Source organism: Schistocerca cancellata, chromosome 6 (assembly GCF_023864275.1).
Source record: "Schistocerca cancellata isolate TAMUIC-IGC-003103 chromosome 6, iqSchCanc2.1, whole genome shotgun sequence".
Classification (NCBI taxonomy): Eukaryota; Metazoa; Arthropoda; class Insecta; order Orthoptera; family Acrididae; genus Schistocerca; species Schistocerca cancellata.
The window spans coordinates 488,946,401-489,090,579 of record NC_064631.1 but is presented as its reverse complement, the minus strand read 5'-3'; the positions used below and the strand labels follow the sequence as shown (position 1 = coordinate 489,090,579).

General features: G+C 41.5%; 1 long non-coding RNA gene across 1 annotated transcript; it reads right to left on the bottom strand.

Annotated features, from left to right (window-relative positions):
• Positions 1–50,670: 50,670 nt before the first annotated feature.
• LOC126088588 (uncharacterized) lies at positions 50,671–108,946 on the bottom strand. Its single transcript, XR_007519978.1, has 3 exons — positions 108,902–108,946; positions 55,350–55,418; positions 50,671–50,760 (listed from the first exon to the last, which is right to left on the bottom strand). It is a non-coding gene; the product is annotated as an uncharacterized LOC126088588 (long non-coding RNA).
• Positions 108,947–144,179: the final 35,233 nt, after the last annotated feature.

Here is a 144,179-nt window from a genome sequence, read left to right as displayed (position 1 = left end):
ACTTCTACAGCAGTGTTTTGTACGATTTCCCAGCAACACGACGCGCAGTTTCAAATTGTGAAGCCTCCATACCCATTAAAATTTACTGTATCGCTTTAGAGTGAATAATAGGAATATGCCAAAACACACCTGAAACGTATTTTCAAATGAGATGCCTACAGGCGTAAGTGGAGGAATAACCGGGGTGCAGGATCAAATACCTTCCTGGTTCGTATCCTGAATATCCATCCTCACGTCCTCCACCTATTACAGCCTCCCTGCCTTACGTGGTCTGTATTGACCAAACACAACTCAGAAAGTGGATCGTAGCCCGCATCTCGTGGTCGTGCGGTAGCGTTCTCGCTTCCCACGCCCGGGTTCCCTGGTTCGATTCCCGGCGGGGTCAGGGATTTTCTCTGCCTCGTGATGGCTGGGTGTTGTGTGCTGTCCTTAGGTTAGTTAGGTTTAAGTAGTTCTAAGTTCTAGGGGACTGATGACCATAGATGTTAAGTCCCATAGTGCTCAGAGCCATTTGAACCATTTGAAAGTGGATCGTACAACCTCAAATAAATGACATGCTGCTCAGGTAAAAACACACTACGTTGTTACATTCCCGTGTCCTCTGGTTGTTTTGTGGACAGTAGTAACAAGTGAGTTGCAAAGTCCCAATAGCCACCCACCCGTCTAATATCACAATAACAGTGCTGCTACTTGGGACTTTGAAAACGAAATGTAAGAATAGTTTCTAATCTTCCTCAGAACTACAGACCATATTCCCCAAGACGATAAAAATTGACACCCATCACTGCAACCAAAATGGTCATCATCGGCTATTCACCACAGCGCTACGACAGTCCACAACCAAATTATAAGCAGCGCCCTTCATTTAAGCTACCAACGTCTAAACCTGTAGCTTCACCACCGTCTAAAATATAACTTCGCATCACCAGTTAAGTCACTTCCTACGCGATTGTTCATATTTTGACTTGCAACAATTAAAAACTTCTTGCGCAGTTGAGATGGAACAGCTATTCCGTACAGGTCCATCCTCAATCAACACCCAATGAATTCTTCCTCAATGTCCTGAAATTCCTGCTTTTAACTTTTGTGCTGACTGTAACATCAGACAAATCACATTTCTTGGTATATACAGTTTTATAGTATTATGATACCGCCTGGCTCCTATTTTACCAAATATCCGGTACCAATTCTTGAAGGAATCTTATGATCGCACTATCTCCTCGAATTTTTTTTATTGAATGGACTATTTTTTCTTTTCCCACTTTGCAGGGCTTGGAACGAGTCCAAACTGATATTTATATTCGCCGCTGCCTCTACAAACTGCGTCTTCTAGGTTTTTCCAGTTATATCCATGTGCCAAAACTCCATAACTCTCCTAACGCTTCGCTCCACTTGTGCCATAGGTGATTTGTAATTATCCCGTGCATTCAGTGGGTCTCCATGCTACTATGGTTGTAATCGGCTGTCACACCCACCAGCGAAATATGTTGCCTGCTCTCAACTAAAATTCAAATACTTACAGGCCCAAAGGTCGGAGTGATATGCGATTTGCAACAATCAGCATTAAGTCAACCAGGGCACGTACTGACAATTGTTCACTATCATTTCCTTTCTTACTCTACTGACTCTATTACTTAAGTTTAGTTTTAGAAAACGAACGTAGTCATTGAAACAGCACATCACTGCCACGTCTCAAGTTCTCTAAGGTTGTACATACTGTGACACAATAACACAAGAGGCAATTCAGGTGAAGATAATGGACATCTCTAAAAAGGGCAATCACAGAAGCTGGACAGACATATGTAGGTGCAAGAAATACACCTGTGAAGAAACCTTACCTACCGCGCCACTGCTACGGTCGCAGGTTCTAATCCTGCCTCGGGCATGGATGTGTGTGATGTCCTTAGGTTAGTTAGGTTTAAGTAGTTCTAAGTTCTAGGGGACTGATGACCACAGATGTTAAGTCCCATAGTGCTCAGAGCCATTTGAACCATTTGAAACCTTAGCTAAGAGAATAACTACTTCCACTGACCAACGACAGAAGAACGTACAAAAATTCTCAGGGAAAGACGGGAATGAGGAATGAAATGAATATGTAGGGAAACGAGAGAAAATGGCGACAGAGAAAATGTGAAGAAATAAGAAGAGAACTGGTCACCGGAAGAACAGATTAAAAACATAGAAAAGTCAAAAAAATCTTTCGTGAAATTAAAATCAAAAGAGTCAACGTCAAGATTTCAAGAGTAACGCCATTTTTCAACCCAGTAGAGAGACCAGACATGTGGAATCAGTACATCATACGCCTCTACGAGAGCAAGGATTTTTCTGATGACGTGATTGAAGAGGTTAGGTTAGTGGTGTTTAACGTCCCGTCGACAACGAGGTCATTAGAGACGGAGCGCTAGCGCGGGTTAGGGAAGGATGGGGAAGGAAATCGGCCGTGCCCTTTCAAAGGAACCATCCCGGCATTTGCCTGAAACGATTTAGGGAAATCACGGAAAACCTAAATCAGGATGGCCGGAGACGGGATTGAACCGTCGTCCTCCCGAATGCACGTGATTGAAGAAGAATTAGGAGTCGATTAGAATGATATAGACGATCCATTATCACAGCTGAATTTTAACAGAGCTTTAGAAGCCTTGTTATCAAATGAGGCAACAGGCATACATAACTTTTCTTCAGAATATCTGAAATCGTTCATCCAAATGGTAACCAAACGACTTTTCAAGTCAATGTGTACAATCTATGAGACTGTGAACGTACTATCGTACTTCTGGGAAAAAATCATACACACAATTCAGAAGATATCGAGTTCTGGTAAATACGAGATCTATCTTTCTATGAACTTAACATATTACCTAACCAAGTTGGAGATACGTTTAATATGAAGGCAAAAGAAAATGAACTTGTTATGTAACAATCAGTTTGGCTCTGGGAAAGGGAAAGGCACCAGCGAAGCAGTTCTGACATTACCCTTGATAATGGAAGCAAGACTGAAGAAAAATTAAGACACTTTTGTTGATCTCGAAAAAGCGTTCGACGACTTAAAATGGTGCAAGATATTCGAAATTGTGGGAAAAATAAAAGTAAGCCATAGGGAATTACACGTTATGTGCAGTATGTAAAAGAACCAAGAGGGAACAATAAGACTAAAAGGACGAATAGCTCGGACTAAAAATGATGTCAGACAGAGATACAGTCTTTCTCATAAGTTGTTCAATCTCGACAGTGGCGAACCAATGATGGAAATAAAAGACAGGTTCCAGAGAGAGATTAAATTTCGGGATGAAAGAATACCAATGTTAAGATTCGCTGATACCATTGCCGTACTCAGTAAACTGAGAAAGAACTATAGGACTTGGGTGCAGGATAAGCTGACCATTTGTTGCATCGTACCCAGAGTCGACTGCGGTCTAATGTTTTGAAACAGAGTGGAAGATCTACAGAAGGAACCTCAGACGATTTTGTGACAATATCGGATGCGAATTTCTCGATCTCCGATATGGGATGGAGAGCTGTAGGGTTCCCTTTAGTAGGTCAAATGTACACTGTACACTATTAGGATAGTGGCCGTAAACCTGAGGCTTTTATTTTTTTTTTTTTTTTAGGTCAGAGGAATCCACTTGGGATCAGAGATGAATTGCCTGCTGAACTCTAAGCCAAATTAATCTTGGAGAATGTTCATCCCTACAGGTCAGAAATACACTCCTGGAAATTGAAATAAGAACACCGTGAATTCATTGTCCCAGGAAGGGGAAACTTTATTGACACATTCCTGGGGTCAGATACATCACATGATCACACTGACAGAACCACAGGCACATAGACACAGGCAACAGAGCATGCACAATTTCGGCACTAGTACAGTGTATATCCACCTTTCGCAGCAATGCAGGCTGCTATTCTCCCATGGAGACGATCGTAGAGATGCTGGATGTAGTCCTGTGGAACGGCTTGCCATGCCATTTCCATCTGGCGCCTCAGTTGGACCAGCGTTCGTGCTGGACGTGCAGACCGCGTGAGACGACGCTTCATCCAGTCCCAAACATGCTCAATGGGGGACAGATCCGGAGATCTTGCTGGCCAGGATAGTTGACTTACACCTTCTAGAGCACGTTGGGTGGCACGGGATACATGCGGACGTGCATTGTCCTGTTGGAACAGCAAGTTCCCTTGCCGGTCTAGGAATGGTAGAACGATGGGTTCGATGACGGTTTGGATGTACCGTGCACTATTCAGTGTCCCCTCGACGATCACCAGTGGTGTACGGCCAGTGTAGGAGATCGCTCCCCACACCATGATGCCGGGTGTTGGCCCTGTGTGCCTCGGTCGTATGCAGTCCTGATTGTGGCGCTCACCTGCACGGCGCCAAACACGCATACGACCATCATTGGCACCAAGGCAGAAGCGACTCTCATCGCTGAAGACGACACGTCTCCATTCGTCCCTCCATTCACGCCTGTCGCGACACCACTGGAGGCGGGCTGCACGATGTTGGGGCGTGAGCGGAAGACGGCCTAACGGTGTGCGGGACCGTAGCCCAGCTTCATGGAGACGGTTGCGAATGGTCCTCGCCGATACCCCAGGAGCAACAGTGTCCCTAATTTGCTGGGAAGTGGCGGTGCGGTCCCCTACGGCACTGCGTAGGATCCTACGGTCTTGGCGTGCATCCGTGCGTCGCTGCGGTCCGGTCCCAGGTCGACGGGCACGTGCACCTTCCGCCGACCACTGGCGACAACATCGATGTTCTGTGGAGACCTCACGCCCCACGTGTTGAGCAATTCGGCTGTACGTCCACCCGGCCTCCCACATGCCCACTATACGCCCTCGCTCAAAGTCCGTCAACTGCACATACGGTTCACGTCCACGCTGTCGCGGCATGCTACCAGTGTTAAAGACTGCGATGGAGCTCCGTATGCCACGGCAAACTGGCTGACACTGACGGCGGCGGTACACAAATGCTGCGCAGCTAGCGCCATTCGACGGCCAACACCGCGGTTCCTGGTGTGTCCGCTGTGCCGTGCGTGTGATCATTGCTTGTACAGCCCTCTCGCAGTGTCCGGAGCAAGTATGGTGGGTCTGACACACCGGTGTCAATGTGTTCTTTTTTCCATTTCCAGGAGTGTACTTTGTTTTTATTTTCTCTGTAATATACTATTTTGTCAGTAAACGATTTCTTTGCAGTGAGCGGTACTCTACTGTACATTTTCTTATGCCTGTGATAGTATTTGTAAATTAAGAATCGTGAATTAGTGTAGACCTTTTATAAAGAACTGGATATTTAAGTGTTTGGGAAGATTTTCTAATACGCGCACTTACCCATCTGCTTGCCTTTACTGGACAGTGTCGGAAATGTTTCCTCAAAAATTAATTCATACAATGTGCACAATTTAGAGAACTTAGGTCTTCACAGTTTCCCTTACATACTTCATCCCAAGTTTGATTTGCTAACGTCCTAGAAGATCCTTTTGTAGACCTGCAGTTTTGTAGATTTCACGAAACTTGTCTTTAGTTTCATTACCTGGCACACAGAGAGGTCAGGGTCCCTAAAAATACAATTTCCCCTTTCATTATCTATAAGTACATGATGCTGAACTTCCTGATGCCCTAGTAGCACCGTTAACTATTTGTGTCATGCAAACTTGCGTCAGTGTTTGTTTTGTGTTAGTGTGGGGGACTGAGACTCATTCGAGGGCTTCATTTAATTTGTTGATAAAGTGTTCACATTACCACTAGATGAGCGATACGCGCTCAGAATGATTAACATCTAAGCTATGTTTAACTCTGTTCGTTCAACATGTGCCTGCTACCTGAAAATATTTATCTACACTAATTGTGATAAGTTCTTCTCTAGCTTTAAAATGTGTGCTACTTTTGAAATAAATATGTGGTTATTCACCATTAAGATAGCTGTACGGTGGCAACTTGCCCATTCATGTCACAATTGCGCTGTATGGTGTATTTCATTCGCTCTACGCCGGTAGTCTGTAATGCTTACCACCTGTGATGTTCAACACCTGTAATTCAACTTCAAGCAGGTGACCTTTGTTTTTAATGGACTGGACATTTTGTTGAGGGACAGAGAATTCTGAGCAAATTTCTGTCGCGTTTGTGCACTCCGGTGTGGTTCACCCTAACTTTTCGTATACACGTTGAAGAAATTCAGAAACTGATGAGCATTAGTCGTGCTACCTGTGACAACAGGTATTTGACCGCGTGGCCCCACACCACTTTCTTTAATCTCACTAACTGATCATACGATCTTTCCTTTCCCAGTCCTGTTGAGGAGCAGAACATGCCTAGTGAAGCCCTCTCTCCTGACAGTCCTCAACGGCTCCAGTGCAATGTGTGCCTGGGCAACAGTCATCAGCGTCATCTCGAGTTCTGCAATAACGCCGTACCGCACTGAAAAGAGGAAGACTCCGTGCTGCCGGAACAGCTCAGCCATCCTCACATTGGTGCCGCCAGCTAGGGAAGGAATCTTACTAAGCTGTACCCTTTGTCCCTGTCCCTGTCATCTCCCCGCACCACCCAATGTCACTATCACATTATCCTTTACGAAATCCTTTGACAAAGGTGCTGAACCTTCAGTCGTTTGATTTAGCCCGACACTCGACTTGAAAATGGTGGTGACCTGAAACTAGTCCTCTGATTTTCTCTGTAACTGGGGGCCTACACATCCGCCATGACTGCTTCCTAGCGGCAGTACTCTCTTCTTCGCAACATCAATGTTATTTCTAGCTTTCTTATTCCAGAGCAGAGTCTTTCCCTTGCACGTGTCCTTCCCCTAGTCTTCTTATGGCTCTTCTCCCCTCAGTTTTGGCAGCTGGAACCTGACACTGTCAGACAATGTCCTCCTCCTGCTAGCCTTCCTACTATCTGCCAGATCCCAGTCATTCCACTCACCATCACTGCCTTCCTTCATCCTCACTAGCTTTCTTTGAACTTCATTCAAAAGTCGCTAAAGCAGACCTTTCCTCCAGCTCCTGTATTAGCTCATTCCTGCTGCGTATTTTGAAGTTCCAAGAATGGCCCTCAGTGACAGCCCCAGAGTTGTCCTCACTAAATTCTGCCCAGTCAAACAATTTGCTATCGCTTCCACAATATACCCCACTACTGACTTTTCTAGAGCAACTCCCTTAGCTTCTACTCACAGCCAGAATACACTGGGTGATTCAGTAGCCCCTACCGTTGCGTTTTGTGCAGCCCTCAATGTACTCATGTACCATACGCAATAATTTCAAATTTTCTCGCTCACTACACGTAGGCTAATAGTCCCGCAGAAAATAAAGAACAGGACCTGTTCGTACAGGGATGCTTTTCCAATAGAGGCAACGGTTTTCGAGTTATTCATGAAAAACGCGTTTAAAGCTCACTTTTGTAAATTTGTCTTGAATAATTCGAAAACTATGGCCTCTAGCGATAACGAATCCCAGTAAAAAATTTAGCTATATTACATTTCCTACAAAAAGGTCCTGCTCATTTTTTCGCTAAGACTAACAGTTTGCGCGTGATTGGCGAGGGAATATGAAAATCTTGAATGTGTTATTTGAAGGCATTGTGGGTTGCATAAAACCCAGAGGCAGGGGCAGCTGAATCACAGTTTGTAAGTGCAAAGAAAAAAAGAAATCTATGTATGTGAAAGTAAAAAACACTGAGTAATATTACGTTTATTTTACTATAAATGATGTAACCTCAGACTGTTGAGTTCGCTATGACTGCAAATTCAGTAGTGTCAGACACAGGTATGTAAGCAAATTGTTAGTCAGAAGTCGCTCCTGACAGAAATTCGAAATAGCTCGAGATATTTCCTAACGAAACGCACATGTCAAACTTCTTTTTGTGACACTAAAAAGAGCACTGTTGCTGCTATTCACAACTGGAGATAGGCACAAAATTCGTGCACAGTTTGTTAAGGGAATGACTTCAGTATGTAAACTACGATACTCTCAGTTACAATTGGGTTTTTGCGTTTCATTGTAACGTAGATTTTTACTCCTTCTAGGAGGAAATACGACGCGGATGTCAATTTGAGCGTTAGCCTAATGTTCAAAAGCAGCCACGTTCAGTTAGTGCTGCCTCTAGCCTGGAGTCTTGTAATGCTGCCGGATATTAAACCCCGGGCCGTCCAGTCAGAGTACGTGCGTTTACGAGCGCGGATGGTCGCCACATGAACGTAAAAGCGGCGCCTCGCAGCGGCGGAGGCGGCGACACGAGACGTAGACGGAGAGGCAGTACAGCGAGCGCGTGTGTCGTGCATAATGCATGCGCTGCATCCCGGCTCTCAGCCTGCCGCCTGCGATGTCGGCAGCTCCGCGTCTCACGCACTCCGCCCCTGAGCCGATTGCGTTCTCAGCTGCAGCCGCGTCCCGTGCCATCTTATGTTGAAAGCTATGCGTGTATTCATGGAACCCGCCTGTTGTGTTTTGACTGAAAAAGTGAAACAAGCATTCAATAGCTGACATCGTTATTGATTGTGCAGATTTCGCGTATATTTCCTTATTATATTGCAATCTGGCTGCTTTTTTCTTCACTTAATAGAGAAATACTTCCATCTATGTGGCAGGCGACAACCCGGAATTGGCATAAAATGAATAGTGAAATGTCTTGGTCGCAAATTAATTTAATGACGCGTTTCGATAAAACTTCATCAGACACAGCTGTGGTAAAACCAAAGAAATACGATTTAAAAAAAAAAAAAAAGGTACCTCACGGAAATATATGCACTGCAGTAAGAAGTTTCCACCTATACATACAATGAAGTACAAAAGCAAGCCACACAAAAGTGGGCACATAAAATACCGAACCAATAGCTCTCACTTACAGGCTGATTCGGCTGCCTCCACCGATAGGATTTATGCAACCTGCAACACTTTTAAAACGACCGCAAGATTTGCTATGCGCAAACTGTGTGAAGGTTACTTTAGTATGTTTTTCTTGAATAATTCGCAAACTATGGCCTCTAGTGAAAATGAATCGCAGTACAAAATTTAACTACATTAAGTTTCCTACAAAAAGGTCCTGTTCATTTTCTTTCTGTAGTGCTAATAGTTTGCACATAGTGATCAAGAGAATATGAAAATATTGTGCATACTAAATGAAGATGTTGTAGGCTGCCTAAAACCTCGGGGTAACTAGGTGCCAAGGTGTCTGTACATCAAGAAACTAATGCGAAGGAAAACAATTGCTGTCTACAGAAGGCGTTAGCTACCATACAGACACTCTTTTCCTAGCGGTTATGTAGTGTGCGACGTTGTCGAATGCCTTCCTGCAGTCGATGAGACGGTATCAGCTTGTGCATCTATGTCTACAGCGCTGCCGCGCGGGATTAGCCGAGCGGTCTGTGCGCTGCAGTCATGGACAGTGCGGCTGGTCCCGCCGGAGGTTCGAGTCCTCCCTCGGGCATGGGTGTGTGTGTTTGTCCTTAGGATAATTTAGGTTAAGTAGTGTGTAAGCTTAGGGACTGATGACCTTAGCAGTTGAGTCTCAAAGATTTCACACACATTTGAACATTTTTCTACACTGCTGTGGATCTCAAGGAGGAACAGAGGTAGCTGGGTTTTGCAAGATTTCTGTTTGCTAAATCCTTGAGATTTTTATATAGGATGTTTTCATTCTCTAAAAATGTAATAATATATGCATATGAAACATGTCCCATAAGTTTACAACAGGCTGACGCCAACAGTATAGGCCTATAACAACGTGCATCTGTATCACGACTCTTCTTCAGAAAGGGAATGACCTGCCTTTTCTTCCCAATACCTAGGTACACTTCGCTGCTTCAGCAAACTACGATAGATTGCTGCTAGAAGGGGAGCAACTTTCGTTCCACAAAATTCGTAGAATCTTACAGGTATCTCATCTAGCACTGATGCCTTACGACTACAAAGCTATAGTAGTTGCTTTTCCGTTCTGCGATCAGTAATCTCAATGTCTGCCACTTCGAAGTTCGTACGATGATTGTAAGGAGAGACCGAATTATAATCTTCTGCAGTGAAATGATTTCGGAAGACTGAGTACAGTATTTCGTCTTCCTCTCTGTCATTTTTCTGTTCCGGTATCATCACGGTCACTGAGTGATTGAATAGATGATTTTGAACCGTTTACTGATTTTACGTAAGACCAAAATCTCTCAGGGTTTTTAGCCGGATCTATTGGCAAAATTTTACTTTCAAACGCATTGATCATTTGTCTCATTACTCTCCTTATGCTAAGTTTAGTTTCGTGCAGCTTTTCTTTGCCATCTTGGTTTTGACTTCCCTTAAATATATGATGAAGCTTTCTCTGTCTACGTAGCAGTTTTCTAACACGGCTATTAAATTACCATGGGCCTTGCCCATCTCTTAAGACCTTGCTCAGAATATGCTTGTCGAAAGCATATTGAACGATGCTTTTGAACTTTTTCCATTTGTGCTCAAAATCTTCGTCGCCTTCACCGCATACTTGGTGTTGACTACTCAGATACTCTGCAATTTGTTTCCTGTAATTTTTAGTAAACAAAAGTATTTTCCTATCTTTCTTAACATTCCTTGTAATACCTGTAGGCACAGATGCTATCACAGCCATATGATCATTGATAACCTATTCTACTCCAGCTGATTTGAGAACTTCGGATCTGTTTGTTGCTAGGAAGTCTAGGACGTTAATTTCTCGAGTTGGTCCTCTATCTGTATGGAGTAATTTTCATACAGGACGTTCAGGATACTGTCATATGGATCCCTGTGTCTGGCATCAGTTTTTATAGCATGATTCTCCCACTCTATACCTGGCAATTTGAAGTCACCCCCTATTACAACAGTGTGATCAGGAAACTAATTCACGGAATTCTTTATCTCTGAAGCGTTCTACCACTTTAGCCCCTGATGCAGATGGTCTGTAAAAGCATCCGATTACCATTTTTGACCCACCTTCGTTGCCGATTAATGACATTCGTAATACGTGATAACCTCGTAGAATTATCGAATTCCTTACTGCAATTAGTACGCCGCGCCACTGCCAACTAAGGTTTCCTTACAAGAAATATTCCAGTCTGAATTTTAGATTTCGTTGTTATTTACTTCCGGTTTCAATCAACTTTCTTTTTTAGGTACTATCTGAGCATCATAAGTATCAGATTTTTTTGTTGTGTCATCAATCTTCCGAATGTTTTGGTGCGGCCTGCCATGAATTCCTCTCCAATGCCAACCTCTTCATCTCAGATTAGCACTTGCAACCTAATTCATCAATTATTTATTGGATGTACACCAATCTCTGTCTTCCTCTACTCTTTTTACCCCCTACAGCTCCCTCTAGTGCCATGGAAGTTATTCTACGATGTGTTAACAGATGTCCTTCAATAAGCGATATTAATTGTGCCACATTGCCGTGGATGGTCTCTTTTTTTTTTTTTTTGAGTTATCAGTCTTCTGGCTGCACTTGCAACCTGCGTTCTCAATTATTTGCTGGATGTAATCCAATCTCTGTCTTCCTCTACAGTTTTTGCCGTCTACAGCTCCCTCTAGTACCATGGAAGTCATTCCCTGATGTCTTAACAGATATCCTACCATCCTGTCCCTTCTCCTTGTCAGTGTTTTCCACATACTTCTTTCCTCTCCGATTCTGCGCAGAACCTCCTTATTCCTCACCTTATCAGAACACTAATTTTCAACTTTCGTCTGTAGCACCACATCTCAAATGCTTCGATTCTCTTCTGCTCCGGTTTTCCCACAGTGCATGTTTCACTACCATACAATGCTGTGATCCAAACGTACATTCTCAGAAATTTCTTCCTCAAATTAAGGCCTACGTTTGATACTAGTAAACTTATCGGGGCCAGGAATGCCCTTTTCGCCAGTGTTAGTCTACTTTTCATGTTCTCCTTGCTCCGTCCGTCACTGGTTATTTCGCTGCCTAGGTAGCAGACTTCCTTAATTTCATCTACTTCGTGGCCATCGATACTGATGTTTCCCGCTGTTCTCATTTCTGCTGCTTCTCATTACTATCGTCTTTCTTCGTTTTACTCTAAATCCTACAGTTTAATGATATCGTATTAACCATTTCTACACTCCTGGAAATGGAAAAAAGAACTCATTGACACCGGTGTGTCAGACCCACCATACTTGCTCCGGACACTGCGAGAGGGCTGTACAAGCAATGATCACACGCACGGCACAGCGGACACACCAGGAACCGCGGTGTTGGCCGTCGAATGGCGCTAGCTGCGCAGCATTTGTGCACCGCCGCCGTCAGTGTCAGCCAGTTTGCCGTGGCATACGGAGCTCCATCGCAGTCTTTAACACTGGTAGCATGCCGCGACAGCGTGGACGTGAACCGTATGTGCAGTTGACGGACTTTGAGCGAGGGCGTATAGTGGGCATGCGGGAGGCCGGGTGGACGTACAGCCGAATTGCTCAACACGTGGGGCGTGAGGTCTCCACAGAACATCGATGTTGTCGCCAGTGGTCGGCGGAAGGTGCAAGTGCCCGTCGACCTGGGACCGGACCGCAGCGACGCACGGATGCACGCCAAGACCGTAGGATCCTACGCAGTGCCGTAGGGGACCGCACCGCCACTTCCCAGCAAATTAGGGACACTGTTGCTCCTGGGGTATCGGCGAGGACCATTCGCAACCGTCTCCACGAAGCTGGGCTACGGTCCCGCACACCGTTAGGCCGTCTTCCGCTCACGCCCCAACATCGTGCAGCCCGCCTCCAGTGGTGTCACGACAGGCGTGAATGGAGGGACGAATGGAGACGTGTCGTCTTCAGCGATGAGAGTCGCTTCTGCCTTGGTGCCAATGATGGTCGTATGCGTGTCTGGCGCCGTGCAGGTGAGCGCCACAATCAGGACTGCATACGACCGAGGCACACAGGGCCAACACCCGGCATCATGGTGTGGGGAGCGATCTCCTACACTGGCCGTACACCACTGGTGATCGTCGAGGGGACACTGAATAGTGCACGGTACATCCAAACCGTCATCGAACCCATCGTTCTACCATTCCTAGACCGGCAAGGGAACTTGCTGTTCCAACAGGACAATGCACGTCCGCATGTATCCCGTGCCACCCAACGTGCTCTAGAAGGTGTAAGTCAACTACCCTGGCCAGCAAGATCTCCGGATCTGTCCCCCATTGAGCATGTTTGGGACTGGATGAAGCGTCGTCTCACGCGGTCTGCACGTCCAGCACGAACGCTGGTCCAACTGAGGCGCCAGGTGGAAATGGCATGGCAAGCCGTTCCACAGGACTACATCCAGCATCTCTACGATCGTCTCCATGGGAGAATAGCAGCCTGCATTGCTGCGAAAGGTGGATATACACTGTACTAGTGCCGAAATTGTGCATGCTCTGTTGCCTGTGTCTATGTGCCTGTGGTTCTGTCAGTGTGATCATGTGATGTATCTGACCCCAGGAATGTGTCAATAAAGTTTCCCCTTCCTGGGACAATGAATTCACGGTGTTCTTATTTCAATTTCCAGGAGTGTAGTATGAGATGTCGTAAGGCACGAAAATGGAAGAGACAGACACAAGTGTAATAATATACAAATCACAAACGAGGGCCGAATAATAGAAGATCGTCAGTAATTGGAAATTTTGTAAATCACTGTTTCTCTTGTATTGTGAAAGAGTTAGTACAGAATCTTATCAAAATACATACAGCATCCACCATGACTTACACAGCAAGCACAATGATGTTATCTACCACAAAAGAGCTGCAAGTCATGAAAACAAGACATAAACTAAAAAGTATGAAGTCAGCAGGCATGGATCGGGTTCCATTCTCTGTTCTGAAGGTGTGCGTAGACAGCATACAAGTCCCATACATAACAGTAATAAGTGAGTCCTTTATTTCAGGCATTTTTTCAGAGTACCTTGAGACCCGAATGTGCTGTGCTGTCGCTAAAGATAGGTAACGCGGAGAGCACTGAAAAACAGATCAGTGTCATTACCATCTGCATTCTCAAAAATAATTGAGTGACGAAAGACAGACTACTGAGTTGCATAAATAAATGTAAGATTTTTAACGATGCCTAGTTCTGTTACCGAAGTGCGTGAAATAGAACATCGACCGGTACAGAGTTCACTTGAAGCTCTAAACAAGGCTGATTGTGTTGGAGGCATATTGTTAGACATGTCCAAGACTTATGAGACTGTTGACCATAAAAAACCACACTAATCACCAAAGGTTAAGCACGATAACAAAAAGAGCACATATTGCCTTATCAGGATGTCGGAAGGTTTACTGAAGAAGCGACAACTTAATCACAAAACATTTGGCATACAATAATTCCCGAAACATAAACATAGAAAAGTTCTGGTAGCTACTACACTCACCAGATTTTAGTATTACTGAACCTTTGGGGAGAACGGTGTGTGATCATTATCTGTCTCCATCATTGTTACCTAAACTTTCCACTATTTTGCAGGAAGAATAGTATACGATTCCCTTGAAAATCGCACAGGATCTGTGTTTATCCATGCTGGGACGACTGGGTTCTATTTTGAATGCCAACTTGTTTCCCACACCGTGTTAGGTATGGCAGTATGTAGTGTTTTGGCCAACCCCTGCGTATCGTCATTCTCCTGATAAATTCAGCTACAATCTCATGCGACAGAGACCTTCTTCCTCTATCTTTAGCTGGTGATGTTAGATTCTGCAACAAGGAAAGCAAGACTGTTACAGTTGTGATACAGTTGGCTTAGATTTTTGTACTATATTTTCGTGGGGGTACAGCGATTATTAGTTCATCCTCTATGCTGGTATCTCCTTCAATAATCGAAATACTCTACCCCTTTCATTTCTGATATCCATTTCTCATTTTGGATCCATCCGTATACTGGGTGTAACTAAATCCCCTGTACAAACGTTGAGGGCTTGTAGTGGAGACCAAGGTGATTAAGTTTAGCATAGGAACTCATATCCGCAAAGGCACCATTTTACCGCTACGTGCAAAATGGCACAACACATGTTCAAATCTGCCGCATTTTTGGTGCCACTAACTTGGGTATTACGCACTTCATCCACCGATCGCCTAATGTCCACGACTACTACAGCTTTCTTTACATGGCATTCAGTTGAGTTTGTGATGGTGCACCGTCTCATTTTTCTAATGCGGTCCGAAATCATCTGGATCAGTGATACCCAAACAGCCGATGGCGAACAATTGATTAGCTCACGGGAACATTTTCGGTAGCTCGCGGTAACGCTCAAATTGGCTAACCAGAATTACTCCAGTGAGCTCAGCATGCGCCCACGACAACTGCCTGTTTCTCCTGCACAACTGACGTGGTCATTCAAGAATACTGCATTATTGGCCTCATAGTTACATTGTATGTGCGTAAGGTTGTCCACATAATTTCTTTCGTGTGTGTATCAGACACTTGATAATGTGGATAGTTTGTTGACGCACAGCTGAAGCACATCAGTAGACCCAAAAGAAGACCTCTGTAATCGTGACCGAAACGTTGGTTTCTTCATTGTAGTTTTTTACATTGTGACGTGGTACAATAGAAAACATGACTGACTCTCGCCGTGGAAGCCTACGCAGATATATGTGGAGAGTTTGATTTATACACTAGTACTAATGATGGCGTGTTCAAGGGAAAAGCAAAAACACTTATCACTTTCATTCGGAATAGGAAACAGATTACTTCTTTACCCAACTGAAGGACAAAATGTGTATGTTTATCGGGATGGGAGGGAACATCCAACTTCGCTTTAAAACCGTTCACGCAGGGATTCAAAAGGATTCCTTACTCTCACCTAATCTAAGGAAAGGAAAAAACAAGCAGTTAAAATCCAAACTTGATGCTCAAAAATCACCTTTTTAAAACTATTAGACAAGATTAACGCAGCAACTGAGGCACATTTTCAAGTTTCAGAAGTTATTGCTCAGAATAAGAAACCATAATAACATGGTTTTTAGAAGCTGCAGATTCATTATTTGATAGTTTCAAAAATAAAAATGAGATAACGTCTGATATTAAATCTGTACAGCTTTCTGCAAGTATAGTAATCGAGAGGGTTGATGTTAAGAGTGTCGACGTTACATCACAGCTTAAAACTGACTTTGATCACTGCAACTGTTTTCCGCTACAAATTGACGAACCGGTTGATATAATTCAAATAACTCAGATGGCCGTTTTTGCAAGAACGGCTGTTGATAACAATGAAATAAGAGAGGGGTTGGTAAAGATTATACCACTAACAGGGTGCACTGTGTGAAAGGACATATTTTCAGCAATTAAAGGTCCTACCAACTCCGAAATTGTTCCCGGAAAGAGGTTGATGGGCTTAGAAACTGATGGATCTTCTGCGATGGTAGGCGGGGACAAGGGATTGATTGCCTTGTGTTATACAAAAAACAGCTTTCCGAAATTTCTGTCTTACCACTGTATTGTCCGTGCCCGGTAGCTGAGTTGTCAGCGTGACAGAATGTCAATCCTAAGGGCCCGGGTTCGATTCCCTGCTGGGTCGGAGATTTTCTCCGCTCAGGGACTGTGTATTGTGTTGTTCTAATCATCATCATTTCATCCCCATCGATGCGCAAGTCGCCGAAGTGACGTCAAATCGAAAGATTTGCACCCTGCGAATGGTCTACCCGACCGGAGGCCCTAGTCATACGACATTTACTTTACCATTCTGTAAAACACCAGCGTAAATGTGTGGAAACTTTTTAAGTATGAATTATGTAATGAAAACAGTCATAAAAATACTGAACGAAGTTAGAGCACAACAATTCAGATACGTATGTTGAGAGCACCGACTGTTGAACTAGTTTACCACTATGGTTACCTGCTGCTTCATACGGAAGTTTTGTTTGGTTAGCACAGACAGAGATTCACAGCGTGTTATAGAGTTGGTTCCTGCCTCAGTAGATTTTTTGAAAGAACGAAGCAAATCTTTCTGTAAACTAGGAGATCCGGTTTGGGTGCAGGAATCTGCTTTTCTCGCAGACATCGCCGAAAACTTAAATAACCCTAATTCGTAACTTGAAGGCACCAATAAAGATGTTGGCGGAACAATTTGTGATGTTGCTTCATTCTCAAAAAAGCGGGAACTATGGGGAAGTAAATCTCATCCAAGGTCAATACAGACACTTTGCCTGTTTGAAACAAATCCTTGAAAAAATAAGGCTCTTCAACACCTCCTTACAACAGCAAACTACGGGCTGAAATTCTTGCAGATTTGAGAAAATTCAACAAGCGCTTTCGAGATTTCAAAAGCATGTCAGTTGTTACACAGTTTGCCAAAACACCTTTTGATAGAGGCTGATGCTGAATATTTCTCTATTGCGTAATGGAGCATTTTAATTTTCAAGAGCACGCTGCTGCAGTGGAGTTGGATCTGACTGATTTTCGAAATGATTTATCTTTAAAAACGACTTCTTCAAGCTCTGAAAATACTTGACCTTTTGTTCGGTCCAGGTTGGTCTCTCTCAAACTGAAGGAAATGTACATCTCTGTATAGGTGTGTGAGGTTTCTTTTTCCAGTATAAAATATATTTTAAAAAAGTAGACACGCAAATTGTCTGATGAACACCTGGACAACGTATTCGAACGTCAGACGCTACCTATTCTCCCAACATTAAAAAAACCGAAGATAAAAAACACTGCCATCCCTCTCGTTAAAGTTAATAACTCTGGTAAGAAATTTATTCTTACAAACTTAATTTATTACTAACTCTGCGTCTGATCCTTTCTTGTATACAATTGAATTTCAATTCCTTTATAGTGGACACAGTTCAGTTGAATTTCATTTCGTATTTACTAGAAATGTAATTTTATGGGCAATAAACATATTAAAGAAATTTTTAAAAAGTTCTCATTTGCGTTCTAGTTCTTTCCGCCCTGTTCAAACTCTAGGCATTGATCGATGAGAGGATACGAAACGAGAAAGGTCTAATGAACTTATGTCCGGAAATGCATGGTTTTCATGCTAGAGTCCATTTATTCAGTTATTCATGGTTAGAGAGACTGCGGTCTAATACGCGCTGCACCATGCAGCTACAATTATAGCATGTGTTGAAGATGGTTTCCATATGCCTCAAAGCATGCGTGTAAGCGCTGTAGCATGTCCTGTCTGACACGTTCACATCGGCCAGGCTGCATCCGAACAGTGTCAAAGGCAACATGAATAAGCTGCTCCGGTGTCTCCACATCTGGAATGGGTTCTGCGCACACAATACTTCTGAGATGGTCTGATAACCAGAAATCGCACTGGCTGAGATCCGGTGAACAAGCAGGCCATACAATTTGACCCCTTCGTCTGATGCGTCGACCAGGGAAGACACGATTGACATGCGTCTGGACGTTAATGGCGCAGTAGACTGGAGCAGCATCATGTAGCAGGCACATAACCCTTCGAATCATCAAAGGGACTTCTTCCAGCAGGGGAGACAACGCCACCTGCAAGAAACGCCGATACTTCCGTCCTGTTAGGCGACGTGGAAGGAATACAGGTCCCAGAATACGGTCGCCAATTATTCTGCGTACTATCGCACAGATGACTTATGAAAGCTGAAGATACCACAGCGTGTAAAGGTAGCCTGATCTGTGAATATGACACAAATCCCGGGATCGTGATTGCCTGGTGAAGAAACCAGTGACAAAACTGCTCCCGCTGTGTTTAGTCTATCGCTAGTAAGCCCTGCACATGCTGTAAGCGATAAGCGTAGTAACAATTGTCGTGGAGAATGTTCCATACTTCGTCTGCCTTACCTTGTACTGGCGGGCCAACTGTTTGGTTCTGACACGGCGGGCGCCTTCCACAACGTTAATCACATTTTCCTCCAAGTCTGGTGTCCGAACATTACGGGTACGTCCTTTGTGATTTCCTGCTTCCTGAAATGACTCTGTCTCAGACAAACGGCGAAACACTGTTGCAGACACTGAATGTTATGGTTGTTGTCGGCGGAGGTAGGTCCCTTGATATAACTATGCCACCCGCCGCGCGTTGCCATTTCCTTTCCGTAAGTAAACACCATATCAGCAAGTTCTCGACTCTAGTACGGAACCATCGCGTACAACGTTGTCTCACATCCACTACAAGGTCAGTCAGCAAGAGAAATGAATCGAAGCCAAAATTACCAATTACTTTGGTACGAGAAGGAGCCAGGGCACGACGTCTGAAGAACTGTACCACCCTCTAGGAGGAAGCCATGCAGACGGTAACTGTGGCTGCATGGTACAGCGCGTCTTAGATCGCAGTCTGTAACAACATATGATTGAATAAATGGTCTCTAGCATGGAAACCACTAGACCTTTTTGTTCCGTAACCTCTAGTCGATCAATCAATAGAGTTCGTACACATTGGAAAAAATCACCCTGTAGAACTTGGAAAAAAACTTTATGATCTCTTATTCACTCCTAGGTTATTAAGACAATAAACTATGCATGTCGAATTCCTGGCTTAACACCTCGTGTTCTCCTTCGAAACTACGTACCGGTAACGTTCACATTTACTTGTTTAGATTGTGTTACTTGTTTAGTGCTGTTAATGTCTCAACTAGAGATGGATGGGTTTATGGATACAGTGTGAAATTACGAATTTCTTTCTTTGTAAAACCGTTTAAGAATTCTATGAGAAATAACTTTTGACGAAGACTTTCCAATCCATACTGCAGAAATTATAATAGAAGAATTATATTCATCGCCAGTAATACTAATAAAGTCAACAAGACGATATTAGCCAACGAAGAAGTCAGACAAATTTGTGCTATGTCACCGGCGTTGTCCACTTCGTTCTTTGACGGTATTATAATACGACGGGAATGGTCGACCTCAATTTAAATAGTATCAATGACCGTGAAATGAAATAGTTACCCAATCTCTTCATGTTACGCAGAATGAACTTAAGTGTCTTACTTAACAGTGATTATTTGCACATGAAAGATCATGAGCCAAAAGAATATAATTAAAATTACTGTGCAGATAAAAAGCAATAAAACTGTACTCACCCTGTACTTTTACACAAATATGTAAAACCTAGGATTAAGAAAACTAAATGAACAGCATTCGCTGACTTTAAATATAGTTGCCACAAGTATATAGTGCAACGGTGTTGATTAATAAGTAATCATACAATCAGAAATACACTCAGTTACCCGAAACATACTGACGGTCCCAACTCATGGAAGTCGAATAATATTATAAACAAACATGCCTCAAAACACATACAAACCATCCATCGAATTCGAATACCGCGAGGGCTGCGGTTCTCGCCCAGTAAAAACGAAGCTTATTTGTGATAGACTCGCGCGCTCGCCGTTTAATCTGTTTATCTGAAACATTTGTTTATCATGTGGGGAAATATAATCTGCGGAACTTGGCAGATACACTAAATGACTGGGGCCAGACGCGGCAGTTATTTTACAGAATAGTAGAAAACTGAATGGAGAGAGATGGAGCAAACACTACATTTATGTATTGGTACTGTTATAGCAACAATATTGTCGAAGATTGCCTACTTACAATCTTAAGGCTGGAACAACATTTTATTTTAAAGAGAACATAGGTATTAAATTATTTTACAAGTATAAGCATGATCACATTAAACCATCTTCTTCAAAATTACCTGTGTTGTCTGCACCTCACTTCGTTGCAGGGCTCAGAAATAGTGCACTGACGATGACGAGCGTGTCTGCTGTCTGACTATTCTGCATTTAAAATAATGTCTCCAGGTCAGTTATACATCTGTAGATGGATATGGTGGAACTGCAGTTCCAGAATGTACACAATTTTAAATACGCGGTGCAGACGTATCTATGGAGTATATTTCTCTATATGGCGTCCGACTCAGTGGCACCCGCGAAACAGTTTCACTTCCGTAATTTATACGACGCAGTTGAAGGTTTATCCACTTCAAAAAGACTTGAATCGTGCAAACTTGATATCACGCATTCCCGTTACTTCAACAGTCACACACCGATTTGCGTCCACTGCACACGCGAAAACTGTCTGGTTTCATCCACGCATAAAAGCTCAGTACACAGTTTAGTTTACCCAATTTAATCACTGTCTTTCTGCAGTTCACACGATAAGCTGCAGATATAACATTGATTCATATGTTTTACCGTGTATATATGCACGGAATGCAACACATCAAGCACGTCACACATCGTCAATCATCTCTCCTTCTTCTGTTGAACCACTGCAAATAAAAAGGTGAAATTTAGTACAGTTTCCTGAGGCACAAAATTTTTCAAAATGCGGTACTGTCAACTTTATTTAAATTTATGTGAAATAAAAATTGTAATGCATCGCACACATAAATTTAAAAGAAATGCGAGAGTTCTAAGAGCAATATTGAAAATCAGGTACACAGGTTTGCTTATCTAATTACTAAGAATAATCTACCACATTTTGGAAGTCATAGGTAACTCTTCTGAAAATATCCCTTATGTGATAGTATCTGAGTAAAATTATCCAGCGACGTCATGCTCAAATTATTTGACAAAAAAATGAAAAATCCAAATTATAGCCAATAACACAATCACAACATGTGCAAACTTTTGTTCGGTTATCTCTCGAACAGTAAAATTTACTTGGCTTATATGTACCTACCTGTGTGTTTTTTCATACGTCTCGCCATAAGCATCTTGAAGAGGAAGTAACATGGGCCGTCCTAATTTTAAACTGGGTCAAGCTAAACTTCATTATCCATGAAGCTGACAATGAGGATCATCATCAGCAGCAGCATCTAAGCGTAACTGTCATTATTTTTCGAGTTCACACCATTCATTTGACCATAACTACAACTAAATCAAAAGGATTTTCTGAACAGAGCCAGTAAAGAGAATAGGGTGGAATCTGTGTCCCTTGTCTGTTCAGCTCCACTGGTACGTCGTCTTTAATGTATAATATAAAGACAGGATGTATAACAGTAAAAGTTCATTTCGAACCTCTATTCAGCCGATAAATATCGTAGGTTATAGTATGTTCTGCTCAATTCTATAAATTGTGGTACTTTTCTCCTCTTAAGTTATAAATAATATTTTGAGTGGATATTTAGTATAATTTTGGTACGTATTCCATATAATGTTCATAGGTTTTGCAAACGTGATTTTCCATTCACTTATTGTAGATTTCTATGCGTTACATCACAGCCTCAATAATTTCAAGTCTTACATGAAAGAACACGTTCTGATCTAAAATCAACGTCTAGAAAATATTCCACACTACGAATTCTTCAGCCTTAAACACTAAACTCGCGGATCAACAGCCAATCACGGAAATACTACCCCTTCATTTATACCTTTGCTGATGACTTGAGACTTACCACAAACTCACACCCTTTACGTGGTGCGTGAGACAGTAGATAAGGCATTTGATAACACAAGATAACACAGAAACCAGCTGAAAATAGTCATGAAAATAGCCAGGAGGTCGTTAAATGACGAAGGATCAGTTTCTAACTTCATCCTTTTCTTATATTTGGCGAAGAACAAAGTCACCAGGATTTGAATTTCCAAAGTTTGAGAATGTGTGGGAAAACGAGTACAGAATTGGATCTCAGCATGTTTTCGTCGTTCAGCGGTTGCCGTCAACAGTTAATGCTGTTTCGTTGATCTTACGTTCGTAATCATGTTACTCACTGTTCACTTCGGAGAGTGAAGTATGGATGTTCACGTCTGGAAGAATCGAGGAAGACACCGGAACTTGTTTGCGATCTCCGTGGAGTGTGCGAACTCTCCACTTTTTAACTTATAATTTTCTTTTTCTCTATCGAGTCTATATAAATAACATAGTTCTGTTAACATGGACTAAAATAATTAACATAATTTGTGGAATACTTTTGAAAAAGTATTTTAATGGCGCAACATAATTTCGGAATCCACTTCATAAAATCGCTGCTTTCTTGAAAAGACAAAGGACACATTTATTTTCTGAGCTAACATATATTTATTAATTTACAACGAAACCATATCAGGAGTAATAGCCTCAGATTGCTCTAAGGTTCCTTTCCATCACTACATCATTCTTTTAATAAAACCTGTAATAACTGCAATTTTAGAATGGTAACCTACTGACAAGCCAACCAGTAAATACACATTGGTGTTATTTTCTGCATTTTGTAACTGCGAGCTCATGTGGCTGGAGAGAATGTATCCAGTTAAGTAGCTGTCTCAGGCATAAGAGACTGTGAATTTTTATTCTAGTTCTATTCAGACAGCATCGTGTGATGCCGTTTTAATTTCAGTGTCGTGGGTTCCCTTGACTGTCTTTAGTAAAAGTAAAATGCAGGCAGCGCGGCATAACTCTATTTAAACTAATGGCACTGGTGTAGAAGAACTTGAAGGTTTGTTTGCGAGACAATTGCCTTCCTCCGAAATGCTAATATCGTCACCTCATTCAGAACTGAGGTACCACTGATACTTGCGTCTGTTAGTGTACACCTTATTAGTAAAACTCTCAGCATCGTATTACTACGCGATAAGCCACGTTGGGCTTTGATATAATTAAACCTCAGTGGCTTAAAAAATTCATGAGGTAATGCGACAATGAATCTGCTCTCTGTCCATAGAAAAAGTAACAGCAGCCTTAGCTTTCACTACATCTTAGACTAAGCTACGACATTGTGTGTTCGTTCCAGTTACTCTTTAACATCACGTGGTTCACTGTTACAGATTGCGTTTTGTGTGTTGACATTACACCATTCACCATATGCTATTCACTCAAAATATTCGTGAAACGCAGTCAGACTGTTTACAGTCTTAGAATTTTAACAAAGGAGTACTTTAAATCGAAAATACTACTATATAAATAAAATGTAAAAACTGCTCATGTACATAAGGAACATTAAGTTATTTGTTACACAGTTAATATGTAATATTTCAAATATCATGAAGATAACCCATGCACAGCGATTCCGCTTAAATCGGAGGATAATTCGCAGAGATGAATGTTAAAAATTACTTATTATGAAACGTCCCCTTAGAAAAATTATATACATGACTGTGCTTAAACTGATACACAATATTTTTAGCGCAACGCAATCTCACTTTCAAAAATCCCTACATAAGAATGGCCCTGACTAACATTAACCTATACGTTTCACAAATCACTTACCTCACAAAAATCTTCGTTACTCGAACTACTGCAATACAGCGAGCGCCACTACTGCCAGCTAAATAAAAGATTCAAACTACGGAAGGCACTAACTACTAATAGACATAGTTAGCAAATGAAAGATTTTGATAGAGAACAAACAATGTATTTACCTTAATAATCATAATATATATACCAGTTCATGCCATCCAGTCTTACAAATTTCAAAACTCCGCCATCTCTCTCCCCACATCCACCACTGCTGGCGGCTCACCTCCAACTGCGCAACGCTACGCGCTGCTCACATCCAGCTGCCCAACACTACAATGGCAGACAACAAGGCAAACTAGCCACAGACTGCACACAGCACAACCAGTGATTTACATAAAGAGCGCTACGTGGCGTTACCAATATAACAACCTAAACAGCCTACTTACAATTACAGTTGCTTAAGTGGAGGCGGATATTAGGAGGAGATTAGTGTTTAACATCCCGTCGACAACGAGGTCATTAGAGACGGAGCACAAGCTCGAATTAGGGAAGGTGGGGAAGGAAATCGGCCGTGCACTTTCAAAGGAACCATCCCGGCGTTCACCTGAAGCGATGTACGGAAATCACGGAAAACCTAAATCAGGATAGCTGGGACCGAGCGGGGTGGCACAGTGATTAGCATACAGGACTCTCATTCGGGAGAACGACGGTTCAAACCCAATTCTGACCATCCTGATTTAGGTTTTCCGTTATTTCCCTAAATATTTTCAGGCAAATGCCGGGATGGTTCCTTTGAAAGGGCACGGGCGGTTTCCTTCCCAATCCTTCCGTAATCCGAGCTTCTGCTCCGTCTCTAATGACCTCGTTGTCGACGGGACGTTAAACACTAATATCCTCCTCCTCCAGAATGGCCGGACGCGGATTTGAACCGTCGTCCTCTCGAATGCGAGTCCAGTGTGCTAACCATTTCGCCACCTCGCTCGTTGATTGCTTCAGACTGACACAAAACCAGCATGGTATCACTGAAGAAGAATCGCTGATGCAAGATACGTACAGTTACACGCGAACGTGCAGCGCGGGGCAGCCGTGCGGTCTTAGGCACCTTGTCACGGTTCGCGCGGCTCCCCCCATCGGAGGTTCGAGTCCTCCCTCGGGCATAAGTTAGTTTAAGTAGTGTATAAGCCTCGGAACCGATGACCTCAGCAGTTTGGTCCCATAGGAACTTACCACAAATTTACACGAAAACGTTTTTCGGTGTCATTACTTCAGTACCTTCCCTGTCTCTGTGACGCTGCCTGAAGGCACAGAATAAAATTCTCATTTGTATTATGAGAGAAGACTATCTGATATTTGCAGGAGAACGTTTCAACTTGAACAGTTTGATCTCCCTTTGCTGATGTTGCTTTATTTCGAGTTGTTGTACCAAATGATAGTCGTTTGAAACGGAGCGAAAAACTGACATCTTCCCATATTGGTCCGGTGACATTTCTGCTTTTTATTAGAGAACTTATTTGACATTACTCGACTGTCATTTTTAATAGCGAAAAAATAATTGTAATTATGATATGAAGGTCTTGGTATAGATCCAGAGACAAAGCAAGTGCCACATTCGTAGTGCGGCTAGCGAATCGAGAACACTATGTTAACTATTGCCGACATGAAGAACTATGTAGTCACAAGAAAGTTGGGGAGTGTTGTATGTGTCATTAAGACGGTGTCATGTCACATTGTTCTCACTCATCTCCTAACATGATCAAATGCAATGACATTATGGTACACTTAACTTCATTGTTATATTTCGTCAAACAAATGTTACCTTTGACGAATACGTCTCAAAAATTTAGTAGTGATCTAGCACGCACACCATAGACGAGATTTGAGTCTGTCAATCTCCAAATCTAAAGCTTTTTGGCCTTTAATAGGCATGGTTTCCAAATAAAAGACATCAGTAGATAATTTAAGGTTTTATTCTGTCTTACTTTCTACGAATTTACAATGGTCTCATTCCGTGACGGTGAACTAGTTGCTGGCACTGCAAAAGGTGAGTCTCCAAGCTGCAGAAGTATCATCAGATTCGTCATCACCGCTCCGCTCATCTGCAACATGCAACGTTATGTTATTGTTTAGTCTTTTTGCTATTTTACTACAATTACGATATTTAAAAATGCCTACTGAAAGTTCAGCTGGCAACGCACGTTATGAATAGATTGCTATTTAGCTAAAGTATTAGGTCACTTAGTCCTTACGGGACACTGGATACATCAACAATTCACAATATGTATCTCTCCATAACTATAACTACTCATAGAACTATAGGTACGTGTTACGTAACTGCTGCAATGTTTCGTTATTGCATGTGATGGTAAATATGCTTTTTCCTTCTCTCTCTCTCTCTCTCTCTCACGCAGACACACACATAAGTGAATACTATAGTTATGTATATCTGATAAATACACAGTCTTTAAGAAACTTGATGTTCATACATTTATTTTCAATGAAACATCCTGCAAGTTTCATGTTAGTGGAAATTTACACAAGTAAAAAAGGTCAAATTTTCAGTTCATCCAGTAGCTGACTCAGTGTCATATTACAAATCAAAATCTAGGTCCAAGGACTGTATCCTGACACTTGTATGAACATGTTTCTGTACTGTAAACGAGAAAACATTATTGCGAGTACTGTTCTGGCAACTTATATTCACCACAGATGCGTAGCTTTTCTACCTTCTCTTCCGTTATGAGCTCTGTATTCACAGAAATCTTGAACTGAAGTCAGTTGACAGAATGACTGGTGTGCGTTTTCCTTGTCTTACCTTTCGTTAAATATCAACTGCAGCAAGTGTACGAGTTACGTTCCCCGGGTACCTGCACTGTCTGCTAGTACGGAACAGCCAGAGTCATTTTTATGTTACTTTTTTAATAACTTCATGTTTACATAAATGATAGGTACATAGTGATACGTTTTTGAACGGACCATGAGGAGAGGATATGAATTACCAATTAAAAAAATTAGGTGTCCCATTCAAAAGCGATGTACCGCTCTCCATATCTTACGAGGAGAACACGACAAGTGGCATCACCTGATTTCCCAGAAACTTCAGTCACTGGAAGAGGAGTCAAAATAAGGGAACACGTGTCTCAGCTTATCAGTAGATAATCGGCCATTTCTGAAAACACGAAGGTCACAGTTTCAGAGGTATTTTTCGAGGTACTTCATGTGTCTTCATCACGCGATATCCTCAGACCAAATGGTTGCATAGTGGTTAGCGACATGGCTTCTTAATTTTGCACCCCGTGTGCGAAACCCAATTATTTTTTATTTTATTTATTTTATTTCATTTTTATAGTTTTCACTTACTCACGCCTGTAGAAGGTTACTACACGAATGTTTCTAGTCCAATTAGGAAATACAAGGACGTTACATTAAATGTAAAATTATAAATCGATTTCACAATATGAGTCTCACACATTTACCAAGTCATACATGCGTATAAGCTATGTTGAGAGGTTACAGTCTTCTCAAATTCTTACATCCAGATATTTTATACTTATATCAATTCTTCCTACCCCCAGGTACCATGGACCTTGGCGTTGGTGGGGAGGCTTGCGTGCCTCAGCGATACAGATGGCCGTACCGCAGGTGCAACGACAACGGAGGGGTATCTGTTGAGAGGCCAGACAAACGTGTGGTTCCTGAAGAGGGGCAGCAGCCTTTTCAGTAGTTGCAGGGGCAACAGTCTGGATGATTGACTGATCTGGCCTTGCAACACTAGCCAAAACGGCCTTGCTGAGCTGGTACTGCGAACGGCTGAAAGCAAGGGGAAACTACAGCCGTAATTTTTCCCGATGGCATGCAGCTTTACTGTATGGTTAAATGATGATGGCGACCTCTTGGGTAAAATATTCCGGAGGTAAAATAGTCCCCCATTCGGATCTACTCAGGACTACTCAGGAGGACGTCGTTATCAGGAGAAAGAAAACTGGCGTTCTACGGATCGGAGCGTGGGATGTCAGCTCCCTTAATCGGGCAGGTAGGTTAGAAAATTTAAAAAGGGAGATGGATAGGTTGAAGTTAGATATAGTGGGAATTAATGAAGTTCGGTGGTAGGAGCAACAAGACTTTTGGTCAGGCGAATACAGGGTAATGAATACAAAATCAAATAGGGGTAATGCAGGAGTAGGTTTAATAATGAATAAAAAATAGAAGTGCGGGTAAGCTATTACAAACAGCATAGTGAACGCATTATTGTGGCCAAGATAGACACGAAGCCCATGTCTACCACAGTAGTACAAGTTTATATGCCAACTATCTCTGCAGATGATGAAGAAATTGATGAAATGTGTGATGAGATAAAAGAAATTATTCAGGTAGTGAAGGGAGACGAAAAGTTAATAGTAATGGGTGACTGGAATTCGAGAGTAGGAAAAGGGAGAGAAGGAAACATAGTGGGTCAATATGGATTGGGGGAGAGAAATGAAAGAGGAAGCCGTCTGGTAGAATTTTGCGCAGAGCATAACTTAACCGTAGCTAACACTTGGTTCAAGAATCATAAAAGAAGGTTGTATACATGGAAGAATCCTGAAGATACTAGAACGTATCAGATAGATCATATAATGGTAAGACAGAGATTTAGGAACCAGGTTTTAAATTGTAAGACATTTCCAGGGGCAGATGTGGACTCCGACCACAATCTATTGGTTATGAATTGTAGATTAAAACTGAAGAAACTGCAAAAAGGTGGGAATTTAAGGAGATGGGACCTGGATAAACTGAAAGAACCAGAGGTTGTACAGAGTTTCAGGGAGAGCATAAGGGAACAATTGAGAGGAATGGGGGAAAGAAATACAGTAGAAGAAGAATGGGTAGCTCTGAGGGATGAAGTAGTGAAGGCAGCAGAGGATCAAGTAGGTAAAAGGACGAGGGCAAGTAGAAATCATTCGGTAGCAAGAAATACTGAAATTAATCGATGAACGGAGAAAATATAAAAACGCAGTAAATGAAGCAGACAAAAAGGAATACAAACGTCTCAAAAATGAGATCGACAGGAAGTGCAAAATGGCTAAGCAGGGATGGCTAGAGGGCAAATGTAAGGATGTAGAGGCTTATCTCACTAGGGGTAAGATAGATATTGCCTACAGGAAAATTAAAGAGGCCTTTGGAGAAAAGAGAGCCACTTGTATGAATTTCAAGAGCTCAGATGGAAACCCAGTTCTTAGCAAAGAAGGGAAAGCAGAAAGGTGGAAGGAGTATATAGAGGGTCTATACAAGGGCGATGTACTTGAGGACAATATTATGGAAATGGAAGAGGATGTAGATGAAGATGAAAAGGGAGATACTATACTGCGTGAAGAGTTTGACAGAGCACTGAAAGACCTGAGTCGAAACAAGGCCCCAGGAGTAGATAACATTCCATTGGAACTACTGACGGCCTTGGGAGAGCCAGTCCTGACAAAACTCTACCATCTGGTTCAAAAAATGGTTCAAATGGCTCTGAGCACTATGGGACTTAACATCTATGGTCATCAGTCCCCTAGAACTTAGATCTACTTAAACCTAACTAACCTAAGGACAGCACACAGCACCCAGTCATCACGAGGCAGAGAAAATCCCTCACCCCGCCGGGAATCGAACCCGGGAACCTGGGCGCGGGTAGCGAGAACGCTACAACACGACCACGACCTGCGGACCTACAATCTGGTGAGCAAGATGTATGAGACCGGCGAAATCCCCTCAGACTTCAAGAAGAATATAATAATTCTAATCCCAAAGAAAGCAGTTGTTGACAGATGTGAAAATTACCGAACTATCAGTTTAATAAGTCACAGCTGCAAAATACGAGTACTAACACTAATTCTTTACAGACGAATGTAAAAACTGGTAGAAGCCGAACTTGGGGAAGATCAGTTTGGATTGCGTAGAAATGCTGGAACACGTGAGGCAATACTGACCCTACGACTTATCTTAGAAAACAGATTAAGGAAAGGCAAACCTACGTTTCTAGCATTTGTAGACTTAGAGAAAGCGTTTGACAATGTTGACTTGAATACTCTCTTTCAAATTCTAAAGGTGGCAGGGGTAAAATACTGGGAACGAAAGGCTATTTACAATTTGTACAGAAACCAGATGGCAGTTATAAGAGTCGAGGGGCATGAAAGGGAAGCAGCGGTTGCGAAGGGAGTGGGACAGGGTTGTAGTCTGTCCCCGATGTTATTTAATCTGTATATTGAGCAAGCAGTAAAGGAAACAAAAGAAAAATTCGGTGTAGGTATTAAAGTCCATGGAGAAGAAATACAAACGTTGAGGTTCGCCGATGACATTGTAATTCCGTCAGAGACAGCAAATGACTTGGAAGAGCAGTTGAACGGAATGGACAGTGTTTTGAAAGGAGAATATAAGATGAACATCAACAAAAGCAAAACGAGGATAATGGAATGTAGTCGAATTGAGTTGGGTGATGCTGAGGGAATTAGATTAGGAAATGAGACACTTAAAGTAGTAAATAAGTTTTGCTATTTGGGGAGCAAAATAACTTACGATGGTCGAAGTAGAGAGGATATAAAATGTAGACTGGCAATGGCAAGGAAAGCGTTTCTGAAGAAGAGAAATTTGTTAACATCGAATACAGATTTAAGTGTCAGGAAGTCGTTTCTGAAAGTATTTGTATGGAGTGTAGCCATGTATGGAAGTGAAACATGGACGATAAATAGTTTGAACAAGAAGAGAATAGAAGCTTTTGAAATGTGGTGCTACAGAAGAGTGCTGAGGATTAGATGGGTAGATCACGTAACTAATGAGGAGGTATTGAATAGAATTGGGGAGAAGAGGAGTTTCTGGGACAACTTGACAAGAAGAAGGGACCGGTTGGTAGGACATGTTCTGAGGCATCAAGGGATCACAAATTTAGCATTGGAGGGCAGCGTGGAGGGTAAAAATCGCAGAGGGAGACCAAGAGATGAATACACTAAGCAGATTCAGAAGGATGCAGGTTGCAGTAAGCACTGGGACATGAAGAAGTTTGCACAGGATAGAGTAGTATGGAGTGCTGCATCAGACCAGTCTCATTAGTTTTTGAAAAATCGGGTGATGGTATTTGCCGTGTTCTCCTAGTTAGTAATGAACGAGGTTACAAGAAAGACAGTCGTGCTGGTTAATGCCCTCTAGTAGCTAAAACAACATTTACTTGATACATTAATTATTTTGCTTTTCGACTAAAAGCTACTCTGTGCGGTAAAATAAATGGCAAACACAATTTAGGAAAAAGTAAAGTTAACCCGTAATTCAGAGCCCATGTTAAAAAGTAGGGCCCCGTATAGCTGGCTGGATAAATCGGTCTAAAGCTCGGAGGGAAGCAAGGATACGTGACCTCCAATAGAACAATACATAGTAAAGCACTTAGGTAATAACAACCTTAGATTGTAGAAAGCTTTATCTTTTATCCCACGTATGTGACCACTGGTATTTTCGTTTTTAACATATTAGGAACGCTGAATACCGTATTCTGCAATTCTGCAAGTTAAGTTACCTTAGACAAGAATTAGTTTTTAAGATTAGGAGAAACGTTCACACAGAATGTTAACATCTTACTATTTACGTGAGGAATCGCTTCATGGGTGTACACGACGCTTCTTCGTTGCAAGCTAATGGAACATACAGATGTTATGTTTCCAAATATAAACATTCGATGAAGACTGAAGGATTATCCGAAAACCTGTGACAGAACCGTCGTCCATTTTTTCACTGGAGCCCACAATAAAATATCTAGTCTCCATCTGCACCATCGTCAACTGTAGCAATCATGAGGAATTACAGTCTGCGACAGTGTTGTACCTTAGGCACCAATTACATTCAACAGAGTTTGGAGTTTCGTGAACACGCGCAGTCTGGCGCCTTGTATTCAACGCTCAGAGACACTTTTAAGAATGCTCATATGACAAGTGGATTCTGTACTGGAGGCACATTAACCAACGTGAAGGAACACATTACGATAGGCTACACTAGTGTCATAGTTCAGATTTCACTTCTTTCCCACTCGATATCATTTCCGATATTCATTCACAGCACCTTAACAGCATGCCCAAATATTCTTGAAGGCTGCAGAAAATTATCGTAAAACTTCTCTGAATCCTTCCTTGATACATCAAAATAACTCCTTGTGTAGGCTGACAAATAAGCACAACTCTAGTCTCTTCGTGAGAGGAACTAACCATGGAATATTCATTTATTCTGATGTTTACTTTGTTCACATTAGTGGAATCAGATCCTTTCTAGTACGGAACCAGACGCTTCATCTTTTACATGGCAGGTCTACATTGATCAGTCAATAATAGAGGAAATGTCATTTTAATGGTTGGATATGACTAAGTAGGGAAATGTCTCATGCGACTGTTTCGCAGGGTGCTCGGTTCCCGGAAAAATCAACTATGGCAAGATGTAAATATGGTGACCATACGACCGACTTTTAGCTGAAGTCGTACCTCCTGGTGCCTACACATGGAAAATCCGCAGCTGCTTATAGTAGGTTCTAAATAAACAGGAGTAGATACGCTTGCATTTCTTGATATCTCACGGCCCGTATTTGACAGGTATGAATTTCACTGGGTCAAATGAATAAACCATTCCATTAGAACAATTGTTTAAGTAGGAATCGACTCAGAATCGACACCACATGTCACTAGTTGGATTGTAATTTAGTAAAGTGTGGTGGCAGAAAGAATAGGGTTTTTGGTCTGGTGAGTGAACAGTTCTCGAAACAAAATCGAATAGAAGTAATGCAAGAATAGGTCTAATAGTGAAAAAGAAATTAGGAATGTGGATGAGCTACTATGAACGGTGTAGTGGATGCTTTATCGTAGTAAAGTAGACACGAAAGCAGTACCTACCTCACCAGGACAAGTTTATAGGCCTATCAGCTCCACAGTTGATGAAGAGATTGAAAGAATGCATGATGAAATACAAGAAATTATACATATCGTTAATAGGGACATAAATTTAGCCGAGGAGAGGGACATAAGTTCAGTGGTAGCAAAAAGGAAGGGAAGGAAAAATAGAATTTTGCACAGACAACAGTTTTATGGTGGTCACCGTCTGGATCTGCCGAAAGCTGTTGGCAAGTGGAATGCATTCAGCCCTTGTGAGACCAATTGAGGAGCTACTTGACTGAGAAGTAGCGAAGCCAGTCACGAAAACTGACAACGGTCGGGAGAGCGGTGTGCTGACCACGTGCCCATCAATGTCCGTATCCGGTGACGCCTATGGGCTTAGGGTAACACGGCGTCCGGTCGGTACCGTTGGGCCTTCAAGTCCTGTTCGGAAGGCGTTTGTTCTCTTGTGTACACTGTAACGAGGTTTAAAGACGTCCGCTCCACTTCGTTCTAAGACGAAGTTAGATTCACTAAACAGAAATAAAATGATGGTTTGGCATTGATGGCCGGCAGTCCCCACCTGAGGACGCTCGTCCGTCGAGTTGCAAGTCTTTTCAGTTCACGCCACATTGGGCGACTTGCATGTCGATGAAGATGAAATAGACAACTTAACGCCAACTCCCCGAACCGAGAAAATCTCAGACGCGAATCAAACCCGGGCCCACTACATTGTAGTCAGACGTGCTAACCATTCAACTAAGAGGACGAATATACTACACACAGACTAGCGCAAATCATTTATCCTTCTCCTAGTGTACTGATGAATTTCTCTATTACTCAAATGCGTTGTAGAGGACAAATTCCGTCAGTGGTTAAATGTGCTGTGGTTAATATGCCAAAGTGCTTTAACCTACAGATAATTGTAGTTAGTTTCTTTTGCACAGTATATTTAAGTGACGAGGGGATATCGCAAAACATTATCCGGTAGGAGATCTTTGAACAGAAAATAGTAAAATATATCTCCAAATCTGTCAATTATTTTTATGGTAAAAGAAGTAGAACGTAAACGTTAAGACAAGTCTGCTACATGGTTTCTTCAATACGCACATCTCGAAATTTACGTGTAACGTATCAGCAGAAAAGAAAACAAATCTAAAAAGTCAACTGTCGTATTAATTTCCCTTTTTGAAACGCTCGGTTTCTTTTTCTGTAAGTCCCGACCTGATAACGGAGACGTTAGAAGGATCGTATGAGAACTCTATATGTCACATTGTCTGCTCCCGCTATTGCGCAAATATTGAAACAAGCCATGGTTTTCAATAGTAGGCACTTCTCTATATACCATATATGCAGCGTCCCTTTGATTCATTAGGCTTCATGTGCACGCAACGCCTCCGACAGACCAGGTACAGTAATCGGGTTATGTCATCAGATAGATGGCGAGTAATTTGTGAAATAGCAATGCTAACACTACCTGAGCATTTCCGAGAAATACTGACAGTTTCCCAAATCCAAAGACGACATGACTGAAAACGCACGTAATTTAGAAGTATTCTGTGTCAACTTTTCATCTGTATTTTGTTTAGAGAACAGATGCTGTAGTGGCAGCAGCTGCTACTGTCGTTCTTTTCATGGCGCTCCTCCTGAATGCACGGTAGGCGGAAGGCGGTTTCATTTTTTGTTGTATGTTTTATGATAATTAATAACTTAATGAAATGCAGATTGCAATTAATGGTAATATTGCCTTAAACATTTACTAGTCCTAATTTGTTTTCCTAAATGTTGTGCAGCAAACATTGTTGGAGAGCATGAATGAAGACAGTCGGTTTAATACAGTGATGCCATTGATCAGCCGACTTTGTAGCAGCTTTAACTGCATGTAGCAAGATCAGTGACAGAGCTTCCCTTCATTTTAAATTTTCATTACGAAGTCTAATATTGTTTTGAAGAGTTATTTTTCTACAACTCCAATATTCTTAATTGTCTTCTCACGATCAGGCAAACGACGAACCGATAACCACCAGTTACGCCGATATTTCCGCCCTCGTCATCAGTGGACTTAATCTGCCATTTCTAACATATTTACTTTAGACATCACCAACAAAATTTCAAAAAAAAAGTGTAACTGTAATGGTAGATTGCACCTTGTAATAAATACAGTGGGTTATCTTAAGCTTCGTAAAATGCTTGGTAGTATTCTTTACTTCGCATTTCACTTCATAATTTTTTGACTGGTTTTTCTAGATGGAGGCAGCTAGCTGGACAAATGAAGATGAGTGTCTCAGAGATTGATTTGGGAGTAAACAGGGAAGGAAAATCTTTTAGAAGACGAGATCATTTTGTACGTAGCAGTATTTTGAACTGGGGAAGGATGGGGAAGGAAATCACCCTTGTGCTTCCCAAGGTAACATCTCGGCGCAGCCTTCATTGATTTGTAGAAATAATAGAACACTAAATATGGATAGCCTCCCTATTGCGAGTCCACTGTCTTAGCAACTGTGTCATCTCTCTCAGTAAAAGTGTCGGCCACTAAACCGTAAGAGAGCCACAAAGGTGTCGACAAATGTCCTGTGTAATATAAAGGCGTCTGCAAGTCTACCTACATCGTGGGAGAGACTACAAAAGGAGCCTTGGAGCATTGTGGGTAGCGCTAGGAATTTCAGTTACTTCAAGATCACACACCGCTAATATAACATGCTGACAATCGTTTTCACCTATAATTGAAATACAGAGATCAAAGGTTTCAGATTTCAAGCGGAAAACTGACGAATGCTCAGTGCGTGATACTGATCCAGCGAGCCCACAATTTTACCAGTATGAGTATTTGGAGAAGACAATGTTCTATCGCCTGAAACTCTGTCACACTTACTGAGGAACGAGTTCTGTGAGAGACAGACATTCCTTGGGCATTGTTGCGCTGACAATGCGAGTTTTACGAAGTGAGCACGGGTGCTTTTAGTAGTAAAGTATGAGTGGACTGAGTCAGTGAGCATCATTGCAAGTGAAGCTAGGCAGAATCCGAGTGGAACAGAGTTATATTGAATACCAGCGGAGGTTAAACAAGAAATAAATGTCTGTGATATGTAAGAAGTTGTAATGTTGTGAGAGGAATGATAGTAATAAGAAAGATCCAGGGGAAAAGATTATATCAAGACATCATTAAGGAAGTTACGTTTATGTGAGTCAAAAATAGTTCAAATGGCTCTGAGCACTATGGGACTTAACATCTGAGGTCATCAGTCCCCTAGAACTACTTAAACCTAACTAACTCAAGAACATCACACACGTCCATGCCAGAGGCAGGATTCGAGCCTGCGACCGTAGCGGTCGCGCGGATCCAGACTGAAGCGCCTACAACCGCTCGGCCACTGCCTCCGGCATGTGAGTCAACAGTTGAAAGTTAACAACCACGTGTGCATGACAAGAAACGTTAATAATCATTGTCCTACACGAGGTCTTATCTAGACGTTAGCAATTTTCTCGAGAAATTTCTATGATGTCACCAACCACAGTGAAAACTATGTTGTCAATGTAGTGGTGAGTGTTAGCGCGGACAGAGGCTTGTTGGGTGAAATTGCTGGCTGATGAATAGTGAGTGTAACTACATGAGCTCCTTCTTAATTACTAAATATAAACCTGCAACGTCATATTACACACTGGTGCGCAAAAGTTAAGGAGGAAGGTAATTTTCGCATGATATATCACTGCCAGCATGTTGAAGCTTGGACCATAGAAAACTGCAACAATATGGTGCAGAAGGTAACAAAGAAATACGCAATGGGATGAATAGAAGTGACACTTTTCTTCAAAGACAATAATTACACTGAAATCACTACGATTTATAATGACCCATGGACATTACAAAATGTGGGACATGGTTCTTAATAGGTATGTGATCACCACTAAGTGCAGTGTATCCTCTGGTGCGCGCTACCATGCTGGTGGCAAGGTTGGCAAGGATTTCTTGTGGTAGGGCGTTCCATACCTCCTACAGCTCGCTGTATGGTCGTGGACATGCTCCTACAAAGTTTCGATGAGATTTAAGCCGGGGACACAGCGATGCGCCCCATATTGGCATACAAAAAAAATGAAGTCAGGGCCGAATGCACCTCTGAAAAGGCGCACGTGGGTAAGGGTCAAAATGGCTCTGAGCACTTTGGGACTTAACATCTGAGGTCATCAGTCCCCTAGAACTGAGAACCACTTAAACCTTACTAACCTAAAGACATCACACACATCCATGCCCGAGGCAGGATTCGAACCTGCGAGCGTAGCATTCGCGCGGTTCCTGACTGAAGCGCCTAGAACCGCTCGGCCCCTAGTGCCGGCTCGTGGATAAGGGTTACAGTATCACAATAACATTGACTGTTGAGGGTACCGTGCTCAAAGATGTGGAGATCAGTACGCTTGTGCAACATTATTCCTCCCCACACTATAACACCTAGACCAGTGAAACGATCGTGCTCCGCAACGTTCCTGGGTGCATTACGTCTCACCATCTGAGGGTACGTAATGAGCCCAGGAACACTGACGAACATGATCGTTTCGTGGGTCTAAGTGTTGTAGTATGGGGAGGCACATACTTTACGGGCGTATTGACCTTAAAATCTCTGAACACGGCACACTCACTAGTCAACATTACTGTGACACTGTACAACTTTCCCATTTGCGTTTAGGTCTTGACTTCAGTTTTATGGATGACAATGCTGGGCCGCATTTAACTACGGAGATAGAAGTGCTCATGCAACGAGAGGATACTCAGCAAATGGACTGGCCTGCGTGTTTCCTCGGCGTAAATCCGATCGAGGAGGAAGCCAAGATTCTGGGAAGTAATAAATGAAGTACGGAAGCTACAAGAAGCATTTGCAACAGGAGGCAGAGAAAGGAAGAGAGTACACAGAAGTGTGAGGGGAACATTAGAGGGTACAACTTTCATAAGATAAGTTGACTTGTGGGACACGTCGAAGACACGTAATGCAACAAGTCCACGTGCAAGTGTGATCAGCATGGGAACTCGTTCCAGAGCGTGCACTTCCGTCTGGGTTGATGACACAATTAATAACCGTATCCCCCTTTTATAATGTCCACAGGACCATCATGATTTGCGGTGGCTTCATTGTCATTATTGTCTTTGAATAAAAAGTCATTTCTGTTCGTCTCATTAGGTATTTCTTTCAGTTACCTTCGGTGTTATGCTGTAGAAGCTCTTTCTGTGTGTGGTCCAAGCTTCATCGAGCTGTGTTGTTTGGCAGTAACACATCATGCGAATGTAGTCCTTAAATTTTGCACATCAATGTCCATTAAAATGAGCAATCATTAAATTTCATTAAAATATGGAATCGAGGACAGGACAAGACTGTAAGCACATCATCATAGCTCTTTATCTTCCCTTATTTACGTGTACGCGAGTTCTTTCCAACTAAATGACATCCGATTATCTTTAATTAACTTTATGACGGCTAATTACAGTCGAACATTACAAAAGGCATGTAGGCTAGCACACTACGCTCTTTCCAGAACCGTAGCACGAGTATATCAGTATCTATTCCCAGCACCATAGCTGTTCACTGATGTAGGCGTGAACTTAACCTTCAGAAAAAGAACAGTTGGGCAGAAGAGTAATAAAGACTAGGCGCCACTTTACGTGTGGAGACAAAACACTGCTTTGCCACTTTGCATCGACCAATCAAAATATACACATCAAAAAAGTTTTGCGTCATCCCGGTTCCCAGAAATCCTGTAGATAGACGTTGACTGTGGATATTGTATCACAGACACAGTCCCCTTGACTGTTCGCAGATGTCACTTTACCCGCCGTCCGTCCCTGGTAGCTGAGTGGCCAGCGCGACGGAATGTCATACCTAACGGCCCGGGTTCGATTCCTGGCTAGGTCGGACATTCTCTCCGCTCAGAGACTGGGCGTTGTCCTTATCATCATGATTTCTTCCTAATCTACATCTCCAAGTTGCCGAAGTGGCGTCAACTCGAAAGATTTGCACCAGGCGAACGGTCAAGCCGACGGGAGGCCCTAGCCACACGGCATTTCCATTTCACTAAATCCGCCAAAATACGTAAACAACCATGCGCCTATTAGACGGAAGGGGTCCGACAGCCGATTAGTTCCAGTCATTCCACCAGGAAGGAGGTACACATCTCGAGTTGTCTGTAGTTCAATCATGCCTAGACGGTCAATACAGCGGTTAGATAGAGTCCGCATTGTTACTTTGTGCCAGGAAGGGCTCTCAACAAGAGAAGTGTACAGGGGTCTCGTAGTGAACCAAGGCGATGTTGTTTTAGATTACATTAGACTTACTTTCATTCCAATTGATCCGTAGTGAGGAGGTCCTCCAGGATGTGGAACATGTCAGAAAAACAACAATACATGACAAATATTTACAACTAAAACAAATAAACTAATGTACCATTCCACAGGTCGCAAGTGGAATGATCGTCATTTTTTAATGAACACTAAGAGTCATTTTACAAATACTAATGCACTGAATTTAAAATAAAAATGTTTTTTATTTATTTATAGGGTAATAAACATGTAATACAACTACTGTAATACTTATTTACAATAAACACATTACTGCACTGAAATGGTGCAGAAGTTAGATTATATTTACACACACACACACACACACACACACAGACACACAAATTTTCAGTGAACACATTACTGCACTGAAATTGTGCAGAAGTTATGTTGTACTTATATACAAATCAGTTCTGACACGGAAGAGATACAGAGAGACAGGAACTGTCGGTGACATGCCTCGCTAAGGCCACCCGAGGGCTACTACTGCATTGGATGACCGCTGCCTACGGACTATAGCTCGGAGGAACCCTGACAGCAACGCCACCATGTTGAATAATGCTTTTCGTGCAGCCACAGGACGCCGTGTTACGGATCAAACTGTGCGCAATAGCCTCCATGATGCGCAACTTCACTCCCGACGTCCATGGCGAGGTCCGTCTTTGCTACCAAGACACCATGCAGCGCGGTACAGATGGGCCCAACAACATGCCGAATGGTCAGCTCTGGATTGGCAACACGTTCTCTTCACCGATGATTGCCTTCTACCAGACAATCGCGGAGACGTGTTCGGAGGCAACCCGGTCAGCCGGCCGGTGTGGCCGTGCGGTTCTAGGCGCTTCAGTCCGGAACCGCGTGACTGCTGCGGTGGCAGGTTCGAATCCTGCCTCGGGCATGGATGTGTGTGATGTGCTTAGGTTAGTTAAGTTTAAGTAGTTCTAAGTTCTAGGGGACTGATGACCTAAGATGTTAAGTCCCATAGTGCTCAGAGCCATTTGAGCCAACCCGGTCAGGCTGAACGCCTTAGATACACTGTGAAGCGAATGCAGCAAGGTGGAGGTTCCCTGCTGTTTTGGGGTGGCATTATGAGGGGCCGACGTACGCCGTTGGTGGTCATGGAAGGCGCCGGAACGGCTGTACTATACGTGAATGCCATCCTCCGACCGATAGTGCAACCATATCGACAGCATATTGGCGAGGCATTCGTCTTCATTGACGACAATTCGCGCCCCTATCGTGCACATCTTGTGAATGACTTCCTTCAGCATAACGACATCGCTCGACTAGACTTCCCAGGATGTCTCTAGACATGAACCCTGTCGAAGATGCATGGGACAGATTGCAAAGAGCTGTTTATGGACGACGTAACCCACAAACCACTCTGAGGGATCTACACCGAATCGCCGTTGAGGAGTGGGACAATCTGACCAACAGTGCCTTGATGAACTCGCGAGTGGTATGCCACGACGAATGAAGGCACACATCCATGCAAGAGGACGTGCTACTGGGTATTAGACGTAGCGATGTGTTCACCAATCTGGACCACCACCTCTGAAAGTCTCGCTGTATGGTGATACAATATGCAATGTGTGATTTTGATGAGCAATAAAAAGGGCGGAAATGATGTTTATGTTGATCTCTACTCCAGTTTTCTTTACAGGTTCCGGAACTCTCGGATCCGAGGTGGTGCAAAACTTTTTTTGATGTGTGTACGTAACGTATTCAAAGCAAACCAGTAACGTACTGGTATGTATGCCATCATGTGCAAACAGAGAAATTTTCTGGACGGTAATTACCCAGTAGTTTCAGTTTTTTTTTTTTTTTTGTAAGACCATGAAGTACTTGTTACGTAGGGCATCAATAAGTAGTGTAAGAGGGTTTTTTCTGAAAGCAATTTGGTTTCATTCAGAATTTCGATACACTATATTATTCTTCAATCTTCTGGCTACAAAACCCTGTTTTTCAACATAATCTGCGTTCAATGCGACGGCCTTAGGCAACCTTACTGTGAGGGCCTGTATGGCACCACTCTGCTGGTCAACGTCGAGACAACGCGCCTTGCTGCATCAGTAACCTCCTCATCAGTCGCGTACTGCTTCCCGCAGAGAACATTGTTCATTGGGCCAAACCGATGGAAGTCGGAAGGGGGCAAGATCCCGGTTGTTCGGTGAATGAAAAATAACAGTTCTCTCGGGTTCACAGACTTGTGTGTGATGTTTGATTGTGATCCGTCGATCACCTCGAATGAGAGAGTACGCACGTTCTAACATTGCAAAAGCTGTGTGCGGCCGGCCGACAGGCTGGAGATAGGACAGGTATCCGCGACCTTGTTATGATGGTGACATACGCCTCGCCCAGTGACTCACCGTGCTTTTTTTCACTGCCACGTCTTCGAAGACATTATATAAACCCCCATGAATATCTGTAACGCTTTGGTTCTCCGCCAGAAGAAACTCAGTGACTACTCTCTACTTGGAATGCACCTCCGTTACAGACGCCATTTTAAAGGCTTCGTATAGTATCGCTACGAATCACAACTTCACGAAACTTTAGGGGCTGAAGCGGGAATATTTGACGATATCCCACAACAGGTTCCACATTTTTCAACTGAAACGTGTCGAGAAAAAAAATGTGTTGCATTACTTATTCAACGCCTCTCGTATTACACTTTGCAGTTTTGTGACGCAGAATGTAAATGATATTGTGTCTTGTTGAAAATATTCCGAAATGTTCGCAGTAGATTAATCTCATGACAGAAAAGTATCAATCATGATTCGCCCTGAAAGTTGCCTCTTGTAGGAAGTGACCAATTTCCAATTTTTAATTACATTTTCACTTTTTGATGAAGCTGTGCAAAGACATTTTCCTGTAGCAATGATTCTTCTAGAAGTTAAATAATTTTACAATTAGAAATAATGTTACACAGAGAAAAGCCTCCGAAAACATGTTGAATGAACAGACACAGTTTAGCTTTCACTGTTTTTCCAGTAATTGTAAACGTTTATTTTTCCTAAATAAACAAATATTTAACAGTGCAACCACCTGATAATCCACATTTGAAATATTCACCAATATTTGTTATGTAAATGATGTCCTAACTAACTAATAATATAATGGTCTTGTATCTTCTCTGAAATAGTAACAACTGTGTATCTATGAAAACGTAGTACCTTTACATTCGAAATCCTTTGCCTTTCATAGACTTGTGTTTTCAAAATGTGCTGTAGAATGAAAACTCTATATATGTACGTAAACATGTTCGCTCATACTGTGCTTCATAACCATGTGTTCACCACTGGAAACAGTAAGTTATTTTTCGATTTGTATTAGTTTTGTAAACTTATATTCACAATGTGACTGCTTTGTAATATCCCATTGTAATCTGACCAGGACTGGAATTAACCTAAATCTGGAAAAAATCAGTATTGATTGTCAAGGCACCTGAAGATAAACCTCCAGGGCTCGAAATGCATCGTGCAGTGAAATAAAGGTACTATTGTGACTGAAGGCGGTTGTTCTCTATATTACGAAATAATACAATCACGGAAGAAACACTGATGGCAATGGATAAAATTAAACATTAGTTCTCTCGGTGTTACACGATCGAATGTTGCAAAACGCGGACTTGTCCCCGACAATTGATACAATGCCTACCTTTCTGTCACATTTCCCATCTCCGGTTTCCTTTCTATATTCCCGTTGTGTGAATGAAATCTACAGCCAAAAAGATAAGTTTGAAGTAGGTGCTGCTACAACAGACGCTGTATCAGATTTCTACAGTAATTGCCATTGCATAACAACTAATCACATTCAGAGTGATTTCCGCAATGCTTGAGAAGCATGTAACTATTTTCTACTGAAGTAAACATTTTTTTTCCTTTCAGATTACGTTTATTAGAGTGTACGTGGGTCGTTATTGGATGCATTACTGACTCATGGTGGGCTCGACCTCGCTTCGGCGATTATCTTGTTTCGATGTATTGCGCTAAATTTAAGCTCTGATTACTACAGGTATTCTGGTGCGGTTACTTTTAAAAGACCGAGCACGGTGGGGCTGAGGAAAGAGTCAGAGGGGAGATCGGGAACTTCCTTGCAGAGAGAAGAGGTGAAACCACCGTGCAATTAGCTGTACACCGCGGACTGTATGATATATACTCTGCAGACTGGCGGTCGGATGTGCCGGTGTTCGGTTCTGCCAGGCTGAACGAAGTACGTTGTTTCTCGGTGAGTACACTCGGTGCGTGTTAGCTTAGCTTAGTCCCAAGTGTGGTTCACACTTTCGGCAAATGCGGCTGCTGTTTGTTTCGTATTGAAGACACTATAACAGATATAGGTGTTGTGTGGAACGCAGTGAGCTTTGGATGGGCCTCTAAGTGTGGATAATGTACCAGGTGATCAAAAAGTCAGTATAAATTTGAAAACTTAATAAACTACGGAATAATGTAGATAGAGAGGTAAAAATTGACAGAAATGCTTGGGATGACATGGGGTTTTATTAGAACCAAAACAAAGACAAGAAAAAAAAACGAAGTTCACAAAATGTTCGACACATGGCGCTGAACATTAAAACGTCAGTGACTGCGCAGGACAATCGTGTATAAAAGGAACTGTAATGAGAGAGAGAATCAGATGCGCCGGCAGTCGCAACATGCTGATGTTACCTAAAAAGGCGCTTTTAGTGAAGCTGTATTATCAGAATGGTGAATGCGCTAGTTCAGCGTTACGATCCTATCGCCATAGGAAGGGGATTCGAACGGGTAAAGGTCCGTTGACAAATGCAGCTGTGGCGAGAATGATTTCGAAGTTCGAAGCTACGGGTTGTTTAGGCGATAAACCCCGTAGTGGCCCACCGAGCACAAGGCGTAATACCGCTGAGACAGTTGGGGAAAAATGGAGACTGTAGCGGGTTTGTCTATGCACGGGGAAGTCAGCGCTCGTGCAGTCGCACGCTGCACCGGCATTCCATAGACTACTGTTTGGTTGGCATTGAGACGTACCCTCCGATGCTATCCGTACAAAATCCATCGGCATCATGAACTCTTACCTGGCGATTTAGTGAAGCGGAGGGCATTTGTGGTGTGGGCGTTTCAAAAGATGGCGGAAGATGACGATTGGTTGAGTAACGTGTTGAGGAACGACGAAGCTCATTTCACGCTCCGAGGGTCTGCCAACGCCCACAACTGCCGAATTTGGGCTACCGAAAACCCTAGAACTGTCGTGGAAACTCCACTGCACGACGAGAAAGTCACGGTATTGGTTGGATTTACCTCATCTACCGTTACCGGGCCTTTTTTCTTCGAGGAAATGCGTGATTCTGGTTTTGTAACTGCTACCGTGACGGGTGAGAAGTACGCCGATAAGTTACAGAATCGCATCATCCCCAGCCTGGCTGATAAACACCTGCTGGAACGTACGATGTTTATGCATGATGGCGCTCCGCCCCATATTGCTAAACGCGTGAAAGATCTCTTGCGCGCTTCGTTTGGTGATGATCGTGTACTCAGCCGTCACTTTCGTCATGCGTGGCCTCCCAGGTCCCCAGACCTCAGTCCGTGCGCCGTGCGATTATTGGCTTTGGGGGGAGGGGGGTTACAGTACTGTTCACAACATTATCCTCGACTATAAATATTGTTGAGGAATAATGGTGTACATATTGAGCATTGCCTGTAAAGAACATCATCTTTGTTTTGTCTTACTTTGTTATGCTAATTATCGCTATTTTGATCAGATGAAGCGCCATATGTCGGACATTTTTTGAACTTTTGTATTTTTTTGGTTCTAATAAAACCCCATGTCATTCCAAGCATGTGTGTCAATTTGTACCTCTCTATCTACATTATTCTGTGATTTATTCAGTTTTCAAATTTATACTGAGTTTTTGATCACCCGGTATATGAGATTGGAATTGCAGCACTAGCGGTGAAGCAGGCAGTGAGAGTTTTATTGTTGGTTAACACTACCCCGCTCTAAATAAACGTGTTAAATTAAAACTGTGTCAAGTTCGCCATCCTGGTCATCAGACACAGATTTAGGTTGTTTTCGCGTAGTAATGCAGCGGAAATACCTTTCCTTAAATTGAAAGAGTGCAGTGGGTCGAGTGATTTACATGCTGTTTATCGGTATTTAAATTAGATAGTTGATTTTGTTAATCAGCATGTCCAACACCTTCTCTCGTTAAGTAATAAACATTCTTGGTAATTTAAATCCTTCGCTTGAAATCTGATAATTACGCCAAGCCCTGGATTACTATGTGCTGAAGTTGTATTATTATTTAAGGCCAAACTGTAAGCCATAGAGGTGGAATGTATGTGATACGAGGCGAGCATCCTATTTAGAGTTAATGCCGCAACACAAACGGAATCTTCAAAAATTTTGAATATCTGGGTTTTTTAATTTATTGTAAAGTATTACCTAAAAAATTTTTAAATTTGGTGTTGTGGTCTTCAGTCCAGAGACTGATTTGATGCAGCTCTTCGTGCTATTCTATCCTGTGCAAGCTTCTGCATCTCCCAGTACCTACTTCAACCTACATCCTTCTGAATCTGCTTAGTGTATTCATCTGTTGGTCTCCCTCTCCTATTTTTACCCTCCACGCTGCCCTCCAATACTAAATTGGTGATCCCTTGATGCCTCAGAACATGTCCTACCAACCGATCCCTTCTTCTGGTCAAGTTGTGCCACAAATTCCTCTTTTCCCCAATTCTGTTCTGTACTTCCTCCTTAGTTATGTGATCCTCCCATCTAATCTTCAGCATTCTTCTGTAGCACCACATTTGCAAAGCTTCTTTCTCTTCTTGTCTAAACTATTTATCGTCCATGTTTCACTTCCATACATGGGTACACTCCATACAAATACTTTCAGAAAAGACTTCCTGACACTTATATCTATACTCGATGTTAACAAATTTCTATTCCTCCGAAATGCTTTCCTTGCCATTGCCAGTCTACATTTTATATCCTCTCTACTTCGACCATCATCAGTTATTTTGCTCCCCAAAGAGCACAACTCATTTACTACTTTAAGTGTCTCATTTCCTAATCTAATTCCCTCAGCATCACCCGATTTAATTCGACTACATTCCACTGTAATCGGTTTGCTTTTGTTGTTGTTCATCTTAGATCCTCCTTTCAAGATACTGCCCATTCCTTTCAACTGCTCTCCTAGGTCCTTTCCTGTCTCTGAAAGAATTACAATCTCATCGACAAACCTCAAAGTTTGTATTTCTTCTCCATGGATTTTAATTCCTACTCCGAATTTTTCTTTTGTTTCCTTTACTGCTTGCTCAGTACACAGATTGAATAACATCGGTAACAGGATACAACCCTGTCTTACTCCCTTCCCAACCACTGGTTCCCTTTCATGTCCCACGACTCTTATAACTGCCATCTGGTTTCTGTACAAATTGTAAATAGCCTTTCGCTCCCTGTATTTGACCACTGCCGCCTTCAGAATTTGAAAGAGATTATTCCAGTCAACGTCAAAAGCTATGGTAGATACGTAGATTTGCCTTTCCTTTATCTATCTTCCAAGATAAGTCGTAGGATCAATATTGTATCATGTGTTCCAACATTTCTACGGAATCCAAACTGATCAACCCCAAGATTGGCTTCTACCAGTTTTTTCATTCGTCTGTAAAGAATTCTTGTTATTACTTCGCATCTGTGACTTGTTAAACTGATAGTTCAGTAATTTTCACATCTGTCAACACCTGCTTTCTTTGGAATTGGAATTATTATATTCTTCTTGAAGTCTGACGGTATTTCGCCTGTCTCATACATCTTGCTCACCAGATGGTAGAGTTTTGTCAGGACTGGCTCTCCCAAGGCCGTCAGTAGTTCTAATGGAATGTTGTCTACTCCCGGGGCCTTGTTTCGACTCAGGTCTTTCAGTGGTCTGTCAAACTCTTCACGCAGTATCGTATCTCCCATTTTATCTACATCTACATCCTCTTCCATTTCCATAATATTGTCCTCAAGTACATCGCCCTTGTATAGACCATCTATGTACTCCTTCAACCTTTCTGCTTTCCCTTCTTTGCTTAGAACTGGGTTTCCATCTCAGCTCTTGATATTCGTACAAGTGGTTCTCGTTTCTGCAAAGGTCTCTTTAATTTTCCTGTAGGCAGTATCTATCTTACCCCTAGTGATATATGCCTCTACATTTGTCATCTAGCCATCACTGCTTAGCCATTTTGCACTTCCTGTCGATCTTATTTTTGAGACGCTTGTATTCTTTTTTGCCTGCTTCATTTACTGCGTTTTTATATTTTATCATCAACCTAGATTCATCAACCTAGTTCAATATATCTTCCGTTACCCAAGGATTTCTACAAGCCTCGTATTTTTACCTACTTGATTCTCTGCTGCCTTCACTATTTGATCTCTCAAAATTACCCATTCTTCTTCTACTGTATTTCTTTCCCCCGTTCTCGTCAATCTTTCCCTAATGCTCTCCCTGGAACTCTCTGCAACCTCTGGTTCTTTCAGTCTATCCAGGTCCCATCTCGTTAAATTCCCACCTTTTTGCAGTTTCTGCAGTTCATAACCAATAGATTGTGGCCAGAGTCATCGTATGGACCTGTAAATGTCTTACAATTTAGAACCTGATTCCTAAATCTCTGTCTTATCATTATATAATCTATCAGAAGCCTTACAGTGTCTGCACGCCTCTTCCATGTCTACGACCTTCTTTCATGATTCTTAAACCAAGTGTTAGCTACGATTAAGTTATGTTCTGTGCAAAATTCTACCAGGCGGCTTCCTCTTTCATTCGTTACCCCCATTCCATATTCACCTACTACTTTTCCTTCTCTTCCTTTTCCTACTATCGAATTCCAGTCCACTATTAAATTTTAGTCTCCCTTCACTATCTGAATAATTTCTTTTATTTCATCATACATTTCATCAATCTCATGGTCATCTGCGGAGCTAGTTGGCATATAAACCTGTACTACTGTGGTAGGCGTGGGTTTCGTGTCTATCTTTGCTACAGTAATGCGTTCACTATGCTGTTTGTAGTAGCTTACCCGCACTCCTATTTCTTTATTCATTATTAAACCTACTCCTGCATTACCCCAATTTGATTTTGTATTTATAACCCTGTATTCACCTGACCAGACGTGTTCCTTCTGCCACCGAACTTCACTAATTCCCACTATATCTAACTTTAACCTATCCATTTCCCTTATTAAATTTTCTAACCTACCTGCCCGATTAAGGTATCTGACATTCCAGGCTCCGATACGTAGAACGCCAGTTTTATTTCTCCTGGTAACGACGTCCTCCTGAGTAGTCCCCGCCCGGAGATCCGAATAGAGGACTATTTTACCTCCTGAATATTTTACGCAAGAGGACGCCATCATCATTTAACCATACAGTAAAGCTGCATGCCGTCGGGAAAAATTACGGCTGTAGTTTCCCCTTGCTTTCAGCCGTTCGCAGTACCAGCACAGCAAGGACGCTTTAGTTAATGTTACAAGGCCAGAGCAGTGAATCATCCAGACTGTTGCCCCTGCAACTATTGAAAAGGCTGCTGCCCCTCTTCAGGAACCACACGTTTGTCTGGCCTCTTAGCAGATGCCACTCCGTTGTGGTTGCACCAACGGTACGGTTATCTGTATCGCTGAGGCACGCAAGCCTCCCCACCAACGGCAAGGTCCACGGTTCATGGGTGGCGGGGGTGGGGGGAGGTTTTAAAAGTTATGAAACCTTTAATATTTAAAATTTTTAATGTTTGGTAGTTCTTATTTATTGTTAAGTATACTCAAAAATTTAGGGTATTTGTTTCATTACAAAGTTTTCTTAAACCCCATTTTAAACTGTCATGGTTTGGCAAAAAAGCAGGCGAACGTGTTGCTTACAGTACAATAGATTTGGGCAAGCTTTTGTTTCTAAATTACCAGTCTCTGTTATTTATCACAATAAATAAATTTTTATAAATTAGTGGTTAAATATTTCTTGTCCCAGCATCTCTACCACTGCACTGGCTTGGAACTGCCCGTTTAGTCCAAAATAATTAATATTTGTCTGTTTAAAATTTTGTTTGAACTTAAGTTTTATATTTACATGACTAATACGTAAGGAATAGTTTCTTCTTATCAGGGCAAGATAAATTTACTTTGTACCAGTAAAACCAGTTCTAAAAAGGGATAGACACCTTACAACCTGAACACAGTACCACTCCGAACCTGAATAAAAATGGAAAGCGAGCGATTTCACAAAGACTCAGTTAATAATGGTTATTACTTTGTCAGTAAAAGTTTCGCTGTCTGATCTCTACGCTGCGATACTGGAGACGTAATAGACTACTCGAAGTTGATAAAGACGGACGTAATTGTTACTGAAAGCCAGTACATGCCAAGGACTGATGAGTACACTGTGATGTAACTTCGAAAAAGTTGACCCTCTAGCTTTCGTCACATAGTATATATGCTACTTTCTCCAAACTCGTCCGGGTGATGTTACAAAGTGGCGAAAAATGATGCCAAAACTTGTGTAAGAAGCATGTGAAAATTATGCATTCCGACAGATCGTGAAGAGATGATTTAAATGTCTGCAGCTGTTATGACCTGACTAGATCGATTTACAGTGAGAAGGATAAAACTTATATTTCTATTTAGTAGTGAAAAGACCTTCAGTTCAAACGTTTGTACTATTAAGACAAAACCCATAGAATTATTGATAACATCGGTGGAATTGAATGTACCCCTGTTGAAGAGTTCATTCTCATATTGGGTTTAATGGTTTCTGTGAGGTACATTGGTCCACACTGAAGACAGCGGACTGAGTTCTTGAAGTCGTAAATTATCACTTCGATTAATTACTGCGTCAGGAAAAATTGTTATACAGGTGAAAACTAAACCTGAATGCCTAAAATACGCAACAGCAACACTAGTATCAAAGTATCCAGAGTGTAGCGAAATTGGGGTCCACACGAGTAGTAGCTTATACTACATAGGATGTTGCGCCATCAAAGAAGATGTCTTTTAAAATAGTATCATCTTGATCTATTTATGGTGTTTATAACCTAGCATAAAAATTAAATTTGTTGAGGTACTTTGCAAGGAAAAAATTTGTCGAGGCGCTTTGCAAGGAAAACACTTCAAATTAAAATAACACCACCCTAACATTGAATAGTGAGACCTTCCTTTAGCATTCATTAATGTACAGTATACAAATATTTAAGAGTATCACTGAGTAGTGTAGAGCAGAGAGATAGACTTATTCTTACACCATTCCAGTTGTTGGCTGGTTGCCGTATTTTTTAAGTAATTCAATCCACAGGCAAGGAGACCAGCTACTATTATTGCTATATTCTGTATTCAATTTCTCTTGTCCAGTACTCTTGACCTTCTTGTTGGGATGGTTGGTACTCAGTCTCCACGTGTATGTGTATGTATGTATGTGTGTGTGTGTGTGTGTGTGTGTGTGTGTGCTTCTCTTATAATTAGCTCTGCACTGAAGCTGATACTTGCCGAGTAGAGGAGAGGGTAATCCACCGAGAAAAACCCAGCAGCCGAGAAGGCGGCTGGCTGGAAAGCCAGCTGCATCGCCAGCAACCGTATCTGGAAACAAAAGGAAACAAAGCGCCGCATTCAGAGCAGTCGGTATGCCTTGTGTCCTCAGTGTAGTCTGAGGACCTCTGCGCGGTGCAGAGACAGCGTCGATAGCAATCAATGCCGGCAAATTCCCAAGGATCTCAGACACTTGAGTTGGAGGCAAACAGCGTTCCTGCTCAAAACAAACTTACCTGTTGTCAAACTACAACCTTTCTGGCTACTCGGGGAAGTAGAGAAAAGACCTGGAAGCATACACAGCCGTTTGTCAAGAAAATCCGGCATGTAAACCGCTAGGAAATTTACCGTGGCCAGCGGTTGGCACTGCAGTTTCAGATGGCCTGGGACCATTGTGGGATCACCATCCGAGTCAGCGTGCTCTATCCAGATCGCACCCACAGATTTCTTAGAAAGATATTGAAAAGCTTGGCACCTTATCACAAAGACTGACTGGCAGAATGAAGTTAACCATCATCGTCCGTTTATTACGGTACAATGCAACCTGAGCCCACCAATAAGAAGACGAAAGTATGGGAACTTCAGTTCTCTAAAGTACAGTAGTAGTGCAAGAAAAACAAAACTCCCAAACACGAGTATTCTAGGAGGCCTACTGAGTCGTTTAGAGAAACGTTCGGACGGTCAGTCTGAATATTCGACTCGGAAAATTTCACGCGAGACCATGCTAAGTGGTACACATGCTGTTTCGCATGGAGCATTCTGACTTTGAATTCCGGAGACGTGTCAGTCTGTTTTTGCTCAGTTTTCAGACCTCGATTCCTGTGTTCATCACGATGATTACTGTCATTCTGTGTCATCCGTAGTTTAAAGGACGTGGGTTAAGCTGCTCTGAGGTTAGCTCTTAAACGTAAGGGTTTGCAGGTCTGCAGAGATGGAAGCTCCGCAGTCAGTCAGTGGGCACTTGACACTAGGCTGACATGCCAGCTGCCTATGTCTTCATTCATTGCTCGTTGTGTCATGTGGTGAGATAAAACTATTAGTCCCCTAAACATGTCCAGATATTGAGTCGTGGCTGCGCACACTCAAATCGGTCTTGATAATTTTGACTTTATGGTTTATGCATAGCAAAAAATTCTAATTTCGTTACACCATTTCCCCTTTTTAATAACGAAAATATTGACAACTGCATCACTTATCAGCTGTGCGCCTTTGTGAAATTAACACAGGTAAGTTAAACAACAAAAGAACAAAATCAAACTGCAGACAATTCCAATACTGCAAAAATAGTAAAGGGTTCATTATTATAGTCACTGTTTGTGCCAGATATTTAGTAATTTTACTTTCCGTTCATGTCTTTAACAACAGTATCACTTTCGGGTTTTGGATGTATAGCTACAATTTACTTCCTTTACGAGCTGATTTTCTCCGAAGAAAACTATTTTTATAGAACAACCAACAATCTACTAACACAAAAATTTATTAAAAGGAATCGTGAGAGAGAACAGACATTGCAGTCGAATTTTCTTATTAAAATGTGATACGGATGTCAGTACACCTTTATACAGAAAAGCACATAGTAGAATTGGACAGTATCAATTTGGAAAGTAGACAATCCACAATCTTGATTCCGTGTATCTGTCAGAGTTTGGGTGTGTTAAGAATTAAATACAGCTCGTAACTTGTAGAAAATTCAATATTTAATTAACAGAAAACAAAGAAGTTTAAAGCTAAACGTCTGGTGAACGGCAAATTTACTGGAAATGGACAGCAGTTAAGTTGAATGTGGGTGATAAGAATCGATAGTGACCTTGCCGAAGAAACCATCCAAAGATATCAACCTGTTTCGGATAACTCCTATGATCCATTCTCGCAACGACCATGATAGTATTAAAGATTGTTATCTTCATTACCTAAACCACAATGTAAACTTTACTGGCATTTGCTGTACTGTAGAAATAAAAATAAGACCATGAATCATATTATAATCGTTGAATCAGCCAGCAGTTGTACATGGATATAAATATTGCATGGATGTATACAAGATCGAGATTTACACACAGGAAGCTCTGCAGACAGGTCTACTGTGATTCACTTCCATGACTGCTGACGATGCACGTAAAGTATGGGATAAGTCCAGTACATGAAATAAAAGTGCAAATTGTGGAGGAGGTTCCGAAGCTGTTATTTAATAACAGTGTTCTACACAGGAAATTTTTCTACTATGGAAATAAGTGGTTCTAAAGCATTTTTGCATTGGTAATTTAAAATCAGAAATTTCCCAACAGGCAGAGTTTTTTTAGTTGTATGAAAATATATATAATTTAACTTCTAGAATTAATATTGTTTTCATTGTAAACTCACTAAATTAGTTGGCAACATCAATTTCTGCATGTAACTTGCTTCAATATCCAGATATTTTTACCTATCCCTGTGCAGTATTGTCTTGTTGGGCTAATTCTAACCTCTTTGAGTATTAATTTCGCCTTAAAAAATTATGCATTTAACATTGCTGACACGGTGATTTAGCAGTTGTAATTCAGTTGCGAAGATTCGATTTAGAAACTTTCAGCGTATGTCTCTGCCATTATCATGAGTCAGCAGTTGACATCACTGTTTCTGAACTCCTGCTTCATTTTGTAATGTACAAGTCATTGTTAGAGTTTGAGAACTGAGTTTATGTTAGACGTATTAAAATGTTTTTTCTGTCATGTGAGTAAATATTTCTCTATCCACACCAAAGCTTCTATTAATCTGGTTGGTGTTGATAAAACTTCCTGAAATAAATATTTCCTTTTCTCATTCCATACTGATGTAGAACCAGATGCCTTCCAGTTTTCCAGAATTCAGTTTGTATGTTTACAGAGCCTTTTGTTGTATCGAGTATGATTTTTTTCCTTCTTGGCACAGATGAAATATCCCACCATCTTTTGTACTTAAAAAGATATTGGTGTTTATTTTTATCATATGTTTTTCATACATTTTTTTGTTTCTAGGAAATGTCCCATGGCCGAACGTGTCGAAATAGTCCACTCTCTTTCTGTTACGTCTGCAGAGAGTACGCATTTGAAAGGCATAGGAAGTAAATTTCGCCCACCATAAAGGAGGCTTACAAGCATAACTTTAGAATGGAACTTGGAGACCATTACAAAGACTGGGTAACATATGTGTGCTGTGGGAGTTGTTACGAAAGACTGACAAGTTGGTGGTAGGGTAAAAATTCTACGTTGTTTGCGGAAAAATGTTTGGTAGTTGGTGAACATTTGTTTCTCCCTCCACTTCACATCAAACTAGGCTTAATGAAGAGGTTTGTTATGGCAATGGATAAAAGTGGAAGAGGATTTGTGTACCTCTCAAACAAATTTCCTCGTCTTACACCAGCAAAGATAAAGGAAGGTGTGCTTGTTGGCCCCCAGATTATACAAATTCAGCAATACCCAGATTTTGAAGAAACCGAGACAACAGAAGAAAAACAAGCATATATATGCTTTAAGAATGTCACTGACATCTTTCTGGGAAAATGAAAAGCCCAGAACTACAAAGAATTGGTAAATGAGATGCTTGTTGCATACCACAAACTGGGATACAAAACATATCCCTCAAAGTGCATCTCATCCATTCTCATTTGGATCACTTTCCAGGAGGCTGCAGCGAGGTATCTGATTAACATGGAGAAAGGTTCCATAAGGACATAATGACCGTAGAACATCGGTAGGAAGGAAAATGGACACTTATCATGCTGTCTGATTGCTCCTGTAATATAATTCGAGACAGCAAGAACATTCACCATAAATGGAGTAATGTTTAAAGTATAAAGCATAATGGTGGTAAAATAAACATTTTTGGTTATGTTTTTAATATTTTAAGCCCTATGTACAACGGTGGATATACTGAGTAGTTGCTTTATCGGTTTAAATATGTCTTCAACAACATTTAGAAACACTAGACGTGAATGTTTTATGATACAGTAAGCAAAAGGTAAACAAGTTAAAATCGCAGTTCCTCAAAACCTTTGCCTGATAGAAAAAAAAACTAAAATTCGATTTGAACTCGGCTCACGGATTTCCTTAATAATCACAGCTAATATCCCAAAAAAACGAACACGAATTCAGTTGGGGGCCGCTGCAAGATCTCACTCGGCAATCTGAAGTCCATTCTCCCATAATAATGTGTAGAGGTGAAGAATATGTACCATCATTGCTCACTGTGTTCGTTTTAGTTCTAGGTGGAGCACTGGCTGTGACTACATGATACTAGGGAGAGAATTCCCTGTGGCCTTCGTCACGGCATGCTCTTCTAATTATGTAGGAAAACAATTTAAAGTCTAAACCTGGATTTTCATTCGGGGATCTGAGCCCCCGCACACTTCTACAGATTCATTGCCGTACAATTAGCTACTGCAACAATTCCGGTGATCATTTATTAATGCATTATTTACCTGCAGAATGCTCCAGCAATCAAAATGAAAACAAAAAGAAATTACTACTATGATGCTGCATATTTTTTGTATACTTTCTAGCGCAAGTTTGGAAGTAAAAACTGGACATTCTGCGTGGATTGTTAATGTTCCTATTTGATTATTACATTAAGCAGGAGGAATTATTTGCATTTAATCTTAACATAGATGAATTCTAGTTACTTACTTCTTCTTTCGTCTCCGTGTCCAGATAGTAGTGATTAACTTTCTGGAGTAGTACACTCGAGCGGCGCTCCTAGAACACACGGAAAATTTACTGTATTACGCAGAGGTCATCCTTCATAACATTTTCGAAATACTAGTCTTCTCCAGAACAGCTGTCAGTCCGCCCTATCATGTACTATATCTCGGTGGCCATTATCTCCTGGAAATACAGACTTTGAAACTAAGAATAGTGTTTGTCTGCGAGTAGGGAAACTTAGTATTGACAAATATGACGCGGAACATTCATAAATCAGTTTACCGTTTATTTGTAGATATATCCCTTCATATTACGTAACAAACTTAACACAACTAGCTCTTTGCTCACACAACTTGTTGAGTTTTATTCAGAAAGGATTTCAAATTAATTCTATATTTCTAGATTTCCAGAAGGTTCTTGACATTGTAGCTCACAAGCGGCTTGTAGTCAGATTGCATGCTTGTGGAACATCATCTCAGTTATATGACTGGATTCGTGATTTCCTGTCAGAGATCATAGTTCGTAGTAACTGACGGAACGTCATCGAGTAAAACAGAAGTGATTTGTGACATTCCCCAAGGTAGTGTTATAGGCCCTCTGCTGTGGCTTTCTATGTAAACGATTTAAGAGACACTCTGAGCGGCCATCACAAGTTGTTTCAAGTAAACTCATCAAAAGATCAAACCAAATCACAAGATAATTTAGAAAAAAATGGTTCAAATGTCTCTAAGCACTATGGAACTTAGCATCTGAGGTCATCAGTCCCCTACACTTAGAAGTACTTAAACCTAACTAACCTAAGGACATCACACACATCCATGTCCGAGACAGTATTCGAACCTGCGACCGTAGCAGGAGCGCGGTTCCGGACTGAAGCGCCTAGAAGCACTCGGCCACGGCGGCCGGCATTTGGAAAAGATATCAGTGTGTTGCGAAAATTGGCAATTGACCTAAATAATGGCAAGTGTGACGTCATCTAGATGAGTGCAAAAAAGTATCCGTTAAACTTCGGTTACACGATAAATCAATCAAATCTAAAGGCCGTAAATTCCACAAATTCGCTAGAAATTACAGTTACGAACTACTTAAATTTGAATGAACACATAAAAAATGTTGTGGGAAAGGAGATCAAAGACTGCGTTTTATGGCAGAACACTTAGAAAATCAACATATCTATTGAAGAGAGTGCCTATATTACGCTTGTCCGTCCTCCTTTGGAGTACTGCTACGTGGTGTGGGATCCTTACTAGAAACGATTAACGGAGTACATAGAGAAAGTTCAAAGACGAGCAACACGTTTTGTATTATCGAGAAATAGTGGGCAGAGTATCACTGACATGGTTGACACGATACAGGATTTGGGATGGACATCATTAAAACAAAGGCGGTTTTAGTTGTGGTGGAATCTTATCACGAAATTTCAGTCACCAACGTTCTCTTCCAAATGCGAAAATATTTTTCTGAAGCCGACCTACATAGAGAGAAACGATCATCATACAAAAATAAGGGAAATCAGAGCTCTCACGGAAACACGTGGGTGTTTGTTTTTTCCGCGCACTGTTCGAGATTGGAATAATAGAGAATTATTGTGAAGGTGATTCAGTGAACCCTCTGCCGGCACTTAAATGTGATTTACAGAGCATCCATATAGATGTAAATGTAGACCCTTACGCTGATAAACTATGATGCATGCTAAGGACTGCAATGACCTGCGCAGTCGAATAACGATTGTAGACCCCGGAAGAGAACGCAACTGTAGACCTACGTCTAAATATGTTCATCATAAATCAATACTTCTTCCACTAATCCATGTCATATTGTCCGCTCTGAAATATGTAACAGACATAATAATACAGGGGTCCGGGATAGAATTACGCACAAGCAAATCCTTATAATGAAAGAACTCGACTTCTATGTTGTTGGGTAAATGCGTAGTCGATAGAGACATTCTCCAAGATGTGATCCTCACCATTTCATGAACAGCGCTGGGTCGTATGGTGCATGGGCAGGGCACACCTATCTCGACATGTTGCCGAACTATGCAGTTCCACAGATGCCTCCCGACACATTTCATAGCAGGATGCTGACGTACCCGAGTATCATTGGGATGTTACCACATTTCTCCATGAAACATGAAACTTTCCTGATCGTTGGATTGGGAGGAGAGGACATTGTTCACAGAGCAACGGTTCGAGATATGATAGATTTGAGGCAATGGATCTACGCCACCGTATAGGCCGTTAAACCTGTCACGCTTATGAACATGTGATGAGAAGTAAAGTACCGTTTCGATATCCGTCGGGTTACAAGCGCTGCCCGCGTTGAACTGTACCATCATACACAAAAATGTTAAAGCTCCCGTGTACAATATTGGTCAAAGAAAGTTATAAATCTTAATAGGTTCTGAAATAAAATGAATTTTTAAGCATAGCTCTATTTCTTACAATAGAAAAAATGTATTATATTTATATATTGGCGAAACACAGAACGGGTAAAATTAACCACGTTTATGTTCCTGCCAAAAGAAAAAAAAAGATTATTCGATGAGACTATCGTTATTTACATACCGATATCACAGTAAACACAGTTTTACTCGAGTGCTTCCTGAGATGATTTTTCCATCAGAATGCTCACATGATTCAAATCACGTTTTCCAAGACACAATTACGTTTCGTACGTTCATTTTTACCCAACAAACAAGGCATTAACAAAACAGTACTTAACATGGAATGAAATATGCTTCACGTTACTGATTAAGAGGAAATCGGTTGTTTGTGATGAAACTTGTGGCATCCTGCAGAAGTATCACCATCCGCTGCCAACTTCCTTATAAAAAAATTCTGTCTGGGAAAGCTTGAAATTTGTGGTAGCCAGGATTTCAGGTAATATTTAGTGCTGTCCGCTAAAACCGCAAGTAGCGAAGATTTCCAGAGTCCGAATTTATGAGTGTAGCTGATACAGGGGTAGACTGAGTGCGAAATTCAGTACACATAGCTACAACCTCTGGCAGTAACAATGGCTCTCCTTTACTAGCAATTGAGTTATACCGAGCTTGGTACGACTACGTCATTTCCTGCTGCTTCAACTCTGTGCCAAAGATCAATCGTAGAGCCCGCCCACGAGAAATACGCCCCCCTCCCCTCCCCCGCAAAGAACTTGTGACTTCGCACCAGCCGCCTTGCCCAAAATATGTCGCGAACGCTCGGCTCTGTGCAGGAACCACGGGAAATCAATACGTAAATGAAAAGGTACCCACTAAAGGTTTTAACTTTGCCGTCGTAATCGAGAGCTTGCATGTATTTAATGCATCATTAAGAATTATTAAACTCGTCTGATAAAGCAACTCTGTCACCGCCGGAGACGGCCGCTGGCGCTCAAGAGACCTGTAGCGTTACGTGCTGTGACGCACGCGGCAGGGCCGTACTTCTCATTGGCCGCGGCCTGTAAGTGGTTACGTATCACTTTGCCAGCACCTGTGACCAGATGTTTTCGGTAGGCGAGCGATTTCGGGAACGTGGTAGCCAAGGCAATAAATAGCAGAACACGTCTGCACATAGATACGTCAGGACAGCAAGGCCAACATTCGCTGCAACGGTTGTTCGTTGAAAGACGTCACGGAAACCTAGTAGACAGGGCATACATAGCCCCCGGTCTTAACTTGTCGACTGTGCGCACTAGGGCTGACCGTGTTGTGTTCCCAGTGACACATCGTTCCATCACGCCATGTGCTAAGCCATTATAACGATGGAAAATGCAGTGTGGCATCTTTCATTCTCCTTGGAGCCTTCACACACAGATGCGTCAATAGCTATATGCATAGACACCGGTGAACAAGAGGTGGGGGGGGGGGGGGGGGGGAGGTAGCGACATAATTGCCCCCTCCATGAATCTGCACACACATTTTTTTATTGGATGAATTTCTAACAATGAGTATCTGTGATTCAACACAACAGCGCATTAAAGATGCTACGTGCGACGGTAAATACTGGAACTTACGCAATTACTTCATGTGTGATTCTTCAGTTTCTCCCGGTATTTGTTGCTCTAACAGTCCACGGGTGTCCTGCCGATGCATAAGTTTCAACAGGCGCAGTATTTCGGCCATCAGACTCGTCACCATCATCAGGTATGCTGATGAACTGAGCTCCTGAGGGTGCGCAGACGACTTACATCGCCTCCCATCTAGGGATGCCATCCGTCCCGTTATATCGGGACCGCCACCATTATGGACCTTCTTATTCCCATACACCGACAAGACCCTTTTTAGTTCTGGTTTTGCAAAATACTGTTACGTGCTTAGCTCAAGTACTGAAGTAACGCCGCGCCTGTTAACGCAACATGTAAATGCAGCCTCAGCTAGTTTTGTTTATGTCAAAAAGTTTATGTTGACGAGGTTTCTCACAGATGGCAATGCATGTTGCGTATCCTGTATCGACGATCAAGCACATTCTAAATCTAGTGCCATCATTCGGCAATATACCAGACTTCTTCAGTAGTACGGAGCTGGAGCTATTTAAGCAGCGCCACGCAAAAGAATCTGGAATCCCCATTTGAATAATGATCTGATAAGACGATTGTTTATAAACGTAATACGAACAACGAGTGCAAGTTTGTTGGTGTACCACGGACTTCTTCCTCAACAAGTTTAAGCAGCATCAGGCAGTCTTCGCACAAACACGCCACAAACTTTACGGCCTGATGCTTTCTAAACCGTCCTACTGCGCTACTAAGTGGACTACGCCTGATACGGTTGGTCCCGGCGAAGGTTCAAGTCCTCCCTCGGGCATGGGTGTGTGTGTTTATCATTAGGATAATTTAGGTTAAGTAGTGTGTAAGCTTAGGGACTGTTGACCCTAACAGTTAAGTCCCACAAGATTTCACACACATTTGAACATTTGAACTACGCCTGATAGTAGAGACTTACCGTTTTGTGCCCATGTGTCCATACTTCAACACCTCACCTGCTGCCCAGGGAAAAATATGGATAAATGGTTTGCTCTTTCCATATGTACTTGTAGGTATTAACCAACCTAAAAACGTACAACTTGCAATGGGTACAATTATTAGTCTTCAAATGATATTGCAGGACGATGTATTATATTAGAACCAGCCTCAGACACATGACTTCGTGGAGTCTCACTGACCATTGTATTATTGCTAATGTAGCCTCTCAATGTTGTGGCCAAACAGAGTACTTTTTGTCATTGTGCATTATGGCCTTATAGAATGATTTTCTACCCGCATCAAGAGCATAACATAGCGTCTCAACATGCCACCCACATCGTCAATACGCAGCGTTCTGTGCGTCCTCTAGGTGAGACAACATTCTCAATTCGACATGAGTATTGGTCCCTTTGTGATATTGGCTGGTTGCCGATGTCCTTCCAGATCAGTGGTCAAAGAGAATCACGACCTAAAGAGAGTCTGGAATGAAGTGTAAAGTTCGCTGGATGCCACCGCTCGCGTGCATAATTCACGCCTGCTCTGGTTTGTTGTAAACAGTCTGGTAAGTGCTTCAGACAGTGTGACCCTCCTGTTCTCAGTCTCATCGTTTGTTCTCCGTGCTTTTAGTCTTGCAAGTGAACTATCAGATTGCAGCTGCCATCCTGGGTGATTTTTCTCACCCATGTACGAAATTAAACCTAAGACTTCAGTAACTCTGAATGGATGGATATCAAATATCCCCTAAAATTTGAGAAAACTGCCCTAAAACAGTCCTTAAGATTAAGTCATTGCTCTCTGCGTTGTATTGGACAGCTGGTTAAAAATTCAGATGCTGGAAAAATTTTACATCCCAAATACATAGCTACCAGTCGTACAAGAGGTGATGGCATATAGTTCTTGACCAGACTGTGCGACAGTTCCCCGGATTAAATTCCTTTCTTGGAGTGATGGCAAATATATGCTGATCCATTAATCTCAGCGTTCCCTGTGCTATGCGACAAGAATAAGCTGTGTGCAGGTACATGGTTTCATCCTTCACACTTCACCCTTACTTTCTTTCATTTCTTTAACCTTCCATAACGCAATCTGTAAAATCACTCAAGACAACACTAAAACGAGAAATGTTACCCAAGCAGTTCGCTAAACCTCACGAAGATCTATAAAAGTCAATTATAACATTTTGGTTCCAAACTGACAATAAGTATGAAGTGGGTGATTTCAAAATAGAATCATCAAAAAAATCAAATGTACGATACCTTTTGCGCAAACTATACTGTGATTCGAATATCCTAACGCTACATCTTTATTTAAAACCGTCGAATGAGTGCATACAGTAGATGATTTCAATATTACTAAGCCTCCATTGATTAACAATTTATTTTAGTAGGTGTAAAGCAAACCACAAGGAATTCATATAATATGGATATTTTGCGCATATTTCTCCGTGTTGAGTCGTCAAGGAGCTTTAACGATCCGTAGACAGTTAACCGGTTCGAATTCCAGGGCTGAAAGAAACTTGTTCGCAGTAGTGTGGCCTGGTAGTGTAAGAGAGCACATGGTGGGTAAAATTGCTGAGTATCAAATTGTGGGCCAATTTTTTGTACTATTCACAAATCCAAAGCCACGTGGCTTAGTAATTAAAAGTGTAGAATCAGAGGTCACAGTAGTACTTTTATAAAAGGGTGGACTGTATACTATTGTCGGAGCTTAACTTCTCTTTCTACGGAGATGACACCATATTTCACTTATCAACTACTCATTCCCACTATTTTACTAAGCCGTCGATATTACATATAATATGATCACAACAGTTCAAGTCTACTACAACAGTGCCACGCAAGGAGTTCTCATAAGGTATAACAATGAGCAAAGATAAATCACAATCTGTCATATTATTCTCATGCCGAAAACCCGGCAACTCTGTTTTACTCGTATATGAGGCGCTCAGATGAGGAGACTGAATTATGGCACTTACTCTAGCGGAATCACAAAGTAATTAAAATCAATAGCTTGTAAGATGCAACAGAATTTAATTAGCTTACCATCAACGTGAACAATAAAAATGAGAGCTCCAAGATAAAAATATTCATTTCTATATACACCGCAAATTAGAAGCGACAAACAGTAGATGGGCAATGATCGTATCGCCATATGTAACCTTCAGCATCAAACTAATTCCGTTCGGCTACCAGTAACTAGTATCCAGTAAGTCAGGGGACTTAGGAACCAGAGAGAAAGGAGGGGGGGTGGGAGGAGGAGAAGAATGAAAATGTTGACCATCCCAGTTGGTGAAATCTCGGAAAATCATTCGAACAATAGCAGAATCCAAGACTCCCGTCAGCGAAAGCTAATAAAAGTATTTTGTTCCCATCTACTTTCCCTAGGTTTGCAATGTTTAATTATAAGACCTACTTGAACCTGTTGGCTTGTTGTGACCATTATCCAGTACACGCCAAAATCACCGAAAAAAGACGCAAGCAACATTTGAAAAAATCAGAGCGCAGAATGGTTTCTGCTCTGACTCCTCAGAGATTCTATTCTGTAACGATTGACTGAGAAACAAGTTGAGAAATCTTAGCTTAGCATCTGTAGACATGGAGCACGCATCTGTTTTCCTTCACCAAATGTGGAATAGTGCTTTATAGTGACTGTGCCTAGCAAATGAACTAGCATCTAGTATGCTCGTGTATCAAAGGAATTGTACCATATTAAAGCCAAAATCACTTCTAGGCGTATGTGTTAATAGAAAGGGGATGTTACTGACTGCAACAAATAGGGACCATCCTGTAAATTTCAATATAGTGATTATGAAAACAACAGTCTGTCTTATGTCAATGGAAGTCTTGTTGTTGGCATAGACACAGTACCTGTTGTTTCTTTGTATATGAAGTTGCAAATATTTTCATATGATAATATTTTTGAAGTGATTATCACGAATTTAAATTAGGTAACAGCAAATCAATGTCAAACAATGGTTACATCTTACAAGGGCCACTCTTTCACATTTATCAACAATACAGCACTATTATCCAATGTGAAACATATATTCATAAGCATTAGATTTTCCTTTTCACGAGTAACGCACTATGAAATAACTTTGTGACAAACTGATTGTAAGCTACTGAAGTTGCAGAAGCTAGTTTCCTCATGACCACAGTAGTATTGCGCTTGGCTTCGCAATGTTCTGCGTGACGTCTGACAAAGTCGCTAATTCTTCTGAATTAAATTTAAAAATTACGAAAGAAATCATCGTCGATATTTTGCATATAATTTTTTTATTGTAGATGGGACGATTACTACTCTGTTCAGAGTAGATTTATTCTTGTGATGACTCCTACTACTTGATAAAAACAGAACTCTTTGATCAATATGATATGCAAAGTAAATAAATAAAAGGGAGGGAAGGGGAGGCAGTTTAGTCTTAATGGTCAGACGTTTTCGCTATTTGGTAGGACGTACATGGCAGCTAATCTCGTTTCGGAACATTCAGTGTTTCTTTGAATCAATTGCAATTCCTTTTATAATTTTTTCAAAAGGTAACTGTTCTGTGCGGATATAAAATAAACACTATTTTTTGTCAAGTGTTTAGCTCTTGTCTGAACATCATATAACCAAAGGGAAACAAAAGTTGTATATCAGTTGTTATAGGCTAGCATCATTTTAATACACCCATGTTGAATAAGGAGTGCTCTCATATTTAAAAACTCAGTACAAAGAATTTGAAACTAGCAATTTTTATGTAGATCAAAAGCAGAAGCATGTTGGGGGACTTCTTATTGGGAAACTTCTTTTGTAGTGGTACCAGTCTACAGACTACACAGGAAAACTTTATGAAAAACCTAGATTCATTGTTGAGCTACCTCCCAGACAAGAAGTAGTAGTGGATACTTGATTTTTAATTCTTTGAAAGATTCTGACTGAAAAAATTAACAGAAAACGCTACTTCGCTGTTACAATCGGATTCCAATTCGTTTACAGCAAGATTGCGGGATCCTGAATTCTAAAATTTTCAGAGAGTTTGTTCAGAATGAAAAAATTATGTTTACTCGGTAGTTAATGCAGTGTCTCACAATCATGGACAACTAGTTAAAACTGCGTGTACAATTACTGATGATGTTTGACTAAGCTCAGCGTTCTCTTTGGTGCTACGTGAGAAGCACCATGAAATAACTTCGTAACAAATTAATCATATGCTACGGAAACTATGGAAACTAGTTTCTTCATGAACATTGTATTATTACGCTTGGTTTCACAATTTTCAACGTACTGTCTGACAAAGTCAGTAATTCGTCTGATATAAATCTCCAATTGACGAAAGAAATAATCGTCGATTTTTTGCTTATGTGGTGGTACACAGTTTCACGATTTCGCCCCCTTTTTCGTTTCAATAGATATCAGTAACATAATTCAACACTCTAAAAGCACTCAGCGTAACACTAAAATAAGTGTTCGCTACATCTCACGAATACCCACGAAAGTCGGTCACAGGGTTAGAGTTCGAACTTATTAGTAGACATAACGCCTCTTTCCAAGTGTAAACATGAGAAAGATCCATCGTCCAAAATTTATTTTACATCAATCGTTCTTGAAAAAAATACATGGTTTTGTCAGTATCCGAGAGCTACAACTTTACTTAAAATGTTAGGTGATTGCATACAACACAAATTTACAATCACCTCGATCCCTCAATTGTTTAACTGTGTACTCAACACACTCTGCTAAAGTAGATGCGTAACAAGTTTCAGCGAATTTATAAAACTTATTCTAAATAATTATGCCACTGATTTCCTTCCGGTATTTTTTAAACATCAGTCAAAATAATTTACTCTATAACACTGCCATCCTTAAGTAGACGCAAATTAATTAGTACGTTCTTTGTTCCAGAAGGGTTGTTAGGCTGAGATTGACATTTATGTACTCATCTCACAAGTGTTGCTTACCCATATACAGCTATTTGGTATCACAAAGTAAGGTGGATTGTGCCGTACAGATGTAGATGTAGATATTATGATCTGTCCTATAACACGGGATGTGTCTAATGGAATGGAGTTTGCGCTGGAGGTTACACGAGCGTGGGCTTAGTTCCAAATTTATTTACGACCATGTATTATAACAGTGAAGCATACAACAACTTGAGAAGCAATCTCTTGCACGGATAAAATGAAAAAATAAGCAATATTCTGCCCATCTACATCTACATCTACATTTATACTCCGCAAGCCACCCAACGGTGTGTGGCGGAGGGCACTTTACGTGCCACTGTCATTACCTCCCTTTCCTGTTCCAGTCGCGTATGGTTCGAGGGAAGAACGACTGTCTGAAAGCCTCTGTGCGCGCTCTAATCTCTCTAATTTTACATTCGTGATCTCCTCGGGAGGTATAAGTAGGGGGAAGCAATATATTCGATACCTCATCCAGAAACGCACCCTCTCGGAACCTGGCGAGCAAGCTACACCGCGATGCAGAGCGCCTCTCTTGCAGAGTCTGCCACTTGCGTTTGTTAAACATCTCCGTAACGCTATCACGGTTACCAAATAACCCTGTGACGAAACGCGCCGCTCTTCTTTGGATCTTCTCTATCTCCTCCGTCAACCCGATCTGGTACGGATCCCACACTGATGAGCAATACTCAAGTATAGGTCGAACGAGTGTTTTGTAAGCCACCTCCTTTGTTGAGGACTACATTTTCTAAGGACTCTCCCAATGAATCTCAACCTGGTACCCGCCTTACCAACAATTAATTTTATATGATCAGTCCACTTCAAATCGTTCCGCACGCATACTCCCAGATATTTTACAGAAGTAACTGCTACCAGTGTTTGTTCCGCTATCATATAATCATACAATAAAGGATCCTTCTTTCTATGTATTCTCAACACATTACATTTGTCTATGTTAAGGGTCAGTTGCCACTCCCTGCACCAAGTGCCTATCCGCTGCAGATCTTCCTGCATTTCGCTACAATTTTCTAATGCTGTAACTTCTCTGTATACTACAGCATCATCCGCGAAAAGCCGCATGGAACTTCCGACACTATCTACTAGGTCATTTATATATATTGTGAAAAGCAATGGTCCCATAACACTCCCCTGTGGCACGCCAGAGGTTACTTTAACGTCTGTAGACGTCTCTCCGTTGATAACAACATGCTGTGTTCTGTTTGCTAAAAACTCTTCAATCCAGCCACACAGCTGGTCTGATATTCCGTAGGCTCTTACTTTGTTTATCAGGCGACAGTGCGGAACTGTATCGAACGCCTTCCGGAAGTCAAGAAAAATAGCATCTACCTGGGAGCCTGTATCTAATATTTTCTGGGTCTCATGAACAAATAGAGCGAGTTGGGTCTCACACGATCGCTGTTTCCGGAATCCATGTTGATTCCTACATAGTAGATTCTGAGTTTCCAAAAACGACATGATACTCGAGCAAAAAACATGTTCTAAAATTCTACAACAGATCGACGTCAGAGATATAGGTCTATAGTTTTGCGCATCTGCTCGACGACCCTTCTTGAAGACTGGGACTACCTGTGCTCTTTTCCAATCATTTGGAACCTTCCGTTCCTCTAGAGACTTGCGGTACACGGCTGTTAGAAGGGGGGCAAGTTCTTTCGCGTACTCTGTGTAGAATCGAATTGGTATCCCGTCAGGTCCAGTGGACTTTCCTCTGTTGAGTGATCCCAGTTGCTTTTCTATTCCTTGGACACTTATTTCGATGTCAGCCATTTTTTCGTTTGTGCGAGGATTTAGAGAAGGAACTGCAGTGCGGTCTTCCTCTGTGAAACAGCTTTGGAAAAAGGTGTTTAGTATTTCAGCTTTACGCTTGTCATCCTCTGTTTCAATGCCATCATCATCCCGGAGTGTCTGGACATGCTGTTTCGAGCCACTTACTGATTTAACGTAAGACCAGAACTTCCTAGGATTTTCTGTCAAGTCGGTACCTAGTATTTTACTTTCGAATTCACTAAACGCTTCACGCATAGCCCTCCTTACGCTAACTTTGACATCGTTTAGTTTCGGTTTGTCTGAGAGGTTTTGGCTGCGTTTAAATTTGGAGTGAAGCTCTCTTTGCTTTCGCAGTAATTTCCTAACTTTGTTGTTGTACCACGGTGGGTTTTTCCCGTCCCTCACAGTTTTACTCGGCACGTACCTGTCTAAAACGCATTTTACGATTGCCTTGAACTTTTTCCATAAACACTCAACATTGTCAGTGTCGGAACAGAAATTTTCGTTTTGATCTCTTAGGTAGCCTGAAATCTGCCTTCTATTACTCTTGCTAAACAGATAAACCTTCCTCCCTTTTTTTATATTCCTATTAACTTCCAATTTCAGGGATGCTGCAACGGCCTTATGATCACTGATTCCCTGTTCTGCGCTTACAGAGTCGAAAAGTTCGGGTCTGTTTGTTATCAGTAGGTCCAAGATGTTATCTCCACGAGTCGGTTCTCTGTTTAATTGCTCGAGGTAATTTTCGGATAGTGCACTAAGTATAATGTCACTCGATGCTCTGTCCCTACCACCCGTCCTAAACATCTGAGTGTCCCAGTCTATATCTGGTAAATTGAAATCTCCACCTAAGACTATAGCATGCTGAGAAAATTTATGTGAAATGTATTCCAAATTTTCTCTCAGCTGTTCTGCCACTAATGCTGCTGAGTCGGGGGGTCGGTAAAAGGAGCCAATTATTAACCTAGCTCGGTTGTTGAGTGTAACCTCCACCCATAATAATTCACAGGAACTATCCACTTCTACTTCACTACAGGATAAACTACTACTAACAGCAACGAACACTCCACCACCGGTTGCATGCAATCTATCCTTTCTAAACACCGTCTGTACGTTTGTAAAAATTTCGGCAGAATTTATCTCTGGCTATCTCACAGCCAAATAATAATACCAGAAAACCATATTCTGAGCAGATCAAGATATCCATAAACAATAACGTTACTAGGTGCAAGTGACATCAGAATTGTGCACCAAGCAAGAAAAAAATACAGTGTTAGTCCATATTAGCTTTACAAGCGACAGCTAGAATCACACTGGATAATTAAGATGAGCCACAGAAAGGAGGTACACTCTGCCAGCATCAGCCACCATCGACCACCCAACCAGTGCTAATGGACAACACAACTACACAGGGCCACCGATTACAGCGACAAAGGAAAGCAGCACAACACAAAAAAACTTATGACTGTATACAATGATTGAATCACGGTCTCTAAGTGAGTACAATAATCGCAGTGCTACAAATTATCACTCTGCCATGCATGATGGCCCAGTTTTGCCACACCAAACTTCGAATCACACAATTTACAATGGTTTCGCTTTGTTTAAAAACACCAAACCAGGCACCAGCTGACTTCACCACATTCGGTACATGCCTCACGACAATTCACTTTGTAAAAAACTATCAGCTGCCCAATAACAGACGCAGGCCACAAAAGCGCAACAATTGGTGTTCTGCGCAATACTGCAGTAACGACACTCTCCATCATTATTCATCTCTGGTTGTCAGCTGCCGTCAACTGGACATTGGGGAACAATACCGTCCACTCCCTCAGTAGACGATGTCCATGTACAGCATGGCCACGCGAGTTGAGAGCATGCAAATACGGTGCCCGGATCCACGGCGCTCAATGATGGACCTCTTGCTCGTTTGCTGGCCATCAACTGCCTCGACCCATCACAACCGCAGCACCTGCAATTGTTGGTTGTTGCCAACCCCTCGGTCAGCCATGTCAATATAAGACACACTCGGACAGTGAACCAACTGGTCCTCTACTTACCTGCTGATACTACAGTGACCTCTGGTGCTGGCATGAAATGATGTCCTGTCCTACTCATTGCTGCTGCCTGCATTATGTGGCTCGTTGGCCAGCCACGCCAGTAGAAACAAGTGTGACCAGGACACGATCAAGTCTGCAACGCCGCACTACTACTTGTCAGCCGCTGCCGCAGAAACCAGCGGTGCTTTCCCCAGGCGATGTCGTCTGCCTGGGCCAGTACAGCAGACTTCTGGTGAGTCGTGCCACGCGATCAAAGCTCGGAGCGCTACCGCTGCTCTTCACACGCCGCCAGGTGCGTCGTCTGGCTGGACTCTGAACGCCAGAGCAGCCTACATCAACTGGCTGGATGGGTGGGTAAAGAAGTGTGCCACTATATTCAATTTCACTGCAAAACCTCCTCCCTGCAAAACTTACTGCCCCGCTCCCCCCTCCACAAATCCCATCCCCATCAGGGATAGGCAGCCATTGAATTATCGCAAAGCATAACGCATACAAACGTGACAAGTCATGACAGTGACTTGCCACACTGATATATATTTCAAAAAACAAACGCGGTGAGAAAAAGATTTGGATCTGGTCCTGCACTTCTTGTCCAAGACCCGACGCCACATCCAGCTTTGAGAAAAAAGTTCCCACCATGTGGAAGTCCATCGTTCTCATGGACGTGGCTGGTGGTTTAAGAAAACCACCACAGTCGTATCATCGACGAAATTTATTTCAAGCGTCTAGCTTCAGCGCAACACTTACGCCATCTTAAGGTCCACTATAAATCAAAAGAGTACTTTCATTCCTTGTCCCATTTATTGTATAACCAATATAATACAAGTTGTCCTGAATTGCAGACACCAGGAGTGTGTAATCTATAACGTGTTGTCACCACTGTCAGTGGCTCCTGTTTAAGGCGTGTTTTCCGTGGATGTGCAAAGCTGAGTACGGAAGAAGTGGCGGCCAGGACTCGTGTTCATTGCTGTCAGTCGGTGACCTGGGTTCGACCATCCTAGCACCTTACAACCTTGCGGCGCTAACGGCTACATGGAATCACCTTATTTTCTCTGAGCGGTGTAAACGTTGATGCCAAGCTCAGCTTTGGCATAATCTGAAGGTTTCTGTCTGTTCCTCGAAGTTTCTTGCTTTCCTGCTACTTGGTTACGTGCGTCTTGTGCTATCTAGGGTGGGCCGCTTAAGTTGTTAAATGTTTTTCTACTGTGCTTTTTGGATCCACACATTGTGAGTCGCTGTACGGCTGTGCGGGAATTTAAATGTCAGGTTAAACGCAGCAGGAGATTAGTCATCATAATTTATGTGACGTCCGATGGTTTTCGAGGATCATTTGTGTGACGTTTCCATCCAGAAGCAACTTATATGTATTTCTATGTTTAAATCTTCTGTAAAGCGCAGCATGCCCACGACCGCTGTACCCTCTGTTGCTTGGTGTGTAGCGCGTCTTTCTTCTCCTAGTGTGTTGTTCTGTTGTTTAATGTCCATCAGCAGCTACTAGTGGTCGGCTGACATTTCCTACATCAAGGGTGAAACCAAGCTACTACTTGCCATATTTGTATGTGTTCTGTAGTGTCCATCGTTAGTATCCTACTGTGCGGCTGTCATCTTCTATTCCAGGAGTCCAGCCGGCGTGGTACTTGATTTGTTTGCGTGTCGGACTCGTTTAGGTTGTAATTTCCGAAATGCTCATAAATTAAGGATAATGCTGATACATGGTGAAACAACGTTCTGGTGGGCGGTTTGCAGTTTTAAATCACCTCGGCGTATGACCATGCGGTGCATTTGACCTGCGGTCGTCGCACGGTGGCACTGGCAACAGTCCACATACGCAGAGGTGTGTTGGTGCATGTCAGAGTACGGTGCAGCGAGAAGGTGTGCAGACGTGCTAATGGTGACTGTGTGTTGAAAATGGCTCAAAGAACAAATATTGATGACGTTATGAGGGGTAGAATACTAGGGCGACTGGACGCTGGTCAAACACGGCAGGTCGTAACATGGGCCCTCCGTGTGCCACAAAGTATGATCTCAAGATTATGGCAAGCATTACAGCAGACAGGAAACGTGTCCAGGCGCTACAGTACTGGACGTCCACAGTGTACAACACCACAAGAAGACCGTTATCTAACCAACTGTGCCCGCAGACGGCCACGGAGTACTGCAGGTAGCCTAGCTCGGGACCTTAGCGCAGCCACTGGAACAGTTGTCTCCAGACACACAGTCTATAGATGACTCAACAGACATGGTTTATTCGTCCAGAGAACTGCAAGGTGCATTCCACTGACTCCTGGTCACAGGAGAGACCGTAAAGCCTGGTGTCAAGAACACAGTACATGGTCATTGAAACAGTGGTCCCTGGTTATTTTCACGGACGAGTCATGGTATAGTCGGAACAGTGATTCTCACCGGGTTTTTATCTGACCAGAAACCAGACACCAATACCTTAATGTCCTTGAAAGGGACCTGTATGGAAGTCGTGGTTTGAAGGTGAGGGATGGAATTATGATTGGTGCACGTACACCCCTGCATGTCTTTGACAGAGGAATTGTAACAGGTCAGGTGTATCGGGACGTCATTTTGCACCAGTATGTCCGCCTTTTCAGGGAGCAGCGGGTCCCACCTCCCTCCTGATCGATGATAACGCACGGTCCAACCGAGCTGCCATCGTGGAGGAGTACTTGAAACAGACGATATCAGGTGAATGGAGTGGCCTGCCTGTTCTCCAGACCTAAGCCTCATCGAGCACGCCTGGGACGCTCTCGGTCGACGTATCGCTACACGTCTTCAAACCGCTAGGACACTTCAGGAGACCCGACAGGCACTGATGCAAGAATGGGAGGCTATACCCCAGCAGCTGCTCGACCACCTGATCCAGAGTATGCCAACCCGTTGTGTACGTGTGCATGGTGATCATATCCCATATTGGTGACGTGCGCAGGAAGCAATGTCGTTTTGTAGCACGTGTTTCGTACCGATTTTCTCAACTTATCACTCATGCCGTGGAGTTACAGATCTGTGTCGTGTGTGTTCCCGATGTGCCTATCCTATTAAGGCCAGTTTTGTGTAGTGCCACGTTGTGTGGCACCACGTTCTGCAGTTATTCTTAATTTATGAGCATGAGTGTAGTGCGCGGGTGTTATTCTCTAGCTGCCAAGTCACCAAGTTCGTATTCGCGTTTTTGTGCGTAGGACGAAGATCTCCCTTCCTGCTTTGTATTTATATTCTCCTATATTAATGCTTCTACAGAGCTGTGTCAGGTACGTCGATCGCTTGTACTTATTTATTAACATTTCACCAGTAAATTCTGATACATTTGGTTTTAACCTTTTTTATAAGTCTTTAAGCTATGTGGACCGCAACAAAAGTTTATTTGAGTTGGAAGTGTATTAACGAATTAATTATGTTGCAAGCAGTACTTAGAAACATTAGCATGAGTGGACAGTACATGTATGATATTGTATCCTGTCTATGCGAAGCTAGTCGTACGGATATCCGTGAGCCATTGAGGTGAGCTTGAAGGCACTGGGTCATTAGGTATATTTGTTCATTGAATTGTGTAGCTGTCTAGCAGAGTAAACTGATATGTCCTATCATAATTTGGCCAGTGCTTGTTTTACGTTACCCATTTTGATTAAGTTGATACTTTTGCTTTTAACTGGTCATGTCTTACCAGTTTGTTTTTGGTGCTAGTTTTTAGGCGTTCCCGTTTGTACTATTGTGAATTTGCCACTGTGGAAACTGTAACTTTGAAGTTTTACTTGTGGGTGTGTCTTGTAGTTCTTTTATTAAGTTGATATGACAAGTTTCGCCTACACAATGTGGAATTATATTATACGTGTTTCACAGATTTTTTTATTTATAGGTTTTTTATTCATTATACAACATTTAATTTTACCGATAAAATTTTGCATTCACGTTTGCCTCCATTGGAGCAAAGATTTTGTATTCGGATTTTCTCACGGATAATTGTGACTAGTTTGACTGATTTTTATAATGGCAATTAAATTGTAAATGAGTAATCTGAGGAACTATAGGTAACATGTGCATCCAAGAAATCTATGCTGGAGCTTTTCATTTTAATCTCATCCTGCACATTATTTCTAGTGCCTTGTAGTCTGCAGCTCACCTCAACACTGCAGATAAAAAAATTGTGATCACTTTAGTTATTTGACACAAACAGTTCTTAAAGATTGGGTGTCTCAGCTCACTTGCTTAAGTTACGTATTTGAAGGTTAATAAGTTTTTCGAACTCTATTGTCATTTACTGGAGGAGCACTCAAGCGGGTATTCGAGAGTTAATAGTATGCTAACATATTGCTTTCTCACTACCTTAGTGCTGCCAACCTATACCTGAAGTTCTTACTCATTACCTATATTCCATTTGCGTTCCTTAACACTTACTTCGTCATGTTGCAGTAAGGTTTGTTTCTTTAAAATTGTTTATATTCTCTGGCCCCAGTAACTTACCTCTCCTGCAACGTGGTGCCTACCACTTCAGTTACGTATGACAGATATGCATAGTAAATACACCACCTCAGAAAGACAAATGAAAGCCTCAAACAGTAACAAATGCAGGCATACAATTAAACCTGTGTCAGCAGCTACGCATGGTGCAGGCGGAGGCGTTGACATTTATCATAAAAGAACGAAAAATCTACCTCTAGAGTATATATTTTATGATGACCCAAACTAAATCATAGAATGATTACTACTACTCACAGCAGCAGCTACCGCACGGAATACAGATCACATGAATGAAATCATATCACTCACTTCAGAGAGTCGAGAAAGACGCATCAGCAAATAATTATGTAGACGATGCTTCATGAGCGCTACATGCTATCGTCCAAAACATTCTCACACAGACATGTATTAATACAAGGATTTGAAGATTTCTGGTTGGTTGACCTCATAGATATGTGCAGTACTTACTGTCTCCTCTGTAATAAAAAAAACTGAGTTAATCAATCAACAACGAACTTAAACGGATGTCTTACGACGTCCGCCCCGAGCAGATGCAACGAACAAAAGTGAACAAAATAAGATTTAAAAAATGCCGGCATGGTAAGTCAGCGAGTTCGGTCAGAGGGTTAGCTGTCCTCTGTAATAAAAAAAAACTGAGTTAATAGATCAACGACGCACTGAAACGGGTGTCTTGCGACGTCCGCACCGAGCAGATACAACGAACGAAAATTAACAAAATGAGACTAAAAAAAACTGTCTAAAGAAAGAGATTCTGGTACTGTGACCTTCTTGGACATGGTTTTGAAATTTAGACTTCTTAAAACGTTGTTTTAATGCTGTTATGAGCACTTTAGAAATGTGAATACAACGGTTTTGTTTCAGCCACAGCAAAAGGTATCGTATGACATCTCAAATTCTGCGGTTCTGATTTTTTTTTCTTCATAGGTACCAGTACAACATACAGCTGCGTACTGTCACAAATCAAGCATTATTTATGCGAGAATATTCACAATCAAATAGAGGTCTCAAGTACATTTCAATTCACAATATATATAAATGACCTAGTAGATAGTGTCGGAAGTTCCATGCGGCTTTTCGCGGATGATGCTGTAGTATACAGAGAAGTTGCAGCATTAGAAAATTGTAGCGAAATGCAGGAAGATCTGCAGCGGATAGGCACTTGGTGCAGGGAGTGGCAACTGACCCTTAACATAGACAAATGTAATGTATTGCGGATACATAGAAAGAAGGATCTTTTATTGTATGATTATATAATAGCGGAACAAACACTGGTAGCAGTTACTTCTGTAAAATATCTGGGAGTATGCGTGCGGAACGATTTGAAGTGGAATGATCATATAAAATTAATTGTTGGTAAGGCGGGTACCAGATTGAGATTCATTGGGAGAGTCCTTAGAAAATGTAGTCAATCAACAAAGGAGGTGGCTTACAAAACACTCGTTCGACCTATACTTGAGTATTGCTCATCAGTGTGGGATCCGTACCAGATCAGGTTGACGGAGGAGATAGAGAAGATCCAAAGAAGAGCGGCGCGTTTCGTCACAGGGTTATTTGGTAACCGTGATAGCGTTACCGAGATGTTTAACAAACTCAAGTGCAGACTCTGCAAGAGAGGCGCTCTGCATCGCGGTGTAGCTTGCTCGCCAGGTTTCGAGAGGGTGCGGTTCTGGATGAGGTATCGAATATATTGCTTCCCCCTACTTATACCTCCCGAGAAGATCACGAATGTAAAATTAGAGAGATTAGAGCGCGCACGGAGGCTTTCAGACAGTCGTTCTTCCCGCGAACCATACGCGACTGGAACAGGAAAGGGAGGTAATGACAGTGGCACGTAAAGTGCCCCCCGCCACACACCGTTGGGTGGCTTGCGGAGTATAAATGTAGATGTAGATGTAGATGTAGATGGTCACAGGAACATTTCCCAAATTTGCGTGGGTTCTACTTGTTAAGGTAAAGACACAGAAGGAAGTTGTGCAGGTGTTTGAGGAATTACTGCATACTGGCATGAACTGGTGTCTTGACAGCCTTCAGACCATGGAATGTAATTTTGCAACACCACTTTAAAGCGGCAATGGAATGATATGTAATATACTACTACTCGATATTTTCCCATTTGAAACCTAATATTGTTGAACATTTGACAGGATGATCAATGTGCACGTAATTTAACTTTTGACGACCATAGAACTGGCTAGATATTCTACTGCAAATTATTGTTGAGTATTATCGGACTACTCACCATAAATTTAAGATGGGACCTACCCATACCCACGAAAATGTACTTATAAATGCAGTAAACAATGGTATTAAGATGGTGCATCCACACAAACAGAAGTTCAATGTAGGTGATTTGGTACATATTTTGAAATACAAAACTGCATTTGAGAATGCTTACCTAGCGGACTGGTGAATGGAGATATTTACAGTTTCCAAAAAGACAGCACAACACAAACCCAAAATTTTGCATCTTAAACGACAGTGGTGGCGAATAAATTCCAGGGAGTTTTTACACAGAAGACTTAAAGAGTTCTGAACTGGTCGTGTTTCTCATATAGTGGGTCATAAGACACTAAGGGAGCAAAACATTAGTTTCCCATCAGTGCACAACAGCTGGGTAAACGCTCAAATCCTGCTATATAATACGACACGCAAACCTCAGACCACACAGCAGCGTCACATGTTAGGAAATGCATCAGCTGAGGTGGGAGTGGTACTCTCGATAACTTATCAGCTGAACTACATATCCCTGGAATCAACTTCTGTGAACCTGGAACAAGCTTCAAAAATGTCTAGCTCACGGCCATAAGGGAATTAATATGCTAGACAATGCAGGCACAGAGCATGATATTACGTATTCTACAAGTAAAGGTAGTCACTTTGCAGACCGGGTATTACCTGAAAAAGCTAAGGAGATATTTCGAAAAAAGTACATTGGTATAGGACAAGATGTTGCTGCATTCTTGGTCGAAAGACAATGACTGCCAAACATAACTTGGATGATGGAATAAATTTCAGAAAATTTATGGTTTCAGCTCATTGTACACTATAGAAGAAGAAAAAACCTACGGTATGTTGAAAAAATTGCATCATATCACCAGTAGCAATGGAGAAAATTGCTTTGAATCAGAGATGAGAAAGAAAAAAACGTGTTAAAACGCCAAGGATTCGCCCTATACCTAAGACATCTGGTGGAATAATTCCGTTCCTAATTTCTGCACTTGCCAGGCTGTTGGTTGTTGGTTTGTTAGCAGGAGGAGCTGGTGCTATAACTCAAGCAGTAAAGACTACACAACATGTAGAGAAGCAACTACCAGAAGATGGAAGGCATAACAGGACAACTGAGGCTATCGCTATGGGTAAAGAAGTATATTTAATACCACACAGGAAACAGCATGGTCTGTTCACAAAAAAATCTCATAGTGATACTACCAGACAGACTACGTACAATAAAAGATCTGCTTAAACTTGTCAGAATATTCAAACTACGATATTTCATAGTGTGTTTAAGCAGAATACATTTGCAAAGACAGTGTGGAAAACTAAAGAATGCGGAATTGTCAATTTAGAACTGGGGAGGGGGGAAGGGAAGGGAGGAATGCAACTCATTAGGTTGTGAATGTTAAAAAAACAATGCAATACCGTCCACTACTTTGAATCATTCAGCAATTTACGACCGTCTGAAAAATTGTATCGTTACTTCACCGAGAGAAGCCAGGTGGTGTATAATTTTCAACAGTACCAGGACTTCAGTTCACTGGACATTTCTGCTTAATGCTTGTAGTGACAACTGCATGAAAATTGCAGCATGCACTTCACTGCATCCGTTGGAGTTTACATGTGATATACACTCTAACTTTAAAACAAAGTTCATCTAAGTTAAAAGGAAAACTACTTTCTTCCAATAGATTATAGCAAGAAGTAATGGAGTATCGCATTGATTCGTGTCGTTATTATGGTGGATGAATGCGTGCTTGCCAGATATCTGACCCTAGTGGTGATGGTAATGATGATTGAGAGTTTCTATGACTGCTTAATAAATACGAAGTATGGTCTCTATCGCCCCACCTATATTGTACTCAATGAGGCTCTCACGTAAAGTGAATGAGAAGACTGTAGGGTGATGTGATCCTTCAATGTAGTCAGTAATACATAGTTTACACTAATTATCTGTCTATACATACTTCTTTATGAAAATGTACGCATGTGTATAGATAGACTGTCATGAAATGCGTGTTTCAGAATTGTTTGATGACCCAGAACAGCTGGTTTGCAAGCAGTGTCCAGAGGTAGGTGTGTAACACCTCGACTTCCATGGGCCGTATCATTGCAGCAACACCGCGTCTGGGCCCATTGTTGATGCAATAATTTCAATCCTACTCTTCGTGAGCGGGTCCATCTACGCTACATCGTCACCTTCTGACCATCATCTCCGTCCTAACAGTAGTAGCCCCACATTATAACTTGTTAAAGAACATCAGGCAAATCATGCAGCTGCATTAGACTACACTATGGTTGCTGGGGCTTTCAGGGATATGATCCTGCAATTCCACATTGATAACAGCAATATGGGGTATCGAGGCCTAGCTTCCTTCTTTCATGCTTGCCGAGTTGCGTTGGAAAGGGAGATCCTTGGAGTCATTAACGACCAGCAGTATCTTGCAGTCAGCTTCAAATTCTGTGCCATGAGATATACCTGCCCCCTTGCCCCCTCCCACAAGGAAGGCAGCAATGCTGCAAAGAAAAGCATTGTCGAAGTTTGGGGTAAGGACAGCGTGACATTGTGGGCTGAGTCAATTGCAGAATGGATGGAACTTTTATCATCATTCTGAGCCATTGATCCGATACTCAGTCTGATAAAGTGCTTAGACTGATAAAGTGCTCAGACGCGCTTTCCACCTTGATAATTACTCGCATTATGAAGTTAATAGGGGGCCAGTTTCTTCCCTTTTAGATGAGGAGGATGAATAAAACCGTCTGGTCGCTTCTGGCTTGTGACAGAAATTCTGCAGATCATGTCCATCTTACAGACGCATACAAGACATACAACACCTGGAAGTATTATAACCTCAAAGGCACCTAATTTTCCACCACAATCATAAACTACAAAATTCGAGAGGCAGAATCCTAATTATTTGGTTGTTTACGGTCAGCATCCAGACGAGAAGAAAAGACAAGCAAAGGAATGGGAAGCATAGTCAGACCCCACTGCTTTCCAAAAGTAGCTGATCAGAATACCAAACATCCCAAAGCTTCATGGGAGACTTTTTACACTGGGAATATTCCAAGAATCACTTATATTTGATCGCTCGAGGCAGGAACTGGTATGTGTGTAAATGCCGACTGAGGACAAAAAGTTCTTAAAATACAAGAATGGTCACCACAAGGAATGTTGTCTATTTTATACACTAATTCCTGTGTTGGATTGCGAAGGTGATCCAAATGGCTCAAATGGCTCTGAGCACTGTGGGACTTAACATCTGAGGTCATCAGTCCCCTAGGCTTAGAACTAATTAAACCTAACTAACCTAAGGACATCACACACATCCACGCCCGAAGCAGGATTCGAAGCTGCAACCGTAGCAGAAGCGCGGTTCCGGACTGAAGCGTCTACAGCCGCTCGCAGGTAATCCAACAACCTCTCACAAAACTTTCACAAAACAACCGGTATCATATGCAGCAGTGAATAATGTCATATCCTCATATGATTACAGTCTCAGCAAATTCAGCGCTGTTACGCTAATTGTTGATCTTCTTTGTGGCAATAACCACTCAGAGGAGAACGGTACCTTATACAAAGAGGCAGTCGAAAGTGGTATTTGTGCGCTGCTGTTGGGTAGACAAGCAGAAATTTCACATAGAGACCACAGTCACCTAATGGTGAAATGGCATGGCGCAACTCAGAATGCACGCAAAGTGAAGTAAACTACCATGATACATAGCCATCTTCTTCCGAAATTTCATCCTCCCAGCGAATCACATCAAGAATATCACTCTGCTTGTTGGATTCATTGTGGTTCATGCACGTACCTCCTTAAAAATATGCACATATCACTGGAGCCACATATCCCAATGATGCAAAGTTTCAGCTTGTGTTGAAGAAGGGTGTCTTTCCATATGAATACCTGGATTAGACGGAGGGACTCTGGGAGACCTCATTGCCTGATATATTTGCACTCACTAGCAAACTCACAGGCAATGTCATAGTTGAGGCGGGATATAGGCATGTGGCGAATGTCTGGTAGGAGTTCAACATCTCTGATTTAAAGGGATATTCTAAATTGTACATGGAGAAAATGCGTGCTTGCTCGCAGACTGGATTATGGTTCAAATGGATCTGAGCACTATGGGACTTAACTTCTGAGGTCATTAGTCCCCTATAACTTAGAACTACTTAAACCTAACTAACCTAAAGACATCACACACATCCGTGACCAAGGCGGGATTCGAACCTGCGATTGTAGCGGTCGCGCGGTTCCAAACTGAAGCACCTAGAATCGCTCGGCCACACCGGCCGGCGACTGGATTATGCCTTCTATCACATGGTGCCAGTGCTTTCATGGGATACAAGGTTAAAAAGGATTCATATCAACATCGAACCCTTGACTGATGTTGATATGTTGCATTTTTGCAAATGCCTTGTGGTGGTGGGGGGGGGGGGGGGGAGTTCACTGGTACACACAATGCCATACCATGGCAAATAATTCATGAATGATTGAAGATGAGTACAGGCCATGTGACAATTTGAGTTACAGCTTTTACTTGGAAGCAGACAACTCTACAGGCATGCCACACAAGTGTCTCTGTCATTTGGAGGGTTTTGTTGGCTGTTCAAAAATGAGATCGTCCGAGTGAAAAAAAGAAAATCCATTGTGTGACTGCTGATGCTGGTGTGGTATATGTCCTGAAGGTAGACTTGGAATATCCTACCAATTTGCATACACAGTGACTTGATATTTTGTCCAGAGCACCCACTACCGCGAAATGGAGCCGTCTCCAAGCTGATGATAAAGCTGGTAAGTAGAGATACATTCTACACTATAGAAAATTTCATCAGTGTCTCACGTTAGCTATGTGACTTACTATAATCACTCTTGTCACCTCCTTCAATCTGTTTCTCTGGCTGAAAGAGTATACCGAAAGAGAGTTCTTATGACATGTGATTTTGTAAGAGATTTTTACAAACAAATAATTCAGTTTTCGTCAAAGCCATGAAGAATGTTGGAAACCACTGCAAAATTCATTTGGATTGGCGTTATGACCTAAGAGATTACATGACCAGCGCAAATTTTAAGTGGGCCACAGTCTTCAGTTAAGGACTAGTCGCTGAAAACATTGCTAAGATTTCAATGGAGTTCACAAAGTCTGTCTATATCGGTATGTGAATTGTGGACCTATCCAAAACTCCACATGAATCGATACCACTACAAGTCTGCAAAGTTAAACTTATCTCAAATACAGACAGTTTCATCTGCTAGGTAAACCCACATGAGGAAATTAGATACAATTACAAGAAATACGACGCGTCTGGATATGCAGCTGATAATCCTTACCGCCTAACACCTCAGAACAAGCAAGTTATCAGCCTGATGAAAGACGAGGTGAATGGCTCGTAGACTGTGGGCTAAGATCAAAAATGTATGCAGCGTATATAGATTCAGTTGCCACCTAAAGATGGGCTAAGGCCATGTGGCCTCACAGGCTCTTACAGTCGAAGACTAAAGAAGTGTCTGCACATTGATGAAGCAGCTCCACATACGGTGGACCAAGTGGTCTTTTGACTGCCAGGCCATGAGGTGCATACTGCACTACAACTGAAAGTTGGTCTGCCGTGCCATGATGACAAACGCTTCATCTGTACGGATGGGACCAGGATCCTTCCTTTTGCACACTATTCGCTTGAGTGATTGGATTTGCACGTGTGTGTATGTGTGTGTGTGTGTGTGTGTGTGTGTGTGTGTGTGTGTGTGTGTGTGTGTGTGTGTTGTTAATTTGCCTCAATAGGCCAGCGCATCTGTAAAATACACGTGCAATAATTTTCTATGACGTGCATGGAAGCAGTACAACGTTAATGTTGTCCTCATGCCATATTTGAGTGCTGTGATGAGTGCACACAAATTCATGGCTTTTACTGATAATTATACAGCCAAAAAAATACGCTTACTGATAGTCTTCTTCTTCCTAGCTCCAGTTAGAATGAGACGTAAACCATATTCTGTCATTATTCTTAGTTAAAACAGGAACAGCAAAACAGTGGTAAGAAAAAAAACTTATTCTAAACAGATCCAAAAATTCCTAAACAGTAATCTTACTCAACCCCGATGACAATGCGCGGAGCAACAATCAAGAAACAAATATCACAATATCAGCCTGTAACAGCTTTATAAGTACCGCCCAAACTGCGCTGTTTAACTAAGATGAGCAACTGCCACAGAAAGGAGATATACTCTACCAGCATTAACCACCACTGACTACACAACTAGTGCTAATTGACCACATAACTACACAGAGCTACCTATTACACAAACAAAAGAAATCAATGCAGCACTAAAATACTGACAACTACATACAGTGATCGAATTGCGATTTCTGCGTGAGTACAATGATCACAGTGCAATGAAATATGACTCTCTTATCCACTGTGGCCGCAATGTGCAATACCGAATTTCGTTTCACACGACTTTTATAGGCTTCGCCGTGTTTTAAAATACCATAGCCAATCGATCCACCACGCAAGCAGCACCTACTCCGGGAAACTGGGTTCAACCCCTTGGCCAACAGAAGACAGGTGCGAATAGAGTGCCACTAGGTCCCGATGCCGCCCTCAACATTTGTTCGCCGTTACGACAGCAGCCTCAAGTACTGGCACAAAACGATGCACTTTCCCGCTCCTTGTTGATGCTTGTGTCCTGCGGCTGCTTCTTGGACAAACACGCCTACACAAACAAACCACGACGACACAAGCAAGTGTGATCAGTGCATGGTAACATACCCGGCGCTGCCCCACAACCTGTCAGCCGCTGCCATAGCGACCAGCGGCGCTGTTTGACCGGTACAGCACATTGTCTTCTGGTGTGTCGTGCCGCCCCAGGAAATCTCGGAACGTCGCTCCAGTTGCTGCTTGCTTACACTCTAACCCGACGTGCTCTTCTGGCTACATTGTGAATTTCAGAGCAGCGCCGTCGCACGTATCAGGGCGGGCAGGAAGACTGACGGATGAAATTCAATTTCAATGCACAGTAAAATCATTTAAATTTATTTCTCATAGAATTAGTGATGTCACATACAACTTTTTTGTTTGTATGGGTTAGTGAAAAACGGAACTGGAAGAAGCAACATTATTGAGCTTCTCAAGCAGTTAAGTTGAAAAACATTTATCCTTCTCCTAACTGCTAGTTTCGGGCATAAAGAACTCCACATATTTACATATTTTCGCATTCCCACTGATTAATGTCGTATGGTGTAATTTCATGAAGTAATTTATCCACATCTACATCATCATGTCTGCTCCGTAATTTACACTAAAGTGCTGGCAGAGGGTTCGTAGAACCACCTTAGATTACTTCTCTAGTGTTACACATTCGAACAGTGCGTGGGAAAAATGAACGCTTAAATCTTTCCGTACGATTTTCGATTTCTCTTATTTTATTACTGTGCTAATTTCTTCCTATGTGGATTGGCGTCAATAAACTATTTTTGCCAAAGTCAACATAATTATCCTGAGAGATTCAGCATAATTAATTCTCATTTGTTGTTCCGCCTCAGATGCCAAAAAAACAGGTTCAACTGAGACGGAATAATAAATGAGAAGTATCTTAAAAATATTTCGTATTCAGAGGAAAATTCTGGTGTTTGAAATTACTCGGAGATCTCGTCACTACAAAATACGCCTTTGTTTTAATCATTGCCAACCCAACTCGCTTGTCATATCGTGCTACAGTCTTTCCTCAATTTCGCGATAATACAAAACGTGCTTCCCTTCTTAGGACTTTTACGATGTCCTCCATCAAACCTATCAGGATGAGGTTCCCATACCGCACAACGACACCCTAGCAGAGTATGGACAAGCGTACTGTAGGAAGTCTCTTTAGTAGGCTAGAACCTAGAAGCAAAGTATTTCTCGCGCAAATTCGAATACTGAGAAGAGTAACACTGTCCACAGCTATAAACACTAGAACAGATAATATATCATTATTATTTGTAACTTAAATCATCAGTACCTCAGCAATGTGTTCAGGACACATGTAACCACAAAAGTATGTGACAAAATATCTGACAGGATGTAATGTTATTCTCAAGTTGAAACTTCCTGGCAGATTAAAACTGTGTGCCGGACCGAGACTTGAACTCGGGACCTTTGCCATTCGCGGGCAAGTGCTCTGCCATCTGAACTACCCAAGCACGACTCACGCCTCGTCCTCACAGCTTTATTTCTACCAATACCTCGTTTCCTACTTTCCAGATTTGACAGAAGCTCTCCTGCGAACCTATTCTCAAGCTGTTTCGTCTGGACATGTAGTATTAATTACAAGCTAATAGGCTGTGTAGCGTAGAAGATAAAAGGTGATCAGTTTGTACCAATGTTTATGTATATTTCACGAGTACCACGAGTACCATCAAACACTAATACACCTGATATACAGTGTGTCTGAGAAAGAACTCCCTAGTTTTAATGTGTCCTAGAATCTGTACATAGTTACATACACTATTCTAGTTTGTGGTGTTTGATTCATCAACTTTCCAAGTTTGGCTACCCTGCAGTTGGCAGGTCTTATTGACCTTGAGACGGCACCAGTGCTGTTTTTTTCCCTCTGTTCCCTCAGTTCAGTCCAGGCGTGCGTGCAGCGCAGTGCAGAGCAACTGAGCAACAATGTGTACTCCGCAACAGAAGATCATCCACATAAAGTTATTCAGCATCAACGTGACTCTCCCAAAGATAATGTATGGTGGGGTTTAATGGAAGATCGTATGATTGGTCCTTTAATTTTTATAGAAAAAACAATAGGGGACGTTTACTGTGACATGTTGACAGAGTACGTCTTTCCCCAAATTGACGGGGGAATGATGACCTCAGATGTTAAGTCCCATAGTGCTTAGAACCATGTGAACCCAAATGGACGATATTGAGGCGGAAAAGGGGCTTGTCTTTCTCCAATAAGATGGCGTCCCACCTCATTACAGTAACCATGTGCGTGTGGCTCTTGACACGCGCTTTCAAGGAAGGTGGACAGGCACGGATGGCCCAATACGTTGGCCGTCACAAAGCCCAGACTTAGTCCCATTGGACTTCTTCCCTTGGGGCCACATAAAAAATGTTGTGCACAGTGAAAAGACCGGAGACATCTATCATTTACGGGAAAGAACCGTCGCGGCGGTAGGCCAGTTATAATTGAAATGTTGGTGAAAACGAGGCGAGAAGTGGAATATCGTCTCGACGTGTGCAGGGCAAAAAATGGATCCCACGTTAAAGTCTACCAACATTAAACAAAACTTGAAGGAATTCTCTTTAACGATATGTACTCATTGATGGAATTTTTCAGTAATTTTCCCATTAAATTTATACCTAAATCTAGGGAGTTCTTTTTCAAACACCCAGTTTATATGCAGACTGAACCGGCCAATAAAAATCTTTACCAAGGCCAGGATTCGAAGAAGGATCTCCTGTTCACTAGGCAGATGCGTTAACCATTACGCCAGCCTGGCGCAGTAGGTTTGCACAACTGCAAGGACCATCCTAGCACGCCTCCCTCCTCAGTGCAAATTCTCATTCATTCCTCAGCTCAGTCGTGTACTAATACGCTTATCTTTATTGAATATAAGTGAATGTACTAATTTCTTAATTTGTAAATGGCCAGGGTGAAGTGATACATGTGAAACAATTACATGAATGTAGCCTGGAAAATGACTTCGTTTCAACTGAAATCATGCAAATGATGTATGAAATACGATATTAAATAAGAATGGTGGAAGATATTCCTTAATCATCTTTCCATTTGAGGAGGCACCAACATACACATTTTGATGTAGGTTGTCTTCAGTCTGTCGATTAACTCTGGCCCGGCAGCACACTCTCCATAGAGACACTAATGGTGACATTTTTGTTCAAAAAATGTGTGTGAATTCCTATGGGACCAAACTGCTGAGGTCATCGGTCCCTAGGCTTCCACACTACTTAAATTAACTTATGCTAAGAAAACACACACACACACACACACATTCCCGAGGGAGGACTCAAACCTCCGGCGGGAGGGAGGTGACATATGTGTCTACCTAAAGAACAACTGCACGATCACTAGAAATGACGTTGCGTATGACTACGCTGCGAGTCATTTGAACATGTTCTGTGCATACTAGCGGAAAAGTAGAAGGACAGTCGTACACCTCTTTCAATAGTCTATTTAGAACCTATGATGGTACCAGCACACGCCATACAACATAGAAAGGAAAAACAAACTGATCGGAAAATAATGTCTAACATGGGAAACGAATATATAGAAATACTTAAAGCTTTCGTGAGTCAGTGTAAAGAAATCAGAACATATTTTAGAACTGTGTATAAAAATCCTTCATCGTGAAAGTTTCTGGATATTCGAACAGCATCAGAGTCCCTGATCTTACCTTATCCTTGTGTTTAATTTTCGTTGTTGACAACATGTGGCTGAGGCTGGTTCGACTTCGCTGTCCTTCAATTTTTACATTTAATTGTTTGCATAAAACTCGTGAGAAATAATGGAAAAATTATGTAATATCATGCAGCAATGCTGGGATCTCTCGACCGGCAACGTCGTCATTCAGTTTCTGTTTTAAGAGTACAGCATTTGTAGTCTCTTACACTACGCAACATGATTTTAGATGTTTGCGTAATTTTCTGTGTACCTGAAATTCTTTTTTGCGCTAATTTCAGATATATTATTCGTTTTTTTCTATCATGTACAGTGTTTTCAAGACTCAAGAAAACTCATTTTTCACTTGAACCTAAGTTCCACAGAGAGAAATTTTATTGCAAGTACAGGAAATTTTATTTTAGTAAGATGAAATACGGCAAATTTTGTATTGTGGGCTTCCACAGCTGTAGAATTGAACAGTGATGAATAAGACCGCTTTAGCTGTGTGATAAATCTTTATTTATGGTCAGACTAGTTTCACGGCGTTAGAGCCACATCTTCATGGATACAAATTTATTTTGTCTCGGTTCAGCTCATTTCGTTTAGGTAGTCACTGTGCATCTCATGTTGCCACGACGATGTTAAGCCTTAAGCCTTAGGTTTCCTGTATCAGGATAGTGTTCCCTTCTTTCTGTTCTGTTTTAAATTGGACTACCGGCCTCTTGCAAACTGAGGAGCTCCTTGATTGAGAAGTAGCGGCTCCCGTTTTATAAACTGACATGCGGCCGGGAGAGCGGTGTGCTGACCACATGCCCCTCCGTATCCGCATCCGGGGACGCCTGTGGGCTGAGGACGACACGGGCGGCCTGTCAGTACCGTTGGGCCTTCATGGCCTGTTCGGGCGGAGTTTATTTTAGTTTTTTTTACGACCTCTTGACGGTTAAACCGTTTTATCACAATTGGACAAAGAATGTTAGATCATCAACTGCTTATCGTTTACAATATACTTTGAAATAAATCCATATCCCTGAAAATGTGGCTGTAAACACAGCGAAACTAATTAGATCAGAAATAAAGATTTATCATACAGCTCATGCAGTCTTATTCATCATAGTAAGATGGAGTAGTTGGACACACTTATCTCACCCACCTGGCTGTTAGGTAGGAAACTTTAGTTCAGTTTTGAGATGCTTTAGTGTTGTGTGATTATATTTGTGTTGTTAAATGTGGTTTTCCGGCTTCTTAGCAATGAGTTCCGGTAAGTATTTGAATAACCAAAACGTACTGGTTGCATTTATTGTAGCTACGTAATTGCTAAGTAAAGACAGGACGTTAACAGTTTCGTGAAAAATGTCTACTATGCATAATAAGGTATAAGGCTAGGTGATCGAGATAAAACCTGGACATTGCACAAGGTATGCCATACATGTGTTGAGGGACTGAGACAGGAAATCAATGCCTCTTGCAATTCCCATGGTTTGGAGGGAACCGCAAAAGCATACATAATATTTTTATTTTTGTACTGTTAACCTTGAAGAGCATAACTCAAAAATAAGAATATCAAATACACCAACAATTCTTCGGTCTTACCACCAGTTCTGCGTAGCGAGTTTTTCCCTATTCCGATTCCACTTACCATTCTTAAGATTTGCTGCAGGTGGGCAACTCAGAAAATGAATGCGATGACGGAGATAATTACAAGCCGGAAGAAGATTCTGCGCCAGAACTAGGTAGTCAAAACGAACTAAATGATTTAACTTGTTACTTGAATCTGACAAAAGATGCCGCCTAATTGCTTAGGTCAAGACTGAAAGGAAAAGATCTTCTACTAATCGAAGTATCATTCTCTCGCAACAGGAACAGAAAAACCAAATCACTAAAACTGACTAACGAAGAATACCGTATGGTTGTGACTGGAGGTTTATTGAATTTCTTTAACGTAAGTAGCCGGCCGGTGTGGTCGAGAGATTCTAGGCGCTTCAGTCTGGAACCGCGCGACCGCTACGGTCGCGGTTCGAATCCTGCCTCGGGCATGGATGTGTGTGATGTCATTAGGTTAGTTAGGTTTAAGTAGTTCTAAGTTCTAGGGGATTGATGACCTCAGATCTTAAGTCCCATAGTGCTCAGAGCCATTTGAACAATTTTTTAACGTAAGTTATGACCCAAGCCAGTGGAGGTTCTTTATAGAGTCGTCAAAACGTAGACTAAAAGGTGTATTTTTACGTAATGGAAATTCGTTTGGCTCATTACCTGTTGTCAATTCAGTACACCGTAAGGAGACGTACAAAATCTCAAAGCTATGTTGAAATATGTGAAATATGAAAAACATTATTGAACAGTATTTTGGGATTAGAAAGTAGTTGACAAGGTTACACAAAACTACAGTGTTTCCTGTGAATGAGACAGCTGAACCACAGATAAGCATCAGAATGTACCTAACAGGTCAGAAAGAAAAACCCTCCAACAGACGCTATTACCTCCTCTTCACATCAAGTTTGGATTAATGAAACATTTCACTAAAGCACTTCCAAAAGATGGTGTCTGCTTCTTGCACTTAGTAACAAGAGTTCCAAAACTATCTTATGACAAACTTAAAGAAGAAATGTACCTAGGGTTGTAGATCAGAAATTTGATGAATTACAATTTGTTTGAAAGTACAATGAATCCAGTGGAAAAAACGGCTTGGATTTCCTTTAAAGAAGCAGTGGCCAACTTTCTGGACAACAACAAACATGCAAATTACAAAACCATAGTTGAAACTATGGTGCAATGTTTCACCAAATCAGGATATAGTATGATCATGAAGGTTCATTTTCTACATCACATGTTGACATCATCCCTGCGAATCTTGGCAATGTCAGTGAATGACAAGAATTGATCCATCCAGACATCAAGGGAATGGAGCAGAGATCCCAGGGAAGCTGGAATGCTAACATGACGGCCACTACTGTTATATGCTAAAGGGAGATGGCATTGGGAAGGAATAAAGGAAGAGACGTTTCGCTCCATGTAAGAAACAACTCGATGGAGTGAAATCAGCGAAGGAAAATTAAACCGTAATACATGAGTTTTGTTTTTTAGCAATTATTAGAATTTTTAAGCTGACACAGGCCATTATAACATCTAATGTAATGCGTAATGATTGCATAAAACGTTACAAAATAAATAATTTATTTCTAAAGCAATAAAAGTACCGCGTTAGAGAAAATGTGATGTTAGCTAGAACTTCAGACGTGACTCGAACAAAAATTTGACGAGATACAGAGAAACCAAAATCAGACTTGAAATCAGAATGAAAACTAATTTAAATTATACCTTGCAGCCATAAAACATCGTTCCAAAAATTTTAAAATACAGCATAGTGTTATCTGTTCTATTAAAATATATGACGGCTGTAGTATTCTCGTCTATCATTTCAATAATTATTTTGTCACATTCGTCGATATCAAGCCTCGTCGCTTTGGTCCTTCTGATCTCTGCTTTCGTGTCCTCATAACAGTTCACATTTCCATCTGAAGTAGGTAAACATGTTTTAATTACAGTCAAACAAAATGGCAGTAAAGTAAAAAGAGGAAAAACATCGAATTGGAAGTTGGGAATAGCAACTTCTCTCTCTCTCTCTCTCTCTCTCTCTCTCTCTCTCTCTCTCGCTCCACTCTCCACGTCTTTTTCTCTGTTTTGAACCTTACAGAAATATTGCTAGTCACAGAACTGGACCACACCGCAACTTATTTCTGTATTTCAGTTTTTTTATTTTTCATCATAACTCGACTGAAAAATTTTGTAGAAGCGACTAAGTGTTACATTATCCCGTCAATGTGTTCGAATATCCCGCAAGAAACAGCCTATATTTTTGGTTCCACTGGCTTCTATTGGTGCACGTAAATACGTTGCCTCACAAAAAAGGCGAAGAACCCAAAAGACATTGTCCGATACCAATGTAACTTCGTGCACGCACACACCATCGGTGGTTACGTCAACGATTAGAGTTGCAATTCTCTCCAACAAGTAGGGCGCAGACCAAGGTGCACTAGTTGTTCGTGTTTAGTGTTGTTACCAGGCCTGCTACGGCAGATGTTTAGTGATTGCTGAGAAGGACACGGAAATGCCACGTATTAGTGTGAGACAGCGTTGTCACCGCCTGAGACATTTTGTAACGGACCTTGTTATGAGTCTCCATTTGGCCGGCTGGTCGAATCATGGTATATCCAGATCTGTGGGGCATTCAGACGTGACAGTCGCCAGATAGTAGATTGAATGGGAACGTGGGGGCAGACAAACTGTTCGTCAAGGTTCTGGTCGGCCACGTCTGATGACCACAACGGGGGATCGATGTACTGTGCACCAAGTTCATCGTAAAGCCTTCACATCAGCGCCTGCAAGCTAATGGACTGCCCGCAACGATCTGTGTCATCCCACGCCATTGGTCGGAGGCTGGCAGTAGCTGGAGTCACATGCGTCCACAACGAAACTTTCTCTCGAAACCTGGCCGAAAATCCAAAGAGATTGTGGTCGTATGTGAAGTATGTTAGCGGCAAGAAACAATCAATGCCTTCTCTTCGCGATAGCAATGAAGATACTATCGAAGACAGTGCTGCCAAAGCAGAGTTACTAAACACAGCCTTCCGAAATGCCTTCACAAAAGAAGACGGAGTAAATATTCCAGAATTCCAATCAAGAACAGCTGCAAATATGAGTAACGTAGAAGTATATATCCTCTGAGTAGTGAAGCAACTTAAATCACTTAATAAAAGAAAGTCTTTTGGTCCAGACTGTATACCAATTAGGTTTCTTTCCGAGTATGCTGATGCATTAGCTCCATACTTAACAATCACATGCAACCGTTCGTTATACGAAAGATCCCGTACCCAAAGACTGGAAAGTTGCACAGGTCACACCAATATTCGAGAAAGGTAGTAGGAGTAATCCACTAAATTACAGGCCTATATCGTTAACATCGATATGCAGCAGGATTTTGGAACAAATATTGTGTTCGTACATTATGAATTACCTCGAAGGAAACGGTCTATTGATACACAGTCAACATGGGTTTAGAAAACATCGTTCCTGTGAAACACAACTAGCTCTTTATTCACATGAAGAGTGCTATTGACAAGGGATTTCAGATCGTTTCCGTATTTCTGTATTTCCGGAAGGCTTTTGACACTGTACCATCCAAGCGGATCGTAGTGAAATTGCGTGCTTATGGAATATCGTCTCAGTTATGTGACTGGATTTGTGACTTCCTGTCAGAGAGGTCACAGTTCGTAGTAATTGACGGAAAGTGATCGAGTAAAATGTGATTTCTGGCGTTCCCCAAGGTAGTGTTGTAGGCCCCTTGCTGCTCCTTATTTATGTAAGGGATTTAGGAGGCAATCTGAGCAGCCGTCTTCTTTTGCAGCTGACGCTGTCGTTTATTGACTAATAAAGTCATCAGAAGATCAAAACAAACTGCAAAACGATTTAGAAAAGATATCTGGATGGTGCAAAAAGTGGCAGTTGACCCTAAATAAAGGGTGAGGTCATCCACATGAGTGCTAAAAGGAACTCGTTAAACTACGGTTAAACGATAAATCAGTCTAATCTAAAAGCCGTAAATTCAACTAAATACCTAGGTATTACAATTACGAACAACATAAATTGGAAGGAACACATAGAAAATGTTGTGGGGAAGGCTAACCAAATACTGCGTTTTAGGGCGACTGCCTACACTACGCTTGTCCGTTCTCTCTTAGAATACTGCTGCGCGATGTGGGATCCTTACCAGATAGGACTGACGGAGTACATCGAAAAAGTTCAGAGAAATGCAGCACGTTCTTTATTATCGCGAAATATGGGAGACAATGTCACAGAAATGATACAGGATTAGGGCTGGACATCATTAAAAGAAAGATGTTTTTCATTCTTCTCACGAAATTCCAGTCACCAACTTCCTCCTTCGAATGCGAAAATATTTTGTTGACACCGACCTACATAGGGAGGAACGATCACCATGATAAAGTAAGGGAAATCAGAGCTTGTACGGAAAGATATAGTTGTTCATTCCTTCCGCGCGCTATACGAGGCTGGAGTAATAGAGAACTGTGAAGGTGGGTTGATGAACCCTCTGCCAGGCACGTAAATGTGATTTGCAGAGTATCCATGTAGATGATGATGTAGATGTGTGGGCTCCCTTTAACACCGCAACACAAACGGCTGCGTCTGAGGAACTGCCGGGACCAGCAAGTGTGTTCGACTGATGAACGGCGTCACACTGAGTTCACCGATGAATCGCAGTTCTGAACTACCTTGGACGATTATCGTTGGTAAATATCGTGGCGATAAGGCGTGAGAAGGTATCCTTGCAGTGTTTCTAAAAGCCACGATGTTGTCACACCTAGCGTCATGATATGAGGAGCCGCATGACGGGTGTGACGACGGGTCATGGCTTGTAATGCTTGAGGGAACTATGGCTGCACAGCAGTATGACATGTGTTATCCCACAAGCGACACCGCATTGTGGTGCGATTTTTGAAGAGGTCAGTGCTCACCCACACAAGACACGTGTCACTATGAACTGTCTGCGTGATGCTGAGGTACTCTTGCGGCCACCAAACTACCTATATCTGTCCGCAGTGCGACATGTATAGGACGAGCTACCGGCATGGACAAATCCCAGGGCCAGTATCCGGGGCATCAAGGGCCGGTTACGACAGATGTTGGCCAGCTTGCTCAGGAGGGAATACAACGGCTTTATGACAAGTCCTTTGTAAATCTGACGCGATTTCTGTAATCACTGAAATAACCTCACATTCCCTCTCAACTCTTGAAGGATTTTTTTTTCTCTTTGTTAGTGTTTAATGGCAATGTCAGTGTCAGTTTAGAGCCCTGATATGGAGACGTTTAGGATACAGTAAAACTGATGTTGTTACCCAGTACGATTTGGACAGTTTACATTGGACTGGAGTTACCTAATTTCGGAAATCACCGTCAGTGCTGATATGGTCACCATGGTTACTTTTCATGAAACTGTTTAGATCGTTAATAATGGTCATGCGAGACTTGCATGGCTAATCGATATATAAAAGAATTACCACTTCAAACAGGTTTTGATAGATACATATAGCAAAACACTAATTGTACTTTCGTTTCAAAGTTTTGATGATAAATAGGTGACCACTGTGCAGCCGTCAGAAACCCTATAAACTACACTGATGCCACCTGATAATTACGTCAAAGAGAAAGAGTATCGACTGCCGCCGCTGAAAATGAATATAACACATAAATATTATGTCAGTCCTGTTACATTAATAATGTAAAGACAAATAGCGCCGAAATTTTCTTTAACTGAACTCTATGTTTAATGACTTCTGTGTAGCCAGAAATTTCAAAAAATGGCACTATGCACTATGGAACTTAACATCTGAGGTCATCAGTACCCTAGACTTAGAACTGCTTAAACCTAACTAACCTAAGGACATCACACACATCCATGCCCGAGGCAGGATTCGAACCTGCGACCGTAGCAGCAGCGCGGTTCCGGACTGAAGCACCTAGAATCACTCGGCCACAGCAACTGGCAGTCATAGAGTTGATGGCCCACTTGTACGACTTACAAGAAAATATAAATTTACTATTATTAATTGTCTTTGGACGTGATTTATTAATTCAAACAGTACTGACTCGACTGAATCAGAGGGGTGATTTGTTACGTGAAGATTTTTCAGTGAGGCTCTGATGAATTTATTGTGATAACTGATTTACAGACAAGTTTATCAATTATATGGGCAACGGTCTTGCCGCAGTGGATACACAGGTTCCCGTCAGATCACCGAAGTTAAGCGCTGTCGGGCGTGGCCGGCATTTGGATGGGTGACCATCCAAGCCGCCATTCGCTGTTGTCATTTTGCGGGGTGCACTCAGCCTCGTGATGCCAATTGAGGAGCTACTCGACTGAATAGTAGCGGCTCCGGTCAAAGAAAACCATTGCAACGACCGGGAGAGCGGTGTGCTGACCACACGCCCCCATATCCGCATCCTCAGCAGAGGATGACACGGCGGTCGGATGTTCCCGATGGGCGACTTGTGGCCTGATGACGTAGTGCTTTTATCAATTATTTAGTCTAAGAATGTGAATTATGGCTTGGCTTTTGTGATTTGGTTAAAATAGTAAAATCTTAAACTCGACTTCTTCCGATTAGTCAGACTTGGGCAACGTTCACAGTGCCACCGACAACGGTCGGCAGGCGCCGACGCCAGAGGTCGCCCGATAACGTCGGCCGACAGCTTGGTCATAGTGCGTTGGATCCTCTTCGTCAGTTTTTGACGGGGTCAAGGTTACGTTTGGTTAGGTTAGAATGTATTCTGTGTACGAACCAGGTTTGGTTTTAAATTCCAAGGGTGGGTTGGATACCACAACGCTTCTGTGATTGGAAAGGAGTGCAACAATGAGGCCTTTGCCATTAAAAAGATGCCGAATTCATGTGAATAAACTGTACTTGTTCCGAAAAAAACATGACGAGTATTGTTCACTCTGTCCTCAGATACTGGAATTACTAGAGCATTTTTAAGATTATATAGGATAAAGGAAGAAACGTACTGTTACATACTCGAAATGATTCATAGCGACCTTGAGAAGCAATATTAAAAACATTGTTTTGCTGAATTTTGTTTGAAGTTGTGCAGAGATACGTCAGTTAACCTTCAATGATTGTCATTCAAAATACGTGTGAAAGACAAACATAAAGTTTAGAATAAAATACTCTGAACACCCAAAGCACTAAAAAGTGGAGAAACAAACTCAACAATTGCAAACCACTTCATGTAAAAGAATCATCACTCTACTGGCATAAAATCGCGATTAATCAGTAATGATTACTTGCAGACAGCTGATTTCCGCCTACCACAACCCAAAAAGACCCGCTAAGTAGCTTTAAGCATAAGATACACCATCCTTCTCGCCTCAACCAATTTTTTGAGTAAATAAAATTCTTCTGGGTTGTTGTCTGCATTGTCAATATATAAAATTGTTCGACGTTTCGGACACTATGGTAAAGTGCCACTGTTTTGTATACTGACAATACAGTCAACAGCTCAGAAGAATTTTATTGACAGTGGCAACGGCCTCCGAAGCTTACGCTTACATTTAAATTTTTTTGAGGTTATTCTTCGCACCTAGAACTTCCGATGGAGATTTTACCTACTTGTGGTTTGTAATAAACGTGCGATTTCAGTCCATAGATTCCTAACTACATCCCGATTATATCTTTCATCCTCGGGATAATGCAAACTCCTTCTTTAACTAAACTCACAGTCCATATATAGTGTTGTTTCGGTCAATACGCCCGAAGACAACAAACTAATTTGAATTTCACCTATTGTCGTCCGAAGACTGGACTTTCGGACGATGATGTAAGCTACATTGTGACCACGCAAGTAGTGGCCTACTGATTTGAAGACATCGGACGTCTTCAACCGATGTCGGTAGTCGGGGAAGCCACCAGGATCGGGGTCACTGTAACCACAACCTTAGTGAGAGCCTGTTCACGATTAGAAAAAATTCATTTATGTGCAGGGGGTTGCATTTTTGTATTTTACTGCCTGATTTGTGTGGATTCCCTAAGGCGCTAAGTACAAGAAGAAGCCCTCAGGTTTCAAGTAGGGCAAACAGTGGACAGAACAACTATCTCGACGCAAATACAAGACCGACTGATGAGTGAATCGCCACACTTGTGTTTGAGCACAGTATCCTGATAGAACCTTGCGTTCAAGTGCAGAGAGAAATTATTTCTCCGAGTACCGCGAGCCCCACATACTGTCAGCTATTAAGCCCCTTTCAACTGACCACTCGAGACAAGTGCGTCTACTGCAGCGCCCCCGGCGTTTTGTTCTCGTACTGAGTCTCGTCTGTTTTCAGCAGCGATTTTCCTGCTTTTCGTACTACGCCTGTGCAGAGCCGCCAACAACTCACCACACCAGCAGAGATCCGTAAAATTATCCGGAAGACTTGGAATAACGCGCCAGGCAACGACTTCATAAGCAACACCGACTTGAAACAGTTGCCCAGGAAACCAACTGTGCTCCTTACCCGAATCTTCAACAACTGTCTCCTGCAGTGATATTTTCCTACGACACGGAACACGGCTCGAGTAGTTCCAGTCCCGAAACCAGGTAAAAACCTAGCAGAACCCAGCAGTTACCGGCCAATTAGCCTCTTGCCCACACTTGGCAAGGTTCTCAAGAGGGTGCTGTTGAAGAGGCTCCATGACACGCTTACAGCGTATGATGTTATACGACCCTAACCATTCGGTTTCAAGGACAAGTTATCGGCCGAACTTCAACTTCTACGTATCACCGGACGGATACAAGAAGGATACAACAAGCAGCACCTCACAATTGGTGTATTCCTTGACACTGAAACAGCATATGATAAGGTGTGGCGCCCCAACCTTCTCGTCAGACTACATCGCACTACCCCTATTCCGGATTTTTACACTGGACTCATAGACCACTTTTTGCAGGACAGAAAACTGTATGTCCGAGTCGACGATAAAAACTCCGAATTGAAACTGATCTCTGCGGGAATTCTGCACGGCTCTGTCCTTTCGCCTCTGCATTTCAACTTACATATAAATGACATCCCAACAGTCCCCCTTGTTACGGCAAGTTTTTATGCAGACGATACGGCCTTTCTGACTACTGGACGACACTTGGAGCAGCTAATCGCTAAGATTCAACGGCAACTTGATGTAATGGAACGCTGGGCGCTGCAAAATAAGATAACGATCAACCCGACGAAGACGGCAGCCGTTATGTTTACACGGAGGAAACCAGTTCTGAACGACAGACTCCAAAAAGCTGATCAATTTATCCCATGGTCGCCGGGAGTGAAGCACCTCGGTGTCTACCTTGACAAAAAATTGCTCTTTACGCAGCATATTGACGACAAGAAGACGGTAGCCCAGAAGATGGCCAGATCATTGATTCCGTTCCTAAAGAGTAAGGGTCTCAACCCTAAGACTAAACTCTAGTTGTATAAGGCAACGGTGGAACCCACAATGTTATATGCCTCCACCTCGTGGGAACTAGTGCGTCTCCAACTACAACAAACTCCAAGCGCTGCAAAACATTTGATACCGATGGATCACAGGAACTCCATGGTGGGCAAGAAACGTCGACATCCTCACCGCACTCCACGAGACCACTATAAAAGAGAAGGTCCATGACAAGGCTCTACGAGTTTTTGACAAAATCTTTGCCCTTAGGGACGAAGTTCGACAATTAGAATCTGTAGGAACGGTAAACCGTGCAAGATGGCACAAGTATCGAGTACCGAAGTCAATAACGTTTCACCCCCCCCCCCCCCCTTATAGGCGATCTATCATAACAGGAGGAAGCAGTCACACATAACAGCTTAGACACATCTCACCCTCCATAGGAGATAGACATCACCAAAGACAGCAGGCTAAAGGACCCATTGAGTGCCCAAGCCCAACTGAATGTGTAATAAATAAAGTGCTTTCCTTTTATTCTTACATCCCATCCTAGAAGAATAAGTCATCAAGGATGATCTCTTCAGCGCACACTACACACTCATTTTTTTTAAAAAAATCGTTTTCGTTTGCACGTCAGCGCCCACAAATGCCGTTGTTGTGAGAGTTATTTACAGTGCAGTTTGGCATTAGACTGGTGAAAGTGAGACTATGAGGGACAACCCTTTTTAAGGAAAAATCGAAATACAGTAACAAAATGTAGAAACAAGTAATGACAATAGAGTTTGTTGATGACCAAAGTAGAATTCATAGTGAAAGTTTTTGTCAAAGGTCACGTGCTAGATTGTTCAGATTCCTGAGCACTGAAAGAATAAGAGAAGTGTCATCCACATATTTCAGAACATATACACTTGTCTACTCGAGAAATATATACTTGCAAACACATCAGACAATATGTAGACCTCAGTTTTCCTTTATTCTTTACATCTTCTTTTCTTGCTAAGTGTCAAATAACAACGGAAGTTATTCTTTTCTTCCAATAGCTCTGACATTCTCACTGCTGAAATAATTTTCATAAAACACGCGTATCTATTTACGTTATTATTTATGCATAGTGTAGAATTCTTTCTCTCTAAAACTTAAATACTTTTTGCTTTTAGATACTTTGTCTCTCTTGCAGGAGAACTCTAGAAGAAAATGTACCAGAACTTTGTGTAACTTGTCAGTGTGCCACGAAAACAAGGCAAACAACATAATGAACATTAAGAAGACAGGAAAGCACAAAATCCATTTCTGTAATAGGAATGAGCTTGACCAGAATAGGTTATAACTTCCGCTGTTAGCCATAATCCCTTGTCTCTGCGCAAGCGCACCATGCAGCATAGTCGGAAATTTACAACTCCACACTCGGCACAATCTATACACCGATAAGCCAAAGCATTATGACGACTGCCCACAGCGAGGTTGGATGCCTTCTGGTGGCGTTGCGGTGAGGCCTACGAGAAAGACAGGCCGCGGGGTGTACGTAATGAATGTAGGCCTGAGCCAGCTCTCTCGCTCAGCTCAGCAGACAAACTACGTCTCTACACCTGTTAACTCGTAACTAGGTGTGTACGTTCAAACGTAAATCTTCTACTGGAATCCGCTATTATGGAATCCTACAATGATCGGAAGTCCACAGGCCTACTTATAATTTGTTACGGCTGCACTGGGGCACAATAAAATTAAAATCAAGCCAAAGTGATTCTCAGTTGCATAAGACACCACTTCTTGTATGAAATAAGGACTGCTAAGCAGAAGAGACTAAATGCTATAAATAAGCCATTTACCATTTATATGGAGTACTGATTTTAAATTAAATTTTGTTGTAGTACTGTTAATCAGGTAGACATCATAACAGCATACAGAGCCATGATCGGCTCCTGTTCATGCCGTTTCTTGCGTGACAGCTTGTCTTTACGGAACTGTCGCCTCGTTTCTTATTCGATTTACTTGTGTCACTAAGTTGCAGGCTTGCCTGCCCGTTAGTGGCAGCAGCTCGTATCAATAAGGGCACTGTCGTATTATCTTTGAAGCGACTGCTAGTATTTCCGGCACGTCGTGTGTCGAGAGTTCCATGGAGGTAAGAATAAGGGGAGATGCCGCTACGTATCCCAGCCGTACTACGTTTTGAAGCCATGGGGGCATGGCTCGCTGCCATGACACTCTGACCAAAACATTGCCAGTGTGCTATAGCGCTGCGTGTATTACAGTCGCTAATTGCACCATATACGAATGTAACGTCATCAGATTGGTTGTTTCAAAGTTTTTGCTTAAAATAAAATCTCGCAAAGGCGAAATTACGCGTTTCTTCTCATTAAAAATAGTTTTTAATGTAATATTACGAATAGCTAGTCTTCAATGTAAACGATACAATTTTGTTAATTCAGTAATAAACGTGTATCACAAACTAAATAATAGAAACTGAAAACTAAGTCAGCTATACCCTCCCTCCAAAGCCCCATAAATACATTTTGTTTGTAATACGTACTGGAACATTTCAGTTACGTTACACTACTGGGAAACCCTGCTCATTACCACCAATATTTACTGAAATACGGTACACAGAATGGCAAATCTACACAGTGTCCTGTTTAGGCCTATACTTTACGCCAGTTAATGTAGTGTTAGCTTTTACTTTGGTACATGATGAAGACAAAGTGAGTTACTCAGCACTTCGATTATCGACGATACGTACGTATTATACTGAAAAGTGAACTTGAAAACTAAGAATTTAATTCTTTGAATTAACATACCTTTTGCAAATGTTTCGGGTGTGTAGGGAAAACTGATGGTACAGCATTTTCACGCAGCCTTACCGTTGAAGGGGAAGTTCGGTCTATGTCCTCTTCTCGAAAATGCTGAGAACATACAGAGCTCCATTTAGACGCACGACAATTCTTCCTCCTCACGGCATTCTCCCACAGAGCTTTCCCACTTTCATTTTTAGGAAATCTAAAATCATACAGGAGAAAAATACGCTATAGTGCAAGTACAGATGTAGCACACGTTCGTTCACAATGAAGTTGTAAAATCACACTTAAGTAGACAACTTACACATGAAATGTTATTCCCTTCGATTTCGCATCACAATCAGAACGATTCGTACATCCGAACACCACACTAGTCACCATAATAGCGCAAAATCCTTCCAAAAGCGAGCGACAAGCCTATCCACACAAGCTTAGAGAAGCAATGTTTTGGTCGGATTGAGATGGCTACCCTCGGCTTCATATAGCTTCGCAGCTGTGACGTCACAGCGTCTCGCTCTATTCTTACCTCCATGGGGAGTTCAGCCGGGACGCAGCGCCAGTGACGTCCGGACAGCCAGTACTAGCCGACTGCTTGCGACACGCGTGCACTGTCCGACGGAAGGAGACTGGAGCGGGAACGACCGTTGGTTGGTCGTTCCGTCGGTCGTCTCATCGGACGACGCGTATTTTCTGGCCCTGGTCAGTTGGTCATCTTGCCGGACGTCGGTCGGTTCCTTCCTTGTGCAGAGATGTCGTGGCCAATGGGCAGGTGTTACCTCTGCATGGTTGGGTCCGAGCCAGTGTGTCCGGGGTCGCCGTGTCTCCGAGTTCCGAATGGACATCGAGTTAAGTCGGGATTGAGCTGCAGCGAGCTCCGGACAGCCAAGACTCGCCCGACCATTGCTGACACACATGACTTGAGTGGGGACGATCTTGGTTGGTCGTTCGGTCGGTCATCTCATCGTATGACGTGTATTTGGTCGCCGACCGCTTATGGAAACTCTGTGTGTGTCGACTTGTGATTCGTCCTTGTTGTTCCACAGTGATTGGTATTAGGATTGTCGGAGTTCTTGGTACAAGTGTGTACGTGGAACTGTGTGTAGTTTCTGTGATTTCCACTGAGCAGTTATGAATGCTGTCTGCCTACTGGAGTAGGCAGTCGGTCGGTTGGGACAGAGCAGAAAGTGTGTGTTTCCTCGCCGTGTTGATGCTGTCTGGCACGGCATGTAGTTCGACAGCCTTTGGTGTTGTTCATATTTTTGAGTGGTTATTGTGCTTGGCTGTTTTTAGACGCCAATTTTGAAGACGTAGTGCTGCTGGTATCTTCGTCCTCGGCTGATATTTCCCATTGTCGTGCCTTTTTTTAACTTGTGTTCGGGCCTTCAGCCGTATTGTTTCTGAATTCTTTTAAGGGCATGTGTGATTAAGCATCATCATCATCATCATCATCATCATCATCATCATCATCATTTAAGGCTGATTATGCCTTTCAGCGTTCAGTCTGGAGCATAGCCCCCCTTATACAGTTCCTCCATGATCCCCTATTCAGTGCTAACACTGATGCCTCTTCTGATGTTAAACCTATTACTTCAAAATCATTCTTAACCGAATCCAGGTACCTTCTCCTCGGTCTGCCCCGACTCCTCCTACCCTCTACTGCTGAATCCATGAGTCTCTTGGGTAACCTTGCTTCTCCCATGCGTGTAACATGACCCCACCATCTAAGCCTGTTCGCCCTGACTGCTACATCTATAGAGTTCATTCCCAGTTTTTCTTTGATTTCCTCATTGTGGACACCCTCCTGCCATTGTTCCCATCTACTAGTACCTGCAATCATCCTAGCTACTTTCATATCCGTAACCTCAACCTTGTTGATAAGGTAACCTGTATCCACCCAGCTTTCGCTCCCATACAACAAAGTTGGTCGAAAGATTGAACGGTGCACAGATAACTTAGTCTTGGTACTGACTTCCTTCTTGCAGAAGAGAGTAGATCGTAGCTGAGCGCTCACTACATTAGCTTTGCTACACCTCGCTTCCAGTTCTTTCACTATGTTGCCATCCTGTGACAATATGCATCCTAAGTACTTGAAACAGTCCACCTGTTCTAACTTTGTTCCTCCTATTTGGCAATCAATCCGTTTATATTTCTTTCCCACTGACATTACTTTCGTTTTGGAGATGCTAATCTTCATACCATAGTCCTTACATTTCTGATCTAGCTCTGAAATATTACTTTGCAAACTTTCAATCGAATCTGCCATCACAACTAAGTCATCCGCATATGCAAGACTGCTTATTTTGTGTTCACATATCTTAATCTCACCCAGCCAGTCTATTGTTTTCAACATATGATCCATGAATAATATGAACAACAGTGGAGACAGGTTGCAGCCTTGTCTTACCCCTGAAACTACTCTGAACCATGAACTCAATTTACCATCAACTCTAACTGCTGCCTGACTATCCATGTAAAGACATTTAATTGCTTGCAAAAGTTTGCCTCCTATTCCATAATCTTGTAGAACAGACAATAACTTCCTCCTAGGAACCCGGTCATATGCCTTTTCTAGATCTATAAAGCATAGATACAATTCCCTGTTCCACTCATAACACTTCTCCATTATTTGCCGTAAGCTAAAGATCTGGTCCTGACAACCTCTAAGAGGCCTAAACCCACACTGATTTTCATCCAATTGGTCCTCAACTAATACTCGCACTTTCCTTTCAACAATACCTGAGAAGATTTTACCCACAACGCTGATTAAAGAGATACCTCTATAGTTGTTACAATCTTTTCTGTTTCCATGTTTAAAGATTGGTGTGATTACTGCTTTTGTCCAGTCTGATGGAACCTGTCCCGACTCCCAGGCCATTTCAATTATCCTGTGTAGCCATTTAAGACCTGACATTCCACTGTATTTGATGAGTTCCGACTTAATTTCATCCACCCCAGCCGCTTTATTGCACTGCAATCTATTGACCATTTTTTCCACTTCCTCAAATGTGATCCTATTTCCATCATCATTCCTATCCCATTCTACCTCGAAATCTGAAACATTACTGATCGCATTTTCACCTACATTGAGCAACTCTTCAAAATATTCCCTCCATCTTCCCAAGGCATCCACAGGATTCACCAGCAGTTTTCCTGACCTGTCCAAAATACTTGTCATTTCCTTCTTACCTCCCTTTCGAAGACTGCTAATTACACTCCAGAATGGTTTTCCAGCAGCTTGACCCATAGTCTCCAACCTGTTTCCAAAGTCTTCCCACGATTTCTTGTTGGATGCTGCAATTATCTGTTTGGCTTTGTTTCTTTCTTCAACATAACTTTCTCTGTCTACCTGGGTTCTGGTATGTAGCCATTTTTGATACGCCTTCTTTTTCCTTTTACAAGCTGCCTTGACTGTATCATTCCACCAAGCTGTTTGCTTCTTCCTACTTTTACACACTACTGTTCCAAGACATTCTTTAGCCACTTCTAGTACTGTGTCCCTGTACCCTGTCCATTCCTTTTCCAACGACTGTAATTGGCTACATTCAACTAACTGGTACCTTTCTGAGATCGCTGTTATGTACTTGTGCCTGATTTCCTTATCCTGAAGTTTCTCCACTCTTATCCTCCTACATATGGACCTTACCTCCTGCACTTTCGGCCTCACAATCCCAATTTCACTGCAGATTAAATAATGATCAGTGTCATCAAAGAATCCCCTGAATACACGTGTGTCCCTCACAGTCTTCCTGAATTCCTGATCTGTTACTATATAGTCAATGACAGATCTGGTTCCCCTGCCTTCCCAAGTATACCGGTGAATGTTCTTATGTTTAAAAAAGGAGTTTGTGATTACTAAGCCCATACTGGCACAGAAATCCAAGAGTTGTTTCCCGTTCCTGTTGGCCTCCATATCCTCTCCAAATTTACCCATAACCTTTTCATACCCTTCTGTTCGATTTCCAATCCTGGCGTTAAAATCACCCATGAGCAGAACACTGTCCTTGTCCTTTACTCTAACAACTACATCACTGAGTGCCTCATAAAAACTATCCATCTTATCTTGATCTGTCCCTTCACAATGCGAATATACTGACACAATCCTAATTTTCTTGCTAGACACTGTCAAATCTATCCACATCAGTCGTTCGTTTACATACCTTATTGCAACTACGCTCGGTTCCATTTCTTTCCTGAAGTAAAGCCCTACACCCCATTGTGCTATTCCTGCTTTGACTCCTGGCAGGTAGACCTTGTATTCTCCCACTTCCTCTTCTTTCTCACCCCTTACCCGAATGTCACTAACAGCTAAAACGTCCAGCCCCATCTTACTTGCAGCCTCTGCCAGCTCTACCTTCTTCCCAGAATAGCCCCCATTGATATTAATAGCTCCCCATCTCATTACCATTTGTTTGCCAAGTCGTATCTTAGGAGTCCCTGGTTTGTCAGTTAGAGGTGGGACTCCGTCACCTCCAAAGGTCCGAGGCATTTTGCTCTGATTGTTGCCAGCATCATATTTAAAGTACCAGGGAAGCAGGTTGCTAGCCTTACTTGCCCCGAGTCCCATTGGGTTTTACCCCTAACGGCTGAGGGACTAACCGGTGGATTTGGTAGTCTTTGCCGTATGAGCACAAAGGTGATCACGACTCAGAATATGTCCGAGATGCCCAGCCTTATTCCAAAGTAACTGGTATCCCGACTGTCAGGACCACTTACTTGGCCACTCATACGTTGCCCGTGGTTCATGAACTAGGACATGACTACAGGAACCCACACCATGAATTAAGCGTGATTAAGCGTTTTTGCAAAATAAAGTTTGTATGTTTGTGCAACTAACAGCAACTGATTTGGGCCCCTTTCCACAACCTGATCCGCTCTGTCCTGCGAAACCATATTTCACATATTCCAGTAGAAGATGCAATTCTCACTAGTACGTACAGGCCCAGCTGCGATTTAACAGGTTTAGAAACGCATTTTGCCTGCTGAGCTGAGCGAGGAGTTCAGACCTACCTTCGTGACGTATGCGCCGCGGCCTGTCTTTCTCGTGGGCCTCGCGTTGCGCGCACTTGACGTGCTATGAAAAGTATGTAAGCGCAGCAGCAATGGATACGGGCTGCAAATGGAGAAATCCACTAAGATAAGCGACTTTGTCAAAGGGCAGGTTATTATTACGCAAAGCCTGTGAACGAGTGTCTCGAAAAAGGCGAAGCTAATCGAATGTTCACCTGCTACTGCCATGAGCATCTACGGAAAGAGGTAGAAGGACAGTGAAACAACCACTAGGCGCTAATTGGTTGGACGTCCACAACTCTTCATAGAACATGGAGTCTGGAGACTTGTCTGCTCTGGAAAATAGGATAGATGGTGATCTCTGCCATTTCTGCCGAAAGATCTACATCTACATTTATACTCCGCAAGCCACCCAACGGTGTGTGGCGGAGGGCACTTTACGTGCCACTGTCATTACCTCCCTTTCCTGTTCCAGTCGCGTATGGTTCGCGGGAAGAACGACTGTCTGAAGGCCTCTGTGCGCGCTCTAATCTCTCTAATTTTACATTCGTGATCTCCTCGGGAGGTATAAGTAGGGGGAAGCAATATATTCGATACCTCATCCAGAAACGCACCCTCTCGAAACCTGGCGAGCAAGCTACACCGCGATGCAGAGCGCCTCTCTTGCAGAGTCTGCCACTTGAGTTTGTTAAACATCTCCGTAACGCTATCACGGTTACCAAATAACCCTGTGACGAAACGCGCCGCTCTTCTTTGAATCTTCTCTATCTCCTCCATCAACCCGATCTGGTACGGATCCCATACTGATGAGCAATACTCAAGTATAGGTCGAACGAGTGTTTTGTAAGCCACCTCCTTTGTTGATGGACTACATTTTCTAAGGACTCTCCCAATGAATCTCAACCTGGTACTCGCCTTACCAACAATTAATTTTATATGATCATTCCACTTCAAATTGTTCCGCACGCATACTCCCAGATATTTTACAGAAGTAACTGCTACCAGTGTTTGTTCCGCTATCATATAATCATACAATAAAGGATCCTTCTTTCTATGTATTCGCAATACATTACATTTGTCTATGTTAAGGGTCAGTTGCCACTCCCTGCACCAAGTGCCTATCCGCTGCAGATCTTCTTGCATTTCGCTACAATTTTCTAATGCTGAAACTTCTCTGTATACTACAGCATCATCCGCGAAAAGCCGCATGGAACTTCCGACACTATCTACTAGGTCATTTATATATATTGTGAAAAGCAATGGTCCCATAACACTCCCCTGTGGCACACCAGAGGTTACTTTAACGTCTGTAGACGTCTCTCCGTTGATAACAACATGCTGTGTTCTGTTTGCTAAAAACTCTTCAATCCAGCCACACAGCTGGTCTGATATTCCGTAGGCTCTTACTTTGTTTATCAGGCGACAGTGCGGAACTGTATCGAACGCCTTCCGGAAGTCAAGAAAAATAGCATCTACCTGGGAGCCTGTATCTAATATTTTCTGGGTCTCATGAACAAATAGAGCGAGTTGGGTCTCACACGATCGCTGTTTCCGGAATCCATGTTGGTGCAGGCACAAGTGTTTTGGAGCACACCGTTCATCGTACATTGCTGAACATGGAGTTCCGCAGCAGACCACGTCTATGTGTTCACATGTTGACCCAACAACGTCGTCAGTTACGAGGACGTGACCATCGAGATTCGACCGTCGATCAATAGAAACGTGTCAGCTCTTTCAGTGAATCACACTTTTGCTACACTAGTTACGTCCCCACAAACGCCGTCATCGAGGTGGATGGCGGCTCATAACATGCAGTTTGGCACGGACGCAGGCTGACAGGAGCAGTTTTATGCTAGGAGAGATGTTCTCTTGCACTTGCATGGGAACTGTAAGACACGCTGCTGCCAGCTGCGAACCACCTGCCTCGCTTCACGATTGGTGTCTCCCCCGACGTCGATGTCATCCTTCAGTGGTATAACCGGCCGTGCCTCGGAGCCCGAACCGTGCTGCAGTGGTTTGAGGAGCGTTATAGTGAACTCACGTTGACGTCTCAGCGACCGAATTCGCCTGATGTGAATCAGGATCACTATCAGGCGCCATCATCGCTTACCCAAATCAGCGGCCCGCTATTTACACGAATTACATACCTCTCCGTAGACATCTAACACCACACACCTCCACAAACCTACCAACAAACTGTCGGATACGTGACTCGCACAATCAGAGACGTATTTCGTTCCGGAGAAGTACAAACAAGCTATTAAGGAGGTGGTCATAAAGTTTTGGCTCATCAGTGCAGATCGTTGACGTCACAGACACACTCGCATCATGTATGGTAGCTGATTTACACTAAGGCCCGAAAGGTGCATGAGACGCCCACTAAACCCGCAGGGCAGAACTGGTGATTATGATTGTGGAAAAGGCCACATAAGGTGTCGGTCAAGTTCACTCAAAATTGTAATTTATTATAATTTAATAACACCTTTGAACCAAAACGTCACGTAGCTGAACCTTAAGAACTGCGAGTTTCAAAAACACAATTATTTCACGGCTGAGGGACTCCAAACAAGAAATCTTAAAAGTCAACAAAAATGCAGATAAAATAGCAAATAAAATAATTAAAATATACATGGTATCACAGCTAGGCTGGAAAGCCTCAAGGCAAAAGTAGATACAACAGACATATGCAATGTGCAATACAAGTGGCTGAGGGCCACAATTAAATTTGAAAATTTTAAAATATATTACCAAATTCTTTTAAGGCAAACGGTCACAATGTTTTTTCTTAAAGTGTGCTTTCAAGAATAAAGTTTTAAACGGCTTAAGGCCCACAACTGATTTTCCAAAATTCAAAAATTCATAAAGTCCAGTAGGAACAAGAATTTTTAAATCATTGGTTATGATAGATTATGAACAGACAATTAAACACCGGTGAGAAGGACAATAAAGAAAACGGCACTCAGAAGCCTCCATGGAGGCTGCCCTCGTTGACTTAGGTGAGACAGGTGGTAGGCCCAACTACACTTGATCCGTCGGAACCCAACCAGAGGACAGCCACGGACCAACCAACACAACGACTTGCTTGCCACCAATCAGTATATGAGGACTCAAACACAAAAGGTTACGAACGTGATTATACACAATGAAATATTTATTAGCTGTCAAAACTACACACCATGTTGGACAGCAACAACAGGTGAGGAAAGGACGCTGCGTGAAATTACGTTAGTGGCCAATGCAGGTAACCGGAATGCTAACAGCCACAAGGCAGAAAATTCCGCTGGAAACTTGAATCTGAAATACGGTAATATAGCTAATTTCACCCAAAAGGAACACTGCTTGAATTTACGTCAGTGACCAGGGCAGGTAACCAGAAAACTAACGGCCACAAAGCAGAAAATTCCGATGGTGCACTCCAATTGTAGTCAACCAACATAGTTAATTGCACCGCATGGCGACTAAATTTCAGCAATAGAAACACTCAGTGTTGCTCACAGGAAAACCTCCCCAACCACGAACCACCGAAACGAACCACACAACGTGAATGGACGTGGCTCGGGTAGTTGAAACCACTACTCAAGTTTGACGTCCTGGGTCGGTAAACCACGAAGCTCGTAGCGATTGGACACTGCGCAGGGACCGCCAATGGACGCAGCCGACTGCATCGCGCGGAGATAACTTCCCTGGTCCGCCGAAACCGACCGACTCATTGCAGACTCCCTAGCCGGAAACTATATGCATAAAATCAAAGATGGTACCCGGTGCAAATATCGATACACATCGCTGCTGCCACACGTAGAAGGAAGAAGAACCACGACGTAACCGCAACAAGGGCGGGAAACCAAACACAGATAGGTGGCGAAGTTCACGATAATGCAGTGCACGCTAGAGTAGTCGATTTTGAGCAGAAAGTCGTTCGAGTAAAACTGGCCTGAAGGCGGAGAGCGCTGCTCACCTGCGCGACGACCGCCCGGCAAGCGCGACAGGAGAGCAGGAGCCGCGCGGCCACGGCGGCGCAGCACAGGCCGCAGCGGAGCGCGCGCAGCGCCTCGGCAGGCCGCGCGGCAGCGGCGCGAACCAGCTGGCCGAGCGCCAGCACCAGCTGCGCGAACGCCGCCGCCGACGACCACAGCCAGAAGGCGCCGCACCGCGCAGACACGGCCGCGCACAGTTGCCGCACCCGCTCCTGCTGGCCTCGCAGCTGCCACACCGCTGCGTGTGCCGAACGCGTGCGACCGTTATCCGACCCACACACTGTGATCTACTCGCAAGACACAGCGTGGACACTTGGGTGTGGGGGGTTTCCGATAGTGTTACGTCTACACTGTTTGTCTCAGTTCCGTTAGGACTAGGAATGGGAAAAACCGACCGGAACCGGTAACATACCGGGTGACCAAAAAGTGAGTACAAATTTGAAAACTTAATAAACCACGGAATAATGTAGATAGAGAGGTAAAAATTGACACACATCCTTGGAATGACATGGGGTTTTATTAGAACAAAAAAAAAGTTAACAAAACGTCCGACAGATGGCGCTGGACAACAAAACGTCAGTGACTGTGCATGACAGTCGTGTATAAAAGGAGCTGTAGTGAGAGAGAGAATCAGATGCGCCAGCAGTCGCAACATGTTGACTTTACCTGAAAAGGCGCTTTCAGTGAAGCTGTATTATCAGAATGGAGAACGAGCTAGTCCAGCGTTACAATCCTATCGCCATAGGAAGGGGATTCGAACGGGTAAAGGTCCGTTGACAAATGCAGCTGTGGCGAGAATGATTTCGAAGTTCGAAGCCACGGGTTGTTTAGACGATAGATCCCGTAGTGGCCGACCGAGCACAAGGCGTAATGCTGCTGAGACAGTTCAGGAAGAAATGGAGACTGTAGCGGGTTCGTCCATGCACGGGGAAGTCAGCGCTCGTGCAGTCGCACGTCGCACCGGCATTCCATACACTACTGTTTGGTTGGCACTTAGGCGTACCCTCCGATGCTATCCGTACAAGATCCATCGCCATCATGAACTGTTAACTGGCGATTTAGTGAAGCGGAGGGCATTTACGGTGTGGGCGTTTCAAAAGATGGCGGGAAATGACGATTGGTTGAGTAACGTGTTGTGGACCTCTCATTTCACCCTCCGAGGGTCTGTCAACGCCCACAACTGCAGAATATGGGCTACCGAAAATCCTAGAACTGTCGTGGAAACTCCATTGCACGACGAGAAAGTCACGGTAGGGGTTGGATTTACCGCATCTATCGTTATCGGGCTTTTTTTCTTCGAGGAAATGCGTGATTCTGGTTTTGTAACTGCTACCGTGACGGGTGAGAGGTAAGTCGATATGTTACAGAATCGCATCATCCCCAGCCTGGCTGATAAACACCTGCTGGAACGTACGATGTTTATGCAGGATGGCGCTCCACCCTATGTTGCTAGACGCGTGAAAGATCTCTTGCGCGCGTCGTTTGGTGATGATTGTGGGCTCAGCCGCCACTTTCGTCATGCTTGGCCTACCAGGTCCCCAGACCTCAGTCCGTGCGATTATTGGTATGGGGTTACCTGAAGTCGCAAATGTATCGTGATCGACCGAAATCTCTAGGGATGCTGAAAGACAACATCCGACGCCAATGCCTCACCATAACTCCGGACATCCTTTACAGTGCTGTTCACAACATTATTCCTCGACTACAGCTATTGTTGAGGAATTATGGTGAAGATATTGAGCATTTCCTGTGAAGAACATCATCTTTGCTTTGTCTTCCTTTGTTGTGCTAATTATTGCTGTTCTGATCAGATGAAGTGCCATCTGTCGGAAATTTTTTGAGCTTTTGTATTTTTTTGGTTCTAATAAAACCCTTTGTCATTCGAAGCATGTGTGTCAATTTGTACCTCTCTATCTACATTATTCCGTGATTTATTCACTTTTCAAATTTATACTGACACTTTGATCACCCGGTATATTTCTGTTTGTGAAAAGTGCAACACTGAGAAGGAATTACCCGAATAGCGCTACACGTTGTGGGAAGTGGCGACGGGTGTGCAGGTAATACGTGATACGTACACGTACACGTAGGCCTAGCAGAGTCCTCTCGTGTCGCTCCGACAGGTTCGGTGTTGCGCCTAGAGTAGTCGGTGCAGAGCTGTCACACAAGGTGAAACCATACAGTGAGTGCCAGTATTTCTTATGGACGTCAAAGGGAGCGATATCGGCACATGAGCGAGTTCGAACGGGGCAGAATGATCGGTCTCCGGGAAACAGGATTGTCATACCGCGACATTTCGGCTCGTACAGGGCATGCTGCTACGACAGTGATGCGCTTGTGGAGACAGTGGACAGAGGAAGGTCATACGCAGCGACGAGCGGGAACTGGATCACGGAACATGACCACAGCACGGGATGACCGTTATCTTGTCCACACGGCCATTACGGACCGTACAGTGTCATCCACAGTGTTGGCTCATAGCTGGAGCACTGCAACAGGTGTGAACTTGTCTGCATGGACGGTTCGTCGCTGTCTGCTGCAGGTTGGACTGGTTGCACGCATGACATTACGTCAGCTTCCATTTTGTCCAGAAACCACAAGCTCCTCTGACTGCAATGGGCACTTGAACACCGTCACTGAGATGCTGAGTGGCAACATGTAATCTTTTCGGATGAGTCTCGTTTCAACGTGTCCTACAGTGATGGCCGCATACGTGTCCGGCGGTACCGTGGTGGCCGCAACCTGGAGGACTGCATTGTGGAGCGGCATAGCGGACAAACACCAGGTGTGATGGTTTGGGGCGCCATTGGTTACAACAACCGATCAGGCCTCGTACGTACTGCGGGCACTTTGAACAGCAACCGGTACCTGACGGAGGTTGTGGAGCCCGAGGTACACCCCCTGCTTCAGGCATCTCCACAGGCCATATTTCAACAGGACAATGCCCATATTGCGAGGAATGTACAGGCCTTCTTCGAAGAGCGACGGATACCACTGCTTCCCTGGCCTGGGAAGACAAGTCACCCATCGAACATGTCTGGGATGTGGTTGATCGGCACCTGGTGCGTCACAGTCCTCCAGTAACTGGTGTCATGGATTTGTGGGCTCGGATACAAACTGCGTGGACGGAAATCCCTCAGGAACATATTCAGAAACTTATTGATTCAATGCTACGGCGTACAGCAGCTCTACTTGCACCGCATGGTGGCCACACGACATACTGAATAGTAGGGCTCAAAGGACATGTACAGATTTGAAAACGTAATCATTTGTTACTTGTCATGTACCTAACCTGTGGTATTAAATAAGTTGAATTTATGCGTTTCCATCTTGGTGTTGCAATTTCCACAAACGGTAGTGTAGTTCCGAATAACCGGTATTTTTCGGTATTTCTTTGGCCTTGGTTATACCAGTAGTGTTTTTCGTTTTTACTAATAACCGAATAAAGGACACAAATGTAAATAGACATATAAGCTGGGCTAAAATTTTGGTAACAATAAGCTTTCTGCCGGCCGGTGTGGCCGAGCGGTTCTAGGCGCTTCACTCTGGAACCGCGCGACTGCTATGGTCGCAGGTTCGAATCCTGCCTCGGGCATGGATATGTGTGATGTCCTTAGGTTAGTTAGGTTTAAGTAGTGCTAAGTTCTAGGGGACTGATGACCTCAGATGCTAAGTCCCAGAGAGAAAAAAAAGCTTTTTTTAGAAAAAAAATTTAAAAAAGGAGTAATTTTTATTCGTAGAGTCTGTGTTGGTTTGAAAGATTGAGCTATTATAGAAAATCGGAAAAGCGATCAGCGCTATTTTAGTAACAATGCCGGCAGAAACGAGCAACAAACACGTGGTATAAGAATTAGTACAGCATTACTGAGACAGTAATGTCCCTGTTGCCATGTGTTGTGTCTTAAGGTACATGAGTATATGCAGCGAGCAAGACTTGCCCCTGATTGGTCTACAAGGTAGTTCTCGCTGTCGTTTTACTGCATAATGGCACCAACATTAGTCTGGAAATATTTTTACCAAGCGACGTAGCAGTGAGGTACATTTGCTTTAGAGATTTAATATCTGTATTCCATTTTTATTAAATAATAAAATAGAAAGTTATTTATGGTAACACTAATAAATTAGTAACTTAGCAACAGTTCATAGTACACACCAAAAATAAAAACTGCCGGCCGCTGTGACCGAGCGGTTCTAAGCGCTTCAGTCCGGAACCGCGCTAATTCTACTGTCGCACGCTCGAATCCTGCCTCGGGCGTGCACGTATGTGATGTCCTTAGGCTAGTTGGATTTAAGTAGTTCTAAGTCTAGGGGACTGATGGCCTCAGATGTTAAGTCCCATAGTGCTCAGATCCATTTGAACCATTTTTGAAATAAAAAGCAGTTTATCTGCCATGTTTATCCACATAACGTGCCTTTATCTGCTTCTAGCCCTTGAAAACGGAAAAATAACACTAAAAACAGAGTTTTTCAACACCCATTTTCACTCTTTAGCACCGACTATTGGTGATGCTCAAATAGTGATATAAGCCCCGTTTGCAATATGATTTTTGAGCAGAGTTTCAAAAAATGAGAATCAATAGCACAACACTGGTGATTTTTTGTGGTATTCTATCGTTTATCACTTCTCCAGAAAAGCAACGAATGGTGAACACATTAAGTTTTCCTTTACTTGCCTATTTAATTTCATATTTAGATTCTACATATCTTGAAACTGAGTACATCAAAATTTTTAAATCTTTGTTCGATTTCTATGTTTATTACAGAAAATAACGGAAATAAAAGACCGAAAGTTGGTTATTTTAGGAACTGTTTATTTTGAGCGGTTTTAATATTCAGATTACACTGGTGTGAAAAAAAAGCGATATAACCGAAAACCGGTTGTTTCAGCGAAAGAGAGCACTTTCTGACCCGGAGCGCAATTTTAAAGAGTTGCTGTAAGACAAACCTTGCGAAGGATGAGTACAGAGCTCAGAGATCAGTTTTAACACTGAATCTCCAGTGCCTTTCGCTTTCAAGCTGCACGAGTGTAGTAAGAATGGGCTGGCATGGCCATCATCGATTTGGTGGGGACGTGATATTAGTTAACTCCTTTCAGGAGCCAATTGCACAGTTTTAAAGTCTTGCAGCCAGCTATTTGCTTTCATCAAGCATTTTGCGGATGTTTCCTGTGTTCGTATTTGCACACATCAAAAAAAGTTTTGCATCACCCAGTTTACAGAACTCCTGAAGATAGACGTTGACTGTGGATATTGTATCATAGACACGGTCCCTTTGACTGTTCAGAGATGCCACTAAACCCGCCCAAAGATGTAAAAAACCATGCATGAGCAGCGCCTATTAGACGGAGGGGGTCCGACAGCCGATCAGTTCCAGTCATTCCACCAGGAAGGAGGTACACGGCTCGTGTTGTCTGTAGTTCAACCATGCCTAGACGGTCTATACCGCGGTTCGATCGTGTCCGCATTGTTACTTTGTGCCAGGGAGGGTTCTCAATAAGGGAAGTATCCAGGCGTCTCGGAGTTAACCAAAGCGATGTTGTTCGGACATGGAGGAGATACAGAGAGACAGGAAGTGTCGACGACACGCATCGCTGAGGCCGCCCAAGGGCTACTACTGCAGTAAATGGCTGCTACCTAAGGATTATGGCTCGGAGGTACCCTGACAGGAACGCAACCATGTTGAATTATGCTTTGTGTGCAGCCACAAGACGTCGCGTTACTACTCAAACCGTGCGCAATAGTCTGCATGATGCGCAACTTCACTCCCGACGTCCATGACCAGCTCCATCGTTGCAACCACGACTCCTTGCAGCGCAGTACAGATGGGCCCAACAACATGCCGAATGGACCGCTCAGGATTGGCATCACTTTCTCTTCACCGATGAGTGCCTTCAACCAGACAATCGTCGGAGACTTGTTTAGAGGCAACCCGGTCAAGCTGAACGCCTTAGATACACTGCCCGAGTGCAACAAGATGGAGGTTCCTTGCTGTTTTGGGGCGGCGTTGTGTGGGGCCGACGTAAGCCGCTGGTGGTCATGGAAGGCGCCGTAACGGCAGTACGATACGTGAATGCCATCCTTAGACCGATAGTGCAACCATATCGGCAGCATATTGGCGAGGCGTACGTCTTCACAGACGACAATTCGCGCCCCTTCGTGCACATCTTCTGAATGACTTCCTTCAGTATAACGACATCGCTAAACTATCGTGGCCAGCATGTTCTCCAGAGACAAGCCCTATCGAGCATGCCTGGGATAGAGTGAAAAGGGCTGTTTATGGACGACGTACCCCACCAAGCACTCTGAGGGATTTACGCCGAATCGCTGTTGAGGAGTGGGACAATCTGGACCAACAGTGCGTTGATGAACTTGTGGGTAGTATGCCACGATGAATACAGGCATGCATCAATGCAAGAGGACGTGCTACTGGGCATTAGAGGTATCGGTGTGTACACAGCAATTTGGACCACCACCTATGAAGGTCTCGCTGTATGGTGGTACAACATGGAATGTGTGGTTTTCATGCGCAATAAAAAGGGAGGAAATGATATTTATGTTGCTCTCTATTCCAATTTCTGTACAGGTTCTGGAACTCTCGGAACCAAGGTGATACAAAACTTCTTTTTGGTGTGTGTATTTTTCCGTGTTCTTTCTGTAACCATTAACCACTCTTGCAGTCATTGGCCGTATTGGCGCTTGATTCTCATAATCATGCCTTTTTGTGCCCTCCCACCTATTCCAAGGCTACGCTTCAGCTATAATCCCTAGTCCAGTTCTTATAAGTTCATTCAGTTATGTCAAATGGTTCAAATGGCTCTGAGCACTATGGGACTCAACTGCTGATGTCATAAGTCCCCTAGAACTTAGAACTACTTAAACCTAACTAACCTAAGGACATCATACACATCCATGCCCGAGGCAGGATTCGAACCTGCGACCGTAGCGGTCACACGGTTCCGGACTGATGTGCCTAGAACAGCACGGCCACTCCGGCCGGTTACTTATGTCAATATGCAATTCACATATCAACGATTTACGATAGTAAATCTGACCACTCGCTCCTTGTGGGTATATGATACCTTACCTTATTAATATATCTGTGTGTGTGGTGTGGTACCCATATTTTCATGCTTGATTTGGCCACTCCTATTAATTATCATTTCATTAAGGCGTTTTTGTTTCCGTGACACTATCACTATCTTAAAAATAATTTGCGTGATCTTATGGAGTGCTTCTCTTCTGTGTAGGTCATATCTTAACGATATGCTAGACAGAACAACCGACACTCCATAATCGTGTTTGTGTGTGTGTGTGTGTGTGTGTGTGTGTGTGTGTGTGTGTGTGTGTGTGTGTGTGTGGATCCAAGGTATAATGGGACCTGACCTATTGAAAGTCGATTGAAAGTTACCCTAGGTTCTCTGTCAGATCCCCTTGACCTACTGTCTAAAAATAAGAAATAATATAGACTGGGGAAAGGTTTGCACACGTCTTTAAATGATGTCCAAAATCATGTGCACCAAATGAGATCGTGTCTTCTACATAATCCACCAAATGTATATCCTCTATTATTTTTTTAAAAATTCTAAGACTCTAAGTTAAACATTGAATTTCTGAGTCGGATGCTGATTTACTGCACTTTATTTCGAGCATCACTCAAAGATGCTTCAAATGTTTTTCTTATCTATTTTATTCCTCAGTTTTAAAACTTTTCACAAAACATTTGACCTTTTCTCTCAAAACTTTTTATTTCAATTTCTTTCTATTGGCAATTAAATATCACATCAAAGTTGCTTTTTGTGCGCAAAATAACTAAACTTTGAAGAGAGAACTTTTTAGCACTTCGCATCGCTAGCTGCAGCTGTTCGTGGAATATTTTAGATTTCCCTCGAATCATTAATTAAGCTTTTTATCACACTCATAAATAAATTTTTAACTGGAATCACGCTGGTCAGTTAGAGACCCAAAAATGTTCAAATGTGTGTGAAATCGTATGGGACTTAACTGCTAAGGTCATCAGTCCCTAAGCTTACACACTACTTAGCCTAAATTATCCTAAGGACAAACACACACATACATGCTCGAGGGAGGACTCGAACCTCCGCCGGGACCAGTCGCACCGTCCATGACTGCGGCGCCTGAGACCGCTCGGCTAAGCCCGCCGCGGTAATTAGATACCCCAGCTGTTTATTTCCCAGTCTTCGTTTGGCTATGAAAATTCGGACAAAGTTTTCCCTCAAACCACTACGTTATTCTTAAGTTCCCTCATTACTTTGAAGTAATTACATCTTTTATTACAAAACTACAAAACTAGACCTCACGCTGGTCAGTTAGATGCCCCATTTGTCCATTTCCCACTCTATGTTTGGTTACGAAAATTCGGACAAAAATCCACTTTCTAATTTCTAGGGGGTTTTGTTTTCTCTCAGCTCAAACATGTAAACAAAAATTCTTTCACTTGTGGTAGTCTCTGCTCTAAATTATGTAGCATTTTCGTGTTGGTAAATGTTGTTACAGTAGTCTGAAATACACTCGAGCGACAAAAGTCATGGAACACCTCCAAATGTCATGTCGGACTTGCTTACCTGCTTTTGCCGGAGAAGTTCACCATATCGACGTGGCAGGGAGTCAACAAGTCGCTGGAACGACCCCTGCAGAAATATTGAGCTGCACCTGTAGCCGTCCACAATGGCAAAAGCGTTGTCGTTGCATGAAAAGAGGACTCAGTGACGTCCCATAAATTTTCGATGGAATTCATGTCGGGTGATCTGGGTGGCCAAATAATTCCCTCGAATTGTTCAGAATGTTCTTTAAACCAGTCACGAACGGTTGTGGCCAGTGACATGGTGCATTGTCATCCATAAAAATTTAATCGTTGTTTGGGTACACGAAGCCCATGAATGGCTGAAAATGGTCTCCAAGTAGCCGAAAATAGCTATTTTCAGTCAATGATCGGTACAGCTGGACCAGAGGACCCAGTCCATTCCATGTAAACATGGCCTACACTATTATGGAGCCACCAGAAGTTTTCATAGTGCCTTGTTGGCATCTTGATCCGTGATTTCTTGGGGTCTGCGCCTCTTACCGACTGGAATCGGGACTCAGCCAACCATCACGTGTTTCCTGTCGTCTAGGATGCTATCAGTGCGGTGATGAGCCCAAGAGAAGCACTGCATATGATAAAGTTTTCAACTTGGCTATTACTCAGCAATCGTATACTAGTTTCAACATAGGAATAAACAGTCAACCCGTTGCACATAAACCGTAAGTTGACCTAGGTTCCGACACCTACTAGGGGTGTCTTCATCAGAATAAAATATGGCTAAATCGTAAAATGACATTGCTAAAAAGTAATAGTCAGAATCTGGGGCAGCTATGCTCAGGTCAAAAGCAAAATAAAACGTTCTAGCCTTTGCTACGTGTGCCCAGCTGGGAACAACGCAAGACTGACCAGGATGACAATAGTTGCACATTGAAACACATTTATAACCAGACGCCGAAACACTGATATTTAAAGGCAGCTCTTTTCTGTCACTAAGAAACGGAAGGACCTGTGCGGGGTAAGGAGCCTGTTACTGAAGTGAGAAATGTTGGTCGGTAAGGGAGGTAGTTATGTGATGGTATAAGAATGGAGGACTGGTGCTTAGAAGAGATCGGGGTAGGTGTTGGAACAGAAGGAGGGGTGGAGTAGAGGGGGAATTGATGACGCTAATAGTTGGGAAAAGAGGTGTGAGGAAAGAAAAGTAGATGGGAAAAAAGGGGGGGGGGGGTAAGAAGATGTGGGGAGAGGAGGAAGAGAAGGCCCTGACAAGGTGGAATGGGTGGTGTGGACTTTAGCTGGTAGGACAGGTAAATATAGGGACGGAGTTCATGACCTGGAAGGGGGAGGTAGCTGAAGTTTCTTTGGGAGAGTAGGAGGAGAGTGTGTAGGTGGGGGGTTAGTGGAATGTGTTGGTAAAGGTGTGGCAGCATATGAGGACTGGAAAGTAGAGGAGAAACGGTAAAACTATTGGAGTCGAGTTGTTCGGAGCTGTTCAATGTGAGTAAGGAGAGGTGGGAATTTGCTGAGTTGGTAAAGGATCATTGTGGGGGAATGTATCCGAACGCAGAAAGATAGGCGGAGTGCATAACGATTGAGGATCTGTATGGACTTATAGAACTTGGGAGGAGCGGACATACATGCAACATCACATAACTTTTGTCATGTGGAAACCATTCCACATACGAGAACCAAGAGCTAAAACGAGAGCAGCCATTAAACGGTTTTCATTTGGTTACTATTTAATCAGCTCTCCTTCTGCAATGCAGTATTTGAATAGTACATCAAGTTCGCGAGATCCTGCTGGAACTGAGAACGTGTCAGTTGTCGCATTTACCGGCAGCGACGCGCGCGCGCCTCCGCAGGCCGCCCGCCGCCACGGCGGTCAGCTGGTCGTTGAGGCCGGCGGCGGCCCGGTTCGCGGCTTCGGCCCACCAGGCGGCGAGGCAGTCCTGCAGCGCGGAGGGCGCCCACAGCGCCAGCAGCGCCGCCACGCGCCACGGCGCGCCGCCCCACGACGCCGACGCGCACGCCGCCACTGGCGCCAGCCCCGCTGCCGCGCCAGCCAGCCGCGGCGGCCCGCAGCCGCAGCCGCGCGACAGCTGAAGGCAGCGCACCGTAGCGTCCTCCCGCCGCAGCGACGACCACAGCGCCACCGCGCTAGGCAACACCTGTAGCACCGCGACCAATCACGGCTTCGAGTAAGCATATCGAACACAACAACGTAAGTCACCCGCAGCACCCCTAGCGTCATGTAACACCTTCTCTAGCCTTAATAATGGCCTCACTAGGATGAGGAAGGCTTGTATGGCTGACGTCCGTTTGTTGCAGAACGACGGAACATGTTTTATGTTCTAGAAGTATGACGTATTTGGAGATGGACAATTTCATCACATTTTTGTCCAGAAAAGTCAACATGGATTTGCAAAAAGAGATATTGCGAAACTCAGCTTGCTCTGCTGCTCCATGACATCCGCAGCGTTAGAAATATCGGCGCTCAGGTTGACCCTTGTTTCCTGACTTCTGGAGCGCATTTGACACAGTCCCTTACTACCGTTTACTGAAAAGAAATACGAGTACCAGACCAGATTTGCAACTGGATTCAATACTTTTTTTGTAGATAGAACTCGACACGTCACTCTTAACGAAACATAATCGACAGATGTAAACATAATGACAGCATTAACCCAAGGAAGCACGATAGAACCGTTACAGTTTACCATGTATGTAATAGTCTTGCAGCTAACGTCGGCAAGTGAAGATTAGTGAACTGTGCAGGGACTGACAGTTGACACTGGACTTCAGTAAGTGTAAGACATTACACATATATAGATGAAGAAATCCACTACTGTAGAATTACACCATTCATGAGAAACTGCTAGAAACCGACAACTCGAAATAAATAAATATCTCTGTAAATTTAAATAGGATGCTTACCACTTTTCGAGGATTATCTGCTTGTTTGAAGGTACTGTCAGAGAGTCCTGCAACTGCTTTGGTATTCAGCACTTTTCTGAAACACTGAGTGGCCATAGGCTAAATTTTCTGCTGGAGTCAGAGATGTTAAGGCACTTATTTTTATTTCCCTCACTTTTGGAAGCACACGGGTGTCCAAGCAGAGGTGTGAAAATCAGAACAATCACATGTCTTAAGTTCGTGAGATTTTTCGAAACCCTCAACAGATCATGAAAAAACGCAAACACACAGCAGTTCGGTTGTCTGAAATGGAATTCGAAGCACTGTCCTACAGAAGAGAAAAACAGCTGGAGTTTCCGGTGAATTTTCGAATTCCTACAACTACTGGTCTGGAGATGCTCTAAAGCCACAGTGGCAGATGGAGGACAGCAACCCATCTGTCCGAACCAGAGTAGTCAGGTACCCCTGCACTTGTCTCTGAACACGCGAACAAAGACGACATCATGTGAGTCTCTAGCGTCACGAAACTTTCCGTGGATACTTTGTTCTACTCCTGTCTTGTTCGAACTAGTCTGTAGAAACTCCTGTGCCCCCACAAAGGATGTCTTGTGACTCTGTGATGTTATGGAACTTCCTATGAATGGAGCATTCGATTGGCTCTTACTGAATTTACCCACCAAACTGCTCCTGCTGGTGTGAGAGCACTGTCCGCCTCTTTCTGCAGATGAACAAATTACTAGAATTTTGGCGGCAAACTAATTTGTAAATAGCGAAAAAAAATGCAGCAGTAATATTGCACTGACAGTTAAGTCCTGCATAAAATGGACTACAGATTACGAAATGCAGAAACAATCGCCAAAGACATTTCATCAATTACACTGCCCTGGAACTGTCGAGAAAAGCTTGCATTTTTCGGTATGAAACTGATCTCCAACCAGGCTACAATACCACAAACGATTGTACCACCACACCATATCGTTGTAGTAAACGCAATTCGCATCTTGCACCATATAATATCATCACTTCTGCGTCATGCATATGGCTATCGAACACCAGACACGGAAAGTAGATGGAATAATCGGTTGAGGGGATTGTAACAAGATATGAATAATGGTAAACTGATGATGCATACTAGAGAGAGAGAGATATTGCGACTGGTCATTTATCACACATTTAACCAGTTTTTCTGTTGTTCTCTGGGTATATCAGGTGTGTAACCTGAGTCCGACTCGTATACAACTGCATGTTCCGTGTGTGCATTAGAGCACAAACTACCTGTGATCGTTAAAAGCAAACTTCTCCATAGCACAGTCAGCAGAGGACTTCCAATGCATGTATGATGAATCACGGCCGGTCGTTGTGGCCGAGCAGTTCTAGGCGCTTCAGTCCGGAACGACGCTGCTGCTACAGTCGCAGGTTCCAATCCTGCCCCGGGCATGGATGTGTGTGATGTCCTTAGGTGAGTTAGGTTTAAGTAGTCCTACGTCTAGGGGACTGATGACCTCAGATGCTAAGTTCCATAGTGCTTAGAGCCATCTGAACCATTTGATGAATCATGTCCGCCATACCGATGGAAAACCTAATTTCGCACCTTCCTCTAGATGAACGAAGAGGAAAGTGAAGTACTTAATTCGCCAGCCACAGCTTGGACATAAATATAGTCTTCAGCTTCATATCTTATGTGATTCTAAGTACGTGACAGGGGTTTGTGAGGTACTGCAATCTCTGTGTATACTTCTGCTTGACAGATGTTGTGTGTGGAAGAGACAATGTTCTGTTCACGGAGTTAGAACAGCATGGCGTGTAATTTCACATGTCAAACACCACTGATATATGTTTGTCTATTTCCTAATAAGATGTCGTTTCATGTATTTCCCGTTGCTGGTGATAATTTTTAAGGACATGCGAGCATAGCATAACTTCCGAACCATAATAGAATATGATCAGTGTACGCTATATACCTCTGGAAAGCTGTAGAGTCCATGGATCACAAAGAATTTACCCTTTTCTTCCTATGGTGTGGAGGGGAATAGTTTTATCATCTCAAAGTTTCTCATCATAGTGAGTGGGATACAAAACTTCCAGTGTGAATGTATGTTAGGGTTTAGAAATATATTTTCTGCAGTGGAGTATTAACCACGTGACTAATATATCAGGAATAACGCTATGATATGGTATGCTTGGAGCAACGGCCTTCCCGCAGTGGATACACCGGTTCCCTTGCAATCACCAAAGTTAAGCGCTGTTGGGCGTGGCCGGCATTTGGATGGGTGACCATCCAGCCGCCATGCGCTTTTGCCATTTTTCGGTGTGCACTCAGCCTTGTGATGCCAATTGAGGTGCTACTGGACCGAATAGCAGCGACTTCGGTCACGAATACCATCATAACGACCAGGAGAGCGGTGTGCTGACCCCACGCCCCTCCTATCCGCTTCTTTCTCTGAGGATGACACGGCGGTCGGATGGTCACGGTAGGCCACTCGTGGCCTGAAGACGGAGTGCTTTATAGCATGCTTAGGTGCAGAACCATGAAGCCTTAAGAGTATGTGTTTATGTTCTACGATCATTTCTCTTTTCCCAGTAACTACTTGGTATGGAATCCATCACTACAACAGTTCTATAGACTTGATGGCACAAGCGATTTATATAAAATATTTCAAACGTCCTCCATCTGAAGCTCCATTACACACAGATCAAAAGTTTCTTCTTCTTCTTGATCATCTGTTATATCACCACAATACTCTCAAACGTATCAGACTCGTATCTACTATACACCCATAAAGTGTGCTAAACTCCTCAGCATGCAACCATCTAGAGAGATTGTGTTTAATTGGATGAGTGATGTGAGTAAGATTGGTACAGAAAAGTCTCCGCAGAATGGCAGTTACAGTACTGAGAATTGCTATGAGCACTATGGGACTTAACATCTGAGGTCATCAGTCCCCTACATCTTATAACTACTTAAAAACCTAACTAACCTAAGGGCATTACACGCAACCATGTCCAAGGCAGGATTCAAACCTGCGACCATAGCGGTCGCGTGGTTCCAGACTGAAGAGCCTAGTACCACTCGGCCACTGCGGCCGGCTGAAATGAGAATACCGGTCTGTATCACTAGCGTCGTTCAGTACAAACTATCGAAGAGCAATGATTACGTGGAACTCAGCCCACTCTTTTCCTTCAGAAGCATTGAATACATTGGGTGCACTACCCTTTTACTTTAGGTCAGTTCCAAATTAAATCGGAGATAATGCTGCAGGAAGGGTTGGTTAAAGAAAGAGTTATGAGATGCATAGAGAGACCATCTAGAGTTTTGCTCAGGATCTATGACTGCAAGGATGCTTTGTCACTTCCATCCACAAAGAGGGACAAGACACATTGTAATAAAATCTAAACGATTTTATAAATTATCTCGGCTAAGGAATGTAGTATTTGCACTTCATCTCTGCTAATGTCTATTTCCTTCGCTAAGAAACAGTATTTGTGTCATGTGATGTGGGCAGTGTAACACGTTTTGCAATATGTCCACATGTATATGATCCTTGCAGGGTAATGGAGGGGTGGTTTAGCCAGTGTCACTGGCTGATGCAATGAAACGTTTTGTTGACATGACAACATGTAGAGAGTGCTGGTTTGACCCTCGAGTAATTGAGTAAAATGCGTTGAAATTATGGGAAATCAGGTATAATTACGAAAATTGATTGAAATTAAGTATAATTGATGAAAAAACGACAAAAATGTCAAGGGATGAGGACGTGTTTGTGTATTTTGTATTGAACCAGGGACCTAGAAAGGATGGAGAAGCTCCGTCCAGCCGTAGCCCCTCAGTGGTTCACAACCCCACGACAGGGCACAACGGTCCACACACCTCAGCATCGCCCCATCCTGAACCCAAGGTTATTGTACTGTTTGGCCCTCATTGGACCTCCCCAGCAACATCTCATACCAAGCAAGTGTAGCCCCAAATGTGGAGTAATTATGGTGTATGGACGTGTACACATCATTAGTTTTGATGTGTTCCAGCAAACAACACTGTGTCAAACTGCTTATGAAACAACAACACAAGAACCCTCTACTATGATGCCTTCAAATAAATAGCTAATACTTGAAAAGGGGTGAGCATCCTATATAAGTTACAGAGATATTTATTTACTTATTTCGAGATGTAGGTGAAGGGAGGGCTCTGTGTGGAGTTTGAGTCTGCCTCCTACTAGTTTCGAATGGTAGTGTGTTTCTTTCAGTAAGATAACAATCGTTGTGCGACATTGTCAGTATCGAGCTCTGTTGTGATTTTGGAAATAAATAAACTGCATAAAATTTATCCCTGCAAATTGCTTAAATAAATAATAGTCTGTAGTGTCTTGGCTCCTGTGAACTTTTTAAATAAACTGTATCCCTGAGAATTGTTTAAACAATATTCCAATATGTTAAGTTTTTAATGCAGTGTGATTGGTGATATAACAACCTACTGTCATGAGGTCCTCTCAGTCCAATGGTCGATCACTGACTGAGCGTTTTTTCTCATTATTTCCAGGAGTGGGGTGGTAGTGCAGAGTAGATTATGTCATAGCAGTGGGGGTTCGTTAATTTAATTATAATTATGATACATTAACTATAGATCAAATAAAAAATCAACCCGAATTGAGACAAGTAAAATAAATACTAAAATTCTGATAAACCCTGATACAAAAGGTACAATAAATGAAATCTACTTTAAAAAATTTAAAATTATATTTCATAAAACATTTACATTACCAGTACACTATAATTTAAAAAATCAATTCTATAAAATATACTAAGACAAAATCCAACAAAATCCAAAAAAATCAATAAATAAACAAAAAATAAATATAATAAAATAAATAATATCCTGATTTGCACAGAAAAATTTTCAGTGTAAGTGAAACACTTTACTAATAAGTTATATCTTGAACCTCTTCCTAGATACACTTTCCAGTACATCTACTATGTTACAACTTACCTCATCTAAATTGAAACTACTTTAAAACAATCAAAATTGAATAATCAATAACGAGAGTGATTGGCGATGTGTACACGCCTCAGACCCAATATCAGTTAAATTAAATAAATTAAATTACTATCAAATCCACCTTCATTAACAGCATTTCACCATCAAATCCGTTATAAACGAAAATCTATTGTAAACCACCTCCTCTTAACTATAAGCTGCATCTTGACCTGAAATATTTTATAATTATAAATCTTGAGAATTATAACTCTAAAAAGATTCTCTGATAATGGATTTATATAAAATTGACTTTACATTAAATTAACTTAAATATTTATTAGTTAAATAATCTAATTATAAATAATTTATGAATTATATTAATATAGTTAATATAATTATTTATATTAATATAATATTTTATATTTAACATTATTAATTTTATTTATTATATCCTATTATAATAATATTTAATATTAATTTACAGATTAATATATATATTGTAATACAATAATTTATTTTATACTAAAAACATAAGTAGCTATAATACTTGGTAAATAAATGTATTAAAATAATCATTTAATAAGAATGAAATAAACTTATAGGTATTTAAATTTAATTAAATGTAATACAGTAATATAAATTATTCATTTTATATATATTAAACAAACAAAAGTTACCAAATCGAAACAAATTAATTCAAAATAACCAAAATATTACACAACCTAATTTCAAAAAAGAAACTTTTAATTTACATATTAAATAAATGAAGCGCCTGATTAAATGGTTACCTTGATAGGGTAAATTAAGCAAATAAAAATTAACTTCATTAAACAAATTACATAAGATAGAATTAAACTACCTCCTTTAGTATCAAAAACTAACATGCATCATACACATTAATGTAAAAAGGTAAGCTAACCAAGCTAATGGATTCATACCCCATTTATAGAGGTATCAATCCTCTCCTTCTTAATGACAGACAACTCTACAAAACTTCTCTTCCTATCAACATTAATGATAGGAATGATCCTGTCCATTTCATCAAATTCCTGATTTGGAGTTTGAATAGGACTTGAGATCAATTTACTATCATTTATTCCGCTTCTAACAAGAAATAAAAATATAGTGATAAACGAATCATCAATTAAATATTTTATTGTCCAAGCCATAGCATGGACAATACTATTATTTTCAATTTTGTTGATTCAAATAAAGTATCCAATAGGATGGGAAGCAGAATTTATCCCCTCAATAATAATCAGATCTAGATTATTATTAAAGATTGGAGCTGCACCTTTTCATTTCTGATTTTCAGAAGTAATAGGAGCTTCAAGAGGAAATAACTGTCTAACATTAGTAACATGATAAAAATATGCTGTAATAATAGTACTATCATATGCTGTAATAATAGTACTATCATATTGTATTCAACTAAGAACCTTTATTTGAAACATTATCATTTTAAGAATCATTATTGGGGCAATAGGAGGCTTAAATCAAACATCTCTATGCCAACTTCTAGCATATTCTTCAATTAGTCATCTAGGGTGAATAATAAGATGCCTAACAGTCAGAGAAAACATGTGAGAACCATACATTATTTTTTATTCACTACTAAGACTAATCATGGTTTTACTGTTCAAGCAAATAAGTCTATTCTTCATAAACCAGATTTATTCAGCCAGAAATATAAAAACTGAAATTAAATTCATAATATTCTTATCTCTTCTATCTCTTGGTGGTTTACCACCATTTCTTGGATTTCTACCAAAGTGAATTGTAATACAATCATTTAATAGAAAACAACATGACAACTATTATAACTATTATAGTTGTATTAACTACAATTACACTTTATTATTACATACATATTAGATTCTCAGAGTTAATTATGTCATATACAGAAAATTCATGATCTATAAAGATCTCTCTCAAAAATCAAGAATTATTCTTCCTATAACTGTAATAATTTCAACAATTGGATTGATTTCAACATCAACCTTAATCTCATTATACTAATGACTTAAGTTAATTAAACTAATAACCTTCAAAGCTATAATTAAAAGAATAATCTTTTAGGCCTTAGTAAAAATTTACACCTCTAGAATTGCAGTCTAGAATCATAATTGAACATAAGACCAGAATATGGTAAGAGAGAAAATATCTCATAAGTAGATTTACAGTCTACCACCTAAAATTCAGCCATCTTACCACAAAAATGATTATTCTCAACAAACCATATGGAGATTGGTACTTTATACTTTCTATTTGGCGCATGAGCAGGAATAGTAGGAACATCAATAAGAATACTTATTCGTGCTGAACTTGGTCAACCAGGATCTCTAATTGGAGATGACCAGATTTATAATGTTATTATTACAGCCCACGCATTTGTAATGATTTTCTTCATAGTAATACCTATTATAATTGGTGTATTTGGTAATTGACTTGTACCATTAATAATTGGTGCACCAGATATAGCATTCCCACGAGTAAATAATATAAGTTTTTGATTACTACCACCTTCATTAACCCTTCTTCTTACATCTTCTATATTAGATAACGATGCTGGTACAGGACAAACAGTTTACCCCCCTCTAGCAGGAGCTATTGCACACGGGGTGCATCTGTAGATCTAGCTATTTTTCACTTCACTTAGCAGGTGTATCATCAATTCTTGGTGCAGTAAACTTCATTACAACAGCAACTAATATACGATCAGAAAGTATAACTTTAGATCAAACACCTTTATTTGTTTGGTCTGTCGCTGTTACAGCCCTTCTTCTCCTTCTTTCACTTCCAGTTTTAGCAGGAGCTATTACCATATTATTAACAGACTGAAACCTAAATACATCATTCTTTGACCCTGCAGGAGGAGGAGTTCCAATTCTATATGAACACCTATTCTGATTCTTTGTGCACCCAGAAGGTTACATTCTACTTCTACCCAGCTTTGGTATTATTTCGCACATCAAGAAAGAGGAAAAATTGAATCATTTGGAACATTAGGTATAATTTACGCCATGTTATCATTTGGATTTATAGGATTTATTGTTTGAGTACATCCTATATTTACAGTAGGAATGGATGTTGACACATGGGCATACTTCACATCAGCTACAATAATTATTGCTGCACCTACAGGAATTAAGGTATTCAGATGACTAGCTACACTGTATGTAACTAAATTCAAGTTTAACCCACCATTATTATGAGCACTAGGATTTATTTTCCTATTCATAATTGGCGGGTTAACAGCATTAGCATTAGCAAGTTATGACTTAATATTGTATTACATGATACATATTATGTAGTAGCCTACTTCCACTATGTTCTATCTATAGGAGCAGTATTCGCAATTATAGGAGGTGTTATTCAATGATACCCACTATTTACAGAATTAACTATAAACAATACATGATTAAAAATCCAGTTTACAATTATATTTATTGGAGTAAACTTAACATTCTTCCTTCAACACTTCTTAGGGTTAGCAGGAATACCATGACGATATTCAGACTACCCAGACACATATACATCATGAAATGTAGTATCAAGAATTGGGTCTACAATTTCTATTGTAGGAGTTATATTCACTGTAATCATGTGAGAAAGAATGGTTACAAACCGAGCAATTATATTCAGAGCTAATACAAGAAGATCAACAGAATGACTACAAAATAATCCACCTACAGAACACAGTTACTCAGAATTACCATTAATCTCTAGGTTCTGATATGGCAGATTAGTGCAGTAGATTTAAGCTCTACAAATAAAGGTTTGACCTTTTATTAGAAAAATATTCAAATGGCAAAATGATCAAATTTATCCCCTCAAGATGGAGCTTCACCATTAATGGAGCATCTATCATTCTTTCATGATCATACTATGGTTGTATTATTATCAATTACAGTAATTGTAGGTGATGCCCTAAGTTATATATTATTTATTGCCTATACAAACCGAAACATACTTCATCGACATTTAATTGAAACAATCTGAACAGCATTACCAGCAATTACCCTAATTTTTATTGCTTTACCATCACTACGACAACTATACTTACTTGATGATTCAGTAGATGCAATAATTACAATCAAAACTATTGGATGACAATGATACTGGAGATATGAATATTCAGACTTCATAGACGAAGAATTCGACACCTACATAACACCAGAACAAGATCTATGAAATGACGGATTTCGACTTCTAGATGTAGATAACTGAACAATTCTCCCAATAAATACAGAAGTATGAGTATTTAAGTGCGCGTCATTTATGTTGGCGGCCGAGTTTAGGTTCGTTCTGCGCATCTGATGTCACAAAACACAGTCAGCCAATGAACAGAGAACGACGTTGCCACATCTCGACTGCAGTGCAGAGCATGGACGAGTGTCTTCAGTTTCAGAAACGTTCAGTCATAAATAAAGTAATAGAACAAAAGCAATGTCTTGATAGCAGACATTCTTTTATAGAAAGTTTGGAAAAAGCATTCTTTATACCAATTGCTTCATATTCTATTAATTAATTAAACCAAACAAGCAATAAGACTCCTAATTCAGGCGATAGCAAGGAAAGGTGTTTGTATCACTCTCAGGAACCATTTTTTTGCAGTAAAGAACAGCGGTAATTGTTTATTTCTATTGTACTTCGACGAAGCGTGAGTAATTCATAGTCATACCAACAGTGTTTGTCAGTATTTTGCATTACGTGTTATAGTCCTCGTGGCGTTATGTAGCCAGATGAGGTGCATTAGTGTAATGGTTAAGGTGTTTGGCTTCTATACGAAAGGTTATGAGTTCAATCCTTGTGTGGTGCTTAATGTTTTCATTATTTAGAAACAATATCAAAGTGCCTTACTTCACGAATTCTATTCGTTTGAATGCAATTTTTTGAAATTTCTAGTGCTTTGTCTCTTCATTAACCCTTTCGCTGCTGCAGATACGTGCTCCCTGCATTCCGCGCTGTGCGCGATTTTGTCATCACTGCACTGCATGCCTGTGCAGACACATGGTGTTCCCACTGCTTTGACACACTTATCATTCGATTTCACAAAAACTATTTGGCCCAAAAATTTGATTTTTACACATCTTCTTGACTGATACCTTCCCCCCATAAATGACTTAATTTTGTTTTGATGTTCAACGCAGTTATTATGCAGCATTAAATATAGTAAACCATTGCACGAAATTTTGAAGAGTTTGCAGAGGTAAAAGTCCATAGCGTATACTTTCTGTATGGTCGATTTTAGTTGCCACAATATTGAGAATGAAATGTGGACAAGATACCTAAATTTCATATAAAATTTACTGTATAACAATATCTCATTTAATTTAAGTACTACATAGGTGTCGTATGTAATATTGAGAAATATTCCATCTTTCGCGACTGTAATAAAGGTATTATTTACACCGGACGCGTTTGGCTTTATTTTAAAGCACTTCAATCAAGGAAAGGTATGGCACATACACAATGGTACTCATGTTCTCTTTCTTGTTTTTGTTCCACAGTCGCAGTTTTACCAATGGTACTGAAATATATTCCTCTTCTGCAACTGTAATAAGGGGCTTATTTAGACCAGACGCATTTCTCTCTTTTGAAGCATCTTCAGTGGACAGTATTTTGTCTCCTCCATTGCCAAGTCACCTTTCGTAGTTTTGTGCTGCGGTAACACAATATTCAACGTTTGTGTTGGCAGATCAGTGTTTTAGCAAATAAATGATGTTTGTGTGTGCCACACACAAAAATTATGTTTGACATAGCTCACAGCACTTCACTGATAGATGATATATTCAAGTCCTAATGTTTTTGTAAGTCCACAGTTTTGTTTAATGTATTTTGTCTACTTCCTTTTGATTGGTTGAAGTGCTTTAAAATAAAGCCAAACGTGCTCAGTGTAAATAAAACTTTCGTTACAGTCGTGAGAGACGGAAAATTTCTCAATATTACATATGACACCTATGTGGTACTTAAATGAGCTATTGTTATACAGTAAATTTTATATGAAATTTAGGTATCTTGTCCACATTTCATTCTCAACATTGTGGCAACTAAAATCGACGATACAGAAAGTATACTCTATGGACTTTTACCTCTGCAAACTATTCAAAATTTCGTGCAATGGTTTACTATATTTAATGCTGCATAATAACTGCGTTGAACATCGAAACCAAATTAAGTCATTTATGGGGGGAAGGTATCAGTCAAAAAGATGTGTAAAAATCGAATTTTTGGGCCAAATAGTTTTTGTGGAATCGATTGATAAGTGTGTCAAAGCAGTCGGAACACGATGTGTCTACACAGGCGAGCAGTGCAGCGACAAAATCGCACAGAGTGCAGAATGCAGGGAGCACGTCTTTATAGCAGCGAAAGGGTTAATGCGGCCTTGGTGGCTTTACTTCATGAACTGCGCACTCCCCCCTAAACGTAAGCTTGCCAACTATGCTATACTATGGCGCTGCTTCTATTGGCGCATGCGTCATGTGCAACTGGCAACGCAGCAATCTTCCGCGGCTGGGCGGGCATGCACGAGCCGCCAAGATAAAAGAATTGAACTATAACAAGAGCGTCAGATGTTCTTCACTCATGAGCAGTTCCTGCTCTAGTGGTTAAAATTGATGCACCACCAGGTCGACTAAATCAAGGTACATTTTCAATAAACCGACCTGGACTATTCTTTGGCCAATGCTCAGAAATCTGTGGGGCAAACCACAGATTTACACCAATTGTAATTGAAAGAACTTCAGTAAATTTATTTATCAAGTGATTATCTAAGATAATCTAAAGAGTTAGTTAAAATATATAATATTAGAGTGTCAATCTAAAATAACTAAACAATTAGTACACCTTGAAACATCAGATGACTGAAAGTAAGAAATGGTCTCTTAAACCAAAAAATAGTAAATTAACGACTACTTCTGATGGGGAAATTAAATCTAAATCCTACAAATATCTCCTCTCATATGATTCTCCCTATTCATTATATTTTCAGCTACTTTAATCCTATACAATCAAATAAACTTTTTCTCATTTAAACCTAACCTTATTAAAAGAGCAGAAAAAAGAACAATTGAGATTAAAAAATTAAATTGAAAATGATAACAAATTTATTCTCAACATTTGATCCATCAACTAAAATCTTCAATTTGTCATTAAATTGAACTAGAACGTTCTTAGGACTATTATTAATCCCATCAAAGTTCTTACTTACACCATCACTAATTAATATTATCTGAAATAAACTAAACTTAACTTTACACAACGAATTTAAAACACTACATTCATCTTTATCTCAATTTTTATTATAATACTATTTAATAATTTTATAGGATTATTCCTTACATTTTTACTAGAACAAACATTTAGCATTAACATTTGCAATCGCCCTACCTATATGACTAAGATTCATATTATTTGGATAAATTAATCACACTAATCATATATTTACACACCTTGTTCCACAAGGAACACCACCTGCATAAATATCATTTATAGTATTGATTGAAACAATCAGAAATGTCATTCGACCAGGTACACTAGCAATACGACTAGCAGCAAATATAATTGCAGGACACTTACTATTAACCTTATTAGGAAACACAGGACCGTCTATAGCAATAAACTTAATCTCACTACTAATTATTGGACAAATACTTCTATTAATTCTAGAATCAGCAGTGGCCATAATTCAAGCTTATGTTTTCTCAATTTTAAGAACTTTATATTCTAGAGAAGTATATTAAACCTGTGTTAACAACTCACTCATATCACCCATTCCACTTAGTAGACTAATAGACCTTGACCACTAACAGGAGAAATTGGAGCAATAGTCCTAGTATCAGGATTAGCAAAATGATTCCACCTATTTAACATTAACTTATTCATAATTGGATTTGGAATTACCTTATTAACTACAATTCAATGATGACAAGATGTAGTATGGGAAGGAACGTATCAAGGACTAAATACAGGGTTTGTATCAACTGGATTACGATGACGAATAATCCTATTTATTGCATCAGAAGTATTACTCTTTGTATCATTCTTCTGAGCCTTCTTTAGAAGAAGCCTAGCACCAACAATTGAGCTAGGAATATTATGACCTAAAATATAAATTCAACCTTTTAATCCTATACAAATTCCATTACTTAATACAGCTACTCTTTTAGCCTCAGGAGTAACCGTAACATGAGCACCTCATAGTTTAATAGAATCTAATCACACTCAAGCATTACAAGAATTATTTTTTACAGTATTATTAGGGTTATATTTCACAATACTTCAAGCATATGAATATTGAGAAGCACATTTCACTATTGCAGACGCACTATATGGATCAACATTCTTTGTTGCAACAGGGTTCCATGGTCTCCACATAATTATTGGAACAATTTTCTTAACAACATGTCTAATCCGACACTCAATAAATCAGTTCTCACCAAGACACCATTTTGGATTTCAAGCAGCAGCATGATACTGACACTTTGTGGACATAGTATGATTATTCTTATACATGGCTATTTATTGATGAGGTAGATAATTGTTTTTCTAGTATAAACAAGACATTTGACTTCCAATCAGAAAGCTTGATATAAATCAAGTAAAACAATCCTAATCCTATCTACAAGAGTTTTTATTAGATATATTATTCCAATAATTGTTATAGTCCTTGCAACAACATTATCAAAGAAATTAATCAATGATCGGGAAAAAAAATCGTCATTTGAGTGTGAGTTTGATCCAAAAAGATCAGCAAGAATACCACTCTCCCTCCAATTCTTCCTAATCGCAGTAATTTTTCTAATCTTTGATGTAGAAATTGCACTAATTGTCCCAATTGTAATTATTTGCAAAACTTCAGACATTATAATCTGGGCAGTTTCAACAATATTTTTTATTCCAGTCCTATTAGGCGAACTATACCATGAATGAAATCAAGGAGTCTTGCAATGAGCAGAATAGAGGGTTGTAGTTAACTGTAACATTTGAGTTGCATCCAAAAAGTATTGATATAATAAATCAACCTTAAATACAATAAGAAGCGAAATATTGCAGCCAGTTGCGGCCTAGAAAATTGGTAAACAGAATACCCTTATTCTTATTAATTGAAGCCAAAAAGAGGCATATTATAGTTAATAATATAACTGAACTATGAAGTTCCAATTAAGGAAATGTAAAGCCAATATGAAAGCTCCTAACTTTTTATATTAGCAGTTAAACTCAGATAACATTTCTAAAATTTATATAGTTTAAATAAAACATTACATTTTCACTGAAAAATAATATATCTTTATTTATAAATACCTAAAAGTAAAAATACTTCCTTAACATCTTCAGTGTCACACTCTAATTATAAGCTATTTAAGTATACGAAAAATAACATTACTGAAATAAACATTCAAAAAATAAAAGTTAAAAGATAAATCTTGAAATTAGAATCATATCAACCTTGAATGTATCCAATTAAATAAATAAATAGTCTATATAAACCTTGGCCACAAAATAACTCACCTCAACCATAATCAAATGATTTTGATGAATAATAACCTAATTTTAAAGGAACATATCTGACAAACTCAGTTAAAAGAAAAGGTATAAATCATATAGAACCTGCAAATGTAACAAAAGAAAGCATACTTAAGGAAAACAAATTATGAGAAAAATCAAACTTAGAAATAAGATAACCCAAATAATCACCTAAAGCAACAACTGTAATAGTCAAAAACTTTAAATAATAAGGTAAAGCAATCATATGAGGATAAGGAAAAATTAACCAAGATAAAAGACTACCACCAAAAACAGCAACAACTAATAAACCAATCATACCAAATGAAATGTAATAACCCTTATCATCAAAAGAAAATCTAGATTAAAAATTGTTATCCCCAGATATTGAATAATAAAATAAACGAAAAGAATAAGAAGCAGTTAAACCAGTAGAAAAAAATAATGAAGAAAAATTAAACAATTAATTCATCTAAAACAAACCATTTCAAGAATCGAGTCCTTTGAATAAAACCCTGCCAAAAAAGGCATACCACACAAAAATAAACTAGAAACATTAAAACAAACAGATGTTAAAGAAATAAAATTAACTATTGAGCCCATAAAACGAATATCCTGAGAACCCTTTAAATTATGAATTATTGAACCTGCACACAAAAATAATAATGCCTTAGATAAAGCGTGAGCCAATAAATGAAAAAATGCAAGCTTTGCATAACCTATAGCCAAAATTCATATTTTTAAACCAAGTTGCCTTAAAGTAGAAAGAGCAATAACCTCCTTCAAATCAAACACAAAATTGGCGCCCAATCTGGCCATAAATATACCCATACAGCCAATTAAAAGTAAAAATCAACCACAATTATAAGTACCTAATATTGGTCTAAAACCAATTCATAAATAAACCCCAGCAGTGACAAGAGTAGAAGACTGAACTAAAGCAGAAACAGGAGTAGGAGCAGCCATAGCAGCAGGAAGTGAAGAAGAAAAGGAAATTTGAGCTCTCTTAGTCATAGCTGCCAAAACAATTAATATAGTAATAAGCTTTATTTCAAAAGAATTAGAAATGAAATCATAATAATAAATATCATTTCAACCACCAAAATTTAACATTCAAGCAATAGAAAATGAAATAGCAACATCACCAATATGATTAGAAAGTGCAGTTAATATACCAGCACTACAAGATTTTACATTTTGATAATAAATAACTAAACAATAAGAAACCAAACACAAACCATCTCATCCTAACAAAATTAGGACTAATAATTTTAAAAACCTATAGAAAGAATAAATATTAAAACAATAATAATATAACGATTTCTATTCTTTTCTCCTGATATATAATCCCCTCTATAGTAAATCACCAAAGAAGAAATCTACATAACAAAAGATATAAAAATAAGAGACATTCAATCCAAAATTAAAGTTATAACAACCATAGAATCATTCAAATTAAAAAGTTCTCATTCAACAAAAACTCTATAATCAGTTATTAAATAATAAATACCTAAAATAAAAATTATACTTCTAGAAAAAGAATAAAGAAAAAACTCAAAAAACAAATAGAAAATAAATTCACGACCTAATGTGAAAAACTTCATATCATTGATTCCACAAAACAATATTTTAAATTAAAATAATTAATCAATTTACACAAAGAAATACTCGCCCTTGAATCAAAGACTATTTAAAGGCAATGAATATATATATAGTATAAAGAGCACTAAAAAAAGATAAAAAAATTAAAGCAAAAACTCTAAAAGAAGATCAAGACATAATTCTATTTAATAATCTAAGTTCACCTACCAAATTTAATGATGGAGGGGCAGCTATATTTGAAGATCTCAAAAGGAATCGCTATAAAGCCATTCTAGGTATCAAACTAATTATACCCTTGTTAATTAATAATCTTCGTCTACCTAAACGTTCATGAATAATATTAGACAAAGAAAATAATCCAGAAGAACATAAACCATAACCAATCATTAAAGAAAGAGAACTCATACAACCTCATCAATTTATGGTCTCCAATCCGCCAATAACCATTCTTATATGAGCAACAGAAGAATATACAATTAAAGACTTTAAATCAACCTGACGAAAACAAATAAATCAAACAATAACTCTATCAGATAAACCCAAAGATAATCAAAAATAATTAAACTTTAAACCCAAATAAGAAATAACCTTTATAACACGAAAAATACCATAACCACACCAGCAAGAATTGTTCTACCTGAAATGGGGGTCTCTACATGAGCCTTAGGAAGTCATAAATGAACCAAAAATATTGACATCTTAACTACATAAAACATAAAATAATAACAACCAAAATCAACCAATAAAGGGAAATACAAAGTGTTAGAAAAATCATAAACCTTAAATAAAACCAACTACAAAGGTAATCCAGCAATCAAAGTATAAAAAATTAAGTAATCAAAAGCACAGTAGGGACTAATCTAGCCTCAAAAATATAAAAAGAAAGAAGACTCAATCTAGCAAATGAACAATAAAGCATAATCATTAAAATTAAAACCATAAAAACAAAAAAAATAGAATGATAAGAACTCAAATAAACTGAACCTCTAGCAGTAATTATTAAAGAACAAATTCAAAAAACCAACAAAATTAAACTACAAGAAGAATAATCAATACCAAAATAATATCTAACTATATTCAAGTCAGCATATGAATAAACACAAATCAAAAAAACAAAACTCGACAGAAACATTAAAAATGACCCAACCACCAACAATTACTTAATGAACAAAGAGAGATCAAAAAATAGTTATAAATAAATACTTTAACATAAGGATAAACCAAAAGAATTAAAAAAATCATTACCATGAGACCGAATTATGGAAACCATAATAGAAAGACCTACAGCACCTTCACAAACAAACAAAAACTACAAAAAACAGGAATGAAATAATCTTAATCACATTCAATAATAAAAACAATAATTAATATAAACAAAGAAAGAACAATATACTCCAATCTCAGAAAAACCATTAATAACTGTTTACATTTAGAAGAAAAAACATAAACACCAGCAAAATATACCAACAAACAAGTAAAAACAGAGATTATAAACATCAGTTTTAATAGTTTATAAAAACCCCAGTCTTGTAAACTGGAAATAAGTCTATCCCCCACTTTTAAAACTTAGGAGGTGGAAAAGCTTCCATCATCGGTCCCAAAAATCGATATTTTAAGTAAACTAACCCCTGAAATGATTAAAATAATAATTATTTCACTATCAAATGTAATGAATATTAATTTAAGACATCCAATATCAATAATGATTTTCATTATCCTCCAAACATTTTTAGTTAGATTAATAACAGGAGCAATAATGGAAAGATATTGACTATCATATATTTTATTTTTTATGTTTCTTGGTGGTATATTAGTTCTATTTATTTATATTACAAGAATTGCATCAAACGAAATATTTCAACCTAAATCAATTATCATAATAATTACCCTAACAATATGAGTATTTATTATATCTGTATTAATTATCCTAGACATAACAATATTTATAGATTTCTTCAAAAATACTGAAACTATAAATACTGATAATTTAATCAATTACCAAGAAATAACAATATCTTTAGAAAAATTATATAATAGACCAATCTTCTTTATTACAATAATAACAATTATTTATTTATTTTTAGCACTATTAGCAGTAGTTAAAATCGCAAATATTAACCAGGGACCTATTCGTAAAATAAGATAACTTCCTAATGAATAAACCCTTATGATTAAGACGTCCTTTAATTAAAATTACTAACCACTCTTTAGTTGATTTACCTGCATCAACAAATATTTAATTTTGATGAAATTTTGGGTCGCTGCTAGGGTTATGCTTGGTAATTCAAATCGTAACTGCACTATTTTTAGCTATACATTATACATCAAATATTGAAATAGCATTTAGTCGTGTAGTACACATATGCCGAGACGTAAATAATGGTTGAATTATTCGAACTTTACATAAAAATGGAGCATCTATATTCTTTATTTGTATTTATTTCCATGTAGGATAAGGAATTTACTACGGATCTTATATATACATACACACCTGAATAATTGGTACAGTAATTCTATTTTTATTTATAACAATCGTGTTTGTAGGATACGTTTTACCTTGAGGTTCAATATCATTTTGAGGTGCAACAGTAATTACTAATTTATTATCAGCAATTCCGTACTTAGGAACAGATTTAGTTCAATGAGTGTGGGGAGGATTTGCTGTTGATAAAGCAACATTAAATCGATTCTTTACATTTCATTTTGTATTACCGTTTATTATTGCAGCTATGGCAGCAATTCATTTATTCTTTCTTCATCAAACAGGGTCTAATAACCCATTAAGGTTAAATGGAGATATCGAAAAAATTCCATTTCACCCATACTTTACTTTCAAGGATTCTATCACATTTGTATTAACAACATTGTTATTAATTATATTATGTTTAATTAACCCTTACCTTCTAGGGGACCCAGATTATTTTGTACCCGCTATCCCATTAGTAACCCCAGTCCATATTCAACCTGAATGATATTTCTTATTTGCATACGCAATTCTACGGTCAATTCTTAACAACTTAGGAGGTGTTATTGCACTATTCTTATCAATTAGAATCTTAATAATTTTACTATTTCATAATAAAGCACCATTCTGAGGTATCCAATTCTATCCTATTAATAAGATTCTATTCTGAATCATAGTAGTTGTTGTATGTTTATTAACATGAATTGGTAATCGACCAGTTAAAGAGTCTTACATTATAGCAGGGTATTTATTTCCAGGTGGTGTGGAAGGGTAGTGGGAGAGGAGGTGAGGGGTACAAAAGGGACTTTCCAGAAGGGTGGCAGGGGAAGGGGGCATGTGCCACCTGGGGAAAACCACTGACATCATTGGGGGTGGGGGTAATTAATTAATCAAAGTAATTAATTTACATAGTCAATTTGATATCAGTTTGATATCAAAAGTGTTCTCATATTGCCATTATTCCACTACTCATCTCCCCTAAAAGTTCGTTGTAATATTTCTGGGGGGCCCCTGTACGGACCATCACACACAGTTCCCTTCTCAACATTCACTCTTGAAATTGATAAGATGTACCTTCATCCACTGAAAGTAGCCATTCCTGTTACATTTGAAACTGGCAGTTATTACGCCCTGTAACGTGACGGCGAATGATATACCAGTCCTTCAGGAAACGTTGGACACTCTGCATTGATACACCAACAAATGCTGTTACTTCATTCAGGGTGTCGCCATGAACAAGTCCAAAAACAAGAGCTTTTCTGTCATTCACACACGTTTCCACATCGACTCTCATTACTGCACTGCTTCCATAACTCTACTGGCACATACACACCATTTCATAACGACGACTTCCGGCAGCCTGGTAACAGTTTTACACATCTACAGTCCTCTAAAAAGACCAGTGTTGCACTTCGGCGACAGAAAGTCATACCGTTTTATTTGTTGCACATCGCATTGCTAAAGTGAAGGTGGGCTGTGATCCAACCTTTCTTTACTCTAGCGGCGTGTTACGGAACTGTGTTGCGAAGATTTCAGTGTGTTCCAAACACTGAATAAATTAATTTCATAACATTTCAAGGTGATAATTAAAACGTTGTGACTAACACTCGTGAAACAATTACTAATAATTTGACCAGTGAACTTATGACGACAGGTAAGTTACAGGCTTTATAGTTATAACCACTCTGGCAGCAGCGGACGCTGTGGCGTACCTGTACCATCATGATGGCGACCAGATCCAGGCGACAGTCGTCATCGGCGTGAAGCGGCAGTAGCAGCAGGGTGGCCACCCCACTGAGCACCAGAGCGTGTACAGCAGCCAGGTACTTGCCTGGCTTCCAGCACATCCAGTATGGCTGTAGCCTGCACAGTAAACCGTACAATATGAAAGCTAAAGCGAATAATCAGAAGATGATATAATTTCATATTTCCGGGCGGGAAGGTGCGCCTGGTCCCTGGCACGAATCCGCTCGGCGGATTTGTGTCGAGGTCCGGTGAACCAGCCAGTCTGTGGATGGTTTTTAGGCGGTTTTCCATCTGCCTCAGCGAATGCGGGGTGGCTCCCCTTATTCCGCCTCAGTTACACTATGTCGGCGATTGCTGCGCAAACAAGTTCTCCACAAACGCGTACACCACCGTTACTCCACCACGCAAACATAGGGGTTACACTCGTCTGGTGTGAGACGTTCCCTGGGGGGTCCACCGGGACCGAACCGCACAATAACCCTGGGTTCGGTGTGGGACGGCAGAGGGATGAAGTGGACTGCGGCAGTCGTCTTGGGGTTGCGGACCACTGCGGCTGCGGCGGGGACAGAGCCTCTCCGGCGTTTCTAGGCCCACAGTTAACATACAATACAATACAATATCATTTCATAAACCTATATTTTCATCAACAATGTATACAGATATAGTCTACTGTATTTCACAACGTCGGTAACAAACTTTGACTGATGGTAGGTCACACATAGAGGATCGTTTTTTGTTGATACGTATTTCCTTTTTACGGATCCTTTAGATGATCTGTTTAGGTTAAGAACAGTGAAGCCCCCAAAGCGACAGTCCTGATGTTGTGGCTGATAACGGAAGCAAGACATACTTCTTAGCGCTTGCCAACCCATAAAAAGCGTTCACAGCATAAAAATGTGCAACGTTTCCTAAATTATGAGAAAAACAGGGGTAACCTGTAGGAAAAAACGGGTGATATACAATATGTAAAGGACCAAGAGGTAACGATAAGACTGGAACACCAAAGAACGAAGTACTCGAATGAAAAAGGTTGCAACACAAGGATGTAGTCTTTCGCCCCTACAGTTCAATCCATACATCGAAGAAGCAATGGCGAGAATAAAAGAAAGATTCAAGGTTGGGATTTCAATACAGAATTTTATTTATTTATTTATCGTAAGGCAATAGATTTACAAAAGGCAATGGCCTTGCCACAGTGGATACACCGGTTCCCGTGAGTTCACCAAAGTTAACCGCTGTCGGGTGTGGTCGGCACTTGTATGGGTGACCATCCAGGCTACCCTGCGCTGTTGCCATTTTTCGGGGTGCACTCAGCCTCGTGATGCCAATTGAGGAGCTACTCGAGCGAATAGTAGCCGTTTCGGTCAAGAATGCCATCATAACGACCAGGAGAGCGGTGTGCTGACCTCACACGCCCCTCCTACCCTCATCCTCCACTGAGGATTACACGGTGGTCGGATGGTCCCGGAAGACAACACGTGGCCTGAAGATGGACTGCTCTAATACATATACAAAGATTACAAAACTACTACACCTCAACATTTACACACAGCTCTCCAGGATAAATTAACACATATAGCAGACGGATATCAAGGTCTTTTATGTATTTTATAACATCACTCTTCGCTGTGAGGCAATCTTCGAAGGGACCCTTTGTAGGCACGTGCGAGACATGTCGATACAACATGGACAACTGTCTGTCGTTCCACACCTCAGTCACAGAATGGTGCTGCAGATGTGCCACTTTTAGAGAGTGTCAGCACATCGTCCATGGCGCGTTCGTATGTGCTTCAAGATAGTCCAAATTGCTGGAGGCTGGTCAAATCCAGGGGTTTTTTCTGGATGCATGGCACCTTCAGGCATTGTGGGGAACAGTTTTGTTTCCAGAGGCGTTTCTACTCATCGATGAGAGTCCTGGCTGTGATGAGGTTGGGATGTCTCGGTCTTAGTCTTTTTCGGTCCACAGTGAATACATTGCCCATTATTGGAAAGTCAATGTTATTAGTAATCTTCTGTTATTCATGCATGAATGAAAGGAAATAGACAGTTGGACAGAAGACTGGAGAGCTCTCTGCTGTTTACAGTGTTTCCGATAGGGAAATGTAATGACGCCAACTGTTGTGTCTTCTTTGTCCACGACACACCAGGTGACACGCAGGAAAGCTCCTTCCTACAAGACAATCCAGGACCGTCGGTCTACCAGCTGATCCAGCAGTTCCCCCCCCCCCCCCCTTACACCACGTTCCACGTTCATACCATGTCTTCTATCTTATATTTTTTATGTTATACTTTTTGAGTTGTTCCACACTCACGAGAATCATCTCAGTTTGGGTATGTGGAACTAAAACTGAACCTAAACTAATTAAATATAATCTCTAGAGTATTTTGACTCTGAATTCAGCCCTGGTGGCTCCCACCTGCTATTACGCACCTCCTCATCTGTGCCATGCTAGAGGCTGAATTCCAGGATGGCATCTGGTGCAGGAAACATATCAGACAGCTTTGGCTCTGTCAGGATTTAATGACTCCCCCAGGAAATCTTACACAAGTTTATACTCCAGAAACGCAACCCAACTGAACCCCCCTACAGACCCCAATCTCTCTGGCACCTCCCTTAGGGCTGACATGCATCAGTGCAACGTGAGGCATTTGACAGCACAGTATGACACCCTGTGGACGTCGACCTGTGCCCGTACCCGTCCCTTCCCGAATCGGAGGATTCAGACGTCGCTGAATAGCCTACTGTCTACCCATACCTCTCCTTTTTCTCGTTTGGTGGGATGGGGGGGGCGGGATATCACGGCACCTTACACCTTAGACAGCAGATGCCAACGACACCACGTGCAACATATACAACGTGAGGGTTGCAGCAAGCTCAGCTACTGCAATTCAAATGACATGAGACTTCACAACCCCGAAACTCAGTGGCCAGACCAGCAGAAGGCATCAACAGCAGTCCAGCCAGGCCACCAGGCAGCATACATGGTGACAATACAGGTCGCTGACTAACTGCACCTCTTCATACATTCGCCATGTCACCTGCCTAAAATACGCCCAGAGTTAACGATCGATGAAGCTGTTGGCTGCCACGTCGAGGAATCAGCTGCGCCCTGAACAGCACGCCGCCCACGGCCTTGGGACACTGTTGGTGACGTACCAGCTGGGACTTGATATCATTTGTACGGTTTTTCTACTAACAGACGAGATAGGGTCAGATTTAAGACTTTCCATCCTTACCAGACATAAATTTTCGTTACTGTTGGACTCTTGATACTTTAGCAAGTGAAGTAGCTATATATGATTTCGTCAAGTGTTCTGTGACAATTGAAAACTCTTCTTGAACATCCGCTGATCGATGAAAAATTCTCCATTCTCCATTTATTTGACAGAAAGCCAGAAGAGCAATCTATAAACCACCTAGTCTGAGACAGTCGATAGTCAAAGTTTCTTTAGATGAAGCTCTATATTTTCCATATGTTCCAACATCTATGTAAGTGGACTTATAATCCACAGCAAAGTA